This window comes from Gorilla gorilla, chromosome 5, assembly GCF_029281585.2.
Source record: "Gorilla gorilla gorilla isolate KB3781 chromosome 5, NHGRI_mGorGor1-v2.1_pri, whole genome shotgun sequence".
Taxonomy (NCBI): domain Eukaryota; kingdom Metazoa; phylum Chordata; class Mammalia; order Primates; family Hominidae; genus Gorilla; species Gorilla gorilla.
Window position 1 is genome coordinate 119,673,311 of NC_073229.2, and position 144,179 is coordinate 119,817,489.

A 144,179-nucleotide genomic window follows, 5' to 3' on the forward strand; every position below is an offset into this window, starting at 1 on the left:
GTATCAGAATAATGCTGGCCTCATAGAATAAATTGGGGAGGAGTCTCTTATCCTCAATTTTTTGGAGTAGTTTCAGTCAAAATGGTATGGGTTTTTCATTATACTTCTGGTAGAATTTGGCTGTGAATCTGTCTGAGCTTAGTTTTTTTTTTTTATTCGTAGGCATTTTATTACTAATTTGGATTTGGAAATTGTTATTTATCTGTTCCAGGTTTCAATTTCCTCCTGGTTCAATCTTGGGAGGCTGTTTTTGTCCTGGAATTTAAGCATTTCTTCTTAATTCTCTAGTTTGTGTGCATAGAGGTGTTCATAGTAGTCTCTGATTTTTTTGTGTGTGTATTTCTATGCAGTCAGCAGTAATGTCTTGTCATTTCTAATTGTGTTTATTTGGATATTCTCTTTCTTTTTCTTTATTAGTCTAGCAGGTGGCCTATCTATCTTATTGATTTTTTCCAAAGAACCAACTCCTAGATTCATTGATCTTTTGTATGGTTTTTCATGTCTCAATTTCCTTCTGTTCAGATCTGATTTTGGTTATTTCTTGTCTTCTACTAGCTTTGGGTTTGGTTTGCTCTTGCTTCTCTAGTTCTTCTCATTGTGATGTTAGGTTTTTAATTTGAAATCTTTCTAATTTTTTTCATACTGACATTTAGTGATATAAACTTCCCTTTTACCACTGCCTCAGGTATGTCCCAAAGATTCTGGTATGTTGTATCTTTGCTCTCATTAGTTTCAAAGAATGTCTTCATTAATGACTTAATTTTATTATTTACCCAAAGGTATTTCAGGGGCAGCTGTTTAATTTCCATGTAATTGTATGGGTTTTAGTAATTTTCTTATTATTGATTTCTATTTTTATTGTTTTGTGGTCTGAGAGGGTGGTTGGTATGATTTCATTTTTTAAAAATTTGCTGAATATGATTTTATGTTGAATTGTGCAGTTGATTTTAGAGTATAAGCCATGTGGTGATAAGAAGAATGTAAATTCTGTTGTTTTTGTTGGAGTATTCTGCAGATGTCTATTAGGTCTATTTGGTCAAACGTTGAGTTCAGGAGTTCAGGTCCTGAATATCTTTGTTAATTTCCTGCCTCAACAATCTGTCTAATACTGTCAGTGGGGTGTTGAAACCTTCCACTATTATTGTGTGGGAATGTAAGTCTCTTTGTAGATCTCTAAGAACTTTCTTTATGAATCTAGGTGTTCCTGTTTTGGGTGCCTACATATTTAGGATAGTTAGGTGTTCTGGTTGAATTGAACTCTTTATCATTATAAAATGCCCTTCTTTGTATTTTTTGATCATTGGTGGTTTAGTTTGTTCTGTCTGAAATTAAAACTACAACCCCTGCTTTTTTTCTGTTTTCCATTTGCTCGGTAGATTTTTCTTCATCTTGTTATTTTGACCCTATAGAAGCCATTGCATAGCAGATGGGTCTCTTGAAGACAGTATACCATTGGATCATGTTTCTTTATCCAGCTTGCCATGCTGTGCCTTTTAATTAAAGCATTTAGCCCTTTTACATTCAAGGTTAGCATTGATAGGTGGAGATTTGATCTAGTCATTGTGTTGTTAGCTGGTTATTATGCAGTCTTTTTTTGTGTGGTTGGCTTATAGTATCACTGGTCTGTGTACTTAAGTGTATTTTTGCAGTGGCTGGTAATGATGTTGCTTTCCATATTTAGTGTTCTTTTCCTCATGTAAGGCAGGTTTGGCAGTACTTATTTCCCTCAGCATTTTCTTGTTTGACAATAATCTTATTTCTCCTTCATTTACAAAGCTTAGTTTGGCTGGATATGAAATTCTTGGTTTGAAATTTTTTTCTTTAAAAATGCTGAATATAGGCCCCCAATCTCTTCTGGCTTGTAGGGTTTCTGCTGGAAAGTCCACTGTTAGCCTGATGAGCTTCCCTTTGTAGGTGACCTGCCCCTTCTCTCTGGCTGCCATTAAAATTTTTTCTTTCCTTTTCACCTTGGAGAATCTAATGATTATGTGTCTTGGGGATGGTCTCCTTGTATAGTATCTTGCAGAGGTTCTCTGCGTATCCTGAATTTGAATATTGGCCTCCTTAGGGAAGGTTTAAGGTGAAAGTGGGTGATTGTAAAGAAACAGAAAACTTGACAAAGAACAAGGGAAAAGAGGAAATGCAAATTTGGAAACACAAGTATTTTTAAATACCTATTTATCTACTAATTAATAGATAGGAATATAGAGATTATGAGTGACAACTACAATAAAGGACTTAAGACTGGTTATATAGTGAATAGATGTTTTCTTGAGAGCATTGATAGATTTTAGTGTTTAGCTATAAAGGGGAGAAGTATTTGGAGGTTTTCAACGATAGATATATTTGCGAGGCTTTTAAAAAATTACTACCACTTAATGAATCTTACCCTGTGGCAGTGAGTAAGTGAATACTTTGGATATATTAGTAAAAAGATAACTTTTCATATATTAGCTCATACAATTTAACTATTTTTGGCATAGCATTTATTAGAAATAGAAAACTTTTGTAATAAAGAACAAAAGCTCTTTATAAAAATCATTGTTATAAAAACTAAATGGAGACTTTTTTAAGTGTAAAGTTATTTCTGTTTTGGGGGGAAATAAATATCAAAGAACCACAGCTACAGTTCCAGGTTCAAGGTGGCAAGCCGACTCCTAAGACAGAGATCAGCTTTAATCTATTGCTACATTTGTTTATTTTTTGACAGGATACAGGCAGAAACTACAGCAACTAGAGCATCTTCAACTTATCTTTTTCTTGCTCAGCAACTTCCAAGTACACAGGTTGTCTGCCTCACTACATGGATATTTAGCTTCCATGGATGAGAGTCAAGATGTGTGTAGATCACCTTGACAGGTAAAAGCAACAGGCTGTGCTTTCCAGTAATCCTTTGTGCTGTTCAAGTCTATAGGCCCAAACATGCATGCCCACTTGTAGCTCTCCTAACCCAGAGCTGACTTCACTCAACATACAGAAATACCATTTCTCATTTTTGTTGCTTTATTCCTCCCAAGACAAGAGTGCTATGGGAAACTGAGGTCACTCTCCGAGAAGTCCATAGCAGACCAGGCTAATGTTAATTTCTTACTTACAGTTTCATCTCCATGACCTCAAGTCAATGTTTCACAAAACATACTCCTTAAATGTTCCTTGATATTTTTTCTGATAGGCACATCTCTAATATTTTGTACACAGGGAAAAACAAACTACTACACTTGTGACTACCAAGTTTGTACTGTTGATATAGTTATCTTCTTCCCAAAACATGTTCATCTTAACCAACATACTAAACAAGTCTTTTGATGCCTTATTAGTGAATTACAGTCTCCCTCTCACTCAATATCACATATATCTTTTAAAAGTTCTTAGGGACACTTAGACGTGTGTTTAGTTTCTCTAAGGACAATTAGTTTCTATGGGGTTATCATCAAGTGGGGATCTCAAATCAGTTTCTCAAAATATCTTTTGATCCTGAGGGGTCATGATCATTATATATTTTATTTCCTTTAAGTTCCATATATGAGGCCATAAAATACTTTATTATACCAAATAGCAGTAGATGAGAGATTAAAGTAATGCTTAGCACACAAACTACTTGTTAACATTACAGCAGATAGCAGCAGATATTAAAGTAATACTTAGCACACCAAACACTTATTTTTATTACAGTATAATTTCCTCATCCTTCCCAACAGAACTATCTCTTGCCCATATGCCACACATTTTCAATGACAGGAATAGTCACTAGAATATTCAGTAAATCCAGAATTCTTTCTGTCCTGGGGGCCTAATCATACCTCTGCTATGAAGAAGCAGGATTTTATTGACACTGGTTCCCACATATAAAGGTAGAGCACAACCAATTCACCCTATAGAGAGGACACAGTGTTGGTCTTTTGATGGCCACTAACTGCATCACAGGAAATGGTGGCTCTTTTTAAATTCATGGTGTATATATTGTAAGGGAATGATAACAGGATCACTTGTCCCAGTGACATCCTGCTATAGTTCAGGTGGTCCTTACCATTTTAATATTGCATCTGTCCGGCTTGGACTTCTAAAGCACTCAGGCATTTTCCTTTAAACACAATAGAAATAAAGTGTAGCAGAGAGCACTTCCTGGATGAGCATACAGGCCCTCTCCCATAGGTTTTGTACAGGATAATGTCCCAAATGACTTTTCTTCCCTCCAGATAAAAATAAAGCCTCACCAAATCCTTTTCCCACTCTTATAAATAGATGATAGGTTTGCAAAGGTAAAAGATAACAGGTCCTCCTCTATCACTAGGCAATAAAGCAGTACTTAGGGTCAGTCCTACCTTGGTCACACTGGGCAAAATAACTGTCTACATGTCCTTAGGAAAACATATACCCAAGTGCAAAGGAATACAGTATCTTAAGTAGTATGCTCCCTTTTGTTGGAAGAAGGGCAAATGCAATGTTTGTCTAATGCACTTGATCTGATAACAAAAAAGGAAAGGTTTGTAAGGTATGAAAGACGAAGACTTATGTCACAGTATCATTTCCCAATCCTTTATTCCCGGTACACAAAAAGCTTTCTTAAGGCTGTTCCGCCCTCAATGTCTCCCATGTTTAGGTGAAGCACATACCCCCTTATAAGCTTCCCAGCCAGCCCTTCTTATCCTTCACTTCCTTAGCATCCTCTGTCTTTCAAAATGAATGTTTTAGTTGACTATTCCAATTTTTAATTAAGCCACTCCTATGTGGCTGGTAGGAGTATATGTCCATTACATATGGTTCTTTTTGTCTCATTTTGGAAACTTGGCCATGGTGAAATTCATTCCCTATGAAATATAGCGGGGGGACTCAAAACACTCATCTATCCCCAGAAAGACTCATTGGAATACTCCAGGAGCAACGAACTGGGTTTGGTATAATCCATCTGCCAGTGATGTGCTTGCCATTGACCTCAGGGAATTCTCTCCAGTGCCATTTTTGGACTTTTTTTTCTTCTTGATCGCATTCAGGACAGCCTGTCACAATAGTAATGGCTTTTCTGGGTAGCACCGGTCTATGCCATTGCTTCCAATTGTCGTGGCATGGCTTGAGCACCACTGTGACACCTCATCTCATACACTCAACTGATTTTCTCCTTTGGGAGACCAGGGCATCTACTTTGGCTTTCTAGCGCTCCTCTGAGACACTACTGGGTGTTCTTTGTAGGCATCTAGAAATGTGCTTCTCCCCAGGAGTTTCCATAAAGACTTCCACAATTGCATCTCTTCACATGAAGATAATCTTGTGTATCTATGTATCAAGGAAGCATTTGCCTGTCTGACCCTGCAACACAGTCCTAGGGAAAGCCCAGGAGGCTTTAATATTTAGACACAACCCTGAGGCCAAGAACCAAGTTCTTCCTGAACCATTAACATATAACATATACTGACCTCTATTCAGGCCACTGTGTATGCTTATCATTGTGTCTTCAGCTCAGATTTTTACAGTATATCGGAGGTTAGCTGTAGCCTTCCATATAGAGTCATTCAGTGCAAGAACTCTCATTAGCAAATAAGTCAGATATTTTGTCTCAGCAGGGTTCAGAACCTTTGGCAATCAGAGTGGGTAGCTCCTCTGGAGTGCCACTGTAGAGGCAGAGATGTTACCTGCTCATGGATAGAGTGCATTTCCTCAGAGTCGATCTTTTTTAGCATGTTCCCAAATATATTTTATCAGTCTGTTCTCACACTGCTAATAAAGACACACCCAAGACTGGGTAATTTATAAAGAAAAGAGGTTTAATTTTTCAGCATGGCTGACAAGGCATCAGGAAACTTAAAATCATGGTGGCAGGAAGGAGAAGAATGAGAGCCAAGTGAAGAGGGAAGTCCCTTATAAAACCACCAGATCTCATAAGAACTTACTATCATGAGAATAGCATAGGGAAACTGCTATCATGATTCAGTTACCTCCCACTGGGTCCCTCCCACGACATGTAGAAATTATGAGAAAGTATGTGGAAGTTATGGGAGCCACAATTCAAGATGGGATTTGTGTGGGGATACAGCCAAACCGTATCATATATCATTCATATTTTACCAGGGAACTTGTTGTACAACTCCCTTTCTATTGGAATCTCTTTTTATATCACCCATGAGACTGTAGATAACTCAAGCCTCAAGTCATCATAGATAATGCAATGTAATCTGATGCTCTTTGGGTATGAGGGCTGTTTCTTACTAGAGCCAAAAAACGTGCTAATGCCTGTATCTCAAATAGGCTGTTCTCAGACACAATATCATGAATTTTTTTTAGTCCAGAACTCCTGCAACCACCTATAAGTAGCATTCTAAGGCTTTGGCTAGGGACTCGAGTCTATGTGTATTTTAGTAGTGGACTTCTCTAAAACTGCTGGTTGTATCAGGATTATAAAATCCCAGAAAGACAGCTTGGCCTACCCTCTGCTCTGGATATCATTCAAATCCATTGCTTTTTCTAGTCACTTTGTATATGGGGGCCAACAGGATTTCCAAATATGGCATATGTGTCCTAGAATCCAAACAACTCTGAGAGTTTGTGCCTCTCTTGCTAGTAAAAATGGGTCAGGACAATTTGTTCTTTACTGTGTGTGAAGTGCCTCTAGTGGCCAGAGTATTCCTAGAGAAAAGACTGACCAATCTGGGTCCTGAATCTTAATCAGATTTTTTAGACACCCTTATCTAGTCCTATCGCAGCTATTGTTTGTAAATCCTCCTTGCCTCCATTCTCAGCTTACTTTCTGAGAGGGGAGGTATCATCATATCATCAACTTCATGAATCAATGGGCTTTCAGAAATGAAGAGACTCAAATCTTGTCTTATAGGGCAGTAGCTAAATCCTGGAGAATGTGCATAACCTTAGAGGAAGATAGTAAAGTATATGTAATGAAATATCTCTCATGCAGATACAAATGATGCTTGGCATTTTTTCCAGATTCTATTATCAAAGCACATTCCCTGCCGAACCTCCTGGTAGTTTTTAATCATGTCTGGCATAACAGAGACTTTGGGGAAAATTGTTTCACTTAATTCTGCATTTTCTCACAGGACAGACAGGACTAACGTGAAGAGAATTGATGGGGATGAGCACAACTGTTTCCATGACCTCTTTAATCACGACTGAGATTTCCTGCTACTTTCCTGGAAAATGATGCAGTTTAGTATTTACTACAGAAAAGGGCAATTGTAAAGCCTCCCACTTAACAGATCTGATAAAAACCTGGCAAAGGGCAAATCCCTAGCATTCAGCTATAGACCAGTAAGAAGGGCAAGACCTTCTGGTTTTGCTTCATAACCTTTCCAGTTATTCGAGAATAGCAGCACTATTCTTATCTATTTCCCCTATTTCCTTATCATGTTCCTCTCTGGTGCTCTACTAGGGCCTTGGTGTCTTCCCTCACAGTATCTCCTTCCCACCCCAGCCCTTAGCTTCCTCTTTGGCTTCTTAACATTGTGTTTTTGCTCCCTACATGTATTATAGTACTTTATGTACCGATATTCAATTGTCTCAAAATGTTTTGTTCACCAACCCTAGGATATTCGACTTTAACCAAAGCACATGGTCTTTGAACTGCTCTGTGGGATAGGACAAAATATCCTAGCCTTCAAGTTAATCTTTATTGGTTTCTACTGTTGCTACCAATGGTGTTTATTTAGCACACTTTTTATTCAGCACTTTTGTTAGCACAAAGTTTATTCACAACTTTTGTTCTTACAGCATCATTGGATTTTTTAGTAGTGGACTTCTCTAAAACTACTGGTAATGTCAGGTTTATAAAATATAATACCAAAGGGACAGCTTGACTTGCCTTCTTCTCTGGATCTCATTCAAATCCATTTCTTTTCCTAGTCTCTTTGTATACTGAGGCCAACGTATGTGTCCTCCAGAATCCAAACAGCCCTTTGAGCCTTTGTGCCTCTTTTACTAGTAAAAACGGGTCAGGACAATTTGTTCTTTACTGTTTGTGAAATGCTTCTAGTAGCCCTAGGCCAGATTATTCCCAGAGAAAGGACTGACTAATCTGGGTTAAACTCACACAGATTGGCTTAAAGGGATCATATCTCATGGGATTCATTAAGGAAGGCAGCTGGCAGATACGGAGCAAATGTTCCTTTTCCCAACTGGTGATAATGAGCCAGTAAATCTTTTCAGATAATTCAATAAATTTCTTATCTTTTCATCTTGTGTCTTAACAATAAATTTCTTATCTTTTCATCCTGTGTCTTAACAGCCACCTAATGACAGCTGTATCTGATTCACCCTTTTCTTATATCTTTAACTGCCCCCTCCCCTTGCCTTTCTTTGACTATCCATTTTAACAGTTTCCTAGGAGATAAATCTAGGTAACTCAGCCATCCAGGCATGAAATGTTCATCAAAATCTGCTCCCCAACCCTATCCTGTCCTATTTCCTGCATCACAATGATTTGACTCAAGGGCCTGAAAGCCAAGGCTACTTCTGACACCATTGTCTAGCACAGCATTTGTCTTCGGCTAGCAAGCTGAGTCAGGAGACACAGGCAAGCTTTAATATAATACTGTTTACTTAGCATTATAGAAGGAAATAGGCAATACATGAAACAGGTGTACCATCTTCATCTCATCATCACCTCATCTCAGCAGCTACCCAAGTACAAAAAAGTAGTAAAAAAAAAAAGAAAAGATTTCTTTTACATCCTCACACACATATGTATGCATGGCTGCCACAAATGATTGCCAAGATGTGTGTGCAACCTTGAAACATGGAAGCTACAGCCTCTATTTCCCACCAACTTTTTATACCATAGTTATCCCACAGGCTCAAGGCCCATGTGCATGACAACTCACAGCCCCTCTAACCTGAGGCAGATGTTGTGTTCCGCAAAACAAATGAGCCAGTCAAAACATTCCTCATTTGTCTTAAAACTACTGTTTCCATGGAAACAGTCCTATGAAAATCTAAGATCTTTCTGAAGCAGTCTTGATATGCAGGCTTAATAGTAACTCTTTATTCACAAAAGCTTTATGCATACATATGTATGTATGTATGCATGTATGTATGTGGTTAAATGTGATGTGTTAATCACCTTTTTAAAATATCTGTATTTATATACTGTTTTCATTTACCACAATCCTTTTGTCTAACCATTTCTAATTTATGAAACACAACACAAACAGAAAGGTGCACAAAATATTAAATACAGTAAAATATAGTGTGTATATATAAATCATCATGCATCCATCCCCCAGATTGAGAAACTGAACACTGTCATCACCTCCAAAGCCTCCAGGCTGTTACTTCCCACACTAAGACTCCTCAATATTCCTTAGTCTTGTGCCTGTCTTTAACTTTTATAATAATCACAACTACATATTGTTTCAGTTTTATCACTAAGTACACATTGCTAAACAATACAGTTGGGTCTTTCCTATTTCAAATTTTTTATAAATACTACCTACTGATTTGTGTGTTTTTGATTTTTTTTTTTTTTTTTGCTCAACATTCTCTTTCTAAGATTGTGCAGTGGCCATTTGCTTTTCATTACTATGCAGTATTCTATTATATAAAAATGTCACAATTTATTTAGTTCAGTCTCTTATTAATGGTTATTTGTTTTATTTCAAGTTAGGGTAACACAAAGAGTGCTCCTCATAATATTCTTTGCATTTCTTTAAGGTAAGCATTATCACTTTTGTTTTGTTTTTTGTTTGTTTTAAACAAATAGAACAATGGATAAATAGAGAAAATGTCATTTACTTAATATCATGATGCCAGTAGAATTGGACTTTAAACCTAATTCTGGAGTCTCTGTGACTCCAGAGTCCATGTTCTCAATTTCTTCAATAGTTCTTATAATAAGAAGCACGTTTTAATGAAAACAGTGACAATTGAGATGAAGAAAATTGACAAATTCAACCAGTTCTAAGAATACAGATTCAATATGATTTTGTGATTGAGGCAGTTGCTGAAGGAGATGGAAAAATCAATAGTAACATTGATTAAGCACCTGGCTTGAGTAAGTGATTGGTGGTGTCATTTAGTGAAATACTAAATACAGAAAAATGACCAGGGTTGGCAGATGAGGAATTTAGATGGACTTGAACACACTGCATTTCGTACCTGCAAGACACCACTTGACTAATAGTAATAGCTAGCATTATTGAAAACTAGCAATATGCCAGGAATTGTTCTGAAGTATTTACATGCATTAATTTGATTCTCACAACAAACCTATGAGGCAGATCCTATTATTGTGTCCATTTTATAGATGACGAAAGAAAACTGAGGGAAACAAAAGCTTAGTAAAACCTCAATGTTACAAAGCTAGTAAATGAGATGTTTACATAAGCAGCCACTTCTAAAATTCATATTCTTAAGCATAAAATATGTAAAGTCTTTTGATAAAATGTCATGGGCAATAGGCAGTGAGCTATACAGAGGCTGAAGCTTAGGTAAGAGATCTGGGCTGGAATATAAATCTGAAAGTATTTACATGTCATTGAATATATGTAAGTTCAATTACATCATTAATTATGAGCCATAGGTGATTTTGCCCCCTAGGAGACATTTGGCAGTGTTTGAAGACATTTTGTTTGTCATAACTGGGGTGGGTGCTAATAGTATCTAGTCTGGGGGGTGGGGCAGGGAATTTGCTAAACATCCTACAATGCACAGGATTGGCCCTCACCACAAGAAATTATCCTGTTCAAAATGTTAAATTGAGAAACACTGTCCTACACAGATTAATCACTGGATGGAGGCCCACCTAGGAAGGAAGAGTTATGCGGACTAGGAAACTCTTCAGCTGAGACTTGTCAATACTGACAGCACTTACAGCAGCTCCGGTAATAAGTTCTTTATTCCTAACTAGGAATGTATCAGTGTCTCACAGCATCTGCCATGATTATGGAAGGGAGATAAAGAAACACAGCCAGATGGGTCCCTGACGCAGGGGGAAACCTGCTTTCAACCACCTGCTGGGTTCAACAGTGTATGAAGTCATGCCCTTCCATTTCCTGCAATTCTGATGCTTTGACATCTCAGGGTTTTGCTGATCCTGGAAAGCCTACCCCTTCCAGGACTAGCCATCTCCTACATAGTAAATGACTGGCCCAGGACTGTGAGATTCATATGCAAACCAACAATGCAGAGCTTTCACACCCCACAACCTCCTCTAGGAGGCTGTCACACTCAGGGCCACTATCCGCTGCCCTAATCACTCCAGAGTCAAATACTAGACAACTAGGGACAGCTCCTATACCCCAGAGTCTGCTGGGATTATTTAAACAAGCCAATTCTAAACCTGTTTACCTTGCTGCAGAAACCAAAATAAAGGCTCTTGCTCACGCTCTCCATCACCCCTCAAATCCTTCTGCCTCCTAACTGAATCTGGCGCTTCCCAGCATGGCCTTGTGTGTCATGGCATACCCCTTCCTCTTGGGAACAAACTGTCTATACAATGGCCAGTGTCTCCTGACTTTTGGCCTCACAATACCTGAATAATAATGAAACCTACATTTTAAACTGACTAGGTTGTTTGAATGATTAATTTATTTCTGTTGGGGTTTTATTTGTACGTATGTCTTTTATTTCTTCTTTTTGTATTGAAAGCATTTAAAAACTCTCTGCACATGATTTGGTGGTCGAGTGGGTGCTATATTTACTATATTAATGCAAATTTTCATTTTTTAAAAATCTGTTTAATCTCCATGAGAAAAAGTATATCCACACATGGTATTTGTTATAAACATTATAGATGCACTGTCGTTGTCTTATTCACTATCTACCTATTGCTAATACATTCCACCTCTCTGATTTTGAGTCAGATAGTTTATGCACATAAAGCTTCTACCAAATATTTAATGAAGTATTGTCATTTGTATTGCTTTGTAAACAATCTGTAATCCCCTTTGATCTGTGTTAATGAGTCATGCATTGTTTATTTCCAAATAATTAATTTTTAACTTCAGCTATTAATGGCTATTTTGTATTGTCATCTAATAACATGGCATGCACAACTTCAGCTTTTCTTTTTTTAACTGATTTAACATTTTTCTGGCCTATTAGATGACCAGTTTTTACAAAAGATCCATTGGCTTTTAAAATAAAGTGTATATTCTGTTTATTTGGAATATACTTGATCTCTTTATTTAAAAGATCTATAAATTAGAATAGTATATAGCCTTTACTTTTTTACTTTTTTCTTACATGAGTATTCAAAACCTGGGAGATGTTTCTTCAAAGCTAAATTTTTTTCTTTTCCAACTTCATTTTGTAAAATTTTATAGCACAGCTTTTACTTTAAGTATTTTGTAGCTATGTTATTTTTCATATAAAGGTTTATGATTCTAATATCTTCATTGTGGATATATCATTTTTAAACATAAAACTGAAGTCTTTTATAATTTATGATGACTTCTTTGCCTCAAAATCTGATATAGCTGATTTTAATGTTATGATCTTTCTTTTGTTTGCCTTTAGATGATGTATCTATGCCAGTCTCTTTTTCTATTTTTCTTTTCTTCCTTTTTTTTACCTCTCTAGGTCATATTCCCTTAGGTACGTCCCTTGGAAACCACATATAATTGGACTGATCTTTAGTAGAACAGTTTAACCCATTCAAATTCAAAACTTTTAAGTTGTTATATCTGAAAACTTTGTTCATTTGCCCTTTCAATTTTAACTTAAAAAAAGCTTCTTTACTGTCTTTTTCTTATCTGGATCCTTATGGAATACAATGTTCTCACCTTTATTGCTAACGCTTCATATAATATATATCTTATTTTAAAATTTTACAGATACATAAAAGTTAAAAATAAATTCCAATGATCAATTTCACAAACCAAATAATGCTTTGATACCACCTGACAGAATTCTGAATATTAGTATTATTTTACTTTGCTTCCTTTAGCTCTCATTCACCTCTCAGTTGGGTGAAATGAGGTTTTTATAATCAGAAATTTGAGATGTAGATTATTATGGTCATTTTCACATGTTATATATTCTATCTTATGAATTTCCTTTGTATTTTGTTTCAAAACCTATTTAGAATATTTAGTTCAATTTATTTGATTTCACCATTTATAATGCCTAACACTGAGCATTCTTTAGTCTTTTATGTGAATTAATCTCTTAGCTGTATATATGTACATCTTTCAGTAATTTTTTCCTCATGGAGAGAGTTCTTGTTATTATATCTGTCACTTCAATTTTTACCTTCCTCCTTTCAATTAACATCCTTCTTTTGTCAATCTGTTGATATTTCATCTTGTATTTTCTTTTTGTACCAGAGACCATATTTTAAAAATTGTACTAACGACGCAAGCAGATGCTTTAAAAAATGTGCTTTAAATTTCTGATAATAAACCTTTTCCAAAGTATGTCCTTGCAGCTTAAATGCTGCTATATTTCTTTTATGTAGCATTTGCCAATATACTCACATATCTTTTATATCTGCTTATCCTGATGAGGAAAATATATATCCAAACAAGATATTTTTCCATAAACATTGTGGGTGAAATTATAGACCATCTGACTCTATTACAACCTCCCCTCACATGGATTTTGAGCCAGAGAGTTTATGGACCTGCAGAGTCTCTATCAAAATTTCTTATGTCCAGAAGACATTTATCTTTTTTGGCTATCTGGTAGTCTTTTGAAAAGGATAATTTATAGTTCGATGATTGGAAATATTCTCTGGCTCTTCAGATACGCTGAGAGGGAAATGGGAGCAATCAGAATACAGGGCTTTGCAGCTTTTTCAACCACAGTACCTTCTACTGCTGCTGCCACATGCCTCAGCAGAGAGCACCGGTTGCCTTCCATGTCTGTCATTGGCAGGAATAATACCATGATCATTTTACTTCTTAAATGAACAGAAAGAGCCACAGATGGGACAAACTGGATGATATGGTGGTCTTAAACGTTTTAGAAAACAGCTCCTTCCACAATATTAGAGGATTAAAAGGTTAGTGTTGTGGTTAGTACAGACATTGGGCATTGAGGCAAGAAACTGTCTGTGGCAGAACAATGCAGACAAATGATCTGTAGGTTTACTCTTTTAATATTCCTCAAGAGACAAAATAAGTGTCAGTATCACCCATTAATTGAAGTTTTTTCTTTCAGTATTTTTCACTTGTAGGTGTCTGTCTATCCTCTGCTCCCTGTTCTCTAACAGCTGGGGTTTCCTAACCCCCATCCATAGCCCTGTAGGTTCTAGGGCAAGATTTACCTAGATAGTTTTATCTAGTCCAACCATCTGACACTGAGCTTTGTCATCTGTGCCACTGGTCTTGCTGTTGTTTTGAAATTTGTCTTGCCTTCATTCTCACATGAAGCTCTGAAGAACTGGGCCCCTGCCTTTCCCTCTGTGAATTCAGTTCCCTCTCTTGGTTAGTTTCCCAATAATTTAGGTCCTCTGGGTTTACCCACGCTTGCGACAAAGAGAGGGATTGTAGTCTTGCCTTGACATTCAAAGCCTGTTGCCTGGTCTGAGGGGGACTTTCCGATGCCACCTGTCTGTCTGTCTTCTTGGCTGCCTCTCTGCCTCCCATTCAGGATTGCTAAATGCGTCCCTATCAGCATGCTTTGTCTCTGACACCACAGCTTCCAAAACTAACATCTATTGTGATTCCTTTTCAACACTGTACTCTATGTCCTGAAATGCACTTTTCCTAACTCCTGGCAGCAAGTTCTATTTCACCACTATGATTAGGCTCATCTCTAGGTCAAGGTTCCTCTAGGGTTATTCAGACCCCTGTTGTTCAGCCATACATGGTCATATTAAAAATAAGAAAACTCCAGATAGGTCAGTATTCTTATCTCTGGGTTATACTAGGCAGCTTCTTCCTTCTTGTTCCAGCCACCATACAACCAACTGATCACTGATTTAGGTGGTTTCTCATGCAAAAAAAATTTTTTTTTTTGAGACAGTCTCATTCTGTCGCCCAGGCTGGAGGGCAGTGGCACAATCTCAGCTCACGGCAACCTCTGCCTCCCAGGTTCAAGCAATTCTTCTGCCTCAGTCTCCTGAGTGGCTGGGATTACAGGCGCCCGCCACCACACCCAGCTAATTTTTGTATTTTTGTAGAGATGGGGTTTCACCATGTTGCCCAGGCTGGTCTTGAACTCCTGACCTCAGGTGAGCCCTCTCAAAGTGCTAGGATTACAGGCGTGAGCCACCATGCCTGGCCGCAAAATGTATTTTATAGCTGACCAATTTTCATGAACTTCACTAGAAGACCCTACATCAAGTCACTGTTATCCTTTACCTAGGATAAAAATGCTTCCAATGTTCTCCCTGTTTATTCCTGCTCCTGCCTCATTCCTTCTCCATAGGGCAGTCAAAAAATCCAGTCACTCCTCTGTTTAAAACCCTTAAGGGACTTCCCACTTCTTTCGCTTATTATTTAAAAAAAAAAATTTGTTTAGACAGGTTCTCACTCTGTTGCCCAGGCTGGAGTGCAGTGATGCAAACACAGCTAACGGCTGCCTCGATCTCTTTGGCTTAAGCAATCCTCCTGCCTCAGCCTCCCAAGTAGCTGGGACCACAGCCACCACCATGCCTGGCTAATTTTTACAAAAATTTTTGTAAAGACGGGAACTTGATATGTTGCCCAGGCTGATCTTGAACTCCTAAGCTCAAGAGATCCTCCTGCCTGGGCCTCCCAACTGCTGGAATCACAGGCATGAGCCACCATGCCTGGCCTCACGTATTTTTTAAGCTTATGCTGTCACTCATCTTCATCTTCAGCTTCTTTTCCAGCTACTTTCTCTCTTATGCTCTATCCACACTGGACTGCTTTCAAGATTTTTATTTACATTCTCTTCTGTCTGGATTGCTTTTAATTCTTGTGGGCAAATGTTAACAAATTTATCCTTTATCCTCCTCAAATGGCATACCCTCTAAGAGGTTCCTTACTGATTTCCTTATTAGATTACTCTATTAGCACCCTGCAGACTAGATTCTCTGAGAGCACCCTATACTTTTTGTTGGCAGCATTAACTTTTTGAGTAATGTATTTGTTTGAATATTTGTTTCATGTTTGTTTCTGATATTATCCTGTAAACTTCATGATGATGTCTGTTTAGCACATCACTTCTTGACTAGGGTCTACCAGTATCTTGAATGAACAGAGACTCAAGCATATTTGCTCAATAAAGAAAAATTGGGATGAACATGAAGTGGAAATAAAATGTTAGCAATTTACCAATAATATTAAATATTTCTTATTAATTATATGTCTAGTGACAATATTAGGTATTCTGTGAAAATAGTGTTAGTTTGTGAGGAAATCTATCAATTATTTACTTCACATGCAAGAAAAGGGAGAGGGCGTAGAATAGTTTAGTGAAAGGGAACAATATAATAACAAGTTGTAGGCCTGTGAAGAGAGTCTCATTTCTGAAGATATGCCAGAGTTCTTTGAAATATTTCTTAATTGTTCATATGAATATTTATCTGAGGCTAGAAGGGTGCAACTATTATTTTTTATTCCTTTAGAACTAACAGTGAAATGAATTTTTTTTTTCAAAATTCATGTAGGAGGTAAGAATATAAATGAAATTTCTTAACTTTCCATCCTAAGTTTTGTCTGCAAAACTGCTGATAAAGCAGGTTCCTGCACCCTCCACCCTCACCCTTTTCTGTGCACCTAACTCTCCATTTAACTCTCATCATGTTGTCTTCAAAGAATTGAGACTTAATGTAGCATGGCATATGAGACATCTGAAGTCAGCTGCTCTCAAAGAACCAACTGATGACCCTTGTTTACTCCTCCATGACTTTCTTTTTTCCTCTCCCCTTGATTCTTGCCTATGACCCTATAAGGAGCACTTCCCAGAGGTTAATGTACAAGGCTACTTCAAGGATTTGGTAAGGTTTGGGCAAAAAAAATCAGATTCCTAGGTCTTACCCCACAAATTTCTATTTGGTAATTCTGAAGCAGGGCCTAAACATCTGAATTTTTTTCCAACTTTTATTTTAAGTTCTGGGGTACACGTGCAGGATGTGCAGGTTTGTTACATAGGTAAACATGTGTCATGGTGGCTTGCCGCACAGATCATCCAATCACCTAGGAATTAAGCTCAGCATTCATTAGCTATTCTTCCTGATGGTCTTCCTCCTCCTACCCCCCACCCTCCGACAGGCCCCAGTGTGTGTTCCCCTGACAATGTGTTCATTTGTTGTCATCATTCAGCTCCCACGTATAAGTGAGAACATGTGGTATTTGGTTTTCTGTTCCTGTGATAGTTTGCTGAGGATAAGGGCTTCCAGCTTCATTTATGTCCCTGTAAAGGACATGATCTGGTTCATTTTTAGGGCTACATGGTATTCCATGGTATATATGTACCAGATTTTATTTATCCAGTCTATCATTGATGGGCATTTAGGTTGATTCCATCTCTGTGCTATTGTGAATACTGCTGCAATGAACATACGTCTGCATGCATATTTATAATAGAATAATTTATATTCCGTTGGGTATATACCTAGTAATGGGATTGCTGGGTCAAATGGTATTTCTGCCTCTAGGTCTTTGAGGAATCGCCACACTGTTTTCCATAATGGTTGAACTAGTTTACACTCCCACCAACAGTGTAGAAGTGTTTCTTTTTCTCCACAACCTTGGCAGCATCTGTTGTTTTTTCAACTTTTTAATAATAGTCATTCTAACTGGTGTAAGATAGCATCTCATTGTGGTTTTGATTTGCATTTCTCTAATGATAGGTTATGTTGAACTTTTTTTCATAAGTTTGTTGATCGCATGCATGTCTTCTTTTGAGCAGTGTCTGTTCATGTTCTTTGCTCACTCTTCAATGGGATTGTCTGTTGTTTTCTTGTAAATTTGTTTAAGTTCCTTGTAGATGTTGAATGTTAGACCTTTGTTAGATGAATAGATTACAAGAATTTTCTCCCATTCTGTACATTGTCTGTTCACTCTGTTGATAGTTTATTTTGCTGTGCTAGTTTATTTTGCTGTGCAGAATCTCTTTAATTAGATCCCATTTGTCAACTTTTGCTTTTGTTGCAATTGCTTTTTGGATCTTTGTCATGAAAATTTTGCTCATGCCTATGTCCTGAATGGTATTGCCTAGGTTTTCTTCTAGGGTTTTTATAGTTTTGGGTTTTACATTTAAGTCATTAATTCATCTTGAGTTGATTTTTGTATATGGTATAAGGAAGGGTTCGAGTTTCATTTTTTTGCATATTGCTAGCCAGTTCTCCCAGCACCATTTATTAAATAGGGAATCCTTTCCCCATTGCTTGTTTTTGTCAGGTTTGTCAAAGATCAGATGGTTATAGGTGTTTGGTTTTATTTCTGGGTTCTCTATTCTGTTCCATTGGTCTATGTGTCTATTCTTGTACCAGGACTATGCTGTTTTGGGTAATGTAGCCTTGTAGATAGTTTGAAGTCAGGCAGCATGGTGCCTCCAGCTTTCTTCTTTTTGCTTAGGATTGTCTTGGCTATTCTGGCACCTTTCTGGTTCCATATTTTAAAATAGTTTTTTTCTAATTCTGTGAAGAATGTCTATGGTAGTTTAATGGAAGTAGCATTAAATCTATAAATTGCTTTGGGCAATATGGCCATTTTCACGATATTGATTCTTCCTATCTACGAGCATGGAATGTTTTTGCATTTGTTTGTGTCATGTCTGATTTCTTGGAGCAGTGGTTTGTAGTTTTCCTTGAAAAGGTCCTTCACTTCCCTTGTTAGCTGTATTCCTAGGTATTTTATTCTTTTTGTGGCAGCTGTGAATGGGAGTTTATTCATGATTTGGTTCTCTGCTTGACTGTTGTTGGTGTATAGAAATGCTAGCAATTTTTGGACATTGATTTTGTATCCTGAGACTTTGCTGAAGTTGCTTATCACCTTAAGAAGCTTTGGGGCTGAATTATAGGGTTTTTTAGATACAGGATCATGTCATGTGCAAACAAAGTTTGACATCCTCCTTCCTATTTGAATACCCTTTATTTCTTTCTCTTGCCTCATTGCACTGGCCAGAACTTCCAATACTATGCTGAATAGGAGAGGTGAGAGAGGGCATCCTTGTCTTGTGCCTGTTTTCAAGGGGAATGGTTCCAGCTTTTGCCCATTCAGTACGAGTATCTGAATTTTTTAAAAAACACAATGGCTACTCCTTATGCTTATGATCTACAGAAACCCACTAAAGAAAATCAGCAGCAGTTTTGTTTTTTATTCATTTGGCCACCTATTGTCTGAAGTTTTCGCAAGCATCAACAAATTTTTTTCACTAAAGCATCCACCTATGTATAGGGTCAGCTTCATTAAAAAAAACATTTTTCACAAATCACCACTCGTTAATTTAGTATTGCTTTTGATAACTTATAAGCATTTACAATTAATGTAGATTTGTTTCTGTTTTTGTTTTAAACCACTTTATTGACATATGATTGACATGTAAAACGTTGTACGTATTTAGCATATACAACTTCATAAGTTTAGGAGTAAGTATACATCCATGACTCATCACCATCTTCAAGGTTATAAATATCCATCACCTCCCAAAGTTTCTTCCTACTCCCTTTTTTTTAATCTGTGTGTGTTTGTGTGTTAGAAAGAATTAACATAAGACCTACTATCTTAATAAATTTTAACAATAAAATAGTATTGCTACTTATGGTCACTATGCTGTATAGATATCCAGAACTTATCTTGAATAACTGAAGCAGTTAGAAACTGTTAGTTAATGTTCTGAAAGGCATAAGTTCTTTAATTATTTTATTTTATCCAGCTGTCAATATAATGAATACAGACAAAGTGGATTCAACTTTTGAATTTTTATATAATGTTTCTTATTCTACCACTTTGATTACATAGGTAAAAATGTTTCCAAAGAGTGCATAAAATAACTTAATATACTTTAAGTGATTTTGGCAAGATGACTAAATATCCAATAATTTTTTAAAGTAAATTTTAATAGTTCAAATATACAGATGAAATTTGTATTATGTTACTTTTCAATCTGACTACCATATAGTCCTAGATTACCTCCAAGAAGCCCCTTTCCAGTTGAAAATGATGATAGAAATGTGATGTTTTGCATCAGACACCTGACTGAAGTATCTCTACTCATCAGACTTCTGAGACTCAACCTGCAGGTGGTCCTGCATTTAGATGTCTGCTATATTTCTCCATCTTAAATCTTGTTCGAGTAAAACAACTTAAAGGACTATCAGGAAGCAATTTATGGGAGATTATGTCTTTATTTTAATCAGCATAGAGAATTAACTCAATGACTGTAATACATCATCTGGATTCAGCTACATTCTGTGTGTTCTCATTTTAGATGAAAGACTAAAATTTTCTGCAGTTCATTAAGTGTGATATGGTTTCCTTTTTAATTGAATTTGAATCTGTATAAATTATTTTTCACATTAAGTACTATTCTTAACTCCAGTTCAAGACATACTACCTCACGTTTCTATCTCATAATCATGTACCATCTGAAATTATTTTCTATGCTTCTCAAAATCTTTGTAAATTTGACTACCTTTATGCTTTGCAAAAATAAAATGAAACCTCTATTCTTCTACCTATCTGTGTCAGGGCTGAAGCAGTATAGATGTAATTGCTGATTTTTAAGATTAGGAAACTAGTATACTTATACTTACACCCCCCAATTTTTAGCTGTATAATTGACATGTTTGAAACAACATAACTTTTTAAAGTTATTTAACTTTTCTTTCCAAACTATTTACATTAATTCCTTTGTTTTATAAAAAATATAACTATTTTTGGAAATTATTTATTTAAATATTTAAATGATCACAGCCATAAATGACCCAGTTCTTATTAGTTCAAGCTGATTTATTTTTCTATTTTAATAGAAATAAAAGCCCATTGTTAAAAGGAAGGCTATCTAAAATTGTAACAAGAAAATAAAAGTTCTTGTAATTCTGGATAAAAATATCTTTTTCTTTCCACACATTTTTATACCTATATATAAAAAGTTCTGTACAGCTACCTGTAGCATTTCACTATCTTTGCTGTTACATAGTTGGCTTTCCACGTAACAATGAATCATGAGTATCTTTCCATATCACTCTACTGTACATCTTTACATTTCAAATGTGTGTGTTTATACGTATATTTATATCACATTTCAGGTTGAAGCATAAATGAAACTACAGAAATGTATCCTTCAATATATAACCAATTTTTATGAACATTTAGATTGGTTCACATATTTTTGTTATTATTAGCAATACTGTGATAAATATCCTGATTTTTATGTATGGGTTCAATTAGTTCCTGTAGATGTATTCCTGTAGAAAAAAATGCTCAATACAAAGTATTCACTTTAAATTTTGATATATGATTCTTGAGTATTTGCAAATGGTTGAACTAAAGGTATATGAGTGTTTCTTTTTCTGCATTCTTGATGTTGTCAAGTGAAAAAAATAAGTGTTTTTATTTTACTGTTTTCAACCTAAAAACAATTTTTAAATTCAGGTTTTAATTTGTATTTCACTCAGTATATGGTAAGGTTAACTAGGATCGCTACCTAATTTGCAGGACTGAGTGCAAAACGAAAATCCAGGGCTCTTTGTTCAAAAATTGTTAAGGATTTCAAGACTGTGACAGCAGAATATCAAACCAAGTATGGGGCCATTATTAACTATGGTCCTGTGTGACTCCATAGGTTGGACACTCATAAAGCTAACCCTTTAGCTTTTTAAATACATATTAGCCTTCTGACTTTGATTTCTGGCTACTGTTTATGAGTGGATTTCACCATTTTAAAAAATTAAGTGAGTGAAAATGGTTTTCACACAGTTAAAATGATTTTAGTATATCTTTTAATTGATTTATTATAAAATTACCGTATAGACCCACATCTGAAATATAGAAACACTTATCAAATTTTATTTATATATTCATGATTTTTTTGATTTTACATATACACACTTAATCTATCTACTTTTTTTCTTGAGGTCAGATCTTAACTGAATTTTCTTTTCTCTAAACTAGTTATCCAATAGGCCTAATGTCTTTTATCGTATAATCTATAAGTTCCCCTGTGATTAGAAATGCCACAGTTTTCACGTGCCCATAGAAATATAATAATCAATTTCTTGCTTTTCTATGCAATTTCATTGATCTAACTTACTGATCTTTCCCCCCAAACCATCCTATTTTAATTATTGTAGCTCTATGATTCTACTCATTCTTCTGATTTTTTCTAGTATTTTCTTACTATTTAATTTTCTAACATGATTTTAAATAGTTTCAGGTTGTGAAATGGAGCTCTTGGGACTTTGATTTAAAAAATAATGACCATGTTTATCCAGGTGGATAAATGGATGTCTTTAAACATTAACTTTTTATACCTAAAATCAAGCCATAAGCCTTCATTTATCTGTGTATTTTTTCAGGTACCTTGGTAGAGTATAGATTTCTTTATATAGATCCTGCACATTCTTATTTTTATACTGTTTCTTAGATTTGATCTCTTCAAGGAAAAAAAATCTGTTAATTTTCTGTATACATTTTGTGACTGGTCACCATGCTGTTTGTTTCTCGAGGTCTACTTTGTACCTTTCCCCACCATGCTCCGTGCCACAGGAAGAAGTCCTCTGTGAACTGAATTAATCGAGTGCCCTTGTATTCTGATTTCCAGTTGGGTTCCGTCAATGAAAAACAGCAAGACAAAACTGGAGGGTGAAAGAGAGTGAGGTTAGATAGTCTAAAGGAAAGGATTTTTTTCTACTATTTTTCAGCCCAGAGAGGATACCATTTGCAATTTGCAAAGAAAATAACTTATGTGATACAAGAATTTCGTAGAATTCTTCTAAATCTTCTATTTATTGTGCTTCATTTTATCATTCACGTAGAACGAAGTTGAAGGGGATGGAGGAGTATAACGTTTTATTATCTGCTTAGTTGTTTAGCTGCCTAAGGAGAGTAAGACCTATTATTTCAGACTATCAAGCAACAGGATTGTTATTTTTTAAATTACTTCATCGGATGCTATATTCACCACTTGTTGCAAGAACTTGTAATATAAATTGTTCTTCCATTTTATGGAAAATTTGCCACATTGTTGAAGAGACAAAAATAATAATAATAATAACACGATGTTGGTATTCTCTTTGTTGCATGAGTGCCTATTTCCTTTGTATGAAGGGGTGGCCCCTCCACACCTGTGGGCGTTTCTCGTCAGGTAGGATGAGAGACTGAGGAAAGAAAGAGACACACAGAAAAAGTATAGAGAAATAAAAGTGGGCCCAGGGGACCGGCGCTCAGCATACGGAGGACCAGCACCAGCACTGGTCTCTGAGTTCCCTCAGTAGTTATTGATCATTATCTCTACAATCTCGGAGAGGGGGATGTGGCAAGACAATAGGGTAATAGTGGGGAGAGGGTCAGCAGGAAAACATGTAAACAAAGGTCTCTGTGTCATAAACAAGGTTAAGAAAAGGTGATGTGCCTTGATGTGCACCTATACAAACATCTCGGTGCATTAAAGAGCAGTATTGCTGCTAGCAGTCTTACCTCCAGCCCTAAGGCGGTTTTCTCCTATCTCAGTAAAGAGAACACATAATCGGGTTTTACACCGAGACATTCCATTGCCCAGGGACGAGCAGGAGACAGATGCCTTCCTCTTATCACAACTGCAAAGAGGCCTTTGTCTTTTACTAATCCTCCTCAGCACAGACACTTTACAGGTGTCGGGCTGGGGGACAGTCAGGTCTTTCCCTTCCCAGGAGGCCATATCTCAGGCTACCACATGGGGAGAAACCTTGGACAATACCTGGTTTTCCTAGACAGAGGTCCCTGTGGCCTTCCACAGTGTATTGTGTCCCTGGATACTTGAGATTACAGAATGGTGATGACTTTTAACAAGCATACTGCCTTCAAGCACTTTTTTAACAAAGCACATTCTGCATAGCCCTAAATCCATTAAACCTTGAGTGAACACAGCACATGTCTCTGCAAGCACAGGCTTGGGGCTAGGGTTACAGATTAACAGCATCTCAAGGCAGAAGAATTTTTCTTAGTACAGAACAAAATGGAGTCTCTTATGTCTACTTCTTTCTACACAGACACAGTAATAGTCTGATCTCTCTTTCTTTTCTCCTTATCTTTACTTCTACCTTTCTACGTGTAGGTCTTTATTTACGGATTTTGGTCTAAGCAATTTTGGTGCACTCTTATATCCAAGTTTTACATGCCCCTTTATCTTATAAAAACCCCTACTGTTAGCCCACCACCAGACCAGAGAAGCATAACAAAGTATATTCCTATGGGTAGTTTCCTGTCTAGCCACTCATACAGTCTGACGTCCATAGTCGCTTGCTTTGACAGGTGGTGGGGAATGAAGTCTCACATATAATATGCATCTTCAGCCCAAATCCCATAAAATTAAGGAATATTAAAGAGTGTTTTGTAGAATTTGAACTCAGTATTTTGTTCATCACTTCATCTTATATTTTTGCTGTAAGAGTCCTTGTGAATTTTTTTGACAGTATAATACAGGCACATTTAAAAAAATTTTGTTTCTCAAGGAAGATTTTTTTGAGAACAATCTTTAGACAGTTTTGTTCTACTACTGTTATTAGAAAAATCAATTCCTTTTTGTATTTTTATCTTTGTTTCTCCTTCTTGAATGAAGAGGGGTCATTTATGGCCTGGTATTTGTCCAAACAGCACATGGGAGAAAACCTTTTCGATGTCTTCATTGCACTCCTGAAATATATTTCAGGTGTATTACACATTACACATTGCACGCACACACACACACACACACATATGCGTATGTATGTATATACATACAATATGCCAAGTATATTTTTGGAACATCTCTCTAACGTTTTAAACTGGAAAGGCAATTAGTGTAAGTTTTAATAATCCAGCATTCTAAAAAGAATTAAAAGGAGGGTATGGCATGAGCAGATTTAGTGGAACAATTTAATCTGTGTATGATTTCCTCTCTGTCATTTATAAGGTTGCTGTACTAGGGACCAGTTCTCTGTATCTCCTTTTCCATTTGGCCCAGCCTTCAGTCTAGGAATATCATGGTATCCAATTGCCTTTTCAAGGTTAGTGCCCAAGCTTTAGGAAGAATCGGTAGATCAGAGAAAAGTTACCACATGCTGATTTCCTTTTTGAGTAGCTTACTTTCTTGTACATCTCCCAGTGCAGATAATTCCAAAAGCTGCTTATCAGAGAAAGTAAGGGTCTGGCTTGCTCTAGGCTGTGTTTGCCATTGCCTTCATTCCTCCCTACTGAAAATTATGAAGTGCCAGAATTTCCTGTATTTACTTTCTGAAATGTCACACTACTCTTCAGAAGAAGCAATGCATCTTCCTTGATTTGTTTTAAAGTAAATTACTTCAAGTTCAAAGTAGACTGATTAGCCATGGCTCCTACACCATGTAGGCTCACTATTTTCATGTTCCTTTAGACATTTTAGCCTTTAATTACCAGGTAATTAAGAGCATTAGGTAGTCAAAGTGTTTAGGTATACCAGTGTTTAATACATTTATTTGTCTGGAAGTCATTGTCAACAGCTTCTTCTTCTCAAACATTAATTCTTATTAATTTTTAACTGCCTGGAGTCCTTTTTTTTGGCCTAGAATCGTTAATGGAGTTTTTACTCACTTGATTTCAGGTGTACTGTGCTTTCAGCTAAAAATTGATATAGGTATTTCCAAATGTTTCATCGTTACCTGTCTTCTCTTTTCATCTATATTTTCTATATCCAATTTCATCTAGTCTTATGGCTTCAACTCTCTCTACTTTGTGGATGGCTCTCAGATCTCACTCTCTACTTTTGTACTTCCCATAAGCTCTGGTTTACCCATGCAGATGATTTCCTGCTCTTGCTTGAATATTCTGGTAATTCCTTTAGTCAAAGCAATATGCCCAATACTGAGATCATCATCTTCTACCTTCCCAAATGTCTCTACCTGTTCATTCAGATGTTCATTTGTTCACTTATTCATTGTTGTATTTATCAAATACCTCCTTTGTATCAGGTCCTTTTACTGGGGGTAATCAGTGAAAGAGGTAGATAAGGTGATTCTCCCGCAGAAGTTTGCAAACAATTAAGAGATACACATGCATATAAGTAAGCAGACAAATACCATGCAACAATGATAAGGCCAAGATATAATGAGTTTGGGACAGGATGAAAGAACAAAATGGGGAACCTAGTCTTAACTTGGGTGTCAGAAAAATTTCTTAAAAGGAGTAATGTCTAAGTTGAGCACTAAAGCTTGAATGGTAATTAGCCATGTAAAGGGGAGAAGGAGGGAACAGTAGTGTGGGTGTAAGAACAAACATGGCACACAAATAAGTCTAGAAACAGAAAATTGTTCATGACAGCTAAAGTGAAGGGAGTATGGAGTAGTGAGTTTTGAGAGTGAAAGGGCTCACCAGCCAAATCCATAAGGGTGCTATATGTTGTGTTATAGAATTTGGACTTTATCCTGAGAGACAGAGAAAGTACTGGAAGGTTATAAGGACAGGAATCACATGATCAATTTGATTTTTAGAAAGATCATTCTGACTGCAGTGTGGAGGTCGTATTGAAAGGCTAAAGGCAGGTGAAAGATCAATCAGAATGAGAGATCTTAAATGAAAGATAATAAAACATTTAATTGGAGTGGTGATATTAGAAATAGAGAAAAGTTAAAGTTAATAGGGAAAGAAATAGAGAAAGAAATAGAGAAAAGTTAAAGTAAAATATATTTTGAAAGATTTGTATTTTCTCTGAGGGGAAAAAAGAGGCCAAAAATTATGGCTTGATCTATAAGATCTATAATTATGGCTTGATCTATAAGATGTATAAGGATACCTTCCACTGAGATATGGACCAGAGGAGCACAAAGTGGTTATTGAAGGCATGAAAATGAAAAGAGACTTCCAACAGTGAGTATTTATCATATGAGAGAGCGCCTAGACAGAAAAGAGTCTATTTAAGATCTAGACCAAGAAAGAGAAGTCTACAGGGGAATTGTGGAGTTTAAGAAAAGTAAGAGAAATAATATTAGGACTCAATGTAATATGTTTAGAACATGTGGGTGTGCACAGAGGATTGAGTGCAGTAAGCACTTTACATGGATGCCTAATGTCAAATTGGAGAATGTGAGGTCAAGGAAACTAGAGGGAGAAAATGTTCAAGATGGATGGAGCTGAGTATAGAGCTGAATATAGCCAAGATATCAAGTATGGTATAGACTGAAAATATATTTAGTGCAAGGAAATCACTGGAGACTTTGTGAAAAGCAATTCCTGAGGAGTGCTGGGGGCAGTAACAATTGTACAGTAGGTTTGAGAAGTCAGAGAAGGTGAGAAAATGTTTCCCATGCCTTGCCAGCAACTCCATTAGCCTATGTATCTAGAATGAACAATATAGAGTCACCTTTGATTCTTTTCTCTCATTTGTCTTCTGCTGCTCATTCTAATTGCACAATAACTCTTGGTTCTCTCTGGCTTCTCCTTGCCATTACCTCCAAAAGAGCCACTCTTGTTCAATCCTGCTTTGATACTCTCACACTACTACTCCATTCTTCTTTATAGAAAATATTCCATAATTAGTTATTATTTAATACCCACTATAAATAGTACTTGTGTGAGTAACCGCCCCCTCCAAATAACTTTTCTCTGAACTCTTACAACACTTCATTGGAACCCTTTTAAATAACACTCATGACTTTTTGATTTGAGTGAAGCCATCTACATGTATGTCTTATCCCCCTTCATAGACTGTTAACTTCATGAGGGAAGAAGTCTTATTTATTTTTATATTGTACATATTTCCTAAAACAGATAATCTAAGTACATATTTTGGTTCTGCACAATTTTGGCCTATTGGACCTTGAGCTAGTCTTATCTAGGTCCTCTAAATATTTTTCCTTCCAAAATGTGATAATTTTCTATGCTGCCTACTTAATATTAAAGATTGTTTTCAGAATTTATAAGAGTAATGTAATTGAAAATGTTTTGAGAGTGATAAAATATAAAAGAAACTATTTTTATATTTTTACTATGATTGCAGGAGTTAGTAGTAGTACTGTTATGATTATTATGTACTGAGAATTGCCACTCTATTTAGACATGCAGCAATTCAGCCAATCAATACATTAAAGGTTAATTTCTTCAATTTAGAGCATAACACCTACAGTGAAGTCTGCCATTTATTTTGATGAATAATTCATGGAACACATATTTTACTTAGAGATTGTTTCTTTCCCTAGGTGTTTATACTAGGAAATATAGCAACTGAATTTGATCAAGTGCTTGAGCCTAATTGATCAATTAATTTTTTTTTACCTTTTAAAGTGCAATATTAATGTGTGCTTGTCATACAAATACAAACCATTCTTAAAAGTATATACAAAAACTGAAACCCACTTTCCATAAAAAACACTGTTAAAGTGTTTGGTATGTTTATTTCTAAAAATTTAGACACATACACATTTGTTTTTTGTTGTTGATGTTCTCTCTCTCTCTTTCCTCATTCCTGTATGTATACATATTTGTATATGCCTATATATTTACATAATATAATTTATATTAAATGTACTTACAGATACTGGGGTAGGTGGAATAATGGGCCCCCAAATATGTACACACCCTATTGCCCAAAACCCGTGACTATGTTACTTTACATGACAAGGGAGCTTTGCACATGTGATTGAGGTTAAAGATTTTGAGATGGGTTGGTTATCCTGGATTATTCAGTTGGACACAATATAATCTGATATCCTTAAATGTGAAAGAGGAAAGCAGATGAGTGGGTCGGATAAATGTGATATGAGAAGAATTGGATCTGACATTGCTGGCTTTGACAATGGAGGCAGAGAGCCATGAGCCAGATAACATGGAGGCCCCTAGGAACTGGAAACTGCCTTCAATATATAGCCAGCAAGAAAACATATACCTCAGTTATACAACTGACATCTGCCAAAAAAAAAATTGAACAAGCAAGGAGACAATCTCCCCAAGAACCTCCAGTAAGCAAGGCAACCCTGATGACACCTTGATTTTAGCATAGAGAGACCCATGTCTGACTTCTGACCTACAGAACTGTGAGATAATAAATTTGCATTGCTTAAGCCACTTAACTTGTGGTAATTTATTATGCCAACCACATAAAATTGATACAGATATATCTTTACATAGCTACCTACATAATTTTGCAAATTCATTCTTCTTAAAAACTATATATGGACATCTTTTCATGTCATTTACAAAGAGAGCTCACTGTGTGCAGTTTTTTCTCATTATGGGTATAATTTTGTAGGAAAAATAGCTAAATATAGAATAGCTCACTCAAAGAGTAGTGCAGCCAAATTTCCCTTCAAGAAGGTTCTACCAATTAATATTCCCACCAATAAAATGTGAGAGTATACATATTCCACATCCTGGCTACAACTGGATATTATCAGTCATCTTAATGCCATGGCCTTTGTCCTTTCAGGACTCAAAACTACTTTTATAGATATTGAGTACCTTTATTTCTTTTTTTTATGACTCTCCCATGTATTCTAATGAGACATTAGAGATCTACACAGGATTTTATAAGACTGTCCTCTTGCCCTAGTAGATTTTCTTACTAAGATGAATTGGCAATATAAGTTATTAATTCAGAAAATATTTAAGGACAATTTTTAATAAAAAGGTCCATACTCCTAGGTCTCAAAGATTTGTGCTTAAACTCAACTGACTAGGGAGCTAACTCTACACGTTCAACTGGACACTTCCTGTACCACGGTAGATAAAGTTATCTACACTTACCTCAAGTGCAAATTCACTCCTCAGTCTGTTGCTACCATGATCACCTCTTCCACTCCATGTTCTGAGAGTACTAGTTTCTAAGCGACCTAAATGAAAACGGAAAGGTGTCTTGGGATAATTTATGAACACCTAATAGCTAATATGCACTGAGATAAGCTAAGTCTCCAATCAAGTCTTAGAAAAGTCTTTCATGGAGAATATACTTAAAATTATTCTTGCTTATCAAGTGTTCCCAAATTCCTCCTAGATCTTCCTTTAGTTTTTAAATTACAAAATATTTTTAATTTGCTAAAACTATAAAATGCATATACCCACCACTCAGGTAAAATTTAGCCCTATTTGCCTGAGATACAAAGTTATTTTGTTTGTTTCCCTGAATATTTTTTAGTTACCTCTTGTAAAACTTTGTATGCCTAATGGGTTCTTGATATTATCATTCACACTATTGCCTCTGCAGTTGATGCTATTATTATGACTATTTTGGTTAGTGTGAGTACGTTTGATTGACCCATTCTTTAATTTATATATTTTTATTGGTCTGTTCAGGTTCCCTTTTTTTTTTTTTGAGACGGAGTCTTGCACTATCACCCAGGCTGGAATGCAGTGGTGCCATCTCGGCTCACTGCAACCTCCGCCTCCCCGGTTCAAGTGATTCTCCTGCCTCAGCATCCCAAGTAGCTGGGATTAACAGGTGCCCGCCACCATGCCCAGCTAATTTTTTCTATTTTTAGTAGAGATGGGGTTTCACCATCTTGGCCAGGCTGGTCTCTAACTCCTGACCTCATGATTCACCTGCCTAGGCCTCCCAAAGTGCTGGGAGGTGTGAGCCACTGTGCATGGCCAGTTTTCCTATTCTTGAGTGTGCTTTCATCATTTATACATTTTTAAAAAATTAACATCTAAGTTTTCAAATGTTCTGGCATTTATTCTTAGCATTCTGATGACTTTTTAAAAGCTTACAGTACTTTTATTACTCCTTTTCCATTCCTGATATTACTTGTTCCTTTTCTCTTTTTGCCCTCCCCCTCATTTCTGTTGGAGACCTATTTATTTTTAATAGTTTTTTTTTAAAGACTCTGGTATCTTTATTTTCTATTACTTTCTCCTGTTATCACTATTTCTCCCTTTTTTGACTTTTTGGGTTTACATTAATGCTCATATTTTAACATGAAGCCCTTTTAAAATAATTTTATTCTAAATATAATCTCTACTTTTACTTCTTTTTTAATCCATGAATCATTGGTCTGTGTCATTTCATTCCTATACCTGATGAATGGCTACTGTTTTTATTGTTTTTTAATTTCATTAAATATTTGTCAAAGAATAGTTTATATGTTGTTATTTGGTATTTCCTGAAACAATCTTTAGTGGCCCAGAATGTGCTAAAGTTTTGTACATACTCATGTTTTCTTAAAATAAAGTGAATTATTTTTTCAGGTACAAGATGATATGTAGGTACAATAAATAAATTCCCTTAAGTGCTTCGTTGAAATAATCTATATTCTAATAGTTTTATACTTTACCTATTATTTCTGGTAGAAGCATGTTACCAATCTCAATATGATTATTAACTTTGCAAGTTCTCTTCGTAATTCTGTCCAGTTTTTAAAAAATTCTTATCATGCAAGAATAAGTTGTCTCATTTCCTTGGCTGAATGTTACAGCTTCAGAAGTTAGGAAAGTCTTTCATCCACGTCTAATCTTCTCCACCAAGTCACTGGCTTCAAATTTTCTACTTGTTCTTGACACTCTGAATTTTTTTCTCTCTCATTTTTTCTCTCTCTCCCTCTCAGGCTACATATTAAAACCAAATATTTCAAAATTACACCTGATTTAGCATTTCTTTGTGTGGGAGAGAGGTTGTGTAGCCACATTAGTGAGTTCACCCAGAATTGTGTTCACCAGAAATTTTCCCCGTAAAATTTACAGTAGGGTTGATATGAAGAATCAGTGCCTTTTCTTTCCTCCTGACTGGGCATACCAGGTTGCACTGACAATATTTTCTAAAATAGATTGTATTCTGTACCAGCAACTCGTTTCTTTATTCTATTCTGGCTGTCACACTTAAAGATATTATCAAGATGTTTTGCAAAGTTGCAGAGAATTTTTAAAGGGGTCAAAATGTTTTGAAAGAAAGTTAGAAACATATTCATTTATTTATTTTTGTTGTAGAAGAGGTATTATGGTATTTTGTAAAGCTCAATAAAGAGAGCTAGGAAACCTGTATGGAAGAAATAGGGAAATTCATTTAGAATTATTTTCATAAAAACTTTGCAGCAATTTGTCCTGACTTTGTGAGAATCAGTCACCTATTCTTGGCTGTTCAATGTATGGCTACCACCTGTTTGGAATGTTGTAGAAGAGATTGTTCTACTAAGTAAAATAAACAGTGTCCAGCTCAAACTTAATGTCTCTTAATAGTCTAAAATTCTATGAGTTGCCAAAATCCAACAATGTTCCAGCAGACGTAAGACTGTGGAAATTAGACAGGAAGTTAATAAGTAGCCTAAGCCAGGTACTGCCGGGCAGTGTTTTGGAGCTACATATTAGAATATAGGGAATACCACTGAGCCGCCCACAGTAGGAGCTTGAGGGAAAATAAATCTCAGGTCTAGATGCAAAAATGCCACAGGAACAACAAGGAAGATGAGTTATCCGGGGAGCTTGAACATAGGCAGAAGGAAATCACAATTGAAGGGGAAAAAATTAAGAGAAGCCAAAATATTTTGCTCCTTGGTAAATAAACCCAGAATAAAATTTCCTTATCTTGTGTTTTAATGAAATAATATCATTGACATTCACGTGAAAAATATTTTATACTCAGTATTTTCACATTCTTTTGATCTTTATTCCTATACTTTTCATGATCAAGTTATATAAATTGTAAAAAAAAGTCAATGTTGTGGAATAAAGATACACTGTATCTCATAACAAATTCCATACCCACAAAAGCAGTGCAAATGTATGTATGAAATTTGCATTATGTATTTTTAGCACATATTTTTGGGAGCACATTATCTTTTTCTATGAATCATAAAATACTACAGATAGCACATATATAGAATACATATAAAATTATATATAAATACATATAGATTATATGAATACATATATTTATATAAAAATAATTTATATTATATACATATTTATATATATAAATATTTGCTGTAAAATTATAAATGGTAACTTGATAAGCTTTGCTTTTATTGTTGCATCTTTTTATTTTAACAGATGAGTAGACATCACACTCAGGGAATTTATTTTGAAAGAACAACAAAATGTTACCACCAAATTATCATACATATGTATAAACACACACACACACACACACACACTCCCACACACATACTCCTACACTGTGTTTCCTTCATTCCTTATTCAGTCAATAAAGCATGAATTTCTGGCCACTAGATACATTCAATTAAATATTTCTGAAGTCTTGCTATGTGGAAAGCATTGTGATAGATGCTGTAACTAAATGAATGCAGAAACGACTGCCTTGCAGGGGCACAAACTCTTTTGAGATATAGACATATACAAAAATAATTAAAGTAACCCAAACAGTGGTAAGCAGATAATCAATATAAACCACACACTGTATATCTCTGTGTTTCTTGGTAGATGGCAAACTCCTAGGAGGTAGAGATTTGTGATGAATATATGTATTCTGAAAGTAGGCACCCCTCAACATTGTGAATAAATGCATAATCAAATAAAACCAAATTATTATGAAGCTAACATATTTGCCCATCTCAACAAACCAAAACAAAAACAACCAGAATAAAAATTGGTAAATAACAACTCAGTTTATATTAATGCAATTAGCTTTTACTTTGCAGATACATTTAAAGAACGATGTTTCTCTCACATTCAAAGAACCAATCTGGGCATCCTATAATTAATGTAAAATTTATTGAATCCCTACTGTTCATTGATTTATTTATTCAACACGTATTTGTTGAAAACTATATTAGTTTCCTGTGGCTGCTAGAACAAATTACCAGAAACTTGGTAGCTTAAAAAGCATACATTTATTCTCCTGCAGTTCAGGAGGTCAGAAGTCTGAAGTCAGTTTCACTGGGCTGAAATTGAGGTATTATCATGGTCACTCTCCCTTCTGAAGGTTTTTCTTGCCTTTTCTGGCTTTTAGAGCTTGAATGAAATGCTTGCATTCCTTTACTTTTGGTCCCTAGTCTGATCTTCAAAGCCAGCAGCCTAGCATTTTGTTTCAGTAGTCCCATTGTCGCCTTCTTTGTCAAATCTCCCTTTGCCTCCCTGTTATAAAGACATGTGTGACTATATTTAGGGTCCATCAAGACAACTCTCATCTCAAGATCCTTCCTCACACCTGCAAAGTCCCTTTTGCCATTTGAATTATTATTCACTGGTTCAGAGGATTAGGACCTCTGTATCTTTGGGAATTATTATCATCCTACTACAAGCACCTATATGTGTTGGGAGTTGGAGCCCCAGCTCTGAATTAGACTATCTCTGGAACTGCCTTCATGGAACCTGGCATTACAGGGTGTATAAAAGATGTACACAACACAGGCCTGCTATTTAATTAGGTTCTCTAACAGAAAAATGTTTATCAGCGAGTAAGTGCATGTTTTTTTCTTTTTCTCTTTTAACAAGAGAAATTGCCAGCTACTTCTTAGAATAAGCAGGCACAGAAAATCACCTTGTAGCTGATACTGTTGAGAAGAATTACTGTGGTCTCTCTTATATAAATAGAAGACAAGTGAGATCATTTTTTTGAGAAATAACAAGGCATTTTTTTTTTCTTTTACTGACTTTTGCAAACTGCTTCTTTTTGCATGGCAGGAGAAGGTGGTACTATGGCAGGGGAAAGATTAGGTTGGTTTGGTTAAAGAATCCATAGCATCCTACGAAGGAAGAAACTCAAACCTAATACCTTAGGAAATTCTCTGTGAAACCTGGAGTTTGAGTGATGCAACATTTGGGGAGTGGCTGATTGTAGTATGACACTAATGCTCAATCATAAAACATAGGACTTCCTTCCTTCAACACACTGAGAGGCCCTATATCAACTGGTGGAGTCATTTCCGAACTCAGGAAGTGCTACATCTCCCTGCTGGCTCTGGTTTCCACTAAAGACACGCATCTGCCTTAGCTGCCACCATGCCTGTTTGCAGAATAGGGTTTCCTTCAGGATAGGGTTTCCTTAAGGAGAAATGTTCCATATCTAGTCAATCAATGCATTAGCATTTAACAGCACCATTCAACCAGAGGTGAACTTTCTGCCTTCTTTATTTGGGAAGGCAGAACGCTCTCCCATCTCTGTCACTCAGGAAGTCCATGACCTGGGCAAGTACTTGGATCAGAGAATGAGAAAAACTTTCACCAAAGGGGCTTGGCCTGTTTAGTTAGAAGTTACCTACACTGAATTTAATTCTGGGTTATGTACATCAATTCTTAGAAGAGCCTTATCTAATGCATCAAGAAGTCACCCTAAAACCTGTGACCACTACGAGGCCAGTGAATTTTAATCATGAGCTACCAAGGCAAGGTTTTTCCTTGGTCTGATAATAGTTCGTGAATTTATGTGGGATAGAGTTAGAATGGATTCCTTGCTGTCAGGATGCTGGTAGGTACAGTGAAAGGATCAGAGCATTAGGGGAAACAATGAGTTTGCTCTCTGAATTATCTGCTGCTATAAATTGGTGGAAACTTTAGTGTTTTACTCATGGCACTTATTGGAGTTACATTCTTTGCATCCCAAACTGTGTCAAGGAATACCTTAGTTACTCCTTCATAGATACAAGATATGATAAAAAGAACAGAACAATTTAGTTAATTAAGAAATTATTGCTGTTTCATATTACTCCCTATAAATGTATAGGGATTAAAAGAATAAAACAGTAAGTATAAAATAGTAAGGGAGAAAGTAGACTTTACATGGACAGTGAAGCATACTGTGATGGATAATTGGACTATTGTTTGGGGATTTATTTTATTTTATTTTGTTACTACTTAGCATCTAAAAATCCTTCAGGTTTTGGAAGAATAATGTATTCTGTGTTTTGTGCCCAATTTCCCATTAAAGCCAAAAGTTCTGGGCTCTACTTCAAGGAGGCTAAGGAGGAAAAGACATACAGCCTAGAGTAAGCTAATCAAATGATCTCAATCCAAAATTTGAATCTTGAAGCAACGAGGTAGACAACACAGAGTTGAGAAGTCACTCACAGTGGTGTCAGCAGCTTTGAGTTCAGTGCAGCCCTGAAAGCAGCAGTGCCCTAATCTGTACTGTTATATGAGGCTGTGTTCCCAATTTCCTAGCCCCTCTTGTTTCCTATCCATTGCCATTACCTAATGTACTAGCCTTCATCTTCATGCTAAATTCTGTAACTTTTTACATAGTCTATTTGTTTTTAGGTTTGCCAGATTCAATTTCTATTGCTTACAAAATATATCTCTGATTAATGTAAGTGGAGAGGATATGGACAGAAATTGATTTCTCATCTTCAGTGACAGGAGTAATGAGCAAAGGTATAAATGGCATATGGCTAGGAAATACTAATGAAACTTCTAGGACAGGGGAAAAATAGACATGAAATAATCAGGAGACAAACAATAGGGCCCATTGAAATAGAGGCAAGAAAAAGATGGTTGAAGGTGTAACTGCTTAGGTCTGGGAAATACAAAGAAGACTCTTCAATGCTGATGCCAAAAGATAAGATAAATGGCTGCCGCTTTTCTAGTAGCAAGATAAGATTAACCTGAAGGATCCTGTGGGGTGGGGACTATGATTTTAATAAATGCTAATTAGGATAAACCAAAGGCTACAATTAGTTTATTGTGTTAGAATCTTTCCATATAAGAATTTGACAAAAAAGAAAAAAAAATGGGGGATTTTTTTTTTCTCCATTCTTCCTTCTTTGGATCATTTTTGTCTTTGGACTCTCAGTGACTGATTACCCCTGATGCAACACATTTAAAATGTCTATTTACTACACAAATGAATTTATATGCAGCTCTTTTTCTTTCCAAGAGACCATCTATTAGATGAATGGCATATTCTTCTGGTGCTGTATTTTTAATTAAAAAATACATAAATATGGGCTCATATTAAAAAAGAAAACAGCACTACAGAGAGTAAAAAAGAAAATTCTCCTTCATTCCCCTTCTGTTACATCCCTATAGGTAACAATGCATATATCCTTTCAGATATTTTTATATATCATACATGCACATATATATTTAAAATTTATATTAATATAATGTAAATTTCTCTTGTAAGTATTAACATACTAATCACTTGCTCATTTATCTTGGAGACCTTTCCCATCAGTGCTTATTAATTTACTAAATTCTACATTGTTTACATTCAGGAAATTAATGAACTAATTAAATCCATATGTATATATGAGAGATTAAAAAACTGGATGTGGCAGTTATTATGGCCATCCCATATTTGAAAATAAAATCAAGATTCAGAATGTAAAAACATTCTATATGTGATAATTACAACAAAACATTGCTGACTTTCCAGTGATGTCAAGTAAAAAAAAAAAAGTCTACATAAAAACACTGTGAAAAAAAGTGATGTGAAAGAAAAAAAGAATATTAACAACATTATTTCTATCATTGCCATCTCAACATTCCCTGACAATAGCAGGGGATAGGTAGAGCAGTCAGAGTTACAAGATGGGGCACTAGCAGCAATTCTAATCCAGTTTATAAACACCATTGTGCAATGAATAGAGTGTGATACAATGAGAATCTACTTGCCTAATTTATTTACACTGGCAGTCATAAAGTACCCAGTTTTTAAGCAAGTGAGCATGCATTAACATACTTATAAAATAAAATCCTCTCCCTCTCATTTGACATCAGAAAATGTATTAATTATTCCCATAAATATATTAGAATAGGAAACAATGATTATCTCAATAGATGCAGAAAAAGCATTTAATCAATTAAACTGTCACTCATGGTTAAAAAAAGCAAACAACAATACATTATGAACTGGAAACAGAACACTTAATAATCTTGATAAAGTATTTACCTAAAACCCACAGCAAACATTGTTATCATTATAAAATGTTAGCAGTACTGCAGTAAAGTGAGGAACGGGACAAGAATGCCATTATTACTTCCATTAAACATTGCACTGGATGCTCTGTTAATAAATAAAAGAAAAAACTGAATAATAAGTGGTTTGAAAAGAGAGAAAGAAGGAAACCATTATTCTTATTTACAAATGATATGATTACCTATTTAGGTCATCCAAAGATGTAACAGGGAAATAAAGCAAGCAATCAAAAAAATTCAGCAAAGCTTCTGGAGATAGTACCAATATATTGAAATTGATGCTCTTTTAATACAATGTTACTAAACAATTAGAAAATAGGGTTTAAAGAGAGAGATCTCTAATTTTAGTAATAAAACTAGGAGGCAATATAATGAAAGATATTCAATAAATTACAAAGCATAGCAGCACATAAAGTACCTGAATAAAATAAATATACCATGTTCATAGATAAGAAGACATTTCACTAAATCTCTAAATGCAATTCTCAAGTTGAATAAAATGCCCAATTGAAATCCAATTTTTTAAATGGATCTTGGCTGGCTCATCCTAAAATTTCAATGAAAGAGTAAAGAGCCAAGTATAGTTAAGGCAATTTTAGACAAGAATCATTAGGAGGACGGGTTTGCAAAATGTTTTAATACATAGAGTTGAGTGCATGGGTGTTCATTATATTATTATTTGTTCTTTCTGTGTTTAAAGTTGCTACAATTAAACTTTTAAACTTGTAGAAGAAAGAATAGTTTCTGATGTTATGTTGGGAAGAATCTTGTAAGCAAGAAAGCAAAAAGCACAAAATTAAAATGTAAAATATTATTAAATTAAAAAAGCTGTATACTGAAGCATAAAGCTTTTGGCAATCAAGAAACATCATAAAAACTGGAAAGACAGTCCATAAACTAAGAGAAGACATTTGCAACACATGTAACTTACGAGAGAATTAAACTAGAAAAAATAAATATTATCTACAAAATAATTTTCAAAAGCAAGCAATTTAATAAAAAATGAGATAAAATTAAGAACAGGCTTTAGCAAAAGGGAAAATGCAAATTAAAAGAGCAATCAGATGCTCTTGTCAGTAAAAACTTAAAAAGTCTAACAATAGCATAAGGGTAACGATGTGCCAGTCTAGTTTATGGGAAATGTACTTGTATACAGACGAATCTCAAAACCTCTCAAAACCTAAATTAGTGAAAAAAGGGGGAAAAATGAAGAATGATTCACATATAAAATATAAAACTAGGAAAATAGTATTTTTAGGGAATCGTACATATGTAACTATTTTCAGAAATACAACGGAATGAGTAATATAAAATTCAGCATAATGGTGAACGGAAGAAAGGAGATGTTTTTAGAGAGTCCTTTCTAGAAGACTCCAAAAATACTGGCATTTTTTTTTTCTTAAGCTACTGTAGTGGGTACCTGGGCATTTTTCATTCTTCTTTAAGATATGCACATGAGATATACTCATATGTATATTTCCCAATTAAAATTGGTGTACAAAATCTTTTTAAGGAGAGCCCTTATGAAACTGTTCACATCAGCAAGTTCTAGCTTGAATAAGGACTTCCTGTTACTATGTAACCAAACAAAAGATAGCATTTTCTTGTTTTCTGAAGCTAATGTAAGATGGAAACCTTCAGTTGTAATCCTATTTCAAAAGTTCTTGCTCTTCACATCTGACTTATCCTCAATTATTTCTAGTACTTCAGTACAGATGTGATTTTATAGAATACATTCGCAAATTCAAAACGCCATCTGCATCTGCCTACCTTGGGCTTCCAAGTAAAGTTCTATTTTTACAAAAATCAAAACAGTTCCTCAACTTAAAAAGTTTGAAAACCAGTGTACTTGTAAAGCACTTGATGCAAGCAACTTCTGAATGTTTCACATAAAAACAAACAAAAATGTGTCCTCTGTAATACAGTTAGAGCCTCCCAACAGAGCCTCAGAAGACCGTTTCTAAAGGCAGTGAATTCTACTTGCAGAAATAGGGCGGGAGTGCAGTCTGACTCCAATCCACACGTCTTTCCCCTCTGACAGAACGCCCCAAAACGCAGTCCTCTCTTTCTTCCGCGCCGCTCCCGCCCTAGTCCTCTTAGACCCGCGACCGGAGGCTCCGGAAGACCCCGAGCCCCGCCCGCTCCGTGACCCCGCCCCCGCCCGTCCCGCCCCTGAAAGCTCCCGGAACGCTGTGCGCGCGCCTTCGGGGAGGAGGGGTTGTCTGGGCTCGGGGCGCGGCGGCAGTCGGCTCTATGTTCGCGGTCTTAACCTCTCCTCTGGCCGAGTCCTTGCAAGAAGTGAATTACCCGACCCTGGTGAGTAGCTGCACGAGTCAGACCTCTTGGAGGCGGCGGCGCCAGCAGCGGCGGCAGGCACGAGGTCCACCGCGGGCGCCTGCGCGCTCGCCCGCCAGCCAATCTGGTGGCCGCTTTCCTCCGGGCGCCCTTTGACCCGGCGCCCCTCTGGCAGGCGCTGGTGGCGCCCAGCGGCGAGCTTGTAACCCCCTCGATTAACCTACGCTGTCACTCTTAGGCCTGTTTTAGTCTGCGTTAGTTTTACTGCCTTTTACACTGCTTTATCCCCACCTCACTGGCCTCGTCGCCGCCTCCTCTTTGAAACGGTACCTCCTGTCGCCTCGGATTTTCCTTGTCTCCCCGACAAGTTGGAAATTTCGGGTCGGATGGAAGCCTTTTTCAGCACCTTCTCCTTGTGCCCCCAGACTGCCTCTGGGCCTTGAGCCGACCGGGAGAGTAGAAGGATCGAGGCCTGCTGGGCTCTGGGTGCAACGGAAAGGTAGCTGTCGCCTGTCTCAGCGCCTCTGGGCATTGGGAGGAGACCGCCCGATGGCGAGGCCGCTAGAGATGGTTTTTCAGTTCACCTGTTAAAGTGTTTGGCACTGTCATCTTAGGCTCTTAGCCTTTGCTAAGTCTGGGGATGCAACAGTGCTGGATTAGTGTTTTTGTTGTTCCTTTTTCCAAAGAAGCAACTTGAAGTACAGGCAGTTATAACTGTTTGGTTTTGTTGTTGCAAGACCCTACGGATAAGTGTTAGGAGAAAATGTGGAAGTGCTATAAAACAACAACAAGGGGGGGATAATGTTGATTATGAACTTGAAAATAAGAAAAATGGGACTGGAATAGGCTGTTCACGTTAAAGTATTGAGGCAGTAGTTTGAAACAAAAATATAAAGTAAAATCTAGATACTGGTGATACTGTATCACGTTGTTTGCAAATCACTTTCATGACGATACATCTATTTCAGGAGTATCACACCTGAAAAAAACATGAGTGCTGTGAATTTGTGGATTTTCAGGCTCAATGCAGAAAAACACCCCCCAAAACAAAAAATCACAACGATGAAAACACCATTTCCAGAGCTGTTGCTGTTATTCGTGTGACAAATAGTGAATGTATGATCATAAAATAGAATAAGCTGTCTTTAGATTAAGTTTGGGCACAGTTTATGGAGTAGGTAACAGTTAATCATTGTTTGTTAGGTACATAATCCTTAATTGAAAACATAACCATATAGCAGCAGCTTTCATCTTATGTCACAAAAATAACTGTGGTGTATCCTCTAAATTTGATTTGTCTAATACCTTAAAGGAAGGCAGAATAGCATGGACAAGAACTTGAGTTCTTGAGCCAGACTCGATCTGCTCCTTGCTAGGTGATTAACCTTAGATTGGTTTCTTGGCCATTTGCTGGCCCAGAGATTTTTGAAAAAGTTACCAACTGCTCAGCTTCATCATTTGTAAAATGAGGTTAAAAAAAATTCTGCGGCCTGGCGCGGTGCCTCACGCCTGTAATCCCAGCACTTTGGGAGGCCGAAGCGGGTGGATCATGAGGTCAAGAGATCGAGACCATTCTGGCCAACATGGTGAAACCCTGTCTCTACTAAAAATACAAAAATTAGCTGGGCGTCGTAGCGTGCGCCTGTAGTCCCAGCTACTCTGGAGGCTGAGGCAGGAGAATCGCTTGAACCCGGGAGGTGGAGGTTGTAGTGAGCCAAGATGGCGCCACTGCACTTCAGCCTGGCAACAGAGTGAGACTCCATCTCAAAAACAAAACAAAACAAAACAAAAAACAGAAACTAAACCTCACTGAATTTCTGTTAACCAGAGGGTACAAGTGTTTAAAATAAAACTGACCTAGGCAAGGATTGATTTTGAAACTGATTTTGAAAGTTCCAGATGTGTCTTCTAGTATTGAGTTATATTTATCTCCGGTGGCTTCATACAAAATAAAATTAGAAGAAAACAATATATTTTTTAAAGAAAGCACCAGAAGTCTGTGTGATTTAATTTAGTTAATAATAATTAAAAGGGAAGTCTTTTTGGCTTTTGTGAGTTACATGATAAAAGCAAATAATTTTTGAAGTACTAATTCATACCACCCTGCTTCTGAATCTCTTGGGGTCTCTTAGCTAGCTGGATATGTCCAATAATTTTTTATTAGACATCACTAAGCTTCAAGTCAGCATTTCAAAGGATTAAAAGCACAAAACTCAAAAAATAGAAGCTATAGGTTCAAAAGAACCTATTGTGTATGAGTAATGTAAACAGTCTTTTGAGGAGAAAACAGATTTTCAGTAGCCAATACTTTGAGTAGGTCCCTGCCTTGGAAAGATATATCTGCAATAAACTTGCAATATTTTCTCTATGGTGACTTATAAAGCTTTTCTTTTATTGAAGCTAAATTAGTTCCTCCACCCGTTTCCTGCAAGATCAGACATTTTAGGCATCTCAAGGGTCATTGTGGTTTTGCAGTGTTGAAGATGATTTTTTTTATTAAATTGGATTTTTAAAATTATTGGATCTTTATGATTCTTTATACTATGTTCAGTATACACTGTAAACTTATCAAGTGTGTATACGGTCAGTAGTCTATACACACACACACACACACAGATATACATATATATATATACATATATATATATATATATATACACACACACTGCCTGAATACCAATGAAACAGCAAAGAGCCAGAAATTAACTTTTTTAAAGCTGAACACTTAATGAACACTATGTGAAAGATATGTTATACTCTACTAGAATGTGAAGATAAAGACTCCATTTCTGAAACTTAAGGAGCAATCTAGTAGGTGATATAAAGATAAATGCACAGCATGATACAATACATAAGAAATGACAATTTGGCCGGGCACGGTGGCTCATGCCTGTAATCCCAGCACTTTGGGAGGCAGAGGCGTGTGGATCACGAGGTCAGGAGATCGAGACCATCCTGGCTAACACGGTGAAACCCCATCTCTGCTAAAAATACAAAAAATTAGCCAGGCGTGGTGGCGGGCGCCTGTAGTCCCAGCTACTCTGGAGGCTGAAGCAGGAGAATGGCGTGAACCCTGGAGGCGGAGCTTGCAGTGAGCGGAGATCGTGCCACTGCACTCCAGCCTGGGCAACAGAGTGAGACTCCATCTCAAAAAAAAAAAAAAAAAAAAAGAAATGACAATTTAAAAAGTAAATACTGTTAGCAATAAAATATATGAGGAATAAGTACTTTTGACTGTGGAATCAGGAGAGGTATCAAGAAGAGGCGGCATTTCAACTTTGACTTGAAGGTGACTGGTATTTCAATAGTTGGTCATATAGAGAATAGGCACTTAGAATAAAATGTGTTATACTTTAATTGCTTGTCGGACACCCATCTTTAATCATCATAAACAATTGCTCATATTTATTTAGTCTTATACTAAGCCACATGATTTTGAGAGTTTTACAATATTAACTAATTTCATCCTCACAAAAATCCTGTGAGTGAAGTAATAACTCATTTTATAGGTGAGGAAAGGAACTCAGAAAGATCAGGTCAGTTTTGTAGGTCAGATAACTAAAAAATGGCACAGCTGGAATTTGAGCTCAGGCGTTTGAACTACAGAGCTCATATTTTAAATCTCAGTGCCCATCTGTTTTTATTTAGGTTGAGATGACTTAATTGAGACATGGAGGTTGAGCCAGAGCCAGCACATCATCTCTTAAAATTGAGCTTGTGTGTCATCTATAATGATGTGATAAACACACGTTTTAATTGAATGAATGAAGTAATGTAAAATGAGAAGACAGAGGATCAGCTTAAGAAATTACATTCATAGGCAAGAGAGAGAGAGAGAAAAAAAACAGCTTCCATAAATGGACATTTTGTGCTTTGTATTCATGAGTATATCCAGAAAATGAACCTAAGAAATTTTTTAGAGTTTCCAATATTTCTTCACTTTTCATTTATTTATAAATTCATTAGTATTTACTGTTTGATTAAAACATTACTGTTTCAAATTGTCTTGCATGATTCACAGAACAGTTTTATCAGTAGGCAAAACAGATACCCTCTTTTTTAAGAAAAGGCTAAGTGATTTACCCAGGATCACACAACTAAGTGTGACTGATTTGAATTTACATCTTAAGATTTATTATATATCTTGATCTTTCATGAATCTCACCATTCAGCTGAAGTCAATGTTTCAAAAATCAATGCCTTACTAATTTATAAATCTGTTAGTTATTTCTCCTTTCTCTCTAACTCTTCCAACATTCATTACCATTGTTTTTTTCCTTATAGAATACCTATCCAAATGTTTTCCTTCTGAAGTATTATGTTCTACTTTTAGAAAACAGAGTAAGAAAATATCACTGTTGTCTCATCCAGACATAACTATTTTACATGTTTAAGTATATTTCCTTCTGTGTGTATCTTTAATACAGATATGATATTATATATCATAACAGTTGATATATTACATCCAAAATATTATTTTTGCTTCATGTCTCATCAAAATTTTCCCTTTCTTCAATCAAAGGGAAATGTTTGTTGTGATGTCAATAATTTGAAAATTTCAGGACAACAAATTACAGTGGCATGCCAAAATGGTTGTATCGTCTTTTTTTTTTTTTTTTGAGATGGAGTCTTGCTCTGTCGCCCAGGCTGGAGTGCAGTCGCGCGATCTCTGCTCACTACAAGCTCTGCCTTCCAGGTTCACACCATTCTCCTGCCTCAGCCTCCCGAGTAGCTGGGACTACAGGTGCCCACCACCATGCCTGGCTAATTTTTTGTATTTTTAGTAGAGACAGGGTTTCACCATGTTAGGCAGGATGGTCTCGGTCTCCTGACCTCGTGATCTGCCCGCCTCAGCCTCCCAAAGTGCTGGGATTACAGGCGTGAGCCACCACGCCCAGCCCATCCTTTTATACCTGTTAGTGCAACAGGACTGCCACAGCTCACATGTAGAAATTTCACTTCACAGAGTCATGTAGTGCAGGGTTTGAAAGACTCTGTGACTTAGCCCTTTCCAGAAATAAGCAGGTATGTTAACAGCTCACATTCTTCTATTTACTGCTGGGATAAATAGCACAAACAATTTCTGTGTACTTTTCCTGCATATTCACCAAATGGTAATATTTTACCACATTTGCTTACCATTATACACAAACACACATACCCTTACTTATTATATGTTGCATTGTATGTAAGCCATACATTTTATATATAGGGTATGTATGTGGTGTACATATATGTATGAATATGTGTGTATTTATGTGTGTGTGTGTATCCTCTCTTTAATATATTGTCTCATGGTTCCTCGTGATTAGATCTGGTTTAATTTTTAACAAGAGTACCACAGCAGTGATTCTGTGTTTTTCTCAGTACCGGTTCTCTGAAGACTAATGGCCATACTTATTTATCCAAATTAACTGATAAAGTCAATTTTGATCACTGGTTTAAATTGGTGTTTTGGTAGGTTTTCCACTGTTATTATTTCCCCATTTGTAATTAATTAGATATCTTCTGGAGGAACATTTTGCCAGTATGTATATAGTTATTAAAACAAAATCTCCAGACCTGTCTACCTATTCCTTTACTAAAAGTTCATTTACATAGCTTTTTATTAGAGAGGGAGGGAACTGATGTGATGGAATGCAGGGATGGGGAAGAGTTAGGTAGGATACCAGGTAAAGTGTCAGAAAAGATTTAGTAATTAATATTGTTTCCCAAGAATTTTATAAATTTAAATACATTTAATTATGTATATATAATCATACATATTTATGTGTAAATATATATGACATGTATCCATATATAACATAAGATGCACAATATGTAAATACACATATATGTATGTATGTGTACATATGCACATACACACATTTATGTATGTACCTGCATGCCTTGATATATTTACAGTATGCATATCGTATATACAGTATACATATATACATATATAATGTATATATGTACACACACCATATTTACTTAAAGTTTGAAACAGACAAAATACAGTTAACTTTAGTTAGATATGCTTGTGTGTGGTGGGAAAACTATAAAGAAAGAAGAGGTGTAATGGTAAACACAAAATTCAAGCAGTTGCCCTTAGGCAGGGAGAAGGGCAGGACTGGTGATTCAGAGGGAACACAAGAAGTGGAAAGGAGCTTTTAAGCTGGCAGATTTCTTTTTGAATGTTTACTTTATATGTTTTAAACTAGACATGTCTTTTATACTATTCTTTTATGTTATTTATATTATTCACTATTCACAATTAAACAAGATTAACCTTTAAAATAATTCTTATGATTTTAGCTGTTAAAGAAATATACTTGGTTAGCTTAGTGTTTCTTAAATACATGTAGAATAGTGTTGTGGGAAGTCAGGGACCCCAAACGGAGGGACCGGCTGGAGCTGCAGCAGAGGAACATAAATTGTGAAGATTTCATGGACATTTATCACTTCCCTAATAATACTCTTATAATTTCTTATGCCTGTCTTACTTTAATCTCTTAATCCTCTTATCTTGGTAAACTGAGGATGTACGTCACCTCAGGACCACTATAATTGTGTTAACTGTACAAATTGATTGTAAAACGTGTGTTTGAACAATATGAAATCAGTGCACCTTGAAAAAGAACAGAGTAACAGCGATTTTTAAGACAACGATAAAGTCTGCCTGCCTGTGGGGTCGGCAAAAAGAGCCATATTTTGCTTCTTGCAGAGAGCCTATAAATGGACGTGCAAGTAGGAGAGATATCACTAAATTCTTTTCCTAGCAAGGAACATTAATATTAAGACCCTAGGAAAAGAATTGCATTCCTCGGGGGAGGTCTATAAGCGGCCGCTCTGGGAGTGTCTGTCCTATGCGGTTGAGATAAGGACTGAGATACGCCCTGGTCTCCTCCAGTACCCCACCCTGGTGAAGTTGAGGTCAGACTGGTTCTCTGTTCTCGAACCCTGTTTTCTGTTGTTTAAGATGTTTATCAAGACAGTAGGTGCACAGCTGAACATAGACCCTTACCAGTAGTTCTGTTTTGCCTTTTCTCCTGTTTCCTCAGAAGCATGTGATCTTTGTTCTCCTTTTTGCCCTTTGAAGTATGTGATCTTTGTTCTCCTTTTTGCCCTTTGAAGTATGTGATCTTGTGACTTACTCCCTGTTCTTGGACCCCCTCCCCTTTTGAAATTCTTAATAAAACTTGCTGGTTTTGTGGCTCAGGTGGGCATCAGGGTCCTACCGATATGTGATGTCACCCCCGGTGGCCCAACTGTAAAATTCCTCTCTTTGTACTCTCTCTCTTATTTCTCAGACTGGTCGACATTTATGGAAAATAGAAAGAACCTCCATTGAAATATTGGGGATGGGTTCCCCCGATAGAATAGAAGCAGCAGTTTGTAGGAAGTTTCACTTGTCTGTCTTTTCTATTGGAGTTAAGTCTTTTTTAACTTAATTCTCTAGAATAACAGCACCATATCATAGAACTCATTTTATAAAGCAGTCAATGTCAGCATTGTGCCAAATACCTTTCTAATAAGAAATTTGTATATAAAAAGACTTGAATATTTCATTCATATGGTGTATATGTACCTATATACTTATACTCATATATATATACACACACAACAATGTCTTTTCTTAATCAGCCAAGAAGCACTGCATTAATATATGTCCATAAACATACTTACTAAAACAAAAACACATATAATACCCTTTCAGAAGTTATAAATTACTGTTTATAACCTCTGTTCAGTAAGATTTTTGGAGTCATAAGTTAATTTTATTTTTGGAGACGTTTTCTTGCACTGTCACCCAGGCTGGAGTGCAGTGGCACAATCATGGCTCACTGCAGCCTTGACCTCCTGGGCTCAAGCAATCCACCTGCCTCAGCCTCATGAGTAGTTGGGGAACTACAGGCACACACCACCATGCCTAGCCAATTTTTTAAAAGTTTGTGTAGGGATGGGGTCTCCCCGTGGTTGTCCAGACTGGTCTCAAACTGCTGAACTCAAGTGATCCTCCTGCCTCAGCCTTCCAAAGTGCTGGGATTGCAGGCATGAGCCATCATGCCCAGCCTAATGAATTTTTTTAAAAAATTGGGAATATTTTACTTGTGATTATTCTTTTTTTCTCTACTGTCATTTAAAAAATTTTGTCTGATTCTATTTCACTTCAAAATGTTATTTAAAATTTGTAATTTTTCCCTTTTATGAAATTGTTAGTTAAAAAATTTTTGGAAAATCTGTTTAATGACTGGGTTTTTCATACACTAGTCAGTATTTCCTTTTTATTAACTGTGATTTGTAAATTTTACACTTAGATTTAGAAAATTTTAGTTCAGGCCAGGGGTGTGGTGACTCATACCTGTAATCCTAGCAATGTGGGAGGCTGAGACAGGGGGATCGCTTGAGCCCAAGAGTTCAAGACCAGCCTGGTCAACATAGTGAGACCTTGTCTCTACAATAAATAAATAAATGATTTTTAAAAAGAATTTTAGTTCACATACATAGAATGTTCCTTTCCTACATTCAGCATACATGTAATCTGTTCAAGTAATGAAAAACATATTTTAATTTCTTAAATAAAATTTCCTAAACGTTCGTCTGACTAAACGTAATTGGCATGTACATGGTGATATAGCTAAATGAATATTGCCATTTATTCTAGCCATAGACCCTTATTTTAGACATTTATATATGATGATATAATTAATGTCTTACTTCACTTTCTTAATTTCACCAATACATGATGAAATCAGTATTAATTATTCAATGTCATGAAATTTATGGATTTTAGTTTTCATGTTGAATATATTGGAAAATACTGTTGATAACACTTACTAATTATCTTTTTTCAATAAATTGCAGCAAAACACTTACTATTTTGGAGTTTAAAGTATGTCATCATGGCAAAGTTTCGGAGAAGGACTTGCATCATTTTGGCACTTTTTATTCTATTTATTTTCTCTCTGATGATGGGTTTAAAAATGCTGAGACCAAATACAGCTACTTTTGGAGCTCCTTTTGGACTTGACCTTCTTCCAGAACTTCATCAACGAACTATTCATTTGGGGAAAAATTTTGATTTCCAAAAGAGTGACAGAATCAACAGTGAAACAAAGACCAAGAATTTAAAAAGTGTTGAAATCACTATGAAACCTTCCAAAACCTCTGAACTTAACTTGGATGAACTACCACCTCTGAACAATTATCTACATGTATTTTATTACAGTTGGTATGGAAATCCGCAATTTGATGGTAAATATATACATTGGAATCATCCAGTGTTAGAGCATTGGGACCCCAGAATAGCCAAGAATTATCCACAAGGTAGACACAACCCTCCAGATGACATTGGTTCCAGCTTTTATCCTGAATTGGGAAGTTACAGTTCTCGGGATCCGTCTGTCATAGAAACTCACATGAGACAAATGCGCTCAGCTTCAATTGGTAATTATTGTATATATATGTGTGTGTTTGTGTCTGTATATATGCATATAAATGATTTTTTGTGTAACTTTAAATTACTAGTTAATTTTCTCATTAGTATTAATTATATTGTTAAGCTCATACCTCCAAATTAAACTGTATGTATGATCTTAAACATCCAGGCAACCACATTTTAACACTGCCCTTAGTGTATATTGTTTAATTTTTACATTTTGGAGCATTTCTGGATATATTGTTGATTTCTAATTTAATTCAGTTTCTCAATTTTATTAAATTATGATTTACATAAAATACAATGAATTTCCCACTTTAAGTTTACAGCTCATTGATGTTACTCAAAAGTATATACCTGTTTGAATACCACGCCAATCAAGAAGTAAAATATTTCTATAGCCCAAAAAGTCTCATCATAATTCCTTTATTCAGGCCTGCCTTCTCCCCTACCGCTGAAAACTGTATACATATCAGCTGGATCTGATTTCTATCAGATCTGATTTCTATCACTGGAGAATAGTTGCAAGTGTTCTATTACTTTATGAAAATAGAGTCATTCAGCATTTGTATGTGTGTATGTCTTTTGCGCAGCACAATATTTTGAAATGCACTTAACTATATCAATAGCTTATTCATTTTTATTGATGAGAAGTCTTCTATTGTTTGATTTTGGCAAATTTGCTTTTATATTCACCTGTTGATAGGCGTTTGGGCTGTTTCAAATTTTAGGCATGTAGCATGTAATTTGGTCCTGCTTTTCTGGTTCTTAAAGTTATTCTGTCAGTCTTAATGTCTGTTTATTTCATTTATGTTTAATGTAATGATATGATTTTAAATCTGACATTTTTCTGTTTATTTTCCATTTGTTCCACATGTCTGTTTCTTTTTTTCCTTCTTTTTCTTCCTTCTCTTACATTACATATGCGTATTATTCTGTTTTATATTTTCTTCTGGCTTATTTTATTCATTTGTTTTATTTATAACTGTACCTTTTTACAATACGCCCCTTTAACTTAACTGATTCTTATTGTTGTTCCCACCTCTTCTCACCTTTCTCTTCTCTTTCCTTCTGGCACTCCAATTACATATATTTAGATAGAGTTATATTGTCCCATAGGTGAATTACAGAAAAAATATAACTTGGTGCCTGAAAATTCTTCAGTTTGTTAATATAGTCTTTGTAAAACCTTCCAGTTTCAGTTTCATTTATCTTTTTAGTGCCCCTACCAGTAGAGCTAGAACAATAAATTGGGTATTCTTACATTTTTCCAGCTCTACATAAAGGCATGAATTCACCATGGAGCTGATATGTATTTAGAGAAACACAAGAGTCTTTGATGAACAAAACAATGTAGAATTCTATGAATCTATATCAGATATGTGCAAGATGAGTTGTTTCCCTTGTATGGACTAATTTTTTTCAAGTATTTATAAAATTTAACTTTATAGTATACTTAGAGCTTTAGTTTCTATGTTCTATATGTATTATGACATAAAATAGGGTGGGTCAGTTAAGACAGCATTGACTTCTGTGTGGTCAGTATGTATGTGTGTGTGTCTGTCTCCATTTACTAATTTGCTTTTGGGAGGAGAATCTTTTCAAATGATATTTTTTCTATTTTTTACAAAAAATTTGTATCACATTTAAGTCTTTATTCAAGACTGTCTTGATATGGCTAAAAAAACTATGCTAGATTGACAGAGAAAATGGTTGTTCTTTAAAGTTCTAATTTTCATTTGCAATTTGAATAGTATACAATGAGGGTTTTTTCCCCTCCATTATAAATATAACTAATATTAATACATATTTGTAATACATAAATATAAATAATATATGCAGTAAATATAAATTTTAGATAGAAATAATATATGTGTTACACTATGTTTGGTATAGTTTGTGATCAGGAAGAAAAGTTTCAGTAAACATTTTTATGCCTATCTCATATTTATAAAGACCTTTTTCCCTGTATAATATTTTACTATTGTATCATGTATATGAACATTAATTATTTCTAAACATTGACAGTAATTACAGTCATTTAAATTTTAAATGTTGACAGCTTCACTACTGATGCAAATATTTTACTTTTTGATGGATTTTCTCCTAGACAAAATTAAAAAAAAAACTTGATAATAAAAGTGACATAATCAATTTGTAAATAAAGAAATAATTTCTTATTGAGTTAAATATTGAATTATACTCATTGTTACCAGGCAGAAAATAATTTGACTGTTGGAATACTGACTCAAAACCCTACTTTAATCCATGGAGCTGGCATGCTGACTCTGGCATTCTTTGGATTGAAGAAGATAGTAAATGAAGGCTGTTTAAATTGTTGTATGGTTGACTGTGCTTTGACTACATATTTAACATTCATATTTTTCCTTTGATATAAATGGCCTTCTTTTTATCTTAAGTTGAATTGCTGTGTGAAGTAATTATGCTGTTATATCGCAGAGTACAAGTTGGTTGATTTTCTGCTTTTACAATTAAGTGTGGTGGGCATAAATCCTAATGGTTCAACCCTTCATTGAAAAGAATGATAAAATTAAAACGAACTATTAATGTTATGTTTAAAATCCAATTATTATATATAATATATCAGATATATTACAATGGCATATGGTAGATTTGTATCCTTTTCAAGTCTTTTAAGTAAAATATTACGTATCATGTATTCTATCCTCTTGTATTGCTGTATTACAACTCTAAAAGTATCAGATGAATGCCTTCTTATTTTTATACAGTTTACTAAAACTTTAGTAGACTGGTCAGAAAATGGCCCCCATTTTCTGATGTGGACATCGTAATTCCCACAATCTGTGAATATATTATTTTATTTGGCAAAAGGGAATTAGGGTTGCAGGTGCAAAAGATTGCTAATCATCTGAACTTGAGATGGCATTATCCTTCATTATTTGGGTACAGCTAATCTAGTCACATAAGTCCTTATAAATAGAAGAAGAGGGAAAAGAGAGTCAGAAGGATGCACTGAGAGACTCGACCCCCTGTTGCTATCTTTGAAGATGGAACAAGAAGTTCATGAGCCAAAGAATGTGGTAGCCTCTACAAGCTTGAATGGCAAGGAAAGGGATTCTTTCCTAGAGCCTCCAGAAAGGAATATCATCCAGTCCAATACCTGGCCTTGATCTTAGCATATTAAGACCCATGTCAACACTCCTGACATGCAAAACTGTAAGATAATAAATTTACGTTGTTTTAAGCAACTAAATTTGTGATAATTTGTTATGGCAAAAAAGAGAACTGCTACATTTAGCAAAACATAATGTACTCTATGACTTTAAAATTATCTTCCCATTGTTTCAGTTTAGCACTAAATATTTATTGACTTTCCATGATGTTCCAAGCTTGTGCTAGATTCTAGGGACATAAAGATGAGCAAGTCACATTTCCCAGTTCCTTTGTTTTCATCATTGTTGCTTTAAAAACACTGGATGGATTTCAACATTAGAATATTTCCTGAAAGTATGACATATTTGTTTTAGTAAGGTTACAATTCTTACTTCTGCATCTCCTGCCTTTAAAAATTTGTACATAAAAGTAGAAGTCACAATGAGATGAATTAGATGCATAAAGTTTAAATGTACCTAATAACATCTAATATGATGTCATAAAATTTCCTTTTATAATAACTATTTGCATTAAGTTTAAAGGTTATATTTATAACTGTAGAGTGGTGATATTCCATAAAGCTTTCATATTGCTATAGATGCCCAACCTTTGGCCACAAAAAAAAATTTGAAAGTATTCATTGCAAGGAGACAGTCTACTTGCAAATAATATATACTTAATATGTAATGTAAGGTCTTCACCACTGATATTCCCTATGTTTCCCTCCCATACTTTGCTATTGTCGTAATTCTGTCACATAAGAAATGGTATTTTACTGTCGTTGCTGTAGGCCAGAGGTTGGCAAGCATTTTCTGTAAAGGACTACCTAATATATATTTTTCATTCTGTGAGTCCCTCACTCTCTCTCTTTGCAACCACTCAGCTCTATCCTTATAGTGTGAAAATGGTTATAAGCAATAGATAGACAAATATATAGATGAATTGGCATGTAAAAGGCAAGATTTGGCCCATGGGTCATAGTTTGCTGATCACTCTTTTCAATAATCAGTTGTTTTTCACAGTGATTAAAAGTAAGAATGTTTTTTACATTTATTCCATTTCTAGTGTTCCCCATCCATATTTTAATGTAGATCCAAGTGTATGTCTAGTATCATATTCTTTCTCTCTTAAAAATTTCTTTTATCTTGTTTTACTGGTCTCCTTGCAATGAATATTTTAAAATTTTGTTTGTAGCCTTTATTTTGAAAGATGTTTCATCAGCTGTGGAATTCTCAATGGGCAGGTTTTAGGGGATTGTTTTCTTTTGGAATTTTGAAAATGTATTCCATTTCTTTTTTTCTTCTTTTTCTTCAGTCTTTCATGGTTTCTGATGAGTAGTCTGCCATAATTTAAAAAAATCTTTTTATATCCTCATTTTCTTGGATGGATATGTTTTGTTGTTGCTGTTGTTGTTTTCTGGCTGCATTTAATTTTTTTCTTTTTTCTATTTTGTTTTTTAGCAGTCTAAACATGGTATGGTTACTTGTTACTCCTGTTATTTTTTGTTATTTATCTTTCTTGGTGTTCTCTGAATTTTTAATCTGTTGCTTTGTGTCTTTTATTAATTTTGCTAAATTCTTAGTGATTATTGTTATTGTTTTTTGAGATGGAGTCCACCCTGTCACCCAGGCTGGAGTGCAGTGGCCTGATCTCAGCTCACTGTCACTGCAACCTCTGCCTCCTGGGTTCAAGCAATTCTCCTGCCTCACCCTCCCAAGTAGCTGGGACTACAGATGTGCTCCACCACGTGTAGCTAATTTTTGTACTTTTAGTAGAGACAAGGTTTCACCATGTTGTCCAGTATGGTCTCGATCTCCTGACCTCGTTATCCACCTGCCTGGGCCTCCCAAAGTGCTAGGATTACAGGCGTCAGCCACCATGTCCAGCCTGATTATTTTTTCAAATAAACCTCCTACTTCTGGGTTTCCAATTACATGTGTACTAGAACTTTGATATTTATCTCGCAACTGTTAAATGCATTGTTCTATTGTTTTCCCCAGTCTTTTTTCTCATTATGGTAATTTGGATAAGGTAATTTCTTTTGACTTGCCTTGAAGTTTCCTGATTATCTCCTCAGCTCTGTTAATGAGCCTATTAAAGGCATTAATTCATCTTTTTAAGTAGTCTTTCATTCCTGGCATTTCTGTTTTATTTGTTCTTATAGTTCCCATATCTCTGCTGAAATTTGCCACATCTTGTGTGTTAGCTACTTTGCCCATTAGATCCTTTAAGATATTCATTACAGTAATTTTATATTCTCTCTCTGATGATTCCAACATCTGTCTCATTTGTGAGTCTGCTTCTATTGATTGCTTTGTTTCTTGTCAGTGAATTGTTTTTCTTGCTTTTTTTCTGTACCTTGTAAAATTTGGTTAAAAGTATGTCACCCTGGGTAAGATAGTGAAAATTGTATTACGTCTAGAAATGAGCTTGCCTTTTTTTCTCTTAAAGCTTTAGTTTGAAAGAATGTTTGAGATGTTCAAAAGAAGCTCTAAATTTCCTGTGAACACATAACAAGTTTTCTGGGGCTCAAGGTATCCAAATTTATCCATCATTATACTGTCTTCTTGTTATTAAGTGTTATTTATAATCACTTTTTAGGTGTTTTACTCTGCGTGATGCATTCTCTCATTTGTGCTTTTTAAAACAGGCCTTATCCTACATTTTACAGATGTGGAAACTTAAGTAAAATAACTTACCTAAAGATACTCATCTATCAAATAACAGAATAAGGACTCGATTCTCTAGGCCTATCTGATTTTTATACCCTGTATTCTTAACTGTTATCCTATTTGAATGCATCACTGTACTAACAACAAAAAAAATTGACTATCAGTTATATTGAAGGTCCTGTAATAAGTGGCATGGAAGGGTGACATGAGCAACATGACATGAGTTTTTGCATTTAGTTTGCTAATATTTCAAGAATGGACTTCAAAGAGCATCCTAGAGTTTGCTAAGCAATTAGGATGACAGAAATACAGAGTAATAGATTTTACTTATAAGTGATACTCAGTTGGCTTATTTTATAGACACTTCTCTGGTTACTACCAAGGATTCACTGCCATTGTAAATTCCCAACACTCCTCAGAAGTAAGATAATCACTGGCGTGGTTCCCAGGCTAGTATTTATTCAGTGCCACAGTCCAGAAGACACTGTATAATGATTAATTGGGCTGTGGATCACAGTATAGGGATAGAATTAGATATCTGGAAGTCATAATTGATGCAATAAAGAAGCTGAAATATAACAACATTGTAAGAGAGAAGAAAGAACATTCCTCCAAAGCCATAGAGTATACTTGCAAAGATGATAAAAGAGGAAGAGAAATTACTAGACCAAGAATGGGATGGTTAATTTATTAGGAGAATCAGAATAATATGGCAGTGCTATCCAGTAGAATTTTCTGTGATGATGAAAATATTCTCTATCTGTGCTGCCTAAAACAGATACATAGTCATATGTGGCTACTGAACACTTGAAATGTAGCTAGTTGAGTGTGCAAGAAAACTTAATTCTTTTAAATTTTAATTTATATGGTAGATATGGGTATTATTTTGGAGAGCATAGGACTAGAATGTAATCAAGCTTGAGGAAGAGAGTAAAGAAATGGTGGAATGGAGATGATAGTATAAAGATGGAAAAGACTGGCTGGATGTGGTGGCTCACGCCTGTAATCCCAGCACTTTGGGAGGCCGAGGCGGGAGGATCAGGAGATCAGGAGATCGAGACCATCCTGGCCAACATGGTGAAACCCCATCTCTACTAAAAATACAAAAATTAGCCAGGTGTGGTGGTGGGCGCCTGTAATCCCAGAGGAGGAATTCTATCTGTAATCGATAGAATGAGGCAGGAGAATCACTTGAACCTGGGAGGCAGAGGTTGCAGTGAGCCGAGATTGCGCCACTGCACTCCAGCCTGGCAACAGAGCAAGATTCCGTCTCAAAAAAAAAAAAAAGCAAAAGCTCATGTGTGTGTACATGTGTATGTGCGTGCTAGGAGAGGGGTATGGTTGAAGAGGGAGGGAAAAATGTGAGGAAAAAAACAGAGAATATTGTAGTTAAAGGAACGAATATTTCTTGAATACTGTAGTCTAGTAAGTGGAATTTTATGTGTGTACTTAAAATATATCCTGAAAGGTAAGCATAATCTGTGTTTTGATGGTGAGGCCACAGAAGCAAGAAGTTAACTTGCCCTTAGTTCATGTAGCTGATAAGTGGTGAGATATTTGAATACATGTTCAAAGCGCATGCATATTCCACTACACTGCCCTGCCTCTCACAAAAAGAAATAGAAGAGTGGTAGATGAATTAGGAAAAGGACAAAAGTAATGATTTTCTGCATTTTTCAAGGTAAGTGCTTTTTATCTTTTTTAAACTATGAAGGTAATTTTTAGAAGTGTGTGTAATGGCGATACCTGAAGTTGTTGCATGTTGCTGTTGTCTTGTTTCTGCCAATTCTTGTGCATGGTGTTTTATTCTTTGTGTTCTTAATTATCTTTGATTGTATACTATTTATTGTTCTTTATAAAATACTTTTTGTAAATAATTCGAGGCCCAGGAAGAAGATGCCTTCCTCCAGAAAGGATTTTCTTTTGCTTCTGCCTGGTGACTGTTTAGAATACCATTTCTGGTTACCTTAAATCAGGTCTAAAGCTAGAGGATTGTACAAGCATTGTGAACCTGCAGTTTAATTCACTGCTTTTGAGAGTTGGTTTACTTGTACCAATTTTCCTTGGGGCAAACAGACCTCCTTGCTCACTTATCTTTCTGGTTTCACATTTTCCCTTCGATTTGGCCAGGACATTTCTTACTCTCTTCAGCTCTTTAAGACATTTTCTCCCCGTGTTTTATATAATAATAATGGTTATTTTCATGGAGAGTGCTTGGTCTACTATTAGACCAACTGCTATTTTAAACTGGTCTGCTATTATTAGAAACAGGAATCTTGTTTTGTTTTTACTTTTATGGAAGAATGTTTTGCTTATAATTTTCATGTGATTCATAGCATAATTTTTCTGTTGTTTAATATTTTTTTCTCATTTTGTTTCTTTCATTTTGTGCATAAAATAATTTTTTGGTAGGTCCCATGTTGAGAAAACTTTTTGTTGTCATTCTTATTTTCATTGGTGATATTCTTCTTATAAGCTGGGCTAGTAATCTTACAAGATTGTAAGTGATTGCTTATAAAATTTGGGATTGTCTCCGGACACTTTTCTCACCAGCATTTCTCTCTAGGATACGCCTTCCTCTGGCTAGCCAGAGTTTCCCTAAAGCCTCATATGTTATAGGTTATTTTTTCTATGTTTTGTTCTAGTTGCCATTCTTATTTTCAGAGTGGATAGGGGATATAAGGATTATTTTTCCATTAACTTTGATTTTGTTGTCCTAGATGGGACTTACTTATTTGTACATGGCGGCTAGCACAAAACTTAGGTCTTAAAATTTAGTTCTCCAGCAGTTTCTTACCTTCAATTTCTTAATTTCCATATGCTTCTCTTTTGGTACCATTGTTATTTATTTCTCTGCCTTAAAGAGTCTGTTTATTTATCTAGAAATTTGTGCAATCTTTCTAATGACTGTCCATTTATTTGTATATGTAATGAGGCTTTGAATTAATTTATCTTAAATATTCTGTCTCCAGTTAGTGATTTCCATGTAATTTATGCTTCTAACACATAATTTATCAGTTCAAAAATAAGTAGGCAGGCACTACAGAGAGGAACAGTAATTATTTTACTATGTTAGAATCTTCTGTTAAAAGGTATTGATCTACACAAAAACAGCATATAAATGTTTATAGCAATTTTATTCATAATGGGCAAAAATTGGAAGCCACCAAGATGTCCTTCATTAGGTGAATGTATAAACATAAATACAATGGCATATTATGCAGCAGTAAAAAGAGCTATCAAGTTATGAAAAGTTATGAAGGAACCTAAAAATTCAAGTTGCTAAATGAATGAAGCCAGTTCTAAAAAGCTACATACTTTGTAATTCCAACAATATGACCTTCTGGAAAAGGCAAAATTATAGGCAGCAAAAAGCTTAGTTATTGCCAGGGGTGAGAGGGAGAGAGAACAGGGATGAATCAGTATAGCACAGGAGGTTTATAGAGCTGGTAAAACTAGTTTTTCAGCTACTCTAATGGAGGGCATATGGTATAATAGATTTGTCAAAACCTGTCGAACTGTACAACACAAAGTGTCAACCCTGATGTAAACTATGGACTTTAGTGAATAAAAATCTTTCAATATTGGGTCATCAATTGTAGCAAATGAAAGATGTTAATAACAGGAGAAACCATGTGGAGGGTAGGGGCAGGTAGGAGGAAGAGTATATGAGAACTCCATATTTTCTTTGCTATTTTTATGTAAACCTAAAACTTACTCTAAAATGTAAAGTCTGTTCACTTTTACAAAAGCTTATTAATGCCTGATAAAGAGGTCGTAAATATTGACAAAGTGATCAAATAGCCATATGTATTCTGAAGGAACTTAACAAAACCACCTCGTATAAATATGTTCTTTTATAGTTAACTCTTTGGTACTTACTATGCCTTTTTAAGAATATCTGCATTCATGTTCTTGTCTTTTCCCTTTCTTTTTGGTCTTTTCTATTAGGTGTACTAGCCCTCTCTTGGTACCCACCTGATGTAAATGATGAAAATGGAGAACCTACTGATAACTTGGTACCCACTATTTTGGATAAAGCTCATAAATATAACCTAAAGGTATTTTATTTTATTTTCAAGCTATACATAAGTTAATTCTTTTGGACAAGAGGAGAGTAATAACAATTTTTGAAATAGTAATTTTAATTAAAAATGATAATGACTTAGAATCTTTTAAATACTATATTTCATAAAGAAAATTTCTATAATTAATAGGAATTTCAATCTTATCTAAATTATATTTTAGAGATTCTTTACTATGTTTCTAATGTTTTATATTTTTTTATAGTAGAAAGGGATTGAAAGGTTCTTTTGTGAAGATAATATAGTAGTGAAGACTTATATGTCTAAATATCTTAGATGTCAAAAATCTAAAAACAAGTATTAACCATGTAACTTTGCATATTTATAAAGTAGTTAAAAAATAAACTTGCTCAAATATTTTTCAAAATCCGATTTTCATTTAAACCTTATTTAACGTGCATACACATACACACCTGTGTAAATATAGAATACAGTGGAAAGATCAAGTATATTTGATGCAGAAATTAAGGTGTGTTGCAAATGAGGGAACACTTCTGACAGTCTAAGATTTTATTTCTTTTAGAAATTAATGAATCATGGAAACAAATAGGAGTAATGGTTAAAAGGATTTAAATAGCACTACAAAAGAAAATTTTATACTGAATAGCAAGTAAATAAGCACTGTTTTTAATATCCAAAGATACTTTTTAAAAATTGGTCATGTATTAGGTAGCAACATTAATTCTAATAAATTCATAAAAATTATAACAATAGAGTCTGCATTCTCTGACCACATTCAGTACCATTGAATGTTAATAAAGTCCAAACCATTTAGAAAGTATAAAATTATTAAAATTTTAATAACATAATTGAGAATAACTCTGAAATTTAAGTGATATAAATAGCACTGAGATTATTGCATTATCAATACCAATGGGACCTAAATAATAAGACATAATAGAAGAAAGAACTATGATAGATGAAGTGTGAAATTAATTAAATAGTATACAAGTCCTTCAAAATCAGTAGTCTGGATAAATTAATCTTTACTATTGTCCACTTTTGGGGAAAAAACAATAGGCAAGCCATTGGTGAGATTAAAAAAGAAAAGAAATTGAGAAAACATATCAGCAAAAATTAAAAAGAAATATACCTATAGTTTCAGAAGATAGTTTAAGATTTTATATCAGTCTATTTAAAATTTATATGGTAGTTTTATAGGAAAATACTAAAATTAATTTTTTTTTGGTGCAGAAAGAGGTTTAAAGAATCTGAATTGACTATCCTAGAAAAAAACATATAAAAGATAATTGAACAAATGTCTTCCCCAAAGTATCAGGTTTACCTCTCAGTTGTATTCAGAATAGTTGATTTTTATGATAACTGAAATACAGTGTCAGGTATACTCACTATCTATTGCTGCATAACAAATTATTCCAAAACTTGGTAGCTTAAAACAATAAACATCTGTTACCTCACACAGTTTCTAAGGGTCAAGCATCTGGAAGTGGCTTATTTGGGAGTGTCTGGTTCAGGGTCTCTCAAGGAGGTTACAGGCAAGCTATTAGCTAGTGCTGTAGTCATCTGAGGCTGGAGGATCCACTAACAAACTTTCTCATGTGGTGGATGACAGACCTCAGTTCTTTGCAGCAGGTGAACTGGAGACTCTACTTCTATATATGGGCCTCCAGCTTCACTAGAGTGAAAGATCTGAGAGAGAGTCTAATATAGGGGCTACAGGGTTTTTTTGTTTGTTTTGTTTTTTGACATAAATCTTGGCAATGACGTGTTATCACTTCTGTCCCATTCTGTTGTTTTATCTACTGATAAAACAACCACGGCACAATGTGGGAGGGAACTGCAAAGTTATGAATACCAGGAGATGGGTATCAGGGGGGCCATCTTGAAGAATGGCAACCACAGAAAACTTCCAAATTTATTCCACAATAGCGCAATTTTTATTTAAAACTAAGAAAGGATAGAACAAGAAAGAGACAGACTAATCTTACCAATGAAAATAGATTCAAAATTCCTAGAGGGAATTTTGATAAGAAGTGTTTATTAACAAGGATTTAAGAATGGTTCCAATCATATGAAATCTGAATCTAAATTCAGGTCTGCATTCAATCCTGGCTCAGCCACCTTGCAGCTTTATAAATGACTCGTGTCTCAGCTTCTTCATCTCTAAAATAGAAATAGCAACACAACCTTCCTTACACACAGAGTGGTTATAAAGATTATATTAGATAATATATGTAAAACATAGATTCCTGTCTGGCACAGAGTAAGCACTAAGTAAATAAAACTTCATTGATTATTTAAAGAAGGTAAAACATGGTTATCTTAACAGATACTGAAAATTTTAGGAAATAAAAATTCATTGTTAATGAAGTCCTTAGTAACCAAAGTTCTTTAGCTTGATAAAGGGTGTCTCTTAGTATCTTATTTCAAACACTGTATCTGATGGATATACTACACCTGTAGTCCCAGCTACTACTCAGGAGGCTGAGGCATGAGAATCGCTTGAACCTGGGAGGCAGAGATTGCAGTGAGCTGAGATTGGTGCCACTGCACTCCAGCCTTGGAGACAGAGTGAGAGTCTATCTCAAAAAAAAAAAAAGGTGATGTAGGTTCTTTTAACTAGAGACCACTTACTCTGAGTTCTGAGATTGCAACCACTCTTAAAATTTGCTGAAGGTTTTTATTTGCTCTGTAACTTCTTGCAGTTATATTCTAATGGAGGACAATCTGGTTTGTCCAATACTGGTAATTGATATGTTTGGACCACTTGTAAGATATGTTATGGACCATATCTTGGTCCATATAAGGTATGGACCATATCTTGGTCCATATAAGGTATGGACCATATCTTGGTCCATATAAGGTATGGACCATATCTTGGTCCATATAAGGTATGGACCATATCTTGGTCCATATAAGGTATGGACCATATCTTGGTCCATATAAGGTATGGACCATATCTTGGTCCATATAAGGTATGGACCATATCTTGGTCCATATAAGGTATGGACCATATCTTGGTCCATATAAGGTATGGACCATATCTTGGTCCATATAAGGTATGGACCATATCTTGGTCCATATAAGGTATGGACCATATCTTGGTCCATATAAGGTATGGACCATATCTTGGTCCATATAAGGTATGGACCATATCTTGGTCCATATAAGGTATGGACCATATCTTGGTCCATATAAGGTATGGACCATATCTTGGTCCATATAAGGTATGGACCATATCTTGGTCCATATAAGGTATGGACCATATCTTGGTCCATATAAGGTATGGACCATATCTTGGTCCATATAAGGTATGGACCATATCTTGGTCCATATAAGGTATGGACCATATCTTGGTCCATATAAGGTATGGACCATATCTTGGTCCATATAAGGTATGGACCATATCTTGGTCCATATAAGGTATGGGCCATATCTTGGTCCATATAAGGTATGGGCCATATCTTGGTCCATATAAGGTATGGGCCATATCTTGGTCCATATAAGGTATGGGCCATATCTTGGTCCATATAAGGTATGGGCCATATCTTGGTCCATATAAGGTATGGGCCATATCTTGGTCCATATAAGGTATGGACCATATCTTGGTCCATATAAGGTATGGACCATATCTTGGTCCATATAAGGTATGGACCATATCTTGGTCCATATAAGGTATGGACCATATCTTGGTCCATATAAGGTATGGACCATATCTTGGTCCATATAAGGTATGGACCATATCTTGGTCCATATAAGGTATGGACCATATCTTGGTCCATATAAGGTATGGACCATATCTTGGTCCATATAAGGTATGGACCATATCTTGGTCCATATAAGGTATGGACCATATCTTGGTCCATATAAGGTATGGACCATATCTTGGTCCATATAAGGTATGGACCATATCTTGGTCCATATAAGGTATGGACCATATCTTGGTCCATATAAGGTATGGACCATATCTTGGTCCATATAAGGTATGGACCATATCTTGGTCCATATAAGGTATGGACCATATCTTGGTCCATATAAGGTATGGACCAATTGTAAGATATGTTATGGACCACTGTTGAAATATTTCATTTCAAATAAAAATATGAAACATTAGTTTTGTCTTAATTTTCCTTTTGCAGCCTAGAGATTGAGTAGTTATTGGAGAATAGAAATGGAACTCTAGGGAGTGAGAAAGAGCTAAATAGGCAAGCATTTTTTTATTTCTGTCCATAAAGCTGCCTCTTCTTTCTGATTTACTATCCTGAAACTGTTAAGACGGCATCTCTCAAATTAGCTGTCTAGCAAGAGCTGTCACCTGCCGTGTCCCTTGGTGCCTTTCAGTGAGTTCTTATTGGCATTTGAAATGTGCAAATAGGCAAGCCTCCAGGTTCTGGTGCCCAGGCTGAGGTTGGGTAAGTGATTGATTTATCTTCCACAAAACAAGCCCAAGAGCTGCTTTTCTGTCCAGGCCCTGCCAAAATCCTGGAAGATGGGAGCTCAAGAAACTGGCTATTTTAGTACTTTCAGGAAGTTTTGAAAGAGAAAATGAAAATGTTATGATATATGAGGATTGGTTGGCTTTTTCTCCTGTTTAAAGTGTCTGTGTAGAGAAGGAGAGTGTGGCAAAGAGCTCGACCACTAATTGCCTATTTAATGTTGCCAGCATACTTGATCTCTCTGTGCTAGGAATTTTATATCTAATGATCAGAAAAACTTGGAACACGATAGACTAATGTTTTCCAAAATTTTTAGAACAGTTTCTTGGCCTCATGAATGGTGAGGAACTATGTATAGACAAAGAATAGACCTGGAATCATGAGACTGGAGCTTGTTCCAACTGAGTAGCTCTGGAATCTTATATTAGTTCCTTGATCTTCTTGGCTTATCCCCTTCATTTGTACAATGACAATGAAACCATAAGATAGTTTTATTGGATTTGTCTATGATTTCTGTTGTTGTGGAACAGACATTTTTCCTAATTCAATAAAATGCAGTAAATCCTGTTTTTTTAAAGAATGGAAAACTTTCCCTTTTCTTGCTAACATAAGGAAATTTTAATATGTTTAATGAATGACAGTACCTTACTAGAATTATTCAATGTGCTAAGGCAATCTGATAGGAAAAGATTAATGATGTTGTAGATTGTGTGCTGACAAATTGGAGCCTCCAATGCACATAACTGACCACATCTAAAACTTTTAAGTGTAAAATGCGTTCATTAGTAACATCTCTTTTTTCTTGCTAGTCTTCAAAGCATGGAAATACTAAATGGATGGAGAATTTTTAGGGAATGAATCCGTCTCACAGTTAAGCTTTTGTTATAGTTCATTCATTTTGATTATATAATGTTTGTACTAATATTAGTCATTAAATATTTTGTAATTGTAATTTTGATTTGTTAACTTCAACCAAGAGTTATTTTAAGTAAGTGCCTTTTAAATTATAAACAAACATGCAAGAAAAGGAAATGATTGGTGCTTTAGTTATTTTTCATTATCTTTAGCAAATGTGACTAGGTTTTTTTTTGGAAGTGTAAATGAGTGAAACTAAAATTTAAATCTTGATTTTTCAAAGCGATTTAGTTTCTGTTCTTTTAAAGTATACTTGTCTGCATGTTTGCTAGAGCAAAGGCTGTTGCACTTATAACTGTCATTTAGTAGGCTGGTTTTGCAGAGAGTGTAAAAATCAGGGCTGGATTCCTTCCTCTGTATCCTGCACCATTAAGAACACAGCAACGGAACAATGTTTTGAGTAAGACATGACAGAAATATTTGGTAGATTCCGTCATTGTTTAGCAAATAATCTGGTTTTCCTTCCCCTGCATGCAAAGAGTAAGTATACTTCCTGCCCTGTTGTTGTTGGGTTTGGCCTTATGGTTTGCTTTGGCTGATGAGATGTGAGAAGAGATAATGTATACTATGTGCTTGCATGATTATGCTCCTATTCTCTTTTATGAGAAAAGCATGCCCCTTTCTGCCTAGGACTCAGAATGACGGACACATGGAGCTGATTTGAACCAGCCTGGAGCAGAACCATCATAAGCCAGTTCATAGATTTTATGTTCGAAAAGCAAATGTTTGTCTTTTAGAGCCACTGAGATTGTGGGGTTGTTACATGGCATTATCTAATCAAAATTTGACTGAATTAAATCATTCATCTAAGTAAAAGAAAATTAGGCAGATTCAGTGATTTTTTTTTTTTTTTTTTTGCTTAGGATTATAGGGGAAAGAACCAACTCAGCCCTGGTGATCTTCTTTCATTTTAATAAATTTAGTATGTTATTTTAAAGTAGCATATTTTCTTTCTACTTTATGCAGAAATCACATTTCTTATACTAGGTTTATCAACATCCATTATTTCTTTGCATATGGCTCTAGAGTCATTTTATCTACTTTTCAGGCTTATGCAGATTTCAACCATGTGAAACATGAATATAAGTATGTCCGTGATTCTTTTTTAAATGATTTTCACCTACATTTGAAACATGTTATATTAGTCATGGCTTCTCCTTTTTCTTTTTCCTTGTTAAATGAATATTGTGAATTCATGGCAGAAACTTTGGGAATCTTACCTAAATCCAGTATAAGTGGCAGACTTAAGAGTTTAACGGTTGTTTGTTTTTGCATGCAAATCATTAGTCCATTTATTTATGCATGCATTCATTCATTTAGCACCTGCTACGTGTCAGATACAGTCCCAGATGCTGACAATATTAAGAAGAAGGATGAAGTATTATCTCTGTCCCTAAAATGCCTTGTAATCTACTGGAGGTCAGACACAAAGACAAGTAAATTTCAGGAAGAGAAAAGTATGAGGTATTATGGCACCACATAGGAGTAGGAAGACCTACCTCAATTTCGTTGTGGCAGGGGATAGGGGAGTGTGCAGGGGTGAAGGTAGAGAATGGAGTTGGAGAAGGAGAAAATTATCAGATTTTCATTCAAAAAAGTTCATTTTATTAAAATTTATTTATTAAAGTTATTAAAATGCAGGGTAGGGAAGAGACAGGAAAGGTCAAAATTAAAAACATGAAATGAGGGAATGTTTATATTCTTATTCTTTAAAGATAAGAAAGACATTTCATTTTATGTATAGAATTCTGTTATCTTAAAATTTATTTTAACATTGATCTAATTGATTTTTCCAAATGGAATAGAGAGATGGAGACTAGATCACATCATTAATTAAAATTGCAAAGTAATTTTATTATAATTAAGAAATTAGAAATACATGAGGGAAAATTTTTAATATTTTATACTTATCAATACTATATTTAAATATATTGATCTGCGCTTTACAAAAATAGCATGCTCTTTGTTGTTTGCAGCTGTAAAAGCAAATTCATTTTGATATAGGATATTTCAAGTTGGATATTGCTTAAATATGGTGTCCTTTATGTATAAAATGGAAATTTAGAAAACACAGTGATGTATCTGAAGGAAGAATTACCCAAGGAAACATTATGTAATAGTATGAAAATACCTATACACTTGGCAATTTGCTTTCAACTGAATTTAAAAAGCAAATACCAAAGTTATTGAGAAATCTAGCTGCCCTAGCAGGTACTACCCTGGCAATACTAACAATATGCTGCAAAAATTAATTTGACCTTAGTTTTTTATGACAGAAACTTATTTTTGTAATATTACTGTAATCTCATTTAAAGTAGAAAATTATTTTTTTTAAACATTATTTAACTTTAAAATTAATTATGTGAAAACAAGTAGCACTGATTAATGTAAAATACATTTTGCTTTAATTGGGTAATTGAAAACAGAGGAGTTTCATATTGCAGTAGAAGTCTCTAGTTCCATAAATACATCATACAGCCTGAAACCTGAAATTAAAACAGTATCAATACATTTATTAGACTGCCATAAAGATTTTTAATTGATGTTGGTAAGTCAGTAAAACTAGGAATAAAAGTGAAAATCCTCATTCTTTGTTTTATGAATCTGAAATAGATTGTCATCTAAGAGAAGTATCTTCTGTATTTTTTACCTTACTAGTTAGAAGTAGCATACAGAATGGTTTTACTAGCCATAATTAGTTTGTCTTGATTTATGTATAGCCAACCTTAAGTTAAAAAATTTTAGTCTGTGCACAGTATTTTAAAAATATTTGTAATTACTGCTCTCTATGTTTACATATATATATATATAATGTATGTATGTGTGTGTATATATGTATGTAGGTGTGTGTGTGTGTGTGTATGGGATATCCAAACCATAAATACCTAGGCATCATGAAAAATGTCCTTTATAACACTAGTGGATATTATTTTTAAGCGATTTCATTATAAATTCTTTAATAGAAGTTAATGTATATTATTTTGTAAAATGCTGTTTTAATGATATGGAAGAATTTATATGTAAATAAATTTGCTAATGACTTCTATTTAAATTTAAGCTTAATGGTCACATGCCTGAAAAAAATCCAGATTTTTCTGGACCATATTTTTTTGGTCTTTTTCCTAAAAGAAACATATATCTGAATATAGAGTATTTCCTATATATATTATATGGGATACAAATATGTAAGAAACATATTTTTATAAGGAGTAAACATAAAAAGAAGCATGGCACAGCAGTTAAGCATTTGAACTCGGAATTCAGATCATCAATATTACCTCCAACAAACTGGGTGACCTGGAACGACTTACTGAACCTTTCTTAAGGTTCTGTCTATCTTTGATTACCTCACTAAGAAAACAGAAATACCTTAGGGAATTGTGAAGATTAACCAAGATAATAATATAAAATGTTTAGCATGTTATTTAGCAGTAAATTTTATTGGTAAAAATTCTCTGGTAGTTTCTGTGTTCAATAAATATTCATCTTTAATTAAGGTGATTAAATCAGTTACTTTATTAAATATATTAAATATACTTCTAATTTTACATTATAGATAATTTATCCCCTAACTGATTTTATTGTTTGTTTTAGGTTACTTTTCACATAGAACCGTATAGCAATCGAGATGATCAAAACATGTACAAAAATGTCAAGTATATTATAGACAAGTGAGTTTCTTCTATATTTATAAATATTGTTATATTATCCAGTGATAATTATTGTTTTAAGAATAGTACATTAAATTATATTTGAGATTTGAATGATTTATGATTATTCCATTTTTAATAAAATTAAATTGTTATTGTAATGAATGTCACCATCATTTCGAGGAACATTGCTGAAGTTTCTTATAATTCACTTTCTTTTTGGAAGATTGCTGTTTTTACTGTTTTACAGGTTTATAGGCTATTTATGATTTCTGTAGTTTTGATATTTTAAAATGACATTATTTTCTAAACCTTCGGAATATAGCTTTATCTTTTTAAAAAGAAGGTTCAGATTATTAAAAGTGAACTACTTCTTTTAACGCAGTAGACCCAGAGCTGATATTTTCATTTATATCTAGCCTGATCAAAAAGAATTTATTAATACAGTTTTCATTTTTTGAAAGAATTTTACTGATAATAGTCTGTGACAGATGCCATAGTCTTACAAAGAAACTTGTCAGCAACAGTAGAACATTTATCACTGATAGATAAAAAAGCAGTTTAGGTATTATGTAGAGTATTATTTATAATGTAGAGAATCATAGGCTTTTTATGGCATTAGTCATCATTTGTAAACCTCAATATGAGATGGTTAATACTTGTTTGGTAATGCATCCAGTATCTCATTTTCTAATGTGTAAAATTAAAAATGCATTTTTAATTATTACACTTACACAACTGATTCCCCTAAGAAATGGAGCAGTGTGCTCAAACTGATTCCTTCATTTTCAGTACATAAAGTTTTTATCTGTGGCAAATTAGTTGTGAATATTCATTTCACTTTTACATATGCTTATTTTCTAGATATGGAAATCATCCGGCCTTTTACAGGTACAAGACGAAGACTGGCAATGCTCTTCCTATGTTTTATGTCTATGATTCCTATATTACCAAGCCTGAAAAATGGGCCAATCTGTTAACCACCTCAGGGTCTCGGAGTATTCGCAATTCTCCTTATGATGGATTGTTTATTGCCCTTCTGGTAGAAGAAAAACATAAGTATGATATTCTTCAAAGTGGTTTTGATGGAATTTACACATATTTTGCCACAAATGGCTTTACTTATGGCTCATCACATCAGAATTGGGCTAGCCTAAAATTATTTTGTGATAAATACAACTTAATATTTATCCCAAGTGTGGGCCCAGGATACATAGATACCAGCATCCGTCCATGGAACACGCAAAACACTCGGAACCGAATCAATGGGAAGTATTATGAAATTGCTCTGAGTGCCGCACTTCAGACACGCCCCAGCTTAATTTCTATCACCTCTTTTAATGAGTGGCATGAAGGAACTCAGATTGAAAAAGCTGTTCCCAAAAGAACCAGTAATACAGTGTACCTAGATTACCGTCCTCATAAACCAGGTCTTTACCTAGAACTGACTCGCAAGTGGTCTGAAAAATACAGTAAGGAAAGAGCAACTTATGCATTAGATCACCAGCTGCCTGTTTCTTAATGCATTGATAAAAGTTTAGTTATCAAAATCACCTAATTTTTAAAAATAGCTTTCGTTTTGAGTTATGGAAAGAAAACTGTCAAAATCAGTATATACTATTAGTTATATTTAAAAATATTTTTTTAAATTCTTTACAGATAATATTATACTTGTTACCCTTCACAATACCACATGAGAAAATATCTGAGACAAAATGTATACAAATACATTCCTTATGGCATAATTTACTGCATTTCTGACTGAAATCAAAATTCTGATTTGATGGCAATTGAATTTTCATTTTACAATAGATAAATGCTTGTGTTACCTAAAGCACTTAGCACACAGTTAAATTATATTTACATCCTAGACCCAAATAAATAGGATTGTGTGTATATTTGGGATATCTATTGAAGAAAAAAAGAAAACCCCTTAAAGATAATGTACATGCTTCATGTCATATCTTTAAAATAATTTAATCAACTTTATTGTCTTAGTATTTAGACTCTGGATAACTCTACAATAATGAGGAAATTCTTAAGAATAACAAAATCACTGTACCTTCCTCTCAATTTTGCTGTGAACCTGAAATGGCTTTAAATTAATACTCTTATTTTTTATTTAATTTAATTACATAAATTAAACCTTACCATGACCAAATTGTGTTAGGAAGGCCTGCTATCTACAGCATAGTGTGTCATTTGCAGATTTGTGGTTACCTATACCATGCTAGGTGTTTTGACATGTTTAGTGTTTCTGCTTTACAGTGCTGAATTCCATATTTTAGAAGCTATGAAAGCCCTTTTATGAAAAAGTTAATGATTGCTTCTCAGTTATTAGGAAAACAGTTGTTTCACAATTATTATGTAGATATGACGCCCAAATATCATTTTTAGTATATCTTATCGATCTTTAAGTCGTTACTATTGTATTATTCATGTCTTTAAATCAGATACCAAATATTTTTTAGGAAAGAAAAATGTTATTACTGTCATTAGATTGTCTTTTAATACTTTATTTTGACGAAAAGTAATAGAGAAAATTTACTTACCATTTTAGATTCTAGAGACATGGAAATGAAAATTATTTTATGTCTAGGGTAGGTCCTGAAGTTTGGCTTTACATTAAGTTTAGCACTGTATCATAATGAAGAAACTAATATTTTACATAAAAACTAATACTTTCAATTTTTTATATAGTAATATCCCCATTTTGTAAATGTTAGACTTTTATCATACCTGTAAGTTAAAATACTTGTTATCAATAACTTGTCATATTGTGACAAATTGATCACTTGTGTATGAAAAATAAATCTCCTTAAAAACTAAATAAAATGCACTATATTCTTACAGTTAATGTTTATAACTATAGTAAAAAATTAATATATATCCTGTTACATAAATGTTATTTCTTAGGTGTTCCATTAAGAAGAGCAATAGAATAATGCTAAAAAATAATGCCTATAAATCTTCAGAGTATAAAGACATCCATTCAGAAACAAAAATTAGCATTAAATTTTTTATAAAATGGACCAGATGACAAAATTTATTTTATTTTTAAACAGTGGTTTTGACACAAATTATGTTATTGAAAAGAGGCATTATTAATGTTTAATTTATTTAAAATTTTGGAATTTGCCATTTCTCAGAGAATGATCAGGCCTTAGGAAATTAATACAGTAGTAGTAATCATTTTCTAGGGGAAAATAAAAGAATAAATCACTATACTGATATTTTGATATAACCAAGCACTTACATGGTAATCACTATATAGATACAACCTGTGGATTTTCTTCTTATGTCCATTTAACTAGAACATATTATTTTAGGTATAATTTATAAATGTCACACCTAATAATCTTTTATAATATACCATATTTCATTAAAGTTTTGTTAGAGAAGTATCTACCACAGAGGAGTTTTTGTCATTGTGTACGTTGTGTATTTGAACCCACCATGACAGAAAGTAAATTTTAGGAAATAGTTGTGAGATTAAGGGAAAATCTATAAAAACAAGGTTAGCATATTCTCAACACAGATACCACCACTTTCTATCTTTTTCCCATTATAGACATGGCGAATCCACACAGCATACTTCATCTCTGAGCTTTGTTGTGATTCCTCAACACATTACCCTAACCAGCCAGCAGTAACAGATTTCAGAGTAAGATAAAGCAGATTCTGTCTTCATTGCAAAAAGTTATTCTCAATGGAAGAATGGCATCTGATCTCATAATTACTAGTTTATAATTATATTAATATGGTTTTTTTCTCCCTTTTTAATAAAATAGTTACAGTCATCCCTCAGTGTCTGTGGGGGATTGGTTCCAGTTACCCCTATAGATACCAAAATCTGCAGATGCTCAAGTCCCTGATATACACTGGCATAATAGTTGCATATAATCTATGCACATCCTCCTGTATACATTAAGTCATCTCTAGATTACTTATAACACTTAATACAATGTAAATAGTATGTAAATAGTTGTTATACTATACTGGTTGGTGAATAATGACATGAAAAAAAAGAGTCTACATCTTCAGAGTTTCAGTCGGCAATTTCTTGGCCATGGATGTAGAACCTACAAATAAGGTGAGCCAACTGCATTAGGAAATAACTAATAATTCTGTTAATTCTTAGAGAGGAAAACTTTCAAAATCTTCCTCAGGTATTTATTACAACTGCCTTTACCATTTTATTTGTAACACAGTTTAAATTGTTATAACAAGTAAATAAGAGCAAAGAATTTATTTCTTAATTCAAAACAACTATATGTTTGAATTCAATATAGTATAATAGCTTAAAGTGGTATAATACATACAATGCATGAATCATAATGGATTCTTTTATAAGTTATTAATTTTTATGGTTTAATCAGTCAAATTGTTTTGACTGTTATAGAAACCAAATATTTTACTGTTTCTTTTAAGGACTAATATTGTCAAAAACTGCTGTTATTAACTTTACTTGAGTTGTTTAACTTCCTTCTGTTTTAAGATTGTAATTAAAAATTACTATTTTGTTATATGGAATGGTTAATTTTTACCTAATAAAAACATAGATGAAATACCTTGTATTTTAGATATTAAAATCTATCATTTCTCTTTATGAAATGTCTTATTTGATTTCCGATTAACAAATGAAAAGGAGTATCCAGTCATCATTCTTTATATGTTTTCTCTTTTGAGATATGCAGCACTTACAAAGTGGATATCTTTAACTGCACATACTTTTTAAATCTATAAACTTGTGTTAGGTTAATATACACACATACATGCACACAAAGTTTTTATTTTTTTTCATTTGAGAGCTGTTTTTCTATTTTTTTTTTCTTCTTTGGGTATAATCATATATTAGCTCTGACATCCGTTAGGAAATTAATCTTCTAAAACAGCAAAGTAACAAACCAGTAGAGAACTTACCAAGTTCATGCACTTTTTCAAACTGACCACAGTTAGCCAGTTTAAACATGACTGTTCCTAAACTCTACAGTGCTTACAGAAACAGTCTTTAAAAATCTATATTTAAAATTTGAATTACACTGCCACATACCATAGTGAAGAAAAGCAATAATTTACAACCAGCAAGATTTCAGTTATTTTTGAAATATTTATAATTTCTAAATGAAAACTTGATGTAGCCACAAGCAAAAAGGCTTTATGGCTCAAAGCATTACTTTTTAAATATTAAAATATTAATAAAATTTAAAAATTATACTAACATTTTTAGTCTTTAAAAAAATGTACTCCAAATTAAATTTTATACTATGTTGTTGTATATTCACATAAAAGCTAAATATTATTGTGGGTTTGTTGCCAGATTATTATCCTTGAGAATTTAGGTACTATTTTGGCTTCATTACCTTATAGAGACTCATTCATGCTTAGTCAAATCGAAGAACTGAGTAGTAGCTCTGTTATATTCCAACTATCAATGAAGGGAGGAACATTTTTTCAAAGTGATTAGCTTTTTTAGTTGTTGTTATGTCATTACTACTTACGGTATCAGACAAAGTAAGGGCTAATGAGCAAAAATAGTCATACATCTACAATTTATTGAAATCAAAACATAATGGCACTTTTATATTGGATATTCTATATTTCATTTAAAAGTACTGAATTTCAGGTTTCTCAGGTTACATTAAATTACCCATAAATTTTACCATAAAGTCAAAAAATCTTTAGAAGCTAAACCCCATATAAATATTTTATGATAGAAGAGAATGATGCCCTCTAGTAAGATAAAACTGCTTACAATTCAATTTATGGTATGTGACTGTATTATGCTTTTGTGTTTTTGTTTTTAAAAATAATAGGTTAAAAATCTGAGCAAAGATCACTATCAGCAACACAATAAGAATTATGAGCTACTCAATTATGTTTAGAATAAATGATTACAATTATGTTATTGTATAAAAGTGCTTTTGAGTTTTACCAAAAGCCATTATCAAAACGCTGTAGTTGTGTTAATTTGATAATAGAGTCTAATATAATACAAATTTTGCCCTGAAATTGCCTTGAAAATATCAAATACAAAAAAAAAGAAAAATCTATTTGGAAGAAATTCAGCTGAAATGCATGTAGTAAACTTTAGAAATTTTTATGTTTGAACACAGTCACGTAAAAGAGTAGCATGCCACAATTTTTAAAAAAGATATTAGATAGGATTTAGTTTTTCCGCTCTGTTAAAATACTATGCATCTCTTCGGGGTTAGAAAACAAATTAATAGAAACCCTTAATCTTGTAAAACTGAAACATTAAGAAAACACCAATTATAGATAGATGATGGATGGATAGATAGGTAGGCAGATAGATGGATAGAATTGTGTTAACTACTCAAGCCTACCATTGGCAAGTAAAAACATCCCTTCATTAAATATTGTTTGTGGTTACATAAAGAAGTGTTTCCAGAGAAAAGCCTCTTGAAATATTATTCTTTTTCTTGAAAAATTAATTGTTTTTTGAGGTCAGAAACCAAATGGGAACAAGAAGTGGCAGTATGGTGCATTTATTTTTATATACGTGAAAACAATATAAAGGATAACAAATGCTATTTCAGTTATTTCTATCTTGAGAGATACAGAAAATAAGAAAAATTTCATTAACCGGAGAAAAGAACCATTAAATGTTGAAATAGAAACTAAACAAATAACATATATCATTAAAAAGTAGTTACTCTGATATTAAGAATGCATCTGCCATAACCAAAAAATATAAGGGAACATTCCTCATGAGGCTGGTATAGCATAACGCCAAAATAAAATCATAGGACCATGTCATTTATTCACATAGATAGCAAAATTCTAATACGAGCAAATCAAATACCACAGTGTAAAGAAAAGCTGCCATGATCAAGTTGAAGTTAGTCTAGATTGAAAGAAGTGCTTTAACATGAGAAAAGCAATGAATTACGCTAACAACAGACTAAAGGTAAAGTGTTGTGGTGAAGAATTGATAAAATTCAATATTTGTACATGTTTACTCTTGGCAAATTAGAAACAGGAACATTTTTAATCTGAAAAAGGATATCTACCAAAAACCCTACAGCAAGTATCATAGTTAGTGGTAAAACTTGCCATTTTTCTCTTTGAGATAGGGAACCAAGCAAGGCTGCCCATTTTCATGAATGCTACCCAACATTGTAGTGGAGGTCCTAGCCACTGCAGTAAAGCAGGAATGATTTAGTGAATGAAATACTTTTTACGTATAAAATTCGAAATAATCTACAAATAAATGAGTATTTAGCTAAAGTGTTATGTACAGTCCTATAGAAAAATCAGTTATAAAACCTCACAAAGTTCCCTTATGAAATTTAAAATCAAAAGGAAGTTTAGATTAAAGCTATTTTTTTGCATATACTAAATTTATTGAATGCTGCTTTTCTATATATCATTTTTAATTACCCAGTCTTAAATATTAGCCACATGGCAGAATATTCAGTCATTAATATTAAAATGGAACAGTCTAATCTCTGATTTTATGTAAAAAATTAACCGCAATTATGAATGTTTGCTAAATTCTTACTTGAAAATCTGCTTTGCTGTAATATTTAGGTAAAGTACATTATTGAAAATTGCTCTTATTAGGTATCTTATATCTTAAAAATATTTAGTGGCAATCATTATATGAACAGTAACTGAGCTCAAATTCTCCTGTTTTTCCACCTATTAGTATTATGTGTTGGTAGCTAAAGACTTAAATTAATCCCCAGATGAAATATTCTGGTAATGCAACACTATTTTCTCATTTTTTTCCTTGATTCATTCTTAATTAGCGTTTACATAAAGGTTCCTGTTATTAGAATACAGTCACTGTCTTTGCAAAAAGGATTTGAAGTATTTTTCTACAAAGGTAAATATTACAAAATTAATATATAAATAATGATGGATGGAATTTTTTAAAAGAATGCCTATATATAGTGCTGGTGGTATGTATGGTTGAGTACACATTTGTAATTGAGCTTCCTGGTAGTCAGTCCAAGAGGCTATATGGCTCTTTCTGCCAGAAAAAAAGCACTTCCTTTCCCACTGGAGGCAAACTTTACCTTGTCAATACATTTTAACATAAATTTCTCAAGTTGAAATTACACCTAGGGTCAAAAATGCAAATGGTTATGGGAACCTGTCAGGGAATGTAAGTGAATTCATCAGGTTTAAAACCTTAGAGAGTCCCAGGGACTGTGGACAATTCTCACCTAAAAGGAGTGCTTGGCCGGGCTCGGTGGCTCACGCCTGTAATCCCAGCACTTTGGGGGCCGAGGCGGGTGGATCATGAGGTCAGGAGTTCAAGATCAGCCTGGCCACGATGGTGAAACCCCATCTCTACTAAAAATACAAAAATTAGCTGGGCATGGTGGCAGAAGGAGTTCTCAACAGCTCCTGTCATCATTGCCCCTTTGTTGCTATGGGTCCCTAAAATGAGGAAGTATATCTTGCTGTGTGTGTCTGTTAATTTTTCTGATTATAATATGGTCAAATATTATAAAATATTTTAAAAATGTTCTCGGTTGGATCCGGCTAATGGATCACTAATGAGTCACTAATTTGTGACCTGTGATACAAAGAATATAAAATTATGTAATTTATGAAAAATGGCCTCAACATTTTGTAACATTGAGAAGGGAATTTCATATGACAAGTCATTGTATGGTGACTTGAGTAAATTCTAAGCATATAACAATAAAAAAAAAGTCAGTGAAAGTGAATCCATGAGGGGCTCTGTTTTTGGGATAGTTTCCTTCAGCTGTTATCTGATGCAAAATCATAGATTAAAGCATCTAAAGAAGTGAGCTAGATGAATATATCTTAGCTAATCTCTATTATTCCTTCTAATTTGGCTTTTGCCTGCCTGCCCACCACTGGACCTTTCTTTCTCATTCCCATCTTACCTGCCTTTCTTTCGTATCTGCTTTGTTTCAGAAAGGATGTGATTTATTAGACTGAATAGCATATGACAATATAGTTTCAGTCAAAAGTAGAGCAAGAATAGGAACATACCTATTGAGTCCACACTGAACCCAGTATTAAATGAAAACAATATAATACATTGCTATGCTGGTGGTCACAAATTTAAGACTTTGAATAGCCAATGTGAAAAAGGATATCTAGTCATCTACATGGTATACAATGTTCATAGTATAAGAAACAAATTTCTCAAGAAAAGTATAATTGCCTTGATATTAAAGGAGAATTCTTCTGAGGGTTCTCATAAAGAAGATATAGTAATATAATGTACATTATCTTGATCAGTACATTCCCTAAAATAAGACAAAGACAAATTTCATAAGTCTTTCCTATAAATATCTTAATAGTATATGATTACGATATCACAACAAAGCACAGTTCACTAAAAGTAATTATTTTGGAAGAGGTGTGTGTGTGTGTGTGTGTGTGTGTGTGTGTGTGTAAGATGCCCACGTACCTTCAAGCATTTTTTCTGAGTATTCATTAATGAAATATTTCTTGAATTTCTGCCAGAGAATGTAGTAGTTAAGGGAGTATATGCATGAATAAGACACTGGTTTCCTGCTTTCATGGTGTTGACAGTTTTTAACCATTAAAGCACTTCATTTTTGGTCATGTAGATTTTTATTTATTGATTCCTTAAGTCTAATTAGTTATGCCTTTCTCATAAATCAAAAAATAAGCAAAAATGTTTGCTAATGGCTGATCTGCCCTGTTTCCATATCTTTAAAATGAAGTCATTGCACTGGATGCCTGCTGAAATTGCTATTTAATATTAACAACATTTTTATGTTAAACATATCAATGTCATGAAAACTGGAAAAAACAGTGCATTTCTCTAAAACAGCTATAAAGCTGTTTTGGGGAAAAAGTAAATTCTATATAATTTTAAACCTTAAATTCACATTGTTGTCCACTCTGGATTTTGTTACTTTATTTGCCTTTCAAGTAACATTTCACTCACTTTCAAAAACTACTTGGTGGTTTCTTTTAAAATTAAGTATATCTTAACCATGACCAACAATTTTACTCCCACTAGAGTAAAATTTCTTCTCTTCCCTCCTCCTTCTCTTTTCCCTGTATCAATTGATACATTCTCATTCATGTCACATAACCAGAAACCTAGGGTCCTTCTTTGCCTTATCACACTTTGTCATGCCCAAAATTCCATATAGCACTAAATATGATTTCTTTTTTCTCAAAAATATTTCTTAAATGTTTACCCTACTCTCCATCTGTGCTATCTCTGACCAAGTCCAGGACATAATCGTTGTCCACTTGGCCTATTATATCATAACTAATTTGTTTATATCTATAGTATTGCTTAATTTAAATTAATATCCAGAATAAGAGTCTATGTAATTCTCTTGCTTCAAATCTTTCAATGATTTCACATTGCCTGCAGAATGAAGCACAAACTTCTTCAAAAGGTATATAAAATGTCCCATTACTATTCTATGCCCACAACTGCAGTCTCATCTCCTGGTTTCTATTACATTAATATTTTACGTCAGCTTGATAACCAACACAACTTGTTATTTCATAACCTCGTGAAGATCACTTTTGTGTGTGTGATGTCTTTTCCATTGTTCCTCACTAGTTTACTTCTACTGGAAACAGGGCAAGAATGGCAGAGAAGGCAAAGGAGGAAAAGAAATAAACATTTCTAATAAGTATCTAATGTGTGTCAAATACTGTATTAGGTGTTGTATATGTTATTTAATGTAATATTAACTCAACATTCTAAGTTTTGTTTGTCTTATGGTTAAGGAAACTATATGCTGTAACTTGCCAATGTCTCACATCTGAAAAGAGATGAATCTGAACAAACTGTCCTTCTACTATAAGGTCAACTCATCCAGAAATATTTCCCTACACCCAACCCTCCTCCTACTCTCACAGACATTAGGCACTTAGAGTACACCTCTATTCCAGCATTTACTATATTCTATTGAGATAAGCTTCATACCAGAATATCTTTGTCTCTATTATAAGCACCCTGAGGGTTAGGCATATCTTTGGTTTCATTTAAGAATATAAAATGTCATAGATAGAAAAGAGAAAACAGTGCTGTGGTTTGAATATATGCCTCAATACTCATGTGTTGGAAACTTAATCCCTAAAACAAAAGTGTTAAGAGGTGAAAACGTTCAGAGGTGAATAGGTCAGGAGGGCTCTGCTTTCATGAATCGATTAAAGCCATTATCATGGGAGTGGGTTTGTTATTACAAGAGTGCATTTATTATAAATGTCAGTTTGGCTTTTCTCTTTCTGTTACTTCCTTGCTCTACTGTCTCTTGCCTTTCTGCCTTTGACTATGGATGAGGCAGCCTGAAGCCCCTCACCAGATGTGGTTCCTCAATCTTGGAAATCCCAACTTCCAGGGCCTTGAGACAAATAAATTTCTTTTCTTTATAAATTACTCAGTATATGGTATTCCCATCTTGGATCTCTGCTCCCTATATTTAAGTGCAATTTTCATCAGCTGCTCTAGCCATGGCTCAAGTGGTCCCAGGTGCAGCTCGACCTGCCACTCCAGAGGGTACAAGTCATAAACCATGGCAGATGTACAGAATGTAAGTGGTGGGGGCATGGCTTCCTCTACCTAGATTTCAAAGGATGTCTTGGACAGCCTGAGGGCCCAGGCAGAGACTTGTCACAGGAGCAGAACTAGACCATCATAGAAAGCCCCTACCACAGCACTGCTAAGCAGAAGCATGAGGTTTCTCTGTGCCACCACAGAGAGTGGCAATGCCACTCACACTGGTTTATTCCTACTGGGAGGAGGACAATAGTGAGAGAGAATGGCAGTGCTTAGTGGAGCCCTGGGAGTAGGGTCACACCTAAGACCCAAGAACTATAGCGATGCCGGCTTACAGAATCAGCCCAGGAGAGCTGCAGACAGGAGACTCCAACCTCCCTCTCTCTGCTGCCTTTATATTCTAGTGTTTGATAAAAGTAGGTGCAAATTTAGGGCATGTTGAATTGAAAAAAAAGATTCACATGAAGCTTTACATATACAAAAAAATGTGCTATAAGAAGTTTCCGTTCATGAATATTTCTTATTAGTTGTTATTCTATTTTCTACAGCAAGAAGATTGTACATGTGTTCCATGATTTGATGGTTATAGCCAAATAATACTATACTGGCATATATAATTTCCCTTTATCTTATTTAAATAAAATATTAATAATAAAATTGTAGTTATACTTCAGGGTTTTTTAATAAATGAGCTATTTATACAAAGTCAATTTCAGAAAGGTATAAGAACAATCAAAAACAATAAACAAAATAATAATTGCTTACATAAATAAGGCAATTGTGCTGATATAACAAATTAGTGGCAGAAATTCTGGAAGTGGCCCATTTAAACCAACTTTCAATCAGTCATTTACTTTAAGAGTATAATGTTTGAGATCCTCATAGCTTCCAACCTATTTGCATAATCCCTGTGCTCTCTCCACTAAATGTTTTGCTAAAATTAACACCGCTATTAAAACAGAACATGCACTAGAAATTATTGAAGAGTAAATATTGACATGCTTTTCAGTCAGTATAACAATTTAGAAAACAATATGTTGAATATTAACCTCATTTCTTCATTAATCATGATTCCTAATATACAAATAATTCTTTAAAAGGAGAGCAGAACCAATTCTTTTTGTTTATGACAAAGTCCTACAAAGACTACTCAGAATATTTAGTAACTGACCTAAGTATGAAAATTGGGTTGGATAAGCAGTTATCCTAGGAAATCACATGGAGAAGCCCTGCAGATTTTGAAGATATTGTTTAGAGTCAAAAGATAGATAGACTCATATATTTCATTCATGTTCCTATTTCCTGAAACCATCACTACTTTCTCCTCTATCTTCACTTAGAATTGATAATTTTGCTTCTTACTTAACTGAGAAAATACAAGCAATTGAAGATGACACCTAATGAGCCATCCTTTATATAATTCCCTTCTTTTGAGTGTGAGCCGAATCTGTAATTTACTTGTAACAGAGTATGGCAAAGATGAAGGCTTTTGAGGATGTAATCCAGAGCTTTAATCAGTTTAAGTTAATCAACAGGTAGATAATGCTGGGTGGGCTGACCTAATCAGGTGAGCCCTTTAAAACAGATCTAGAGGTTAGAGACAGAAGAAATTAGAGACGCTGTCCTGTTGGCCTTGAAGAAGTAAGCCACCATGAGTCTACAACTTCAAGGAAAGAAATTCTGCCAAAAAAAAAAAAAAAAAAACCCCAAAAAGAACCAAAAAAAAAAAAAAAGTCAGCTTGGAAGAGTACCCTGAGCTTACATGAGTCCTCAGTGCTGGTTGACACCTTAATTGTAGCTATGTGAGACCCTGAGCAGAGGACCTAGTGAAGCCATTCCTGATATACTGCCTCATGGGAACTGACATAATAAAAACATTGTTTCAAGCTACTGAATTTCAATAATTTGTTACATGGCCTTATAAATTTAATATGCAATCAAAAGAAAATATCTATATGCTTCTACCACCAAAGTACCCTCTTGCACATGTGTGTTCTTTGCTCTGCCAGCCCTTCTTTTCACTGTGAATAAACTGTCCTTTTCTTCATCAAAACCAATCCCTCTTTGGGGTCCTAAATCCTATTTCCTCATGTCTGCTCAAAGGCATCTCTATGACCATGGTCCTTTCTCACTCCTACGTTATTAATTTACCCCTTCTCTTCTCTGGTAAATAGTTCACAAATAGGATCTGTTTTTTTCCAAATTCAAAAACCATGCTTCCTCTGGTATTCTTTCGAAGAAAATAACCCCAGACTAGACATGTACAAAAAACATCTGACAAACCCAAATTGAGAGTCATTCTGCAAAATATTGACCAGTAGTACATAAAACATAGGATTATGAAACAAAGAAAAGATAGAGAAACTGTCATAGACCAGAGGAGATTAAGGAGATATGACAAGTAAATGAAATATAGTATCTGAAATTGGATCCTGGAACAGTAAAGGGACATTAGGAAAGAACTGCTGAAATCTGAAGAAAGTATGAGGTAACCAATGTTAGTTTCTTAGATTCAACAAATATACCATGGTCAACCCCACTTTCTTCAGATCTTACTCAAATACCATCTTCCCAGCAAGGCCTTCTTTTACATTGTATTTTATTAAAGATCATACCCCTTACTTCTATTTAATAAACATACAGAGTGTGCTTACTTTTCTACGATGAGGAAATAAAATGAACATAATTCTCCATTCCCAAGGAGTTCAGAGTTTTGAAGCAAAATAATAATTTTCTCAGAAGATATCTGGTTTTTGTTTTTTCATTGTTTGTTCTGCCAAGTGTTTTGTTGTTTTGTTTTGTTTTTTAACACTTTCTGATAAAAAATCTCACCTTTAAATTTCAGGAACCACCCTTCCCTACTCTTTGTGGTCTCAGTGGGGTCATTCATCCCTGGACCTTTAGGGTGGATATATGATATTAACTGGCAAATTGATCTACTCCCTTTCCTACAGTGACAGCTCCAGGGCGAGGCACGTGAACCAAGCCCCACTGAGCTTTAATAACATAGGCTTGTAGCACTCAACAGAGAGATTTTGTTCCACATGGAAAGCTTCTATGAACAAAACCAACAGAGAGGAAAGCAGAAGCAATAGGTGGGCAAAAAGACAACTTGATGACATATTTTGAACCCTCAAATTCTACCTTGGATCATGTCTGCCTTTAGCCTCTCTATTCCCTTAGCCAATAAACTTTTCTTTTTTGATGAAGCTAATTTAAGTTGATTTTATGTTATGGAACTGGAAGAGTTCTTACTAATAAAATCTTACATAGTGTTATAAGTCTTAAAATAGAGGTAGATATGGTGGACGCATAAGGAAGAGTCAATACTTTTTGAAATGCCAAAGAAATACTCACAGAGGAGTCACCCCTAAGTTTTAAAGTCTCAATAAGAACCTATGAACAAGCACAGGAGCAACCTTATTAAATTATTGAGTTCCTACTGTGTGCCAGGCACTGTTTCAAGTATGTTACATACATCATGGATTAGATCTTATTATTCTCACCAGTTTACTAACTGAGGGAGAAAGCAGTTAAGTAAACTTGCCCAAATTTATATCTGAGAATTAAATTCTTATCCACTGAATTCCATAGGATGCTATTTTCAAGAAAACAAATTTTCTAATATGTAATTTTTAAAACGTTTGCCATTTTGTTCTTATAACTCAGGAAAGTGGTACACAAAATCTTTATTATGAATTGGAATATCTTATAAGAGGAATGACTTGAGCTGTCTAAAACAATCTAACTTTGGTTTAATTAAGGTGAAGAATATACTGAAGACCAAAGGGGAAAACAGATACGTTGCATAGTTGATAAGAGAAAAATTACTATTATTTCATTGATCAGTTTTCTGCTACATGTGTGCTTCTACTCCCTGATTAGAGCAGTTATTGAGGAGCATGAACAATTGTATATAAATCCTTATGAGAATCAAGCATTTCCTCTAGTGTGGCTGATGTATTTAACCAGGTAATGCTGACAACACCTGCTTGGATGGGTTAGGGGGTATTTTTTGTAGGAGTGCAACTAGTGAATCAAAGAAGACATATTTTGAGAAACTTTAGGGTAATTTTTTTGTTGTTATTTTGAGTTTGTTTTTGTTTTTGTTTTTGTTTTTGTTTTGAGACAGGTCCTCACTCTGTTGCCCAGGCTTTAGGGCAGTAGTGTGATCATGGCTCAGTGCAGCCTTGAACTCTGGGGCTCACATGATCTTTCAGACTCAACCTCCCGAATAGCTGGGATTAGGCATGTGCCATCACCTGGCTACTTTTTTTAAATGTCTTTTTTGGAGATCGGGGTCTCACTATATTGCTTTAGCTATTCTCAAACTCCTGGGCTCAAGTGATCCTCCTGCCTCAGCCTCCCAAAGTGCTTGGATTACAGGCATGAGCCACCACATCCTGCCTTATTTTAACAAAATAATATGCTAAATTCCTTAAGGAAAAGTGACAAATATTTTCGAAGATGCATGAATACTCCTATAAAACTTGTCAGTTTTGAGAGACCTTCAGGTTTCTTTTATTTGCTCACAAAATTTAGTAACTTCTAATACCAGTTGATATGTGGTCTCAGTGGGGTCATTTTTCTATTTGCTCTAGCTTGTTTAACTTTTTGTCTTGTACATATTCCTCTTATAAAATAAGTCATTCATTCTATTCAAATACTAACTCATATGTCTTTGCTGTGTCCCCACCTAAATCTCATCTTCAATTGTAGCTCATATAGTCCCCATGTGTCATGGAAGGGACCTGGTAGGAGATACTTGAATCATGGGGGTGTGTATTTCCTGGGCTGTTCTTGTAATAGTGAATAAGTCTCATCAGATCTGATTATAAAGGGCAGTTCCCCTGCACACACTCTCTTGCCTGCTGCCATGTAAGACGTGCCTTTGCTACTCCTTTGTTTTTTGCCATGATTGTGAGGCCTCCTCAGCCATGTGGAAGTGTGAGTCCATTTAACCTCTTTTTCTTTATAAATTACCCAGTCTTGGGTATTTCTTCAGAGCAGTATGAAAATGGACTGATACAATAACTGATTAGCTGCAAATGTGATTAGAGTACCATGAATAGATCTCAGACATCTCTTTATCATTAATGAAACACCCCAAACTTTTCCTTTAATTAAAGTGTCTTTCATTAATTGACAACTGTTCTTTTATTGCTCAGCATTATGGCAGCATATGTTATTAAGGAAAAATGGAGAAAATATTGTTTTTCTTTAATGATACCCTGCAACACTTTGGTCTTTTTTCAAAGTTTAACTTTCACAGGCACTAATCCAAGAATTTATAAGCTGAGATATTTCTTCGTTATTGTGCACATATTTCCATGAACACTAGAGGAATGTGTTTTTATTCACCATTTAGAAGCATCATGCCATCTTAATTACTGTGCTCTAAGAAATAAAACATTTTAAGCTATGAATTGAAAAACCAATTTTATCTAACTAGCCTTGAGTAAGTTGACAATTTATTAGTGGTACTTCACTGAAACCTAAGCACTTTGGGAATAAGTTAAAAAACACTTCATTTTCCATTTAAAAAATCTAGAGTTCTTTCTCTTCTTCTTTCATTTTTCCCTTCTTTCTCTTTACTCCTTCATTACTTTCTGTCTTTTCCACCTATTTCCAACTTCTTCCCTTCCCCCCTCCCTTCTTTCTTTCCTAATTTTTTTGTTTCTTTTTAAAAAAACAGTCTAGTATTACAAATGACATTTCTTCAGACCAGATTTGTTATAGGAAGAAAAACTGAGATGAAATGTAGGATGTCATGCTTTTAAAAATTTTTTATTCAGTTTATAAATTGAAAAAACAAATTAATTTTTACATTTTATAATGTGCCTTAACTTTATTGGTTTTGAAAGTAAACTGTAGTTTTATGGTCTATCACACTTTTTCGTAAATTACAAACTCTGAATAAGATAATAGCTTGATATTACATCACTTCCTAGATATATTTTGGTTACAACATGTTGATTACTGATTTATCATAGATGAAGATGAAATTCATGACTAATATTTTTGAGTTCCTACCAACTCTGCTTTAACTTTGTTATCTCTTTAGCCTTCAAAGCATCCTCTATGCCAAGGGAGCTATCCTCAGCTTCATTTTTATTTTCCTCACCTATAAAATGAAAATAATAGTAGCACTTACCTCATGGAGTGATGTGCTAATAGTCAAAATAAATGATGCATGGTAACCTGCCTAAAGTGGCTGAGCTAACAAGAGAAAAGACCAAGGCTTTTTAAACCTAAATCTGTCCAGTACTAGAGCATGTGAGCTTAACTATAAACTATTGTGCTGTAGCGACATACGAAAGCTCGCTGCTGCTGGAAAAATCACCCTCCCTAGCTCCTGCACTGCTCTCTATTAGATTGAGGGGGAGGGCAACAGAGCTTGTCTTACTCTCACTATGACCATGGTGCCCATTCTCCAGTTACCCCAACCTATTTCCAAGAAGGATATACAATTAGAGTTAATCATCTATCTCTCTAAAAGATACCATCAGCACCAATACCATTGTGTCCTACAACCCTGTTTATCTTAGTCCTTGACAAGAAGTCCAAACCTGCATATCCTTCCTCAACTTGTCTCCAAATGGCACTGAACAATCCTTTATCATTTTTCCCTGTAGCAAATGAGTCTAAAATGACCCCCAATTATCCTAACCTCCTGGTACTGAAGTTTTTGTGTGTTTTTCTTCCTCTCAAGAGTGGGTGTGTCCTTTGAATTACTTCTAATAACAAAACACAATACTGCAAAGGTGATGGCTTATCATATCTGTGATTATGATACATAAGATTGTAATGTCCATTTTTCTAGAAGACCCTCCTCCTTGTTGGTTTTGATGAAGCCTTACTGAGGAGGCCTACATGGCAAAAAACTAAGGGTGACCAGTCAACAGCCAGCAGGAAACTAAGGCCCTCAATGTACCAATCTACATGGATCCACATCATCCCAACAACCACATGAGCTTAGAAATGAATCCTTCCCCAGTCAAGTCTTGAGAAGACAGCTTTGGCTGAGATCTTTTTTTAATTGAAAAATAATTTAATGATGAAATATCTCATATTAGTTAATATCTTGCTTGCCACAATGTTTCATATTATCATTGGCCTACATCTCAAAATACAACATATAGAGGGCAAAGTTTATCATTAATAAAAGTAAATGTAAACCTATAACTCAATGGAAGGGAGGAGCTGAATTCTTGTAAGTCTGAATTAGATAGATCATCAGGGTTTTTTTCTTTATTTCTTTTAAAAGGAAAAATAATAGGATACATATATAGAACATGCAGGTTTGTTACATAGGTATACATGTGCCATGGTGGCTTGCTGCACTTACTGACCCGTCTTCTAAGTTCCGTCCCCTCACCCCTCTACCCCCAACAGGCCCTGGTGTGTGTCGTTCCCCTCTCTGTGTCCACGTGTTCTCAGTGTTCAACTCCCACTTGTGAGTGAGAACATGTGGTGTTTGGTTTTCTGTTCCTGTGTTAGTTTGCTGAGGATGATGGCTTCCAGTTTCATCCATATCCCTGAAAAGGACATGATCTCATTCCTTTTTTTTTTTTTTTGTGACAGAGTCTTGCTCTGTCACCCAGGCTGGCTGGAGTGCAGTAGTGGGATCTTTGCTCACTGCAAGCTCTGCCCCCCGGGTTCACGCCGTTCTCCTGCCTCAGCCTCCCGAGTAGCTGGGACTACAGGTGCCAGCCACCACCTCTGGCTAATTTTGTGTATTTTTAGTAGAGATGGGGTTTCACCGTGTTAGCCAGGATGGTCTTGATCTCCTGACCTCATGATCTGCCCACCTCAGCCTCCCAAAGTGCTGGGATTACAGGATCTCATTCCTTTTTATGGCTGCATAGTATTTCATGGCATATATTACCACATTTTCTGTATCCAGTCTACCATTGATGGGCATTTGGGTTGGTTCCATGTCTTTGCCATTGTAAATAGTGCTTCAGTAAACATATGTGCACATGTGTCTTTATAGTAGAATGATTTCTATTCCTTTGGGTATATACCCAGTAATGGGATTGCTGGGTCAAAAGGTATTTCTGGTGGCTAAAATCTTGACTGCTGTCTTAAGGAGAATCAGATAAGCCATAACTGGGCTCCTGAACCACAGAGATTGGAAGATAAAAATGTAGGTTGTTTTAAGCTGCTGAGTTTATGATAATATTAATACCGAGCAATATGCAATTCATATACTCCTGAATCTCTGAAACTGTATCAATGCCCTCTGGAATTTACTCAGGAAATAGAGGTCATCAGAAAAGTATTTCTACAGCTTCTCATCAGCAAGTATTACAAAATCCTACATATATTTTTCTTTACTATTCAACCATTTCTCTCTTATAGTGTATGAACTTTCCATGTTCCTAAGACTGTAATTTGAATTGTATGTTTGATCCCATTATCTCACTGCTTCTTAAAGGCTTTGATTCCAGAATTATTTTTTCTCTCACCATCATCCTCACCATCACATTTTTTCCCTATGGTATATTTCCCATTTGTGTAGAAGAATGTGTAATAGTGCCATCATAAGACAACAAAACCTTTTCTTGACCCCATGTCCTGCCAGATATAGCCATCTGCTCCTTTTTACAGCAAATTTCTCAGAATGATGGCTTTACTCTCTTACCTACTTCTCCTGCCAGTCTCTTTTGGATCCAGTTAATTTTATTTTCCTACCACTCCACTAAAAAGGCTCTTATTAACCTCCCTGATGACTTCCAAATTGACAAATTCCAAAGGTAATCTGTAGTCTACATCTTATTGAAACTCACAGCTGGGACACAATTGATCCCTTCCTTCTCCTTGAAGCACTTTCTTCCCTTAGTTTTGGTGACATCACCCACACTCCTGGGCTCAAGTGATCCTCCTGCCTTGGCTTCCCAAAGTGCTGGGATTACAGAAGTGAGTCTCCACCATACCTGGCCCCTCCTGCCTTTCTTAACCACTGAATCTTGCAATGCTTCATAACTCTGCTCTTGCACATCTTCTCTTCCACATCCACATTCCTTTCCTAGATGGTCTTTTCTAATTACATGGGTTTAACAATCATAGATATGCATATAATATCCAAAACTGTATCTGTAGCCCTGAATTTTCTTCTGATCTCCAGGCTCATACATCTAATCTGCAGTTGGATTTTTAAGAGACAACTCAAATTTAACTTTGGAAATTGAACTCATAATTTTTCCCATCCCCTAAACATTTGGTTTCCCAAGAAGTGGCATCAGCATACTTTCTGTTCCTCATGCCCAAATCCTTGGAATCAATCTTGATTCCTCTTCTTATTTCACAGCTCATATCCATTCCTTTGTTCAGAATATTCCGGTTCTACTTTTAGAATATGTTGTAAATACAAACCTTTCTGTTAGTAGCTATGTAATCCTTTCTCAAATCTTAAGTTTCATCATGGTATTTCATATCTCAAAACCATCCAATGACTTCCCTCAGCACTAGGAATAATATTCTAAGTATTTACAGTAGCTGATAAAGCCCCAATGAGTTTTTAACTCATAGTCAGTTTGTCACTTAATGCCTAGAAATGCCATTATGCTTCTGTCCTGACCATTTTTCCTTCATTCTCCCCTTCCTCACTCAACCGCAGCCATACAGACCTCTTTGCTATCCTTAGAACATTTCTATGCAGGTGTGATCTTCAGGTTCCTGCTTCCTTTCTCTTTGCTTTTTCCCCTTCCCAGAATGATTGTCCCCCAAAATAATCACAAGGCTCTCTGCTCCCTTATTCCATTTAGGTCTCTGCTCAAAAGTTTTTCCCCATTCACAATGGACAATGTAAAGTAGCAGTCCAGTTTTTCTCTATTTCCTTCATTACTTCACTTTTCTTCGAGGGTCTTTTCCCCCAAAGACAATATTATATAGCTATGTTTTTAGAGCTTGCCACCTTTTGTGGAATGTTAGCTCCGTATCCTACTGGGTCCTTTGTTTACTCACTGATGTAATGCAATGCAGATGACTTCATGCAGGTGGGTGAAGCATAAGCATAGATGCAAATCATAAAAATGGAAATACCAAATTACCATCATTTGGTGAATTACAGAAAAGATAGGTTTCCTTTAAAATTTTTATAGCTTGATGAAGAATTTGCTGCTGTGCAATAGATCCATTACCTGAGTGTTGTGGTTTATTTATAGCTGTTTATGTGATTTCAATGATCTTATTACTTTGCTGATAGTTTTTTTTTTCTTTTTTTCTTCTGGAAGGTAGGAGGCTTTGTCTCCATTCTCCTTGTCCTGGGCCATCATGAGTCACTTAAAATAATCCCTGTTATAACTTAGCAAACTGTGAAAGCAGTATATAACAAGGTTGTTAAAAAATTCTCATCAGTTTTCTGTACCTAGAAAACCCCATAGTCTCCGACCAAAATCAATGTACAAAAATCAATAGCATTTCTATAAACTAATAATATCCAAGCTGAGAACCAAATAAAAAATTCAGTCCCATTCACAATGGACACAGAAAGAATAGAATACCTAGGGATATGACTAACTAGGGATGTGAAAGATCTGTACAAACAGAATTACAAAACACTGCTGAATGAAATTGGAGATGGCATAAACAAATGGAAAAACACTCCATCCTCATGGATGGGAAGGATCAGTACTGTTAAAAAGCAATTTACTCTATTTCTATCAAACTACCCAAAGACATTTTTCACAGAATTAGAAAAAAACTGTTCTAAAATGTACACAGAGCCAAAAAAGAGTCCCAAATAGCCAAAGCAAAAAAGAACAAAGCAGGAAAAAATCACATTACACAACTTCAAACTATACTACAAGGCTATGGAAACTAAAACTTCATGGTACTGATAAAAAAATAGACACAGGCCAATTGAACATGTTAGAGAATGCGGAAATAAAGCCACATAACTACAAACACCTGATCTTCAACAAAGTTAATCATATCAAGTAATGGAGAAAGGGCTCCCTATTCTGTAAATGGTGCTGGGGTAACTGGCTAGCTACATGAAGAAAATTAAAACTACACTTTTTCCTTTCATCATATACAAAAATCAACTCAAGATGGATTAAACTCTTACATGAAAACCTAAAACTATAAAAACTTTGGAAGACAAGGTGGGAAATACCATTCTGGATATAGGACTGGACTCAAACAGCAATTGCAAGAAAAACAAAAAATTGACAATTGGTACTAACTAAAGAGCTCTGCCCAGCACACATAGTCACACACACACACACACACACAAACTATCAACAGAGTAAATATACAACCTACAGAAGGGGAGAAAATATTTCCAAACTATGCATCTGACAAAGGTCTAATATCCAGAATCTATAAAGAACATAAACAACTGAACATGCAAAAAAGAAAAAACATTAAAAATGGGCAAAAGACATTAATAGGGACTTTTCAAAAGAAGACATACGTATGTCCATTAAACATATGAAAAGATGCTCAACATCACTAATCATTAGATAATTGCAATTCCACACCACAATGGGATACCATTTCAGTATCAGAAGAGCTATTGTTAAAAAGTCAAAAAGTAACAGCTGCTGGTGAGGTTGAAGAGAAAAGGGAACACTTATTCACTGCTACTGGGAATGTAAATTGATTCAGCCACTGTAGAAAACAGTCTGGAGATTTCTTAAAAAACTTAAAACAGAACTATCATTTGACCCAGCAATCCCATTACTGAGTATATACCCCAAGGAATATAAATCATTCTACCACAAAGACATATGCATGTGTATGTGCATTCACGATAGCAAAGACATGAAATCAACCTAGATGCCCATCAGCAGTGGACTGGATAAAGAAAATATGGTTTATACATACCATGGAATATTATGCAGCTATAACAAAAATTAGATCATGTCCTTTGCAGCAACATGGATGGACTTGGAGGCCATTATCCTAAGCAAACTAATGTAGTAACAGAAAACCAAATACCACATGTTCTCACTTGTAAGTGGGAGAAAAATATTGAGTTCACATGGAGACAAAAAAGTGAACAACAGACACTGAGGTCTACTTGAGGGTGCAGCGTGGAAGGAGGGAATGATGGAAAAAATACCTAAGGGGTACTATGTTCACTACTTAGGTAACAAAGTGATCTGTAAACTGAACCCCCACAACACAAAATCCACCCATGTAATAAACCTGCACATGTACCCTGTTAACCAAAAAGTTGGAAATTTAAAAAATAGTATTTACTGAGAAAAATTAAAATATAAAAAATATTGAGGTTGGAAGGAAAAAGAAAAAAATTCTCATCATTTGATCCTTTTGTGTGCTAGGCCTTTCCCTGAGGTAAAATATTTCATTAGGAAATTTTGTAAAATTTGTTACCTAATCAGTAATCCTCTAATTCGCTGTGATCTTTTCCAGATGATAAAAAAAATTAAAACGATTTTTCAACACTTTTTAAAGAACTTTTTTTGTCCTACCTCCTTCTAACTTACTCTTTAAATGTGCCAATTTACCCAAGAACGTTTCTGAGTATATTACAAATGTTTTCTGTTTCATCAATTTTTTTTCATTATTTATATGTTACAAAAAAATCCTATTCATTTTTTCTGAGCCTTCGTTCGTTTAACATACGTCTCACATACCTGCTATCCTCATAGTAACTTTTTAACACACAGCCAATTTGTCACTTAGTGCCTAGAAATGGTGTTATGCTTCCACAAAGATGAGTCTATGCCATGCTTTCACAACTCCACCATGAATAATATAAACACAAAACTGTCCTTTGCAGTGCTCTTACGTTTAAATGGCTTTCTTGAGTTCCCTCTGAAGATGAGAGTCTCTTATTAAAAACATTTCAACTTTTTTTTTTTTGAGTCAAAGTCTCGCTCTGTCGCCCACGCTGGAGGGCAATGGCACCATCTTGGCTCACTGCAACCTCCGCCTCCAGGGTTTAAGTGATTCTTCTGTCTCAGCCTCCGAAGTAGCTGGAACTACAGGTGCGTGCCACTGCGTCCAGCTAATTTTTTGTATTTTTAGTAGAGATGGGGTTTCATCATGTTAGCCAGACTGGTTGTGAACTCCTGACCTCAGGTGATCCACCCCCATCAGCCTCCCAAAATGCTGGGATTACAGGTGTGAGCCACTGCACCCAGCCACATTTCACTTTCAATATGACTAGACCTCTGATAAAATCAAACTTGCACACACTATTTGTAAACTATTTACGTAAAACAACTACACATAACTTTAGAACTAGGCTTTAAACTTGCAGAAAACAATCACTCAATGGCTTCAAATTAGCATTTTTCCCATTACCCCATTTCTCTTCCCCCATTTAGAAAGTGAAGTTCTGTGCTTCGTGCATTTGAGATTAAAATCTGGCACTAAGACTTGTTCTTATAACTGCAAATAGTTTCCATGGAAACACAGCATGGCTTCTCAAATGTCAGCTTCTCAAACTCTCACTTGCAGTTGATGAAGGATCCTTCACTTAAGTGTGACCACCTCTTCCACCTCTGTGAAGTAGGTAGGGAATGCTGGAACAGGAAGAACCATCAAGGCCAAACTATATAGTTAAATAGAATGTCCACATCTAAAAATATGAGGAAAACCCATCGATTAAAAATTGGTGTTTTAAGAAGGAATAATTGGCCTCCTGCATACTAATCAAAAAGCAGTGGCAAGGAAAAAAACACAGGAAGCATACTGAGTTCCTTTTTCAGAGAATATATTAAAATAGCTGTCCCCTGCATCTTCCATTGCTCTCAAATCTATTTACATAGCAAAGCCTCTATGCTCCTCCCAGAGTTTAGGAGGCCTGGCCAAGCACTGGGGTCAAAATGTGTAAAATGGGCATTGACAGAGTAGACAGGGATGTGGGCGCTTTGCCCAGTGGACCTCACGCTCTGTGCAGGACCCCTGTATTGCAGGAAGGTTGGCAAGTGTTAAACTGAGCCTGGGGCCTCACTCTTCCTAGACAATACCATTGGAAAGAAACTCAAACACAGGGTTGTTTCCAGTAAAGAAAAGGGGGATGATTGGTTTGACATTCTGTACATCTGGATTTATTTTCATGAGCACAGCTAGATGCTTCCTGCTGGGGCATCAGACCATGAAGTGAGTCTTTGCCTGATATGGTTTGGCTGTGTCCCCACCCAAATCTCATCTTGAATTGTAACTCCCACAAGGCCCAAGTGTCATGGGGGGGACCCAGTGGGAAGTGATTGTTATGGGGGCAGGTCCTTCCTGTCCTGTTCTCATGACAGTGAATGAGTTCACGAGATCTGATGGTTTTAAAAATGGGAGTTTCCCCGTACAAGCTCTTTTTGCTTACTGCCGTCCATGTAAGACATGATTTGCTCCTCATTGCCTTCTGCCAAGATTGTGATGCCTCCCCAGCCATGTGGAACTATAAGTCCATTATGTCTTTCTTTTGTAAATTGCCCAGTCTCAGATATGCTTTTATCAGCAGTGTGAAAATGGACTAATATAATAAATTGGTACAGTAGAGTGGGACTCTGCTGTAGATACCCAAAATTGTAGAAGTAACTTTGGAACTGGGAAACAGGCAAGGGTTGGAACAGTTTGGAGGGCTCAAAAGAAGACAGGAAAATGTGGGAAAATTTGAAACTTCATAGAAACTTGCTGAATGGCATTGCCCAAAATTCTGACAGTGATATGGACAATAAAGTCCAGGCTGAAGTGGTTTCAGATGGAAATGAGCAACTTGTTGGGAACTGGAGCAAAGGTGACTCTTGTTATGTTTTATCAAACAGACTGGCAGCATTTAGCCCCTGCCCTACAGATTTGTGGAACTTTGGACTTGAGAGAGACAACTTAGGGTATCTAGTGGAAGAAATTTTTAAGTGACAAAGCATTCAAGATGTGACATGGGTGCTGTTAAAGACATTCTGTTTTAAAGGAGAAATGGCATAAAAGTTCAGAAAATTTGTAGCCTGACAAACCAGTGGCTACAAATTTCTCCTCAGAAAACCCCATTTTCTGAGGAGAAATTCAAGCCAGCTGCAACAACTTGCATAAGTAATGAGGAGCCGAATGTTAATCCCCAAGACAACAGGGAAAATGTCTCCAGGACATGTCAGAGGTTTTCATGGCAGTCCCTCCCAACACAGGCCTGGAGGCCTAGAAGAAAAATACGGTTTCATGTGCGGGGCCCAGGGTCCCTGTGCTGTGTGCAGTCAGGGGATTTGGTGCCCTGCAGCCGAGCTGTTCCAGCTGTGAGTAAAAGAGGCCAAGGTACAGCTTAGGCTGTGAGGATGCAAGCCCCAAGCCTTGGCAGCTTCCATGTGGTGTTGAGCCTGAAGGTGCACAGAAGTCAAAAACTGAGGTTTGGGAACCTCCACCTAGATTTCAGAAGATGTATGGAAATGCCTGGATGTTCAGGCAGAAGTTTGCTGCACGGGCAGGGATCTCATGGATAACTTCTGCCAGGGCAGTGCAGAAGAGAAATGTGAGGTCAGAGCCCCCACACAGAGTCCCTACTGGGGTGCTGCCTAGTGGAACTGTGAGAAGAGGGCCACTATCTATCTTCCAGACCCTGGAATGGTAGATCTACCTATAGCTTGCACTGTGCACCTGGAAAAGCCACATACACTCAACACCAGCCCGTGAAAGCAGCTGAGAGGGAGGTGGCACCCTGCAAAGACACAAGAGTGGAGCTGCCCAAGACCATAGGAACCCACCTCTTGCATCAGTGTGACCTGGATGTGAGATATGGAGTGAAAGGAGATCATTTTGGAGCTTTAAGATTAGACTGCCCCACTGGATTTCAGACTTGCATGCGCCATGTAGCCACTTTTGTTTTGGCCAATTTCTCCCATTTGGAATGGCTATATTTACCCAATACCTGTACCCCCATTATATCTAGGAAGTAACTAACTTGCTCTTAATTTTACAGGCTCATAAGCACAAGGGTCTTGCCTTGTCTCAGATGAGACCTTGGACTGTGGACTTTTGAGTTAATGCTGAATTGAGTTAAGACTTTAGGGGAACTGTTGGGAAGGCTTAATTGGTTTTGAAATGTGATGACATGAGGTTTGGGAGGGGCCAGGGCGGAATGATATGTTTTGGCTGTGTCCCCACCCAAATCTCATCTTGACTTGTAACTACCATAATTCCCATGTGTCATGGGAGGAACCTGGTGGGAGGTGATTAAATTATGGGGGAGGATCTGTCCTGTACTGTTCTTGTGATAGTGAATAAGTCTCACAAGACCTGTCGGTTTTAAATACAGGAGTTTTCCTGCACAAGCTCTCTTTTTGCCTGCTGCCATCCATGTCAGATGTGACTTGCTCCTCCTTGCCTACCACCATGATTGTGAGGCCTCCCCAGCCATGTGGAACTGTAAATCCATTAAACCTCTTTCTTTTGTAAATTGCCCATTCTTGGTTATGTCTTTATCAGCAATGTGAAAACAAACTGACACACTCCCCCATTTCTTCTTGCCATCGAGTTACTGTACTGTTTTCTCAGATGGATCTGCTACAGTCTTTGCTGACTTCACACCTTCAATATGTCTGCTTCCCTCATCACAATGTTATGTGAATGACAAGGAGTAAATCAGTGGCTCCACCAATACAGATGTATGCTAGCCTGTAGGATCACCCCTGCAGATCTTTCACAGGATTTAGATAGATATAAGAAAGTCATTTGGGGCTTTCCTCTCTATCAATTCCAAAACAGGCAAAGAAGAAAAATATTAGCGTATTCATGTCACTGCAGCCAGAATCCTGGTAGTAAAATTAAGCAGAAAATTGAGGCCATGAATTCAAATAACCATAAGCAAAATAGGCTTTTGATTAAAGTACATTGTAAAATCTTGTTTGGGGAGTTTCTGTGAACATTCCTTAAGCCTGAAATTTATCTTCTTTATTTTGATTGTTGATTTCTTCATGTTAACGAAAGACTTAAAATAACTATGAGGACTGGTCAATAACTTAAAAAGTTGTGTTTTATTTTCCTCCATTCTGGGACTCTCGTTGATCAAACTTTGGCCTAAGATACTACATTAGTTGCCTAGAGAATAGCCCTAATCTTTCTCCTCCTTACCTTTTTCTTTCTCCTTCTCTTTCTTTTCTTTCTTTGTTTCCTCCTCCTCTTCCTCATTTGCATTCCTCCACCCTACGTTTCCCCCTCATCTTTCCAAATCTTTTTGGTAACTGTCACCTTGTTTTTTTAAACTTAGTTTTATTTTTAAGTTTGCATATGATTTAAAGAATTAAATAGTTCTATGAATTATTTTATGAAAAAACTGTATTCCCTTCCTACCCAGTTTCCTTTACACTATAAACAACCACTCTTAAATCTTGAAGTTGATTCTCTTTGAATTTACTTCTATATCTCTAAGTAGCATGTTAATTTTGCCACTTGTTAATTTTATCAGTTTTAGGCATTATTAGTTTACTCTTATTATGGACCATTGTTTAGCATTCACTCTCCATGTTTTCATCCACTCCTGCATGCTTCCTGTTTATTGAAATTTTGAGTGAACTTCTGCAGCATTTTGTAAAAAATTGCTTGGCTTTTGGTTTCCAGTATTACTTTTGAAAAGTTCAATATTAATTTTGCTGTTTCTATGAAATCTGGTTTTGTTTTTGTTTTGGGTCGCTGTTGTTGTTGTTTTTTGTTGTTCCACTTCTAGAAGCTGATAAGATGGTTTTTATCCCCAGTCTTCTGAAATTTCACAATCACATGTCTTGGTGTTGGTTATTTCATTCATTGTGCTAAACTCTCTGTGATCCATTTCAAAAGGAAATGACATATTCTCAGTTCTATAATTGATTTTTGATTTATTTCTTTCATGATTTTCTTCTTTGTTGTTTTTTACACTATGTTTATGCTGTATTCTTTCTGTTCTCCCTTTCTAGAAACTCTTACTATTTTGATGTGGTAACTCCTGGACTTTCTCATTTTAATGTCTTTTGTTCTTTACATCTTTTAGCCCTTTTGCTCTATATCTTAATATATGCCCTAAATTTTAACTTCTCATCTTTTCCTTGAAATTTTATTTTCTTCTATATACTTTTTAATTTTTAAGAAATGTTTCTTCCTCCAAACACTCCTTTTTTAATAGCATCCTATTCTGGCCTAGTGGATGCTATATAATTTTTATGTCTCTGGAGAGGTTAGAACTAGTCATTTTGAAGGTATTTTTCTCATCATGTAGTATTTCCTCCAAGTTACCTTTTTACTCTGTTTTTAGTGTTTGTTTTGGCCTCTGTATTTCATGTCAAGTGCACTCCTCAAATGTCAGGTTACCCTTGAAAGAATTGAAGATTATTTCTTTCAATTTCTTGCCTGGCTGCTAATTTGCCAGGGGCCAAGTGAGAAAAAAACTTTGGGGACTCAATAATACGTGTATTTTACTTACTTCTTTTCTTTATGGACTCCAATCTTCTGCTTGGCCTGTTTTCCTCCAGTCCAGAAACCCTTAGTTTGACCCAATACAGAAACTTAGAACCTTAATCCCTTTCTGGATAGAGCAGGAGCATTACATACCTGCAAGAATAGGGTACGTGAAGGTCTACTGCACCTCACAAAGATTTTTTCAGCAGCCATTTACAGTCCTACCTTTTGCCCACTTCCAAGGGTAACTATTAAAGTAATTCTGGAGCCTTTTATAGGTTCCAAGGTATAAATATGATCGTTTCTCTGTTTTGCTCACTGTTGCCTTAGGGTTCAGTCTTCTTGGGTGGACCCAATCTGTCATCCTTCCTATTTCAGCTTTCCAGCTTTTACATTTTTTTTGCCATTGTGTCTTCTTCCATCTCTTTGTCCTTGTTATTTTTTACCTCGTGAACATTTTTTTCCAGGTGTCATTAATAGTATTTAAGGAAAGAGTAGAATACAATATATACATCCAACATGCCATCACTTGTAGTTTTCTTTATATCTCACTGCTACTATATATGAATCTAGTAACTTATGTTACTAGTTATAACATTAAAAGATACATAACTACATGACTTGAAGAAAGGGTGGAGAGACATCAGGGAGATGACGGGTCAACCAGCTGCAGAGAGGAGCTGCCCACCACAGGTGGCAGCTTATATAACTTATGTTTTAACTGGAAAAGCATATGAAGATCTGATACTGTTACAGGATCTTTGGGGTGTTGCTTTCCTGGTTGGAAAACTCTGTGGCTAGTGGCACCTTTGCTCAAGTTTTTCTTAGGCCCACTGGCCTCATGCTGTCCTCTCAGCCTGGCAGACTACACTTGGGCTCACACTACTAGCTTGGATCCCACACCTCCAAGGGAGACTGTGAATCAGGCATGGAGTGGTGAGGGATGTGTGAGCAAGTGTGGGGTCAGGCCACTGTGCACAGTTAGCTGTGCCAGCTACTGTCATGGAGTGGGCAGCTCCAAGTGTTGGTACAGATGCCAGCTCTCTGAGAGGCTGCAGCTGAACCAGGGGCACCACAAGCAGCTTCCCCAGCTGGCACCAGAGATTGTGGTGGTGCCTAGAAGTTTGGAGACACCAGGAACCACAGGGTCCCAAAGAGGGAGTCACGGCCTTTGTTTGGGGAGCTCCTATGTCTGGGATCCCTGAAGGGCCACAGCTCTTCTCTCCTTCTTTTTCCCTGAAATGTGGTGAGCAGGAGATGTGTTTCAGTCCTATTTGTGTTCCAATTCTTTTAGCCTTTCCATTCAATGGGCCCCGAGTTCTTCTCCTGCATCTAGGAAGAATGAGGTACATGGACAAGTGGAGGTTGAGCAAGACAAAGAGGAGCTTTATTGAGCAATAGAAGAGCTCAGAGGAGGCCTGCAGTGAGCAGTTCCTCTCCATAGCCAGGGTGTCCCGACAAGTGGTCAACTATGGGTTGGCAGGTTATCCTGACAAGAGTTCAGCTTTCACCAGAGAGGGTAGTTCCTCTCTGCAGCTAGTCATACCATTGTCTCCTCAGCTCTCAGCAGACAGGAGAACCTGGGGCGGGCAGCTCCTCTCTGCAGCTGGTTGACCTGTCGTCTCCCTGACCTCTCTCTGCCCTTTCTTCAAGTTAGGCTGAGTCCAGGGTTTTTATGGGTCTCAGAGGGGAGGAAATGTGTGCTGATTGGTCCATGGGAGGCCATGCGTGGGCCCAGGGAAAAGCACCACACATTCCCACTCCAGTCCAGAGGACTGGCTGCCTGGCCCCCAGGCTTCAGGCTTGAAGGTAGGGCTTCACTGGGTACCCACTTCCTTCTACCCAGGAGCCTGTCTGCCTCCTGCCACCATTTATGGCACGCAGGCTGTTCATGTCAGGAGCACCTGCAGTCCAGCTCCGGGCTGTCCTCAGTCCTTCCTACCTCAGCCTCCCTCCCATGCTCGTTGGTGCCCAAAGTCTGGAGTGGGCTAAGGAAGCAGGGGGCTGGCATGCCAGCAGTGCCCCAAGCGTGCACACACCCGACTTGGCTGTGATAGCACCCAGGCCCATACTTGCTCTGAGATCAGAGCAGACACCAGGAGCAGGGAGAGGCCAGGCAGTGGAAGCAGACACTTCTGAGCCTGTGCAGGGCAGAGGGCCTCCGAAGATCCCTAAGAGTGCAGAGATGCCTGGGTCCACAGCGGTGGCACAGAGGCTGCCACTGCACCTGGCGAGCTTTCACCCTGCCAACTTGAAAGGGGCAGGGCTCTCACTTGTCCCTGGCTCCTGACAGCTCTGTGGAGCGTGCAGCCCAAGCCATGCCTCCTCGTAGCCTAAGGTGGGGGCTCCAGGTCCTCGCTGGGTCCCTCTCTGCCTGCTCCTCCGTGCCTGACCACACTGCTTTCCTGCCAAGAGCAATGCGCTGGCTCCCAGGGCAGCGGGCTCTGGGAGGCTGCTCCCAGGGTCAGGCTCTGAGGACTACCCGCCTCCTCTCCATGTTTACCCTGCAGCATACAGCAGGGGAGAGCGGTGATGCGGTACCAGGGTTCAGAGTGGCAGAGGCTCTGGGCCTGGGAGTGGGTCCTGCTCAACCATGCGAGAGTGGGGGTGGTGTAGTCGCTTGCCTCAGGGATGCAGGGCACAGGGCACTGTTATCACTGCTGCTCCTGCAGCCACTCCTGCCGCCAACAACCTTGCCTCCCTGCTGCAGCTGGTGTGATGGCAGCGACCGCTCCAGACAGACCACCGCTGCCATCAATATCTTGTTTCACAGATGAGAAATCTAACCTCAGGAAAGTTAATTGGCCAGCTAACAGAGCTAATCAGAATAGATTTGGGATTTAGACACAGGTTTTTTGACATTGAAATTTTAACTCTTAGAATCTGAAAATTTTAAAACAAAACAAGACAATAAATTATCTGTCAAAACCTTCATACCGTGAACTGAATTTTACGGAAGTCAAAAGATTTTTTTCTTGGACAGACTGCCAGCTAGGACTTAGGCCTCTTGACAATGAATCCATGTTATCACAAATTCTTTTTAGAATATTTCCTTCAAAGGTAGGAAAGGTGGATTTACAAGAGAGAGTGGACATGGTTTATGTTTTGGAAAGTGAAAGTAAGTGACATTTGTTCACTGGAGTTGTCCTTGTGTCTGTAAATTTTTAAGACTGGCTGAGTGTTGGCCCTTAGCAAAGTTCTGAAAAGGTCTATCTCTGCTACAAGAACACTACTCAGAACTAGTTGGATTGTTCAGAGCCCACACAAATGGTGAGGTAAAGATGGTACCACAGATGGTAAAGGTGGTTTTCATATAGAAAATGCTACTTCAAATATATATGACCCAAACTAATTTTAGTAAAGATAAAGCAACTGTTAATGAAAATGCTCAATAATGATAAAACCGGAGTAAATCTTAACTTAAAACTAAGAAATTAAAATAAAACAAATATTAAACTTTCTAAACTTTTTACCATCCCCATACTTTGAGAAAATACCCAGAAACAAATTTACATTTCAATATATAAAAAATAAATGCAAATAATTGGATAGGTTATTATTAGCTTCAGGGAATACTTACTGTCATGCTGTAAAACTTAGGTAATAGGATTTTATAATAAAATGCTAACTTTAATTATAGCAAAGAGAGTAACAGCATAATAGTTAACATGTAAATCATATGCAATAGACTATTATTACGTAAAAATCAAGCTGAGTTTCCTTGCAAAAAAAACTGCATGTTTATTGAAAACAAATTTTAAAATATGATCAAGTCACTTTAGCCTCAAGATAGCCCAAGAGACTATCCTAGAGTTTTATGAAAATTAAAGGAAAAGATGTGGGCTTGATAATCTGTTTAAGTAAAATGTATGACTCTAGTTTATAAACACATGTAAAACTGACCCAAGTATGGCTTAAGAAATAAAACATAAGTTACAAAACTGACTGAATATATAAGTGTCTGGGGGGTTTCAATCTTTAACTACAGTTATTTGTCTGGTTGATTGCCATCAATTAATACTGTAAAATAATTTTCCTTCTCTTTTTAAAATTTGCTTTACCCAGAAGTGACTTGCAAATTACTTGGGCTGGAAAAAAACAACAACGACAAAAACAAACAAACAAACAAAACATGTTAGAGGCCTTCCTACCTGGTTCCTGGAGTAAATCCTTGACTTGGCACCATCTGGAACATCCAGTGTCAGCTCCAGGCTCTAGAGAGACTGATACTCAAAGTCAAGCAAGTTGCCTTTCTTGCTGTTCATTGAATAACTTTCCATTGGCACTTAGCAAAATATATGAGAAAATAAAAGTCAGTTAAAGAATGCATTCAGAAATCTTCTGCCTTCTTTCCTTCAAACCCTTGTTTTACTCTGTTTTTTAGTCTCTATTATTGGTGGCTGTCTCAAATGGTCAATCGAGTTCTCTTTTTTGGTGCATCTCTAGCCAGAGATTCATAATATTTTCTGAACTTTCAAATTAAAAAAAAACCCTGTGTTATCACAAGGGTGATTGTGATTAGGTAGTAACATAAGTCTGTCGAACTCTTACTATGTGTCTATCAATCACTGGGCTCTGGGTATTAACATATATTGGAAATTACATATAGAAGTATGAATCAATCTTGTTATTTTCTCTAATTCTATATGTAGTCCTCTGCTCTCACAGTTGCAACGCATCTTAATAAAATTACAAGACATTTATTTTTTAAAGCAAAGTTAAACTTTTATTGTGTCTTGATGTTTTCAGCAGTCTCTCACCTTTAAAAAGGCCTGAAATAATAACTATCTTCTTCAACTCATTTTTAGCTTCTGCAATTTTTCTTCTTTCTCCCTTAGGTTCTAACTGCTGTTGTGGTCTGATGCTAAAAATGTTTTATCTTAAAGGTCTAAAGGAAATGTTTTCTTCCAACATAACATTCTGTGCTCTTGGCTTGAGATTGTTCTATGAATCTGAAAATTTTCACTTATGACCCAGGAAACATTCCTCCTATGTTTAACTAACTCAAATACCCTTTTCCTTGGTTTTGATTTGCAGGTTAACTAAATGGACTCCCAATGGAGAACAGCAATCACTGCATGTCTTTTCTTTTGCCTTTTGGTAACCGGCCTAACCATTTATCAGAATAATTCCTATGTCATTGTTATTAAGTTTTGATTTGTTTAAAAAAACTGAGATTAAAAAATTAATTAAGGTTATTATGTCCACGTAATTTTCTGTATTTGCTTTTAAAGCCCTCTGCCATTCAGTTATAGCGCTTTGACTCCTGGGTTTAAAAAAAACAACAAATCCTGCTAAATCTTAAACACTGACTGTAGTTAAAGCCTCATCTTTAGACCCAATAAAAGATGCCAATCAAAATAAACTGTGTTTGTGAGACACAGGGTCAGAATTTAAAACTATTCAAATCTTCAAGGCCCAGAAACTGTCATGGAAGAGGTGGGTGTGAGATTGTAAGGGCCAATTTTGAGACAAAATTAGTTTTGTTTTTAAATAAATTAACTTAATTTCAAAGGCACACTGACGCAAAACCAATATTTGGGCCCATGTGTCAGATTAACAAGGTTTTCTTGGAGCATTAACCCACTCCTTAATAAATAACTATAAAGATTATAAAAAGATTTATGGAAATCATATCTTATGAGCAAGATGATTAAAATTTAATAGATTTTGTTTACAAAATTTTGAGAGATGGGTTTAATTGGCCTCATGCTGTCTTTATTATTAGGGATTATTGTTTGGGAAATAAAGCCTCCTCTCTCAAAGAATGAGATTTTTGCCTTTTTTTGAAATCTTTGACTTATCACTTTGGCTAAATTAATGACTTATTTTACAATAACCTGTGATTCTACTTTGTGATATCAAGTGTTTTAAGCTATTTATATTTGACAAACTTTCCAAAATCAAACTCTAACTTTGGTTGTCATTAACTTTGATGTTAGGTCCCCTTGAAGTCCAAAAGAGAGATATTTGGCTTGCTTGATATAATAAAATCATTGTCAAATAAAATCATTTTATTATAACAAAGCTGAATATGTTTCTTTTGGATTTCAGGCTATTGTACTGTCAAATATGAAATGGGGTTTAACCTTATTTGGATTATATTCATATGAATGTGTTATTAGTGTCTGTTCCAGGATTGCATGAGGTTCCTGTGATTCTAATATATCTTAGCATACATTTTTAGTAGTAATTATGATTATTATATAAGATCTTTGTATGCCACAGAAGTAACAAAATTTCCTTGTGAATTGTGTTTTTAACCTTGACTGTTTTGAGACTCTTGTAATCCACAGTTGTTTTACTTTTCTCTTTTTCAATAAATGTTTTTATAATCAGCTATAGGACTCTGACAGATGCTCTTGAATGCAGGTTTCTGGTAACTTTGGAGATTGTGACCTGAGAATAGAGGAAAAACTTCCAAGACTCCCATAGAGAGCTAATGTGTTCATAAACATGAAGTAGAAGAGGAGTTAATTACATAGACTAAAACTAATGGAAGATTGAAATAATCTCTTTATGACTTTGTTTGAAATATTGGTAACTCTTTTGTTTCAGAGTCCAGAAAACCCTTTGTCTGTGGGCTATTTACGGCTTTTAACAATTGGGTAAACTACAGTCCTGTGCACAAAATCTGAAGAATAATTCTCTCTACCATATTTCTTCAAAGTTTGAAAACTATCTGCAAGTATACTTAGTTTATTGCAGTACAGTTATTTACATAAGTTCAATAAGAATCTGTTTTTTTATTGACCTCAAAGCCCCTGAAGGACTTTAATTTTAATGGCATACTTTCAGATATAAACACATTGCTTTATGGGATCTGAGTTGACTTACAGAGACAGTAAAAGCCCCTTGGGAAAGCTGCCCTCATATCTTTTCTACACAGCCCCTGTACAGGTTCCTGACCTGTGGTGAATAAAGAATATCACTTTCTGATCAGTCCATGCTCCCCAAGTCATTTTGAGACTTTGCGGTGAGGAATTCACCCAATTAATACAGGTGTTTGCAGGCACAGGCTGGGCTCAAGGCACTAAAGTCTAATCTGAGATTCCTTATTAAATAAAGTTCCAGCAGAGCCATTAAAAAGAGCCTAAATAGCAAATGATTATTCTTGCTGACTCTATGCAAATATTCAGGCCAAGTATGATAAGACTAACATTTATTTTAGACGTAACTTTGTCCTATGATTTGTCATTAATGAAAACAGGGATTGGAGAGAGAATAATTATATTTCAAAATAAACTATAGTATACCTATTATTAGACTCTTGTCTTGCCTAATGTTTTTCATTTTTTATTATTTTCTACAGTTTAATTATTTCCTTCTTTTATTTCTTTTTCCCCATTTATCCATAATTGAAATTACTAAAACTTAAGATGTGCTTTTTAAAAACCCTGTGAACTGAAGCTGGAAAAACTTCTGAAGAAAATATTAGCAACTTTGGTGACCTTCTGGCAGACACTGGGGACACTGTGAACAGCAGCTCAGGAAAACAATTCATGAGGCAAAAGTGCACATCCAGTGGATGGAGCCTGGTGAAGTGGTTATGAGTCCAGACTCTGGAGCTAGACTGTTTGGGAAAGAATTGTGTGTTTCAGGTTCTTGCATTGGGATTGAGTAGGCAAACCACTTGACCTATGATGAACGAAGAAAAGCATGGTGGTGTGATGGCCTACCTGGGGGTGGCACAGAGTCAGAGTCAACTTCCCACCCTCATCCAAGGGAAATGGTGAGTGATTATGAGACTCTGCTCAGGAAAGCAGGGGTCCTCCCATGGATCTTTGCAACCTGTGGATCAGGAGATCCCCTCGTGACCTCACGCCACCAAGGCCTTAGGTCTGATAAACAGAGCCGTGTGGAGTTTCGGCAGAGTAGTCACTCAGGCACACACAGAGACCCAGGATTTTTACATACTCCACCCTAAGATTCCTGACAAGGCAGGAAATCTGTCTGTACATATCCCTAGGAAGGGGGCTGAATCCAGGGAACCAGGTAGCATTGTTCTCTGGGCCTCACTTCCATGGCACCTCACAAGTTAAAACCTAATGGATTGGAATTCCAGTCAGCCAATGGCAACAGGCTGGAGTCTGCCTGAGAAAGGACTGAGTTTCTGGGGAGAGAGGTCACCACCATCTCTGTGGTTTGGTCAACTTGGCCATTCCAGCCCACCAGATTTGGAGAATCCAAATGGTCCAGAGAAGGAAGCATCACCCACAGTCCAGCACAATTTCTTTGCCACATTGTGACCAGACTGCCTTTTAAAGCAGGACCCCGATTCATTCCTTCTCACTGTGAAGGACCTCCCTGTGAGGGCTTCAGCCACTCTAGCCAGGGTTATATGAACAGAGCTCCGGACCCTACCTGGAATGGAGCTCCCATGGGAAGGGGCAGCTGCCATGTGTGCAGTTCTATTGACTCAGCCATTCCAGCCTGCCAGCTTTGGAGAATCCAAATGGTCCAGAAAAAGGAAGGATTCTCCCTCTCCCCAGTGCAGCACACCTGATATACCAAAAAGCAGCCAGACTACTTCTTTAAGTGGGTTCCAGATTCTGTTCCTCCAGAATGGTTGATACCTCACAACAGGGATCTCCAGTCACCTCCTACAAATACATTCGGCTGACAATAGGTCAGTACCCCCTGGAATGGAGCTTCCGGAGGAAGGAGCAGGGTGCCATCTGTGCCATTTCACAGCCTTCATTGGTGATACCTCCAGGTATGGGAATAAATGAGACACCTAGGATCTGGAGTAAACACCCAACAAACTGCAGCAGTGCTATTAAAGAGTGGCCTGATTCTAAAAGAATAAAAAACAAACAGAAAACACGAACAGCAACATCAACCAAAAAGACCCACAAAACTCCATTTAAAGGTCAGCAACCTCAAAGATCAAAGGAGGTTAGTCCACAAAGATGAGGAAGAATCAACACAAAAATGCCAGAGTGTCTATTCTCTTCCAAATGACTGCAACACTTGTTCAGCAAGGGCAAAGAACTGGGCTGAGGCTGAGATGGCTGAATTGACAGAAGTAGGTTTCAGAAGGTGGTTAATAATGAAATTCACTGAGCTAAAGCAGCATGTTATAACCCAATGCAAAAAAAGCTAAGAATCATGATAAAACAATACAGGAGCTGATAGCCAGAATAGCCAGCTTAGAGAGAACACAGACGACCTGATGGAGCTAAAAGCACAACACAAGAACTTCATGATGCAATCACAAGCATCAATAGCAGAATAGACCAAGTAGAGGAAAGAATCTCAGAGCTTGAAGACTATCATTCTTGAATAAGACAGGCAGACAAGAATAGAGAAAAAAAGAACAAAAAGGAATGAACAAAACCTATGAGATATATGGGATATGTGAAGAGACCAAACCTACTATTGATTGGGATACCTGAAAGAGACAGGGAGAATGGAACCAAGTTGGAAAACATACTTCAGGATATCATCCAGGAGAACTTCCTCAACCTAGCAAGACAGGCCAACATTCAAATTTAGGAAATGCAGAGAAGCCTAGTAAGATACTCTGAGAAGATCAACCCCAATACACATAATCATGAGATTATCCAAGGTAGAAATGAAAGAAAAAATGTTAAGGACAGCCAGAGAGAAAGGCCAGGTCACCTACAAGGGTAACCCCATCAGAATAACCAGTGGACCTCTCAGCAGAATTCCTACAAGACAAAAGAGATTGGGGACCAATATTCAACATTCTTAAAAAAAAGAATTTCCAACCCCAAATTTCATATATCCAGCCGAACTAAGCTTTATAAGCAAAGGAGAAATAAGATCCTTTTCAGACAAGCAAAGGCTAGGGAATTCATCACCACTAGGCCTACCTAGCAAGCACTCCTGAAGGAAGCACTAAATATGGAAAATAAAAACCATTACCAGCCACTACAAAAACTCACTGAAGTGTGAAGACCAGTGACACTATGCAGCAACTACATAAACAAATCTGCAAAATAACAAGCTAGCATCATGTTGTCAGGATCAAATTCACACATAAAAATGCTGCTCTTAAATTTAAATGGGCTAAATGCCCCGATTAAAAGGCACAGTATGGCAAACTGGATAAAGAACCAAGGCCCATCAGTATGCTGTCTTCAAGAGACCCTACTCACATGAAAAGGCACACATAGGCTCAAAATAAAGGGATGTAGAAAAATTTGCCAAGCAATTGGAAAACAAACAAACAGAAAAACAGGGGTTGCAATCCGTTTCTGACAAAATAAACTTTAAACCAACAAAGATCAAAGAAGACAAAGAAGAGGCTGGGTGCAGTAGCTCACACCTGTAATCCCAGTACTTTGGGAGGCCGAGGTGGGTGGATCACTTGAGGTGGAGTTTGAGACCAGCCTGGCCAACAGGGCAAAACCCCATCTCTACTAAAAATACAGAAATTAGCTGGGTATGGTGGTGCATGCTTGTAATCCCAGCTAGTAGGTAGGCTGAGGCAGGAGAATTGCTTGAACCCAGGGGGCGAAGGTTTTAGTGACCCAAGATTGCACCACTGCACTTCAGCCTCGGAAACAGAATGAGACTTCATCTCAAAAAAAAAAAAAAAAAGAAGGGCATTACATATTGGTAAAGGGTTCAATTCAACAAGAAGAACTAACTCTCCTAAATATATATACACTCAATACATGAGAAATCAGATTTATAAAGCAAGTTCTAAAAGACATACAAAGAGACTTAGACTCCCACACAATAATAGTGGGAAACTTTAACATCCCACTGACAATATTAGACAGAGCATCTACACAGAAAATTAACAAAAATATTCGGGACCTGAACTCAGCTCTAGATCACGTGGGCCTGATAGGTAACTACAGAAATCTTCATCCCAAAACAACATAATATACATTCTTCTCATTGCCACATGACACTTACTCTAAAATTGATTTCATAATCAGAAAATACTCCTCAGCAAATGCAAAAGAACTGAAATCATAACAAACAATCTCTCAGATCACAGAGCAATCATGTTGCAACTTAAGATTAAGAAACTCATTCATAACCACACAGTTACATGAAAATTGAATAACCTGCTCATGAATGACTCTGGTAAATAATGAAATTAAGTCAAAAGTCAAGAAGTTCTTTGAAACGAATGAGAACAAAAAGACAAATGCCAGAATCTCTGGAATGCAGCTAAATAAAGCAGTGTTAAGAGGGAAATTTGTAGCACTAAATGCCCACATCAAAAAGGTAGAAAGAACTCAAGTTAACATACTAACATCATAATTAAAGAACTAGAGAACTAAAAGCAAACAAGCCCCAAAGCTTGCAGAAGACAAGAAATAATCAAGATCAGAGCTGAACTGAAGGAGATAGAGACATGAAAAACCCTTCAAAAGATAAATGAATCCAAACACTGTATTTTGAAAAAGTTAATAAAATAGACCACTAGCTAGACTAATAAAGAAGAAAAGAAGAATCAAATAAACACAATCAGAAATAAGGAGGATATTACCACTGACCCCACAGAAATACAAACAACTATCAGAGAATACTGTAAATACCTCTGTGCACATAACTAGAGAATTTAGATGAAATGGATAAATTCCTGGACACATACACTCTCTCAATACAAAACCAGGTAGAATTTCAGTCCTGAACAGGCCAATAATGAGTTCTAAAATTGAGGCAGTAATAACTAGCCTACCAACCAAAAGAAGCCAATGACTAGACAGATTCACAGCTGAATTCTACCAGAGGCACAAAGAAGGGCTGATACCATTCCTACTGCAACTATTCCAAAAAAAAAAAAAAAAAAAAGAAAGAAAAGAAAACACAAAGGAGTGAATACTCCCTAACTCATCCTATGAGGCCAGCATCATCCTGATACCAAAACCTGGTGGAGATACACAACAAAAAAGAAAAGTTCAGGCCAGTATTCTTGATGAACATTGATGTCAAAATCCTCAATAAAATACAGGCAAACTGAATCCAGCAGCACACCAAAAAGCTTATGCACCACGATGAAGTTGGCTTCATCCCTGGCATGCAAGGTTGGTTCAACATATGCAAATAAATAAATGTAATACATCACATAAACAGAAAGACAAAAACCACATGTTTATCTCAGTAGACACAGAAAAGTACTTTGATAAAATTTAACATCCCTTTATGTTAAAAACGATTTATAAGCTAGGTATTGAAGGAACATAACTCAAAATAATAAGAGCCATATATGACAAAACACAGCCAATATCATGCTGAATAAGCAAAAGCTAGAAGAATTCCCCATGAAAACTGTCATGCAAGGATGCACTCTGTCACCACTCCTACTGAATATAGTATTGGAAATTCTTGCCAGGGTAATAAGGCAGGCAAAAAAAAAAAATAAAGTTATACAAATAGGAAGATAGAAAGTCAGACTATCTTTGTGGCATTTGCAGATGACATAATCCTATAGTTAGAAAACCCCATTGTCTCAGCCCAAAAGCTTCTTAAGCTGATAAGCAACTTCAGCAAAGTCTCCGGATACTAAATCAATTGCAAAAATCACTAGCATTCCTTCAACCAATAACAGGCAAGAAAAGAGCCAAATCATGAATGAACTCCCATTCACAGTTGCTACAAAAAGAATAGAATATCTAGGAATACAGCTAACAAAAGAAGTGAAGGACCTCTTCAAGGACAACTACAACCTACTGCTCAAGGATATCAGAGAGGACAGAAAGAAATGGAAAAACATTACATGCTAATGGATAGGAAAAATCAATATCATAAAAATGGCCATAATTCTCAAAGTAATGTATAATTCAATGTTATTCCCATTAAACTACCATTGATATTCTTCACAGAATTAGAAAAAACTATTTTAAAATTCTTATGGAACTAAAAATGAGCCTGAATATCCAACACAATTCTAAGCAAGAAGTTCAAAGCTGGAGGCATCATGTTACCTGACTTCAAACTATACTACAAGGCTACAGCACCAAAACAGCATGGTACCGGTACAAGAGCAGACACATAGACCAATGGAACAAAATAGAGAACTCAGAAATAAGAACATACACCTATAACCATCTGATTTTTGACAAACCTGACAGAAACGAGCATTGGGGAAAGCATTCCCTATTTAATAAATGGTGCTGGGAGAACTGGCTAGACATATGCAGAAAATTGAAACTGGACCTCTTCCTTACACCATATACAAAAATTAACTCAAGATGGATTAAAGACTTACACATAAAACCTAAAACTATAATAACCTTAGAAGAAAATCTAGGCAACACCATTCAGGACGTGGCCACAGGTGAAGATTTCATGATGAAAACACTGAAAACAATTGCAACAAAAGCAAAAATTGCCAAATGGGATCTAACTAAACTAAAGAGCTTTGGCACAGCAAAATAAACTATTATTAGATAGAACAGACAACCTACATCATGGGAGAATATTTTCATAATCTATTCTTCTAACAAAAGTCTAATATTCAGCATCTACAAAGAAATTAAACAAATTTACAAGAAAAAAACAAACAACCCCATTAAAAAGTGGGCAAAGTACATGAACAGACACTTCTCAAAAGAAGACATACATGTGGCCAAAAAAATATGAAAGAGCTCAACATCAATATCACTGACTGCTAGACAAATACAAATCAAAACCACGATGACATACCATCTCATGCCAGTCAGTATGGCTATTATTAAAAAGTCTAGAAATAACAGATACTGATAAGGTTGCAGAGAAAAAGGAACACTTTTACACTGTTGATGAGAGTGTAAATTAGTTCGACCATTGTGGAAGACATTGTAGAAATTCTTCAAAGATCTAGAGGCATAAATACCATTAGACCAGCAATCTCATTTTTAGGTATACACCCAAAGGAATATAAATCATTCTATAATAAATTTACATACACACGTATGTTCATTACAGCACTATTCACAATAGCAAAGAAATGGATTCAACCTAAATGCCCATCAATGATACACTGTACAAATAAAATATGGTACATATACACTATGGAATACTATGCAGCCATAAAAATGAGTGAGATCATGTCCTTTGCAAGGACATGGATAAAGCTGGAAGTTATTATCCTCAGCAGACTGATGCACAGACAGAAAATCAAACACCACATGTTCTCTCTTATAAGTGGCAGCTGAGTGATGAGAACACATGGACACAAGGGGGGGATCTACACCCACTGAAGCCTGTTGGTGGGGTGGGGTGGGGTGGGGAAGGGAGAGCATCAGGAAGAACAGCAAATGAATGCTGGGCTTAATACCTGGGTGATGTAATGATCCTTGCAGAAAATCACTATGAAACACATTTACCTATGCAACAAACCTGCCTGTCCTGCACATGTACACCTGAACTTAAAATAATAGTTGAAGATTAAAAAAAAATAGCAACCTATTTACATTCATAAACCATCTTTACACCTGCCTACTGATGTGTGGACTTCAGAATAATATGGCCTATATCTATTTTCTATAATTGTTCTTTACTTTTTGTTTATTTGTTTGTTTGTTGTAGTTTTTCTCTCTTCCTCCTCCTATTGTTTCTTTTCAGGATGTGAGACTTTACAACCTGCTAAAAATGAGCTTCCCTAATAACATGGGATAAACCCATTCAGGGATAAACCATTCTGTGCATGAGAGATCAGAAAAAAACCTGAGACCAGAGACTCAATTTCATCTAAAATGCTTTCTCTGAAAGATTTTCAAAAGAAAAGGTGGGAAATGTGAAAGAAAAATAAATCTAGGGACCCCAAAAGCACTAATACAAAGGGAAAATCCAAGTTGGGAACTGAGTCAGGCAAACCTGCTTCCCATTTTATTCCAAAATAAGATAGCTACAAAAATAACGGAAAGTTACATACCTCCCTCACAATTTTCCCACAAGGAAATTCCTTGTGGACAAAGGACCGACAGAACCCAAACTCATTCCGCTGCTCAACTGAGACAAATGCATATCTGATTACTTCCTTTAGCCTATTGTTTCACTAAGCCAGACTAAAGCATATATGACTATGCCTCTACCCTTCTCTCACATGTAAATTGTATATTCAGTTAAAGGCTAATCAGAGACTCAAAAGAATGCAACCATTTATCTCTTATCTCCCTATGACCTGGAAGCCTCCTACCTTGCTTTGAGTTGTCCTGCCTTTCCAGAACAAATCAGCATACATCTTATATATACTGATTGATGTCTCATGTCTCCCTAAAATGTATAAAATCAAACTGTGCCCTGACCACTTTGGGCATATGTCATCAGGACTTCCTGAGGCCGTGTCTCAGGTGCGTCCTTAACCTTGGCAAAATAAACGTTCCCAGTTGATTGAGATCTGTCTCAGATATGTTTGGGTTCACACCCAAAGGCCAATTTTCCTCCCGCCATCTTACAGAAAAGAAAAAAAAAAAAGGTTGAAAGAAACTGCCAATCTAAACTGAAGAAGATGGTTTTCTTTGGATACATAGATTTTTCCTTAAATAAAACTGGTCTGTGGAAATGAGGAAGAAAAAGAAATGTGACAATTAAACAGGAATGACAAAATGATTTGGGCAACCCCTGAGATAAAACTGTGGTGAATTGTGGACCCCTGTCTTCCAACCTATTGACAGATGTAGGAGGCTGATAAGGGAACCTGCACAGGGCACTTGCCTAAACCTGACCATGGTGAAAAATTCTATCCCTTCACACCATGCACAGTGAGGGAAATAAATCAATATGGAGTGGCTCAAACTAACAGCCTGCATGCACACTGGAAGAATGGGGTGGAGTCACCAGGAATTCACACCTTATGTAGGCGTAGGAGCCTGGTCTCTTCAGCTCATGTGTGGTGGTCTGGCATTCAGTCTGTGAGATGGGAACATGTTGGCAGGACATCCTCTTTTTTTGTTAAGAGCTTTCTTTTAATACGTTCTGCTCTCCTCACTTTTCCATGTGTCCGCTTGCCTAATTTTCCTGATCATGAGACAAGAACACAGATTTTAGCTGAGCTAAGGAGCAAAAAAAAATCCTGCATTACTATCAACAGTGAACACCTGATCTTCAAGAGTCCTGGACACTTGTAAGCTTCCCCTGAAGAGACCTGGAGGGAATTTGGACATCCTGATGAAAATAAGGGTGAAGGAAGAACCTCATTCCTACCAAATTAGCACTAAATTACACTAGTGAGGTATTTTCCTGTGAGCAGAGGCAGCAATCGAACCCATTATTGTTGTGGGAAGTCAGGGACCCCAAATGGAGGGACTGGCTGAAGCCATGGCAGAAGAACGTGGATTGTGAAGATTTCATGGACATTTATTAGTTACCCAAATTAATAATTTTATAATTTCTTATGCCTGTCTTTACTGCAATCTCTAAACAAATTGTGAAGATTTCATGGACACTTATCACTTCCCCAGTCAATACCCTTGTGATTTCCTATGCCTGTCTTTAGTTTAATCTCTTAATCCTGTCAGCTGAGGAAGATGTATGTCACCTCAGGACCATGTGATAATTGTGTTAACTGCACAAATTGTACAGCATGTGGGTTTGAACAAATATGAAATCTAGGCACCTTGAAAAAAGAACAGGATAACAGCAATTGTTCAGGGAATAAGAGAGATAAACTCTGACCGCTGGTGAGCCAGGCAGAACAGAGCCATATTTCTCTTCTTTCAAAAGCAAATGGGAGAAATATCGCGGAATTATTTTTCTCAGCAAGGAACATCCCTGGGAAAGAGAATACACGCCTGGGGGTGTAGGCCTATAGATGGCCCCAGTAAGTGTGCCCGTCTTCTATGGTCAAGGCTGTAGGGGTGAAAGAGACCCCAGTCTCCCATAGCACTCCCAGGCTTATTAGGAAGAGGAAATTCCTGCCTAATAAATTTTTGTTCGGACTCGTTTCTCTCAAAACCCTGTCTCCTGATAAGATGTTATCAATGACAACGGTGCCCGAAACTTCATTAGCAATTTTAATTTCAGCCTGGTCCTGTGTCCGGTGATCTTGCCCTGCCTCCATTTGCCTTGTGACATTCTATTACCTTGTAAAGTACTTGATGTCTGTGACCCACACCTATTCGCACACTCCCTCCCCTTTTGAAAATCCCTAATAAAAACTTGCTGGTTTTTGCAGCTTGTGGGGCATCACAGAACCTACCGACATGTGATGTCTCCCCCGGATGCCCAGCTTTAAAATTTCTCTCTTTGTACTCTGTCCCTTTATTTCTCAGGCCAGCTGATGCTTAAGGAAAATAGAAAAGAACCTATGTGAACATCAGGGTGGGTTCCCTGATACATTATGGCTACATATTAGTTAAGAAAATGGGGCACAGAGAGATTAAGTAACATATACAACATCAATGATCCAGTCATTTTTGGAGCTGAGATACAAACCCATAAATCTGGTTTCAGAACTTTCATTTATCATAACATTTTACTGCTTTCAAATATCCACTGCAAAATAATTCAGGATAAGGATTTATCAATATGGCGATATCCACTTGCTTCTAAATTGTGTGTCTTCTCAGAGTGTAATGTTGGACTTTATTTTGTCTTTTATTATATGCTTATTTTCCTCATAGGGAGATCTAGGCCAAGGACACATCTGAAAATTATAACTCACCAAATCCTGTGCAGACTTGGCTTTATAATGTCAGTATCACTTGCAGTTTTTCACATTTCAGATTTGTAGGAAACCTAATACAATTTAGATAAATGGGATTTTAATTAGCAAAATCTAATTTTCAATCCAAGGGAGGGTACTTCAACATTAAAATTGGCTGTATAATAAATCTGGCTTTTCAAATATCAGCTATGCCCAACTGCCTGCATTTCTGATAACCATGCTGTGGTTTCCAAGGAGTCTATGAATCTGGTTTCCTGGTTATCAATTATTTAAGTAAGATTTGCACAAGAACAGAAGAATTTTAGTTTATATAATCAATTCAGGTTACCTTATAAAAGACATAAAATTTGGCATAAAAACCCATGTATAGTATTATGCTTCAAGCATTATGGACTGAAGAGTTTGAAAGTATGCCATGTACAAACCAGTCTGTCCTTTCTCACCTTCCTCACCATGATAGTCTCAAAAAAAAACCTAAAATTTCAGGGGTCCTCAAGTTTACCAGAGACCCAGAGATATCGACATCCTGAGGGAGACATAACAGACTGATACTCCAGGGCTGATTACACCAAGATGAGGTTTGGTCCTGGCAGTTACCAGAATATGGGAAGGAGAAAAAAATGTTACCAGAGTTTTGATCTTGCTCAGTTCAGGCTAGCTTGGAGCAGAAGACAGCCTGTCTTTAATCCGGTTCAATCCCTAGGAGTTATGCACTTGGCAAAAATGTCTTGAAAAACAAGGCTCATCTTGACAAAAACAACAAAAATCCCCCAGAAAACAACCAAACAAAAAAATTGTATTGATGTATAACTGACATAAAAAGTATATTCTAAATATAAAATAAAAATTATAAAATTATAAAAGAAAATATATGGGAAAATCTATGTAACCCTAAGTTTGATGGTTAATTTTTAGCTGTAACATGAAAATAATGAATCATAAAATTAAAAAATTGATGTTTTGGACTTGATTAAAAGTTTAAAAGTTCTTTGTGAAAGACATTGTTGAGAGAATTAAAGATGAAGACATAGACTAGGATAAAATATTTGCAAAACATGTACATGAAAAATAGACTTAGAGCAAAATTTTCAAATAACTCTTAGAGCTAAAATATAAGTTAATGAAGTTATGGGCAAAAGATATGAACAGACACCTTATCAAAAATGTATACAGATAGGAAATATATGAAAAGATGCTCAATATTTTTAGAAAAATCCAAATTAACATCAAGAATTGGGAAACCCAAATTAAAACAACAATGAAATATCACATATTTCATTAGATATTTAGCCATTAGAATAGCTAAAATCTAAAAAAGTGAAATTCCAAATGCTGGAGGGTTGTAGATCAATAGGAATTCTCATTAATAACTGGTGGGAATGCAACATGGTGTAGCCATGTTGGAAAACTGGCAGTTTCCTACAAAGCTGAACATAATTTTAACATACAATCCAGCAATCAGACTCCTTTAAGTTTACCTAAGTGATTTAAAAATATATATCCACACAAATACCTGGGCATAAATATCTATAGCAACCTTATTCCTAACCACTCAAAACTGGAAGCAACCCAGATGTCCTTCAATAAGCAAATGGATAAACAAACTATTTTATATTGTTACAATGGAATACTAATCAACTATAAAGGGCATAAGCTATTAAGCCACACAAAGACATGGATGGATCTTAAATACATATTACTAAGTGAAAGAGACCTGCCTAAAAAGGCAACATACTGTATTATTCGAATTGTATGACATTCTGCACAGGATAAAACTATATAAACAGTAAGAAGATTAGTGGTTACCAGGAGTTGGATGGTGGTGGAAGAGAGCTGAATCTTTGAAGAACAGGGGATGAAAATGTTTAGGGAGGTGAAGCTATTCCATTTTATACTGAAATGATGGATATATGAAACTATGCAATTGTTTCAACCCATATAATTTTATAGCACAGATTAAGCCTTTACCTATGCAAATTTTAAAAATAAATTAAAAGTAATGACAAAAAAGTAATGACTTTTGCACCAACCTAATGAAAAGATTACAAGATATAATGAAGAAGGTAACAAAATAATCTAATTATTACTAATACATAAAATAACTTTACTGAAGAGGGTGGGGTGAAAAGTTGCTGACTTAAGCAATTTTGGAAATGAGTGTAGGAAGACTAAAAGCAAAGAAGCTGCATATCAACACTGTACTCTAGTTAAGAAAGTTATTTAATATGGTAGATTAGGTTAAGAATTATTATAATGCTTTACATCTATACTGAAATTGAATGATTAAATTAATGAATGGCATATAATGACAGATTTCTCACTGTTGGGGTGGGAGGAATCCAAAAGTATCCACCTGATAATTGGAGTTTGAGACATCTGTGTGAATTCATATTTAACTTAATATAGACACAAGTAGTGACATATAGAAATATTCATGTATACCTGTAAATATATTGGCTAGTACAAACACATACATATTTTCTTGTCCTAAAAGCTGAGAGAACCTAAAATCATGATAGTCTAGTAGCAATGATCACACCTACCGTCCAGATTTTGGTTTCTAATACTATTCTTCAATAGAGGGAACCATCTGCTTTTTGAAGAAATACGTAACTATCTAGGCCTGAGGCAGGACTTACACAAGATGATCCTGGAGCATCTTGTAGTGCCAGAAAGACAAAAAGTGCTTTCCAAAAAGTAATGGGGGGTGTGTTAAAGGGACACAGGAACTAGCTGAAATAGTTCCCACTGAGCAAAGTTTGAATAATTTGAATTTTTTTAAAAGTAATATTGAACTCAATCCAAACTTAATATAATTCAAATTTATATAAATAAATAATGAAAAATGCAAGTAAATGGAGGAAAATAGACAAATTCCCTATGCAGAGGAATTCCAAGTAATTTATGCAGATATTCTGCACTCATGTAGGTACTTCCTGATCCTTAAATGTGGGTTATAGACAGTGACTTTATTCTGTAGATTACTGTGTGAAAAAGGAGGAAAAAAAGAGGTGAATTTATGATGCAGAAACCTCACAATCATATCTTTAGGCCGGTGCAGAAGGACAACATTAATAATGATAAGTAATGTGGATGATAGTATGTATTCTTGATATGGTGTGATGAGAATGGCACTTCCACCCCAAAATCCAAAACCTTAATATAATCATGAGAAAAACATAAGATAAATACTTAATGTGGACATTCTACAAAATACCTGACCAGTATTCTTCAAACTGTCAAGGTCATCAAAACCAAGAAAAATCTGAAAAACTGTCACAGCCAAGAGGAGCCTAAAAAGACATGACATCTAAATGCAATGAGGAAACTCAGAGTCCTCCAAAAAAAAAAAGGTAAAAAATAGCAAAATCTGAATATACCAATTATAACAAAACTAAGATGTTAATATGGGGCGTGGGCTCTATGAAGTATCTGTACTATCTTTGCAATCCTTCTGCAAATCTCTTCCTTAGTGTCAGACATGGCATGATTGGTCAATTTCCTTTGCAGTATTTATTTAAATACTGTTAAGTACCATTGTAAATGAGTGTGTTTGCATGTTTGAGATGGTTAATTCTATGTGGCAACTTGACTTAACTAAGGAATGCCCAGATAGTTAGTAAAACATTATTTCTGGGAGTGCCTATGAGGGTGTTTCTGGAAGAGAATAGAATTTGAATTAGTAGACTGTGTAAAGAGATCCATCCTCACCACCGTGAATGGGCACCATCAATCTGTTGAGGGCCCAAAAAGGCCAAAAAGTAGGAAGAAGGGCAAATTCTCTCTGTTCTGGAGCTAGTATATCTATCTTTTCCTACCCTCAAACATAGGAGCTCCAGATTCTTGCCAGCCTTTAGATGCTGAAGCTTACACCAATGTCCCCTGCCACCACCTTTTCTCCATCCCCACTTTCCAAGTTCTCAGGCCTTCTGACTCAGACTGGGAGCTATGACTTCATCTCCCCTGGTTATCAGCCTTTGGGACTTAGAATGAATGACATGATGGGCTTTCCTGGTCCTTCAGCTTACAGATGGCAGCTAATGGGACTTCTTGACCTCCATAGTTGCCTAAGCCAATTTTCATAAACTCTCTCTCTCTCTCTCTCTCCACACACACACACACACACACACACTCATATCTCCACACTCGTATCTCCTATTGGTTCTGCTTCTTTCTTTGGAGAACATAGGCCATTGACTAATACAGTGTGTGTCTAGAATTTCAAAATTTATACACTATAACTCAGATGTATAAAATATGTAATCTTGTTTTCTATTACTGATTTTAACCTTACTATCCAATCTTAATCTCAAGACTCTGGAAAAATGAAAACAAATCTTAAACTTAGCATAATGAGTTGCTTCTGGTTTCATTTTTTTTCTGTAGAAAGCATCTTTTGGAAAACAATCCAATCTTTTCATGAGTTAAGCTTAGGAAATGCTAGCATCTCCCCACCTTCCTCCTTTTTCTTGAGGAATCCCCCATGTCATTATGATGTGATGCTCCAAGAACATTAACCCCCACACCCTACAAGTTTTTCTTAGCCATTTTTAATGATCATGTGATCAGAGTCAGTTTCCTCAGGGGCTGTACTGAAGGAGGAATTTTAAATTGTTCCTTTCTACATGAAATAAGCAAAAAGTATCCACTCCCACTCTCCTTCCTCCCTGCCTACATGCCCTGCCTAGCAGAGTCCCTAAATTTACAAATGATTGGCGGAGATACAGGCACCTCTCATCTCATTAAATAAAGCCATGTTATCTTCTTTACATTTATTTTATTTTCTTTTTTTCTTTTTTAATCCATCCCGCATAATTGCTAATCCTTATTGAGTGCTTGTTGCTCTGGACCGGTTCTGCGCATTTAATCTTCACACAGTGTTATGAAGTTGGTCCTTTTATCATTTTCATTTTACTGAGGCACAGTGAGGTCAAGTCTTTTGTCACTATAGTGAGCAGTGGAGAGATTATTCAAAGCCAGACAGTCTGACTTCAAAGCCCATGCTTTCCCTACAATGCTATACTGTTTCTTGTCAGTTTATTGAGCAGAAATGGATTGAATATTACTGTTATGGGATAAGCATTACAGACATAGCAATGCATGCAAAAGACAAGGTACCTGTTTTCATTGGCCTGGTTGGGGGAGAAGAGGGAAGTACAGAGACTAGGAAAGCTGATAATAAACAGACAAGTAATAAAACAATAAACAACGTCATAATGTAAAAAGTGCTATGAAAGAAATTATTGAGTATAGTTCTACTATATATGGTGGTCAGGGAAGAATTATCTTAAGAAAGTAACACTGAGCTGTTACTTAGAGAATAATACTGACTCAGACATGCAAAAAGATAGGAGAAGAGCATTCCAGATACAGGGCGAAGTCCTGGAAATAAAAAGTGTTTTCAGTGTTAAAGAATGTCAGGTTGTGGGACTAGTGGAGTAATCAGAGTGAGAATTCTGTGAAAGGTGAGAGTGGCAAGTAAATGTCAGATCATGCAGGGCTGTGAGTTCAGGGTAAAGAGGGAAACTGATTCTGACATGCCCTTGTTTTAAGCAGGGTTATGACATGATCTGATATATATTTTAAAATTATTTTGGCTACTGTGTGTGGGAGATTTATTTCAAGAAAATCAAATGAGAAAAGGGGCAACCATAACTTACAAATTTTTTAAATGAAAGGTATTAAGTTTGGGGGGATTTGGGAAACTTGATTAACCAATTGATAAATAGGATATTTTTGCTAGGAACTATTCATTAGCATTGCCAAATATTATAAAACAGGACAAAGGGAAATGATGTGGTTGATTAAGATAATGCTTTTTATTTCTATAATAATCTGATTATTTTCTAAGTTATTTTCTTTGTCCTGGTATCTCATAGACACAGGATCAGATGATCTTCCCAAGATGCTTAGGCTCCATAAATTCATAAAATCCCTGAAAGTTCTCCATAAATCTATGGCTATAATTTTCCAGAAAAGATGCTTCCCAAAACCCAGGTGGACACAGTTTGCATCCTTTCTGAGAATTTAGTTTTAAACAATTTGAATTTGATTTGTCTCATTGACCAACTATTTATTGTGCACATTTAAAAAAAAGTATTTATCAAGTTTTTAGACAACACGCATATGTGTTGGCTATATCATCTACTTTTAAGTAATTTTAAATATATATCTTCCTCCAGAAAATGATTGAAAACCTATAATATGAAAAACATTGTGATAATATCGTGGTCATCAAAATGAATAGCACACAATTGCCACTTTAAACAATTTTATAGCCAAGTACAAAGAGGCATAATAAAAATAACATAAAATACCTACTGCAATAGATAAGAAAGAAGAAGTGATTGCTTTCCATTGAGATCATCAGGGAGAATGTCATAGTAAAGGTATCCATCTTGAAATAAAGTCCGAGATGTACCTTCTAATAGGCAGGTAGATTATTTTCAGAAATATTTTCAGGGAAGAGGAGTGCCATACCAGTCAGAGGGAAACAGGGAAGAAGGGAAAGCCAATTCCAGAGTACATTCTTGAAATGATCACTGCTGATGGCAAGTTGACTTGATTCTGCCTGGATCTTGTGGAGTCATGAATACTGTGTCCCAGAACTGCCGGTCTGAGGGACAAAATAAATCAGAACTTAATAAGAACTCTTTTTCATTAATCAATCATTGCCCACTGGTGCATTAACTCCTTCGTACTTCCAGGTTGCACGTGAGCGAGTGAACAAATTGGTTACTTCAGGTATTCTGTGTCAGAGAAGCTTGCACAGAAAGTATAAGACAGCTGGTGCAGCTAAGGGAGGTGCTATCAGGTTCCATCTGTGTGAAGCTAGTTGCCATGGCAATGGCTGAAGTAAAAGGTGGGCTAAGAGCATGTGAGGGGACAGGAGGAGGGGGGCAAACTATTCTTAACACAGAAAACCTTAACAGGTGGGAATATTTGAGCTAGATCTCAGAGATGTATCAGGATTTTTATCCACAAAGATTAACAAGATGAAGTAAGATAATTATTTAGAAATATATTGCAGGCATAGATAATCTAATAAACAAATATGTGGATTTGAGAGAGCACAGAGTGCATCGAAGTGTCAGTATTGGTAGGCAAGAACATAGTGTATTAATAAGAGCATTATGACAGATAAGAGTGGATATATCTTTTGGGATGAAGAAGGATCTTAATGGTGGACTCTGGAATGGACCATTGTTGTCCAGTGGTTGGAAGTCACTGACCTGGTCTGATTACATGTTAACCCACGGGTTTGGGAGACCACTATAAAAATAATTTACATTCTTTTAGCAGAGAACTAGTTCCCTGCGGAAAGCTGTTATAGTTTTAAAATATATCCACAAATTCTTTAATAGTACTCCCTTCAAGAGGTGTAGCTTAATTCCATGTCTGTTAAGTGTGAGCTGGACTTAGTAACTTGCCTCTGACACATAGAATACAGTAAGGAGTTACAGCCAGTGACAATTCTAAGACTAGGTCATACAAAGTATGCAGCTTCTCTATGTTATCTTTCTCCTAATGCTATAAGGACATTCTATATGTCTTATGGCACATATGGAGAAGCTCATATGGTAAGGAATCAAGACCTCTGACAAACAACTGGTGAGGAACTGAGGCTTTTTGCAAAAAGCCATGTGAATGAGCTTGGCAGTGGATCTTCCAGCTCCAGCAAAGCCTTCAGGTTACAAGGTCCCAGGCTGAAATCTTGATTGCAACCTCATGAATAACTCTGAGCCAAAACCACTCCATGGGCTACTCCCCAATTCTTGATTTACAGAAGTGTTGTGATAACAAACGTTTTTGTTTTAAGCAGTAAATTTGGGGGTAATTTTTTACACAACCCTTGGTAACTAATACAGAAAAAGTACTGGACATAAAAATGTATGACTGGTTTAAGTTATAAGTGCCTAATTTAGGGTGAAAATGATGGACAGAGAGGAAATAGATATGCACGAGAGACTAAAGGAGCCTAATGTGTGAAGAGTAACAAGAAAGGAAGACAATTCGAGAGCACATTAACAGAATTCTACCACACCACTCAATAAAATTGAGTGTTAACATTTTATTTTTTCATCATAGTGAATCATCCATCCCAGAGTTACATGCTCTTGAAGGTAGCTCATGTTACACAAAGGAGTCAATTCCAGATTTGGTCTAGAGAATACATGGAAAACAGCATAATGATAACATGTGAGCCATTGCTTGTCTGAGTCTCTTAATTCAAAATAAGTTAGTGGAAATTCCAGAATAAATAAGTAGATAACTTATATGGTTTTGATGTGTTCCTACTCAAATCTCATCTTGAATCATAGTTCCCATAATCCCCACATGTCAAGGGTGAGACCAGGTGAAGATAATTGAATCAAGGGGATGGTTTCCCCTATATTGTTCTTATAATAGTGAGTTCTCACGTAACTGTGTTGTTTTATAAGGTGCTTCCCCCTTTGCTCTGCACTTCTCCTTTTCTCTCCCGCTGCCAAGTGAAGAAGGATGTGTTTGCTTCCCCTTCTGCCATGACTGCAAGTTTCCTCAGGCCTCCCCCAAACATGCTGAACTGTGAGTCAATTAAACCTCTTTCCTTTATAAATTATCCAGTCTTAGGTATTTATTCACAGCAGCATGAGAACGGACTAATATAATAACAAATATCAAGCTCAAATTGATTTCATCCTAATTCTAAACCTTCTTCCTTAACTGTAATGCAACCAATATCTTAACATCTATTAATGTGCCTTTTTCTTTTCCAGTAATGTGTTCATTTTAGTCTCGATAGTCAACTAGAAGCAAGGCATCCCTTTGGGTTTGTCCACTTAGACTAACAGTTGATGCAGCAGGAATGAAAAGGAAATAAAACAGTTAACACCATATTCAGTTAGTGATATTCAAAAGATAATTTTGCTGAAAAATTATCTAGATATCTAAGCTTTTCTAGCCACTTGTTATTTTCCAAAATTTTTTAGCGTATGAAGAAATAAGCCTAATAGACTCCAGCCATAGTTTTTCTTTCACAATTCAGAGAAGATATTCCATCCGCCTATGATGATTAGGTCATATACGTCTTGCTCTCTTAGGGTACATTAGATCAGGTAGTTTCAAATCCAAAGCTCCATTCTCTTCTTTCTATTTGAGAGGCAAATTTTAAGGGAAAAGTTTTGAGGAACATTCAGATTCATAAATTAGAGCTTGAGAACATTGTGGCAAGTGGCATAGTTGCTTGGTAATTGTGTGATGGAAGCTGCCAACCCCTGGGTAAATTCTATGGATTCAATGTGCCAGCATGGTATAAAAGTACTGGTCATTTTAATAATAGCTATTATGACTAGGGTGAGATGGTATCTTATTATGGTTTTGATTTGCATTTCTTTAATGATTAGTGATGTTGAACATTTTTTCATGTCTATTGGCTGCATATGTCTTCTTTTGAGAAGTATCTGCTCATATTCTTTGCCCATTTTTTAAATTAGGATTGTTTGTTTTTTTCTTTGTTGGTTTGTTTAAGTTCCTTATAGATAGCAGATGTTGGCAAGGTTGTAGAGAAAAGGGAACATTTTTACACTACTGGTGTAAATATAAATTAGTTCAGGTACTGTGGAAAGCAGTTTGGAAATTTTTGAAAAAACTTAAAATAGAACTACCATTTGACCCAGCAATCCCATTCCACTGGGTATACACCCAAAGGAATATAAATCATTCTACCAAAAAGATACATGCATTCATATGTTCATCTCAGCACTACTCACAATAGCAAAGACATGGAATCAACCTAGATGTCCAATAATAATGGACTGGATAAAGAAAATGTGGGGACAAAGAGGGGAACAATGGACATTGGGACCTTTTTGAGGGTGGAGGATGGGAGGAGGGTGAAGGCCCTTGGCTGATGTGAGATTGCAGAAATCATTGCCCTTTCTCAAAATGGAAGGATGGAAATCTGCAATAAAATCTTTCTATCTAAAGAAATAAAATTACCTAAAGCATAGCTTAATGTTATTGACTCAAAATAAGATTATTGAATTAGGTAAATTTAGTTTTCTTTTTTTCAGCTACCCAGTGGGGTAGGGCTTCTGAGGAAAAACCGATCAGATACAGAGTAAAGAATCTGTGCACTCTTTGTTCCGCTGAACTGAAGTGGAGGTAAGTTAGTGACCCTGTTGAGTATGTTTATCTCCTGTGGATGTGACTTATGTACTAAATTTTTCTGATTCCAGGAAAACAAATATAAAATCTGTTTATCTGTTATCTGTTTTAGTTACATTGTTTTGTAATAGAATGAGACTAGGTGACAGGGAAGCCACATAATTTTTGATCTTGGATCCTACTACCATAATTGTGTAAACACATCCTTAGTAAGTTTTCAGACTTACTGACAGTGTTGTGATTTTTTACACTTTAGTGTGTTTATATTACAGGAACATAAGACGTAATTTTTCTTATTGGGTGATGGCTCTATTTTTTTTCAGTTTAAAATGTGCTTTTATGAGTGAATAGCTTTATTTACCACCTTCTGAATGCATATTCACGAAGATAATTTATTTTTATTACAAAATTTTCATGTGTTAAGGCCTTTCATATTTTCAGTTAGCTTTGCATTTTCTGAGCCATAAGATATATCAACTTTAATCCTTTCTTATCTTTCTTTTTTAGTTTTTTAAGTAGCTATTAAGGGATTTTTTAAAAACAAATTAACTTTCCTAAGGCTGTATATATTCAGCCTATTAGAATTTGCATCAAAAGTTTATAATGAAAACCATTCAAATAATTCAACGATGAAGCATTTTTACAGAATTAAAATAACTACTTAGTTCCTGATAAGACTTATTATGTGAGCAGGAGCACTAAGAAAGGCAGAAAAAAACTATGTAAATAAATAGGTGATTCCTGTTGTAAATGTCAGTTGCCTGATCTTACCACCCTTTCTACCCCAAAGTAATTAAATTTAACTACTTTTCTGTATTCACCAAAACCTTGAAACCTACAATGTTAACATTATTTCATCTGTTATTTCTCCAGCATTCCACCAAACACTTCTCTGAATACAATTTCCCCGTTTTCAACCTCCCACTCATTCCTTCCTACTAAACCTATTACCACCATCATTACTTTTACATACTTCTTTTAAATCCTCCCTATATTATTACTGTTCTCATTCACTTGCTTTACCACTAAGCCAGAGCTTCACTGCTTTTCATTTTTTGAAGATGGCTTTGCGACCTACTTTAATATGAAGGCTCAAACTAACTGGTAAGAGCTTATTTAATTTTTCCTCCCTACACTTAAAATAAATCCTGCTAGCTAAGTCTCCCTTTCCTCTTTCCTTCTTAATCCAACTCCTTTCAACCTCCGTCACAAAATTTTCCATCAGCTGTATCTATTTTGTCTTGTATCATCAACACTGTTTCAACTGAAAATGCTTAGATCTTTGCACTTGAGAAGAAAAAACTAATCCATACAATCTTGTCATCCCTTCAAATTACTACATATATGTCTTCATCTCCCATTCACTCACCCAATCCTAAACCCGTTACATTCTGTCTTCTATCCATACCACATTAATACAGGATTTTGCTTATGAATTTCATAGCTCATGTTTTATGTTTTTAGTTTCTTTCTCCTTGTTCTGTTTATAAGCAACTGTAGACATTTTTCATTATGCCTTTCTTGAAATACTTTTCTTCCTTACTTCTCTCTTACCACCCTTCCTCTATGTTGGCTGGCTCAGCTTTGATTTTACTTATTTGCATGTCAAATTTACTTCTGAATTTTATTTCAAGCTTTCTTTTACTCCCATAATGTCAACCCCTTCACTGATTACTTTCCAAGGTGTCTATAACCACCTCAAAGCAAATGACTTTGCAATCCATATATTCAATTCTAACAGCTCACATAAAATATATGCCACATTTTTTCTTACATCAACTGTACAATTCCAACTTGGTACTTGATATCGTTGGAATGTTTGTCCCCTCCAGATCTCATGTTGAGATGTAATCCCCAGTGTTGGAGGTGGGGCCTGGCGGGAGGTTTTTTGGTCATGGGGGTGGATCCCTCATGTCTTAGTGCTGTCCTCACCGTATTGAGTGAGTTCTCACAAGATCTGGCCATTTAAAAGTGTGTGGTACCTCTCCCACACTCTCTCTTGGTCCTGCTCTACCATGGGAGACACCTGCTCCCCTTTTGCCTTTACCATGATTACAACCTTCATGAGGCCTCCCCAGAAGCCAAGCAGATAACAGTGCCATGCTTTCTGTAAAGCCTGCAGAACTGTGAGCCAATTAAACCTCTTTTTATTAAAAAATTACCCAGTCTTAGGTACTTCTTTATAGCAGCAGCAGAACAGCCTAATACAGTACTATACCAGTACTTCCAATTCAGCATATGCAAAATTAGACATATGTCTACACATTCAAGTCATTACATACTTTTTGTATCCTTTCTATTGTACTCATTCCTTGTTCTATGTTCTACCCTGGAAACTCCAGTCTTTAATTTATCCATCTACAGTATCTCTCAGTCCCTTTCCTTCTTTCTCCATGTTGCTGTTGCTAGAGTTCTGGTTATACTTACTAATGGAAAATTTTGATCTCTAACAGTATTTAAATTCTCTTTTTCCCCTTTCGAGGAAAGAAAGCCTCATAGGCGTCACAGTGAAGAACATTTTGAGGCCATGATGCTGAGGAATAAGAGCTTTTGTGGTGAGCATAAAAATGATTCAAAACTCTTGCTGTTACAAAATTTGTCCTTTTCTCTCTGGATTTGTTTGTGTGTTTATCCTATTTTTGTTTATTCTCTTTCCTCCTCCTTTTGTCCTTGCTTCTGTCTCTCTCTTCCTTCCTCATTCCCTCTTTTCTTTTTTTGTGTTTTGAGGAAATATCTCTGATTCCTTTTTAGTAAAACTTACCCTCACTCTCACACCAAACTTTAAAAAACAAAATAGAAATGAACAAGAGGGAGTTCATGAAGAGAAGGGATATGGTCTAGGTTGCATAAAGGCTATCTAGTATAAAATAGTCTTATATGGGAGATTGCGGCCAAATTCCAGCTAGTACTAAAGAATGATTTCTCTTTTCTCTTTCTTCTGTTTATCTTCTTTGGGGTCTAGCAGAAGGCCCATTCATGGTGAGAAGTGGAGAATATAAGGATCATAATCTCTTTCACTGATTGTGACTTCCAGAGAATCCTTTGTTTCTTTAATTTATGAAACTTATCATACTTGCAATTATTTGGTTAATGTCATTATTTCCTGGCAGAAAGTAAATTTGGGAAAGCCAAAATTCCATTTTTAGTTGCTTTTTTTAATTGCATATCTCCTAATGCTGGCCATTATGCATGACATAAAGAAGATAATAAATGTTGTGTAAGTGAATGAATGGATAGATGGATGACTAATAGTGTTTATCTCTCACTTGATTTACTATAATATCCACCATTTCCTTTAGATACCAAGTTTCTATTGGTATGGCTCCCAGATTCATCCCCTAAAGTACTGATTTCATTATGTCCCTTCATCGTCATTGATAGGATAGATACAGATTCAGCATGCTAGTCGAGATTTGTCACTCTTTGGCCTTAACGTTTCTTCACAACCCAATTTACTCCTACTAGCCTAGCCTTATCCAGTGCTTCCTCTAAACTTGTTTACTGTTTTTTCAATAAAACTACTCTCCAACCGTTCCCTTCTTCTCACTGCTGTTCCTGCTATCGAGAATGCAGCCATTTGAAATCATCTTCATTTTTCAGAGTCTTACTCAACTGTTAAACTCAGTAAGAAATCTGCGCTGATTTATTCCAATTTCAGTTTGCTTAATTTTTCTCAAAAAATTAGCATACCTTCATTTGTTTTATAATTTTCTATGTCTTTTGGATCTCATAAAATCCTGTTATGTGAACAAATAGAAATTGTGTTTCTCATTTATCTCTTCCCAGATTATAGGATTTGTAAAGCTGTTGTCTATAGTTCCTTTATTCTTATATCCACTTTGAATTATTTTAGACCTGGGAAACACTCGAGAATGTAGTGACTGAAAGAATGAATTTAGTAAAGACTCCATTATCAAAAAAGCCCCAGAGATCCTCCTGGCTCAAGAGTGATCCTCCCACCTCAACCTCCCAAGTAGCTGGGAATACAGGTGCAAACCCTCACACTTGGCTAATCTTTTAATTTTTTGTAGAGAAGAGGTCTTTCCATATTGCTTTGACTGGTCTAAAATCCCTGGCCTCAAGAAGTCCCCCTACTTCAGCCTCTTCAGTTGCTAGTATTAGAAGCCTGAGCCTCACCCTCCTTTAAGCTGTGAGATTTTTTGTTAATATTTCAAGGAAGCTTTCCTACCTCCGTGATAATTGTTTTCAAGGCCTCATAAAGTCTTATCACATGTGACAGCTTTATGGTTAAATGCTCAGTGATAATCCTCTCGGCAAATTCTGGTGGTCTTTCTCTGTGTTGGACCCCTTCAATTCTGCCCTGTACACTTCAGCTACCTTAGCTTCCCTGATCTCTGATTGCTGAGTCACTAACTGAGCACGAATGCCATCCTTATATGTGTTTCTTCCCCTTATTTTCTACTCAGCAATGTGCATCCAGGCAGAAAGCCGGCACAATTATACGTCTATTTGCTACTTTCTTTATGGGCAAATAATCCAGCTCAATCTATTGTCTAACATCTGAACACAGTTGCTTCATAAATGTTTTCCATTTATCTAGTTTTTTGGGGGGTTTTGTTGTTTTTGTTGTTGTTGTTTGTAGGAAGAATAATTTGGTACCAGTAATTCCATCATGCCCAGAAATGGAATTACTCAGATACAATTTTTATTCACACTTTACAGATAAGAAACCTGAGGCTCAGATAATTAAAATAATTTGCCTCAAATTACATAGATATTGAATGCAGAGCCTAAATTCAAACATTAATCTCTGTGACATGAAACCTATTATCAATCCATGGTACTGAGAGGTGACAATGTGCTGGCGGCCCTCGCTTGCTCTTGGCGCCTTCTCGGACTTGGCGCCCACTCTGGCTGCGCTTGAGGAGCCCTTCAGCCCGCCGCTGCACTGTGGGAGCCCTCGTCTGGGCTGGCCAAGGCCGGAGCCGGCTCCCTCAGCTTGTGGGGAGGTGTGGACGGAGAGGCGTGGGCGGGAACCAGGGCTGCGTGCGGTGCTTGCGGGCCAGCACCGAGTTCCGGGTGGGCGTGGGCTCAGCAGCGGGCACTCAGAGCAGCCATCCAACGCCCCCAGCCCTGGTCAGTGAGGAGCTTAGCACCCAGACCAGCAGCTGTGGAGGGTGCACCGGGTTCCCCAGGGCGCTGCGCTGGAATTCTGGTGGGGCCTCAGCTGCCTCCCCGTGGGGCAGGGCTTTGGACCTGCAGCCTGCCATACCTGAGACTGCCCCCCGACCCCATGGGCTCCTGCTGGGCCTGAGCCTCCCCGACTAGCGCCACCCCCTGCTCCACAGTGCCTGGTCCCATGGACGGCCCAAGGGCTGAGGAGTGTGGGCTCAGGGCACGGGACTGGTGGGCAGCTCCGCCTGGGCCCTGGTGCAGGATCCACTAGGTGAAGCCAGCTGGGCTCCTGAGTCTAGTGGGGACTTGGAGAACTTTTATGTCTAGCTAAGGGATTGTAGATACACCACTCAGCACTCTGTGTCTGCCTCAAAGTTTGTAAATGCACCAATCAGCACTGTGTGTCTAGCTCAAGGTTTGTGAATGCACCAATCAGCACTCTGTATCTGGCTAATAAGGTGGGGACTTGGAGAACCTTTATGTCTAGCTAAGGGATTGTAAATACACCAATCAGCACTCTGTGTCTAGCTCAAGGTTTATAAATACACCAATCAGCACCCTGTGTCTAGCTCAAGGTTTGTAAATGCACCAATCAGTGCTCTGTGTCTAGCTAATCTTAGTGGGGACTTGGAGAACTTTTGTGTCTAGCTCAGGGATTGTAAACGCAGCAATTAGCACCCTGTCAAAATGGACCAATCAGCTCTCTGTAAAACAGACCAATCAGCTCTCTGTAAAATGGGCCGATCAGCAGGGTGTGGGTGGGGACAGATAAGGGAAGAAAAGCAGGCTGCAGGAGCCAGCAGTGGCAACTCGCTGGGGTCCCCTTCCGCAGTGTGGAAGCTTTGTTCTTTCGCTGTTTGTAATAAATCTTGCTGCTGCTCACTCTTTGGGTCCGCACTGCCTTTATGAGCTGTAACACTCACCACGAAGGTCTGCAGCTTCACTCCTGAGCTAGCCAGACCACGAACCCATCAGAAGGAAGAAACTTCGAACACATCCGAACATCAGAAGGAACAAACTCGGGACATGCTGCCTTTAAGAACTGTTAACACTCTCCTGGAGGGTCTGCGGCTTCCTTCTTTAACACAGTGAGACCAAGAACCCACCAATTCCGGACACAGTACTACACCTTTTCTCATGAACAAATAGGACTTTTCAGATTCACGGTCTATGGAACCTCAATATTAACTGCAGTAGCCGTGATAGTAGTAATAGCAATAGCAATAAGAAAATGGAAAATTTAATATGGGAATAATAATTTACAATTTACAAAGTAATTTTATGCATTTATCATTGAGTCTCATGAGCCTTCCAAATTTCCTCACTTTCCGCTTGTTCTTACTACTGCCCCACCTGTGCTCAGGAAAACTCTGTAACTTTTACTGTTTCCAAGAGAAGGTGCACACTCCCACATTAACGTGACACTTAGTTCCGCGACTGCTACGTGAGATGGGAGGGAGATCACTCTTTGGCAGAAAAGGAGATTCACTACTTGGTAGAAAAGTAGATTCCTGTATTTCTTAAGGGTAGAAATACTGTAGCTTAGATCAAAACAATCTGATTTTAGCGTACTTGATGGCTTCTGAAAGCTGACGTATAGCATGGTGGATTTTACAGACTTAGAGAATTTTGTGTTTTAAAAGATGGTTTATTTGTGCTTTTCTCTTAGTTGGTTCAATAATCACATTATTGAATTTAAAAAAAAGCTGAAATAATATAAAATAGGAAGGTATCCAAGGCTTTGGTGATTTGAGATTATGCCCATAGAATCAAACGTTGAGCATTCTAGATCCAGAAATCTAGGGTAGAATTGTATTAACATGAAGCTGTAACTAATATGAAAATTACTGTTCCATTTTGTGTTTTAAATTACGTTATTTTAAAGCTTCTCAATCACATACATTGTATCATCCAAACACATCATTCTTCTGACATTAGTGTTTCTAAAGGAAAACCACGGAAAAAGAGAACACTAAAATATCAGTAATGTAAGTAGTAAAGCAAAATATTATCATATTGGCTGAACAGACAATGATTATTTTAAAATGCAGGCCTTTGAAGGGAGAAGGTATATTAAACTTAAATTTCTGTTCTAGTCACAAAAGACCACAATGATTGCTCTTACTGTTCTCTTGTTGACCTTTAGTTTATAATATAATATGTCCCTTAAGCCTTATTAATCTTCCTTTTCTTTTTTGAATGCAACATAATTAAAAAAAAATTTGTGGCCTCCTGGCTGGGAGTGGTGGCTCATGCCTGTTATCCCAGCACTTTGGGAGGCCGAGGTGGGAGGATCATGAGATCAGGAGTTCGAAACCAGCCTAACCAACATGGTGAAACCCTGTTTCTACTAAAAATACAAAAATAAGCTGAGTATGGTGGCATATACCTGTAATCCCAGCTACTCAGGAGGCTGAGTCAGGATAATTGCTTGAACCCAGGAGGTGGATGTTGCAGTGAGCCGAGATTGTACCACTGCACTCCAGCCTGGGTGACAGAGAAAGACTCCATCTCAAAAAAAAAAAAAAAAAATATATATATATATATATATATATATATATATATGGTCTCCAGAAAAGATAAATAAAGCCTCCATTTTGACCCCTCATAAGTGGCTTTCATTTTGAACCAATTATTACTCTTACTATATAGGTAATTGTGAACTTCTTACATTGCATGGCATATTTTCAGGAATAAAAAGCATGTGAATTTTTCCAGGAAGTGCAATTTTACTGCTTACTTTAGGGGGTCCATGTACCCCCCAAATGCTAAGCACTTGGTTCTAATAGTAAGACATGAGGTAATATAAAGGGAAAAACTTTAAGAGTCACTGTTATAGATGCAAATTTCTGGCTTCATAACTTACTAGTTTTATGATCTGACTTTAATATCCTTATGTATTTGAAAATTACATGAAAACCTAGAGCATGGGTTGTAGAAGGGTTAAGATAATCAGTTTTAATATAGGCTCAATTTTCATCTCTCTTGCTGCTTTAATTATGGTCGTACTTCACCCATCAGATAGACTTGAATTTTTAGACCATGAACTGACACATCAGCTGAACCGAGCTCACCACAGGACAAATGTGTATGTCACAGAGATATCTTCAAAATACAAACATAGCATAGAAAAAGCATCATAATTATAATGTGGCTAATTGTTTTGTTTGTTAATTTGTTTTTGTTTTGTTTTCTAAAAGGACTCTTCTCATAATTATGAACCTTTAGAAGTCTTATATACTAATGATATCTCCTGGGGTGCATTATAGGAGGGAAATTCCCTCACTGTGGTAGCAGAGCCTGGCTGCATCCTCCCTGTCCTCTTGACAACTTGCATCATGCTTGTGTTGAGAGAGGTGTTGTCTTATTTATTCTATGCTCTCACTTGCTCCTAAACTAACATTTCTACCATGTTTTTTTTGTTTGTTTTAAATAATTTAATATTGAAATTGTCAATGTAAGACATCCCAGAAGTCATTATTTTCAGTCCTAAAAGACTATCTTTGCTCTTGTGAAGTCAGGAAGCCAAAGAGCCTCTTGCTGGAACTAATGCTTGTACTAGTTTTAAAAAATTAAAAGAATAAAATGATGCCAAAAAAATACAGATTGATTATGACAAATAAATATAAGGAAAATGAGGAAAGCAATAAGAAGTGAGCCTGTATTTGTTGTAGGACTCTGACTTAGATATAGTCTAGCCCATGTACCATTTTTTTATTTTTTTGCTCATTGTAGCATTCTACAGCCATATCCATCCTGTCCTTTTTTTTTTTTTTCTAGATCATTCCCTCCTCTTCCCAGTATGCCCTTGAGTCCATCCTCCTTGTAAAATAGCACTGTCCAAGTTAAGTGATTGCACATGACCAATTGACATTATGGTTTGCACATCATTTTCTGTATTGGAGGAATTTCCACAAAAATCTCAGACTACCTCAGTATGTAAAAAACTTTTTGACATATAAACACACGGTGCTACCACTGTGAAATATAAACACAGGTTGCTACTAATATTTGGGCAACTCTGATTGTCAGTCACTAGAGTATATCTCTTCATGTAGTATCAAAGGCCAATATTGAAAGAACAGTTAAAATGGAAAACACTGCCCATTTCACCCTAGATTGCTAGAAAAACACCACAGACCATGTTGCATGACAATTTTCATTGAATGATGCTGATTTTTCTCTCTTGCATTAATTTCAGTTCAACTTGCCTGGACTGCTTTGATAAAAGCAATAGAAAGAAAAACAATGCTAACACACGTCTTTTCTGGAGCATAAAATTTACTGTGCTCTTGAGAACATAATTCTTGAGTAAAGAATATGTTGTAAAAAATAACATCCTGAGCCAAATTAAAAATGCATGTCCTTTTATGTTATGATGAACTAGTTTAATGTTTTTAAAAAATCATGATCCTAATTCTAATGCAATTGTAGACTACAATGCCTTTACTTAATACTTAGCCCAGTTTAATGGTTATTTAATCTTATTTCTGAAATTCATGTTATCAATATATATTTTAACTACAAATAGAAGAAGAACATTTGAATATAAAGGCTGAATTATATGTCTTTGTACAATGTTAAGCTAATGAATCAAGTAATAACGTTTTTATTTTGGCTAACTCTAGTGATATATGGGAAAGTTACCCCAAATGGCATATGTTGTAGCTATATTAATTAATGGTCTATTTTATTTTATTTTTCTTATAAGTATTTGAAGATTTAAATTTTTTTTGAAATATAACTCTGATGAAAATAACCATCATCAAAGAACAGATTTGTTTTGTCTTCTGCATATAATTATGTTTTCAGGTGTTCTATTATTCTTATCCAAATATACTCCTGTATTAGTCTGTCTTCACACTGCTGATAAAGACACTTCTGAGACTGGGAAGAAAAAGAGGTTTAATTGGACTTACAGTTCCACATGGCTAGGGAGGCCTTAGAATCACGGCGGGAGGCAAAAGGCACTTACATGGTGGCAGCAAAAGAAAATGAGGAAGAAGCAAAAGTGGAAATCCCTGATAAACCCATCAGAGCTCATGAGAGTTATTCATTATCACAAGAATAGCATAGGAAAGACTGGCCTTCATGATTCTATTACCTCCCCCTGGGTCCCTTCCATAACACGTGGGAATTTTGGGAGATACAATTCAAGTTGAGATTTGGGTGGGGACACAGCCAAACCATATCAACTTTATAAGTCTCTCTGAATCAGAGGAATGATCTAATTTTGTGTAATAAGTAATAAGCATGCATCTTCTCTTTGAGAAATTAAGAAATAATTTGGTTTCATAAGATTGAAGAGCTATATTCAATGTTGGAGGTAGTTTTACATCATTGTTGGAAGAAATTCAATCTGCTCTTTGTTAACAGAAGGCGTATATATTAAAATGGTTGTACACATAAGTCAGAGATACAAATAATAATGTAAAAATTATTATAAACCTTCTTTCATCCTCTTATCCATATAAGTAAATGAGCTCATTTCTATGAAATGTCAGAAGTTTGCTTTATAATTAATTTAAGAGAATGATGTGAACTAGAATAGAAATTTCAAATGATAGTACACAAAACTTTTATATCTCTTCCTACTTGCTTTCTATAGGCAGACCTAAAAGTAGAACACTTGATATGCTAGAACTGAAAAGTGGCTTGAAAAACAGTACGTGGCACTGATAGTTTTACAGTAGGAGTGTAACACTCATTTAAAATGGGAGAAGGTAGATTAAGCATATGTGGTTTTTTCTTTACTTCTGTGAAACAGTCAGAATAACATGTGGTAATTAAGTAGTCAATATTGTACAAATTTTAAAATTAGTGAATTTGTTAATTTGCTCAATGAATATTTTTGAGAAACTGCTACTGTGTGCTGTGTATTTTTCCAGGAGCTACATCTGTGAATGGCAATGTTTGGTTTCTATTCTCAAGTAGCCTACATATTTGTGCTAGGGAACAGTAAAATACAAACATCATTACCATACAAAGAGTACTTAGTGCTATAAATCAACTAAGAAAAAGGTGACCCACAGCCATGGCAGAGTCCTGGAGGCAGGGAATAAAATGTGGGATGTGGCTGTCAAATGCAGTCATAAAATCAGAAAAGCTGTGAACATTTGAAAAAGGCAATAAATATTTGAAAATAAATAATTTCCAATAGCAATTAATTTGGATAAGAAGTGAAACAGTCAGTATTAAGGGATAGATGGTAATTGGAGAGTGGCGCTAGGAGCTATTTTAGGCCAGAGACTCTGTGAGGTCACTCTTTGACTTGAGATCTGAGTGAAGAGAAGAAACCATAATATCTGAGGGAAGGGCATATCAGATAGACCTAACAGCTAGTGCAAATGGTCTGAGTCAAAGGAGAAGAAATTAAGATGTTGTCCAAGAAACAAAAAGAAGGGCAGTAGAACAGTGTGCCTGGAGCAGAGTAAGCTCAGAGGATCTAGTATGACTTGAGCTCATACACATAGGCACAGACTCAAGTATTAATTTATCCTCATAGGCAATGTAAGAATCTTATTTTAATTATAATGAAAAATTTTAAGCTAGAGAATGAATCACATTTGAATTGTTCATTTCTATACCATCATATCTAGAAATAGCCTAGCCACAAAATAAGTATGAAATAAATATTTATTAGTGAATAACTGATTGTTATGATATCATTTGATATCATATGATATCATGAAGAGTTATAATTTCTGTATTACGACGATAGCACTCAGATTCACTACTTCTCTATATGTCATGCTGTCATTATGACATGACAAAAAATGAAATTTTAGAAAACAAAAAATTATCATCAGACAAGCTAGTGAATAAAATTCAGTTTCTTTTCTATAGCCATAGCTTTTAGCCTGTGATTTGTTTCTAAGTATGAATAATAATAGTGGCCCTAGGATTGCTGTAAAGGAGTACTATCATTTTACAAAATAATATACCCAAAATAATTCAGATTACTGGAATAGATAGGGACTCTGTGAATATAATAGATCATGATTAAATTTTCATTTGTTAGAAAATTGAAAGAGCACAAAGATAAGTCTGGTTCATCTTCACATAATATGCTTGGCTAATCTTAGGAGAGCAAATTAGACAGCAAGAAGCATTCAGAACACTCAAATCTTCTCAAACTTTGTAATCCCTGCATGCAGTGCTGTTCAAAATTGGATTTCTTTGGAATTGTTCTATTGTATTTATGTCAAAACAGGTAATATTTTTCTGGTCCACTAAACTAAACCTCATTTCAACTTTGATGGATATAAAATAGCTCCTTTTATTCGCAAAGGATATAGCATATAGTGATTATGATTTGCCCTCAAAGAAGCTTATTTTATTCGTACTGTGAAATGAATACATCTACTCTGCAAGGTTATGGCATGAAAATCTCACTTAGACTCTCTTCTTACCTATACTAAGGAGGATTATTAACAGAAATACTAATAAGTGCAATTACCTGGACTGAAAATTGTGAACAATGAGAAATGAGAGAAAGAGAAAAATAAAAAAAAACCGTACGTTTTCTCAGTGTTGATGTTATTTGCTTTATCAGGATATACACAAAAGATGAAAGAAGGGGTATAAGAAGGCAAGAATAAATTTATGGAAGTGGCAAAATGTAAGACTATGCCAGTTATAATAGCAAATGTTTATTGAGTCTCTGTTGTGTTCCAATTACTATTCTAAGTACCTTATATATATTATTTAATTTAACCTGCACAACAACTCTGTGGAAGCTACTGTTATTTTTCTTGCTTTATAGACAAGGAAGCTGAAACACAGAGAGATTCCATACCTTTCTTACAAACCCCCAGTTAGTCAGTGGGGAAGTCATGCTTGTATGAACAATGTAGTTTTGCCCTACAGCCCAACGTGGCAGCATGAGGAGTGCCACTTGGATCTCTCTTTAAGAAAGATTTGCTCTTTGGCTGCAAAGAGTGAAGTTGGCTGATGGTGTCTAACTCCAACATCTAACTTCTGAATCAAGACTGAGCTCTTTTTGGACTTCCCCAGCCAATGATGAGTGTGGCAGAGGTACTAGAGTCAGGCTGTCCATTGTGGCTCTTCTCTAATGAGCAACTTTGCTTCAAAGCCCCTTTGCCAGAAGAGACTTTGACAGATCTGTATCTTAGTCTAAGACGTTCCTTTTCTTTTTCTTTTTTTCTGGCTCTGAAGGCTTCTTTTGCATGTCTCCTCTGCACTTTGCTCTACCGCCATGCCAATAAATTCCTTGCACCTAACTCTATCTCAACACCTGCTTCCCAGAGAGTAGAGACATGATCAGTCCAGACACATGATCATTACTCCCTGAAAGCATAGTATAAACTGAACTTGTGACTTCTTGGTGAAATTAAGAATGTTTACGTATAGTATGTGCCAAACATTGTGCTAAAGCTTTATATTTACACTGGGTGCAGTGGCTCACACCTGTAATCCCAGCACTTTGGGTGGCCGACATGGGTGGATCACCTGAGGTCAGGAGTTCAAGACCAGCCTGGCTAACATGGTGAAGCCCTGTCTCTACTAAAAACACAAAAATTTGCCAGGTGTGGTGGCATGTGCCCGTAATCCCAGCTACTCAGGAGGCTGAGGCACGAGAATCACTTTAACCTGGGAGGCGTAGGTTGCAGTAAGCCAAGATCATGACACTGCACTCCAGCCTGGGTGACAGAGCAAGGATCTGTCTCAAATAATAATAATAATAATAATAGCTTTATATTTACATTATGTGATCCTTTAGTTCTTATTACAAATTTGTGTTATACATTATCTTTTCTTAGAATTACAAATGAAGAAAAGACAGCTTCTAGAAAGTAAGAAATTTGCAGAAACTGATGAATAAAACAATATTATGATTCACACCTATGTCTTCTTGATGCCACAAAACCAACCTATTTCTGTAGAAGACAATTAATACATAGCTTTCTAAAGATACTTATAAAGAGGTAAGAAGAAACGAGCAGACATATTGTTTGGTGAAAATGGTATTATTAGTACAAATGATAGAAGGAAGAATAACCAATGCATCTTTTCTAGAGTAAAGAAAATTATCCCCAAACTAAAAACTGTTAAACAATGTAAAGAAGACGTTGCTGCCTGAGATAGTACGTGAATGTGGTATGAAGCAGTCCCTAGTTACTTCACATTAATCCAAGTTTCCAGATTCTGAAGAATTATATTCTAGGAAACTGAAGAAGTGTACAAATGTGATCCCAGAGTCACCACCAGAAATATTTTAATTATTCAGGAAGGAAGAAATGTGGGATGCTCAGAAACAAACAAATGTCTCAATTTTCAAAAAGAATAAATTTATGGCTACATTAGATATTGACCTCTGGGGGAAAAGTTATAGAATGGATATCAAATGGATTTGTTTTGTATTTTGAAATTTTTTGTAAAGTCTAAATGAAAAGATTAAGAGAAACAAATGGAATACTATAAAATGGCCAGAAATATGCTATTACATATGTTTATATCTATATATACAGATACATTGAGATAAATTCTTTTTTCTTCACAAATTGTTTTATAATTTTTCAAAATCTGCAAAGTGAATAGTATAGCCTAGAGTCACTGTAGTCTGCATATTAGCAAGAAGTCACACAGGTAGGGTTTCTTGCTACAATTTTTATTGCTTCCCTGGGTTCTTTTTGACAATTTAGAAGTTAGAAGACTTTGGGAGACCGGTAATGGGACTTACATTGAATCAAACTCAAAATCCAAAGACCCAGTTATATTCAACTATATAAAGAAAAAGTGGCTAGTTAAATTATATTTTTCTTTAGTTGTCAAGTTTTCAAAATGGTTAGGTGAATCAGATTTTTGTTTTCTTTTTTGTTTGTTTGTTTTTTTTCTTTAAAGTCTATAGGGAAATGAGACTTAACGATTTCTGAGTTTAAATTCCCAGTGGTCTTTCTAACCAGTACAGTGAAAAGTTATTTGAGTTTTCTGTAACTGAAATTTTCTTATCTGAAAATCTATGTTATGAGTATCTATGGTTACTTGGAGCTGGAAACTTCTCTGCATATATGTATGGAGTCTATTGATGTGTACACTACCGGTGGAGGGAGTTGAGATAGCCATGAGCAGAAGCTGACAGAAATATTGAGAGAAGAAAGCCAAACACAAAAGAATATAGAGTTAGAACTCTATACAAAGTACATAAACAGATAAAACTGGGTTGCTGCTAGCAAATATTGCACCTTTCTGTAAACATCCAGAAAAGCTGATGAAGCTCTGAGCCAGAGCAGATGAGTTGGTTGTTGGAAAGGGCTGAGTTTCAGATTCTTCTGGTGCTCCTCACTGTCTATCCTTATGCAGGGTACACCCATAGGTGGAAGTTCTGCATTCTCTTCCAGCTATCTTCCTATAAGAAACTAGCCTGTGAGAAGGAACACTGTTTCCCTTGCCTTACAGATCATCAATGTCTCCTCTTTCACTTCTCCCACATTGTCTTCTTAATGCCAAGTAGATATTTCAAATTCACACACACACACACAAAATGATCAACACATATCAATGAGAATTTGTGATGGCACAGTGCAACCTGACAGCTGTCATCCCCAAAAGCAGGATGCTATAGGTGGAGGAAGAGAGAATAAATCACAGGGACCCTGGATCTTAGGAGCGAAAAGAGCAGATCACCAGAATGAAAGAATAAGAAACAAAAGCAGGCTGGGTGTGGTGGCTCACATCTGTAATCCCAGCACTTTGGGAGGCCAAGGTGGGTGGATCACTTGAGGTCAGGAGCTCGAAATCAGCCTGGTCAACATGGTGAAACCCCACCTCTACTAAAAATACCAAAATTAGCTGGGCATGGTGGCAGGTGCCTGTAGTCCCAGCTACTCGGGAGGCTGAGGTAGGAGAATCACTTGAACCCAGGAGGCAGAGGTTTCAGGGAGCCGAAATCGCACCACTGCACTCCAGCCTGGGCAACAGAGCAAGACTCCATCTCAAAAAACAAAACCAAAAATAATAATAAAAAAGGTAAATACATCACAGAAATTTGGGATTATGATGTTTACATCAACCTTCTTTCTGACTGATTTATAAAGAGAGCTCAGCAATCAACCTAGAGAATAAAACATGCAGAACAAAGAGCCTGTGGAGTGAAAATTATTGAATATGGATGAATTTCACCCTTTTTAACAATGAGTAAGTACAGAAAAAAGAACATGGAGATTCAAAAAAATTTAAGTAACTTTTTGAAAAATAAGTAGATTATAAAAATATATAGCCACTACAAAAGAGGAATAGAATAGGATGAAGAAGAAACAAATTAGTTCAGTCTGAAAGTAGATAAGAAAAAAGACAATCCACAAGGAAATTAAAACCACCAGATCCACCTTAGTGATAGTAAGAGTAAAATCAATGTCACAGAATGCTGGATCAGGAAAATAAAGGATACGATTTACCAGCTTTTCATGTATGCAGGAAAAAAGAGCAAAGTAATGAATGTGCTAAGAGAAGAAGATAAAACAAGAGGACAAACAACAGTAAGATAGATGATATTGTAGCAATTTTATTATTGTTTACAACCATTTGCTTCCATTTGCCTTGTATGAAGATCATACATTTCTGCCACTGCAAGGTAACTTACAATGTAGAACCCACTTTGTATTTTTAAGCCTGGTCAGATGATTACTTAGGACAAGGTGTTCCTGGAACCAGGCTGGTTCCAGCTGAGTTTTCTCAAGGCCCAATAAGGAGAAGCAGACAAACTAGGAAAGAAGAGAATTTATTGCTGTAACCGGATACAGGGAGAAGGCCGGAGATCATTCCACCAGACCAACTCAAAGTGTTACAATTTTCTTAGTGCTTATATAGGTTGGGGTTATGTGCCTAAGTGCAGTATAGCATGCACATAAGTCTATTGGTAACTAATTTTGTTTCAGCTAGAAGGTCAGAGGCAAACAGTGCTTGCTAAGTCTGATTAAATGAGCCCCAGGACCTTCAAGGCCTGTCTACTGTGATACTGGAGTGATTGTTTCTATCTTATCTCTTTTACAGCTTGGTCTGGAGAGCTGCCTTAGACTCTCCAATGAATCTATGCAAACAGCTGCCTCTGTTACCTTGACTCGTCTCATATTCTGTTGACCCGAGATGGGTTCTGGCACTAGGAATATGACTGTCTCTATTATTTTGGCTTGCTCCCCAGGTTAGGGGGAAGCCCATGCAAGGCTCCTACTGACCATATGTTTCATTTTTAACTTTGATGTCCAGGCACTGATTTCCCTAGGTTTAATTATTTGCTCAATGTTAGGGCAGTTCTGTGGAAATCTATCTGTGCAACTGAAGTGCTATGCAGGCCTGTTGGTGTGACTGTCATGCAGGCTTGTCTGTGTGATTGTCAGGGAGAATTGACCTACCATAAAGGAAACATGGTATTTTACCTCCAAGAGGAATTGCTAAGAGGCATTGCATATTTCTCTCATCTCTCTTGCTTTTCTTTCTGCCACAAGAATGACATAGTCTAAAAAGCAGCTGCTCTGACAGCTTGGATTGCAGAATGAGGAAATATATAAAGGAGAACATAAGTGACATACAGCATAAGCAAAATATAAATGTTTGTTGTGTAAGTTACTGAGACTGGGAACCATTTTTTTTTTTGCTACAGCAAAGTCAACACAAAAATAAATGTTATTTGGAAGGATGATACAGAATGACTTCAATAGGAAACATAGGCAAGGATAAAATAGGCTTCCTCCAGAAAGAAATGGGCATGTAAATAAATACATATAGTTTCCCAAATGAATGCAACTAGAATTGGTGTTAACTTCTTTTCCACAGAACTGTGTGCAAGACAAGGCACGATCTATGGAATTTTGAGAAAATTGGGTGGTGACATTATATATGGCTAAGGCATTTATGTGAGCCTTCTGAAAAGCATTCTAAGGTTTGTGTACATTAAGAAAATGTTAATGGTACTTCTCAAGTTTTTTTATTGCAAGTGTCATAAACACTACTTGGTCTCAAAAAAATAACATTTACTGATTCTCACAATTTCAGACTATTGATGAATGCACTTACAGAAAGAGCAAGGACACGTGATGCAGAAGCAACTGGAATCCAGGAAGAGAACTCCTCCAGGTGTCTCCATTCC

General features: G+C 36.1%; 1 protein-coding gene and 1 long non-coding RNA gene across 3 annotated transcripts; one reads left to right on the plus strand and one right to left on the minus strand.

Moving 5' to 3' along the window:
* Window positions 1-19,157: 19,157 nt before the first annotated feature.
* LOC101149039 (uncharacterized) lies at window positions 19,158-39,958 on the minus strand. Of its 2 annotated transcripts, none has more exons than XR_010134326.1 (3): window positions 37,780-39,814; window positions 29,751-29,836; window positions 19,158-22,657 (listed from the first exon to the last, which is right to left on the minus strand). It is a non-coding gene; the product is annotated as an uncharacterized lncRNA (long non-coding RNA). The 2 variants fall into 2 exon arrangements; XR_010134325.1 differs by having other exon boundaries at window positions 19,175-22,657; window positions 39,576-39,958.
* Window positions 39,868-72,952, plus strand: MANEA (mannosidase endo-alpha). Its single transcript, XM_019030246.4, has 5 exons — window positions 39,868-40,121; window positions 48,948-49,529; window positions 59,280-59,389; window positions 68,320-68,396; window positions 69,240-72,952. Exons 2-5 carry the CDS (start codon window positions 48,986-48,988, stop codon window positions 69,895-69,897), a joined length of 1,389 nt encoding a protein of 462 aa, XP_018885791.3. The 5' UTR covers window positions 39,868-40,121; window positions 48,948-48,985; the 3' UTR covers window positions 69,898-72,952.
* Window positions 72,953-144,179: the final 71,227 nt, after the last annotated feature.

Excerpts from the sequence above, each read along its gene's own strand:
- MANEA (XM_019030246.4), top strand. The coding sequence starts at position 48,986 with ATGGCAAAGTTTCGGAGAAGGACTTGCATCATTTTGGCACTTTTTATT. Across the intron at positions 49,530-59,279 it reads AATGCGCTCAGCTTCAATTG|GTGTACTAGCCCTCTCTTGG; the intron begins GTAATTATTGTA and ends CTTTTCTATTAG. Across the intron at positions 68,397-69,239 it reads GTCAAGTATATTATAGACAA|ATATGGAAATCATCCGGCCT; the intron begins GTGAGTTTCTTC and ends CTTATTTTCTAG.